This window comes from Prosopis cineraria, unplaced genomic scaffold (assembly GCF_029017545.1).
Source record: "Prosopis cineraria cultivar Desert tree isolate PC_DT_omini unplaced genomic scaffold, ASM2901754v1 PC1, whole genome shotgun sequence".
Lineage (NCBI taxonomy): Eukaryota > Viridiplantae > Streptophyta > Magnoliopsida > Fabales > Fabaceae > Prosopis > Prosopis cineraria.
Genome location: NW_026555332.1, coordinates 6,884,865 through 7,029,043, shown reverse-complemented (window position 1 = coordinate 7,029,043; position 144,179 = coordinate 6,884,865). Strand labels below are relative to the sequence as shown.

The following is a 144,179-nucleotide window of genomic DNA, read 5'->3' as shown; positions in this document are numbered from 1 at the left end:
CCTGAAAAATATCTGTCCCATTTGTTTACTCCTTGAGAGATAATGACCGTCAAGCTAGTCTGAACTTTTTAAAGAATACAACAATTTAATCCTGTCTTGAGTTCTGTTGACCTCATATTGACTTCCTTACATGCTTGAACTCTCTTTCTAACCAAACACTAGTGGCTGACGTGAATAGTTAGCAATGCATGTGGATGTCTACCAGCAAAAAAAATCATGTAGCTTTGGATTTCAATTTGGCAATAAAGAAACAGTGGCAATTCATGGCATGCAATGCAGCGCAAACAATGTAGTGCTAACATTCCAGAATAAGCATATAGGAACGTCTCAAAATAATACCAGGAGCAGGAGATTCAATTAAACGAGATTTGGGAAGCCAAATTGCTGCCATTTTATTTGTTGGGAAGCCTCCATGTAGTGCTAACAATCCACGCCAGCCACAAACATTCTTTATCGGATAATGTTAGTCCACAAGAGTAACGCTCTTAAAACGAGGTTAACAATGCTCAGGATCGTATTCATGCTTTTTAAGAGGGGTGGATTAAACTATGAGAACAAATATCTTTTAGGGACCGAACTAGGGTAATTCTTGATATGTAAATCTGGACTTGTATGGTAATACGTTGAGACTGCTTCTAGATAGTAATTTGGTCAGTGCTTCTCAGTTGCATTCTTAAAGTATGTTCAAGTTAGTTGATTATTCGATAGCATTTCAGAAGCAGAAAATAAGATAAGTTACAGATTAGTTTGTGAAGCGTTTGAAATCTGGTTGATTCCATCTCCTCGTGTTACAGCATTGAGACGTGTTGATGATGGATACACCTCGTCTTGTCTTATCAAATTATGATAGAATTTCTCTATTATCTTCTTTTGGCCTTCTGGTTTAGTATCATGATCCTTAAGCAATAGTCTCTCTGTTAAAAAATGTAAGGCATTTTTAATTGAATCTCATTTTTTAATAAAGTAGTTATCCGCTTTTAAACTAATCTTATCTTTTCATATTTATTTCTATTAAACACCCTACAATAAATATAAAGTCATTCATTAATAGGGGTACTTTTTTTTTTTAAAAAAAGCAATGATTACACCTTAAAAGATTGAAAATACCTTACAATTTTAAACATTCAACTTCTTAAAAAATGCTTTATATTTTTTAACAGAGGGAGTACTACTTAAATGTTCTTTTTTTATCTATCATCTCTTGACAAACTTAAAACCTACAATTCTATTGCCTTCCATATCTATGTTCATTAATGAGATCGCACATGACAACAATCATAATTGCCATTTAAAAGCAGTGCCTGCACATCTAAAGCTAATTTCTTACTTGGATTAATTGCTGTTCTTCTGTTGATGTGTCATGGTCATGGCCATTGTGAGATATTCTTACTAGAGTATTGAATCCAATTGACTAATCCATTGGGATATATTATCAAGGATGCATATGTAACATCAGTGGACCGCAAGGGATTTGATGTGCTTGGAAGGCTTCCTGATCCTGTTGTGAAGGATGGAGCTGGTGAGTACCAATGGAGAGAATTCAGGATGGCGTTAAAGGAAGAAGCAAGGGATGTTGAATCATTCTGTCGTCAACTAGTTGGAATGGAAGAAGAGGCCATCAAGAAGGTTTCGAGCTTCAGTGGGCTAACATAAACAAGAGTGGAATCTATCCTACAAAGGATTAAAGACTGGACCCTGGTTCATTGATCAGATTCATTTGGGTAACAGATTTAGAAGTCACATAAGCGAATTGTAAATCTCGAGTTTCGACGTATATCAATTATTATCATGTTGCGTATGTTTTGCACTGTCATATACCGGTTGAAGTTGTAGAAGGCACTCATTGTCGGTGAGGTTCTATAAGAGTACATAGATGGATGCACTAGAAGTGAAAGGAGGCAGAATTCTTTATTCTACTGGTATTTTTCTTTCATTAATTTTTCATTTTTTTCTAATCCTTGTGTTCATTGGAGTGACTGGCAAATGAAAATCTGAAATTTTCCATATATTAAAAAATTCAATATTTATTCATAAGATGTAAAAATGCAATAAACTTGAACAAGATTATATTATCAATATCATGAAATATAATGCCAAAATAATTTAAAAGTGCGTGTGTATGTGTCACTTTTTTAATCTTTCTTGTTGTAAATGGATTTCGTCCTTGAAAATTCAGGAATTGACAGACGTCCTTCCATGATTCCCTCCTCTCGGACTCGGACATTACGCCAACAGCCATTCCGGATGCCTATCGGTACCCCGGTGGAGCAAAATGAAGTCAATGTCTTTTAACTAAACGTGTGATAAAAAAAATCATGAAGGATCGTGAATAATAGTTTTTTGATTTGACATGATTTATTTGAACTGTTTTTATCCCTTTTTCTACTACATTTTTACATATAGAGCTGGTTAGTTTAAATGGCCAAAAAACAAATAAGGGAAAATGTCAATGATTTTGTAATTTGTAAGTAAAAAGATTAGTAGTCAACGAGTAGTGAGTCAGAATTTTGGTGAAACACGGAATGGAATCCGATAAAGACATGAATGATTTTGTTAACTTTTTTTTTTGTTTTTGGGTAAAATTTTGTTAATTTGTTATTACTCAGCAAATTCGCATGTATGTTTACATATCGTATCTAGAATCCAAATCTTGCGACTATTTGTTTCGCCATGCAAATTGTATAATACTGAGCAAAATGATCTTCGTATTAAATGATCCATAATCAAAGTTTTCCAACTGTTTGGGTGAAATATAACAGAAGACAAAATCAAGACCTAATACAGTAAAAGTCTAATAATAATCGCAACCCCCAAAGCAAGGACCACCTACAACCAAGAAGACACTTAATCGACCTCCTCAATTTTGGGGCCAGCGCCGCTGCCACCAGATGGGCGAGCATCATCATCATCATCCATGCCACCGCCAACATCAGCTCCACCTTGGTACATCTTGGCTATGATGGGATTGCAGATGCTCTCCAGCTCCTTCATTTTGTCTTCAAATTCATCAGCCTCCGCCAGCTGGTTCGCGTCCAGCCATTGGATGGCCTGCTCTATCGCATCCTCTATCTTCTTCTTGTCGTCTGCTGACAGCTTTGAACTGATCTTCTCGTCTTTGATGGTGTTCCTCATGTTGTACGAATAGTTCTCCAAGGCGTTCTTGGCTTCCACCTTCTTCTTGTGCTCCTCGTCTTCTGCCTTGTACTTCTCGGCTTCCTGAACCATCTTCTCTATTTCTTCCTTCGACAATCTTCCTTTGTCGTTGGTAATGGTAATCTTGTTCTTCTGTCCAGTGGTTTTGTCCTCGGCGGAGACATTCAAGATGCCATTAGCGTCGATATCAAAGCAAACAGTAATCTGGGGAACACCCCTGGGAGCTGGGGGAATTCCTGAGAGCTCGAACTTGCCCAATAAGTTGTTGTCCCTGGTTCTTGTTCTTTCACCCTCGTATACTTGAATCAAGACACCGGGTTGGTTATCTGAATACGTGGAGAATACTTGTTCCTTCTTAGTAGGAATGGTGGTATTCCTGGGAATCAATACGGTCATCACTCCTCCAGCAGTCTCCAGTCCCGTTGAGAGAGGAGTGACATCAAGTAGCAACAAGTCTTGAACCTTCTCATTGCCTTCACCGCTCAAGATAGCAGCTTGGACAGCAGCACCATAGGCAACAGCCTCATCAGGGTTGATGCTCTTGCAGAGATCCTTGCCATTGAAGAAATCCTGCAATAGCTGTTGCACCTTGGGAATTCTGGTGGAGCCACCAACAAGGACGACATCATGGATGGTGCTCTTGTCCATCTTGGCATCTCTTAGACACTTCTCCACAGGCTCCATACACTTCCTAAAGAGGTCCATGTTCAGTTCCTCAAACCTAGCACGTGTGATTGTTGAATAGAAGTCGATACCCTCAAACAAAGAATCAATCTCAATTGTGGTCTGCGCAGTGGATGAGAGTGTCCTCTTCGCCCTCTCACAAGCAGTTCTCAACCTCCTCAAGGCCCTTGGATTTCCGCTGATGTCCTTTTTGTTCTTCCTCTTGAACTCTTGAACAAAGTGGTTCACCATTCTGTTATCGAAGTCCTCTCCTCCAAGGTGAGTGTCTCCAGCAGTGGCCTTAACTTCGAAGATACCCTCCTCAATAGTGAGGAGAGAAACATCAAAAGTGCCACCACCGAGGTCAAAAATCAGCACGTTCTTCTCACCAGAAGAAGTAGCTTTCTTGTCAAGCCCATATGCAATAGCTGCAGCGGTTGGCTCATTTATAATACGCATAACATTTAATCCTGCAATGACACCAGCATCCTTGGTAGCCTGACGCTGAGAGTCATTGAAGTATGCTGGAACAGTGACAACTGCATTTTTTATTGTTGACCCAAGGTAGGCCTCTGCAATCTCACGCATCTTGGTCAAAACCATGGATGAGATTTCCTCGGCAGCAAATTGCTTATCCTCACCCTTGTAATTAACAACAATCATTGGTTTTTCAGCAGGACCAGACACAACCTTGAATGGCCACAACTTCATATCACTCTGCACGGATGGGTCACTGATTCTCCTACCAATCAGCCTCTTGGCATCTGCAAAATGACGATTACACTGGTTAATATCAAACCATTAAAAAAAATTCTTACACAGAATGTTATTTGTTTAAACATGCACACTGGATTACGAACTATACGAAAACAACTTCAATTATTTTCGATTCGGAACAGATCAGAAAAAATTATATACTGCGAAACGCTATTCAACCAAGGTTCAGACCTTGCAATCGAATAAGACAGGTGATAATCTCAACGAGAATTCGAGCATTACAATCAAACAAGCGAGGAGAAAATCATGCAGATATATTAAACCCCACTAAGGAAGCAGAATGCTCAGATCTAATTTTAAACCACCAAAATAAACAACAAACTCATATCCGAAGACAGCAGGTCCAAAATTAACATAGAAAGCCAAATGACTACAAGATTGAGTAAAGATCGGCTGCTAAACACGAAGACAACAGATCCAAATTCCAAGATGAACATAAATAGTCAAGAAAAAGAACGACTACAAGATTAAGCCAAGATCGGTTACCAAAAACGGTGTTCGTCGGGTTCATGGCGACCTGGTTCTTAGCTGCATCTCCGATCAACCGTTCAGTATCGGTAAAAGCAACATACGACGGCGTGGTTCGGTTCCCTTGATCGTTGGCGATTATCTCAACACGATCATGTTGCCATACTCCGACACAGGAGTAGGTGGTACCGAGATCGATGCCGATCGCCGGTCCTTCGCCCTTTCCAGCCATACTGTAACACGAATGCTGTACGAAAACTAGGGCTGTAGAAGAAAAAGAAGGGAGGCAGAATAAGAGGCTGAGAATGAATGAAGAAGAACGGAGGGACGGAAGGGAACATATATAGGTTTAAGCAGGGTATCTAGAATGTTCGAAAGAACGTTGAAGAATTATAAGCCGTTGAGAAAAGTGCGACGGGTGGACGATCGTGATTTGTTTTTGAAAGCTGGCTGGCGGAAAATTTCGGGTTTGCTTTGAGCAGAAGGTTCGGATTTTGGACGGAGGTCGGCTACGCGCTACGGGGCAGCTTTACTGCTTTAGTTACGTTAGAACCTTGAAGCGCAATTGGTCTTGCGCGGTCATTTTCATGCCTGATTAAGCGCTTTTTTTTTTTTTGGAAATTATGTATTGTGAAGCAATCTTATTTATCAATAAATATGACAAAATTTAAAAATTATAATTAATTTTTTTTAATTTGAGTATAATTTAAAATTAAAATATAAAAATAATAATACTTTTATTAAACACATATCATATAAATTAAATAATTAATTTACAACATTTTATAGCAATTTATAATTACAATTTTAATTTTTTATAATTGTAATTTCATATATTTAATATTTAAACAATTATGTGTTATTAATAAAGTTTATTATTAATTGTTTACAATTTCTTTTACAACTATAACTTATATAATTTTAGAAAATAATCAAATATGATGGATAGGAGAGTGTAATAAAAATTTAAAGATGTAAAGAAATATGATCATAAAATTTAAAAAATACCTAAATAATAAATAATTTTTATGAATGGAAATATAATAAAATATTAAAAAATTTAAAAATTATTACTTAGTAATCCATTTCATTATTGTAATCAAATTCAAAAATAATTTCGTTTTTTGTTTTTATTGATTTTAAATGGGAAAGATGATAACAAAATTACTCTGAAATATATAAATAATAATTTAACTCTTGAAAATGATATAATTCTCCTAAAGTTTTTAGGAACATGTTAAATTTTTTATATGCTATTGCATTATTGCAAATATAAAAAAAAGTTATGGATATTTAAATAAAATTTGTAAATCATTTATTTTCAACAAAGACAGTTTGATAATTTATATAAATTTATTAATGACATAAAAGTTTTTAGAGTCTTCAGAGAAATTATGCCATTTCAAAATATTAAATTATTATTTATATATTTTAGAGAATTTTATTTACAATTTCCCTTTTAAATGTCTGCAGAATAATTTTTCTTCTTCATAAAATTTCCAAAAATTATTTATTTACCGTCTGTTCAAATTATTGAAGCTTTTAAATATACATACATACATATATATATACAAGGCAACGCTCCCAGTTGTGTAAAAGAAATCATGTTGATATTATAACCAATAATTTGGACCGAGTTTAATGAGTGGGTCAAATAAATTGAAAAATTTTTTAAGATTGGGCTTAAAAATTTATTTATTTTTCACTTCAAATTTATCTAGGCCACTTGAATAAGCTTAGCTTGGGTATCCAGAATTTTTTAGTTGTTGATAAAATGAAAATAACATTTACTTCACCCTTTGTGTAGCAGTCGAAAGCCCCCTCTCAGGTTCTCAATTTACACATTTCATATTTCTAAATCAAGTTTCAATGTTCTCATGATTATTTGTTTTGAATTTTTTAAAAATACTAAGAAAAAAAATAAACACAATATATTTATTCATGTACTTTTTTTTAACTTTTCGGATGCTTGGCTTCACATTAGCAAGTAGAAAAAAGTGTATTGTAGTTTTATAATTATTGAAAAATTTTTTAAGATAAAAAATTTTAATTATTGAAAAATAAATACGAATAGAAACAATGGCGGAGTTATAGGGCAAATACATCCCTTGACATGAAAAAAATTACATAAATGATATGTAAAAATTACAATCTTACACCTTTAATTTTAGAATTTTAAACTCTCTAGACTTATTAAATAATAGTTAGGTTCAAAAACTTCTTAAATAAATTATATTTTATCTTATATTTCATAAATTTAAACCAAAAAATTTATACAAATTAGACATATTATTAAAAAAATGAATCAAGAGTTGTTTATTTTATAATAAAATCCAAGCCCAACAAATTAAAGTCATTCTTTTGGGTAGTAGTTTTATTTTTTAAAAAAATTAAAATCTATATCAACTTTCTCAACATTTTTTTTACTCAAACAAATCCTCAGTATATTTTTTCCAAATAAGAATAGGCATAACTTTACTTATGTTATTATGCTTTTTATCTAATATAATTATTTTTAAAAATTATTATATTATTTTTAAAATTACTAATTATTAATTTTTAAATTGAATTGCCTTGCACCTACTAATTTTAGGCCCTATCTCCACCACTGAATATAATTATTTTAACCAAAAATTATAGTTTGGGTGGGTTGGTTTATTCAAGCTTTACCCAAATAATGACCGAACATATAGAAAAGTTTTTATAGTCAAACTTAATCCTAAAACTTTAAGTTTTTAGAATTATTCAAATCAGCCCAAATTATTTCTTTTCTTTTTAAAAAAAATTAAATTTTGATTTATTACTTTTTAAAAATAATTTTCCAACTAATTACAAGCATTATCTTGCTCTTTCCACCAAACCAAATTCAAACTTGCTTCATTGATCCTCTTCCATCTCCTCACTATCATAAAATAAAAATAAAAATAAAAAAAATAAATTAAACAAGCTTGTTTGGATTAACCTGTGGGGCTTAGCATAAATTCTCATGTGTGATTTGTACGCCAAATTTATATATTCTAATCATTATTTATCAATTGTAAATAGTATGTTTTATAAATTTATAAATGTTTTCTGGCATTTGTAATTATACAAGATCTAATCTTCTAATTATAAATTTATAATGCGGAAATATGAATTCATTGTTGGACAATCATTCACGGAATGACACTTGACCTAATATGCTAGCAACTTGACACGTGAGGAAAAACAAACCAATACACCACCATCAATTCATCATCAAGGGACGCCATGCACGAATGGGCTAAGGCCCGTAATAACCCTTTTATTAAAATTGAATGAATGGGTTAGCTCAAATATGTAAGTGACGTTGGTATTAAATGGTCCTTCACACTTGAAGAATTCATCATACTACCGTACAAATTAACAAATCACCTGTAAACGTTTGGTTCAACTGATAAAAAAGTAATATCTTCTTCATTATAAAACTCAAGTTTGAGTCTTAAAAATATAACAATGTTTGATGATAGAACTTCTGTTTGAAAGGATTTCTACTAGACTTAATTTGGATTAGATAGAGCTTTGGCTTTGGACACCAGATGGTTTACTAACCCTAAAAAATTGACAAACTAACTATGGTTTAATCAAATGAAAGGGATTTAAATACTCTAAAAGGTTGTTTGGTTGGAGGGAGGGGATGGAAGGGATTTTGCTCTGTCCTCTTGTTTGGCTCCAAATTGGGGGGAATTGAAAGAGGAGGGATAAAATTTATTACACCCCGACCAATATATCTCAAGTATATGAGTGTTTTATTCTCTCATTTATGCCATCAAATTGCAAATGGTGATAAATGATATTCTCTCTATTAAAAAATATAAAGTATTTTTTGAGGAGTTGGATGTTCAAAAATATAAAGCATTTTTAAATTTTTGATGTATAATCATTATCTTTTTTTTTCAAAAGTACCTTTATTGATAATGACTTTATATTTATTATAAAATGTTTAGTAAAAGTAAATATGAAAAGATAGGATTAGTTGAAAAGTAGGTAACTACTTTATTGAGAGGTGAGAATCGATTAAAAATACCTTATATTTTTAAATAAATAAAGTAATTATTAGTCTCTCTCACTCCATACAAGTTTCACACCGTCAGCCATAGCATCCACCACGGCAAACGATATTAGAAGGCAAAAAAAGTTTATGGTAGTTGTTTGCCTGCTTCCATGATTGAAATCATCTTAGCAGGGATCGCCCTTATGTCAATTCTTTCTTCTTCTTTTTTTAAGTTTGAATAATTATAATCATAAACTTATAATTATATATTAAAAACAATGACAACTATATTTTATCAGGAAAAACCAATTTTAATAAAATGAGGATAAAGTTATTTATACATAATTATTTTTACTCCTCTTCCCTCCTAAACCAAATAAAGTAACATCACTCCTCCCTTTTCCTCTGCTCCTATCAAATTAAACATGCCCTAAATAAGATTGAGGGACTTCAAATCATGTGGACGAAAACATTAAATTGAGAGAACTACCTCAATTAAGTTTCATTAAATCTCACAAACTACAATGCTGGAATCTAATCTGATAATACTAGATATTAAATAATAGGATAAAAACATATTAATTTGGACTAATTCATATTCTAGAATGGCACATGAGATCCACGATATGTGTGTTTCAAATACAAATCTCACTCAATAATGCCGTATATTTAGGCCAAAAAATGGATAGTTTTTATACTAAACAAGTGTTTTAAAAATAGATTAAGTCTAAGAGAAATGGATTAGGAGCACCAATTCATCCATACTCTATCTAATAAAATTACACCAATTCAATCAAACAATTTAAATCTCTATAATTTAAATTTAAATTTGACTCAATAGTATGGGATTCTAAATAACTGTATTAAAAACATTATGCCGATACTTGAAATTGGTGGTTTGGCATTGGCATTACTTATATTATACATGCTTATAGAGGAGAAGACGTGTTAACACCAGCCACGTTGTTTCACTGATCTAGGTATATATATCTTGGAATAATAATCATGCTTTAATAGACAATCTCATAGTCGATACTCTCTCTAGATTAATATAAGTTATTGTTAATTAATTTATATTTAAAAAATTAGTTAAAATCTTAATTTTTTTAAAAAAATTTCACATCATTATAATTTCACTCTTGAGTGTAATAAATATAATGTTTAACTTATTTAAAATAACTTCATTAATTACTTAGTAAAATAAGGATATAATTGAAAAAATGTATAACATCTACCCAATGTCTTATATTTTAAATTAAAGAAAATTAAAAAAATGATTTATATTGTGATCTGGGAGAATAGTTCAGGGAATTGTTTTCCTAATTAAATTATGTTTTGTTTAATGGATTTTAACCTGTGACATTGTTTCCTTGTATCACCAAGCAATTGAATGAGAGTACTCAGGGAAAAATTGAAATGAATATTTGCGAGTAGTTGCACCACTTACCTTGCATAGAAATTATTATTCTGGCTATTTGTAAAGTATCCAATAAAATTTCAACATTTCAATCAAATAAATATTAATTTTTCATTATTACTAATTATTTTTTTTTTAGAATAGGGTGTTTCTTTAATTTTTTTTGTCTTTTTTCTCTCTTTACCATTATCAATAGTAAAATCAATTTATATTTATGACCAAATGATATGACATGTTTTTATTAGATAGTCTAAAACCAAATAAATCCATCCAACATGTTAATAATTTAGTTGTATCATCTCAACACTTAAAATTTCTCAGTATACTTTCTGGGGAAAAACCCACACAATATACTTTATTTCTTTTAGTCATTGAATTGATTATCTACAACAACAAAAAAATTAAAAATATTGCAGGACATTATCCATCCTAACTGATCATCATATTGCATCCTAACTTTGAAGGCTAGATTTAGTGTCTTTATAATTATATTTTATTTAATTTTTTATCACACAAAAAATAAAAGTAGATTTAATTAGTTCTAAAATTTGCCATCAGAATGAAATGAAGCATTCCATTACAATTTAGATATAGATTGATGGAGGGCAAATTTACTCAAGTCTTTCCTCAAAATTTTCCCCCCCTGCATTCTTTGGTATGGAACTCACAAATAATACGCGCCTTATTTTCTTGTATGGTGAAACCTGCAATCAAGAGGAATAAATCTTCAAGTTTTTTTTACCCTTGAAAATTACCCCTGAAATATGAATGATCTCTTCTAAAATTTTCATCAAATTTAAATATAAGAACATAAAGTTGGAAATATTAAAAAAAACTCTTATAGATAAGTTAAAAATAAGTTAAATCCTTGACAAATTTTTTAATAAATAAGTTAAAAATATTGATAGAATTTTAATTGTAAATACATATTTAAGTATTAAATATAACTCTTATATTGTAACCAAAATTTTTGATTGTAACATTTAAATTAATATTTATAACTCATTCTTTAAAAAAATTTTTTGGGAATCTAACTATTATTAGTTTAACCTTTTAGGACCCAACAGTCATTCTTTATTTATTATATCTATATTTAATGTTTTAATGCTCATTGTTGTAATGAGTATCGAAACTGAACCCTAATAATTAATCTAATATATATTTGAAAACGATAATCAGATAATTTTATCTTTAAATTCTAGAATTAGGAGCTTTTTGGATTCAAAGTTTTTTTTGATGCATTTTTGTTCTTTAGAATTTAAAAAATTTGCAATTTGCTCCCCACCATTTGCTAAATTCAAAAACGTTGAACATGAAATCATATTACATTTTGGGAAAATAGTATCCAAGGGTCACTGTATAAAATTTATATCTCACAAGGATCAAATAATTTGATAATAGCACTGCAATCCTCTGATCCTTCCAACATATTAATTCTATAGGCAAAAAGACCAAAATGTCCTTTATAGTTTTTTTTTAAAAAAGGAAACCCCCACCGTCGCCAGCGGTTAGTCGCCAGAGCCCTTGCTACTAGCGGCCAGTCGCTGGAGCTCCGACGTCGGCGATATTTTATTTGAGAACTAAATTTTTTTTAACTATAAGGGGCATTTTGATCTTTTTGCCAGTAGAATTAATATGTTAGAAGAATTATAGGACTGCAGTGTTATTATTAAATCATTTAGTACTTGTGAAATATAAATTTTACATTGTAATTCTTGAATGCTATTTTCTCTTACATTTCCTCTCGTAAGATTTGACAATCAATATTTTTATATTTAATAATGGGAGGTAGCAAATTATAATTTTTTAATATTGATTGACATAAATGAAACAAAAAAGAATTAAAGGTCTTGATGCTCATGTACCAATAATTTCAGGGCGATCCTATTTGAAAAAAATTATTTGATGTGATGTAATATTCAAAATACAAGGTAAATATCATTGATTAAGATATCTAACTCGCATGAAAGATTTTCGGGATTCATATAAACAGAAAATGCAGAATAAGGAAGAGAAGCAAGCAACCTGTTTGGCGACAAAATCAATTATGTCGGCTTCACTAAGTGAACTCTGAGGCTGTCTCACCACAAAAGCCATCGGCACCTGCCCTGTTTCCTCATCAGGGTAACTGTTCAACGATTTTAATTATTAGATCAGTCATATTTAAATGAGAAAACATAACCTTTTATCCTTATAATTTTATTAAATTTTATTTTTAATCTCTATATTTTTTTCAGTATTTTCAATTTTTATAGGAATTAAAACTATTAAAAAGATGAAAATTATAGGGACTTTGAAAATAAAAGTCATCCAATTTTTTTGAAACTATAAAAACTGAAAACACTTAAAAAACCTGCAAGGCTCAAAACCAAAACCTGAAGAAATTATAAGGACTGAATATCTATGTGACACTGATATTACATGGTCCTTCACACTAGAAGAATTCATCATGCTACCACACAAATTAACAAATTATCACGTGAACATTTGGTTCAACTGATAAAAAAGTGTTATTTTCGTAGCTAAAAAACTTAAGTTTGAGTCTTAAAAATATAACAATATTTGGTGATAGCATTTTTATTTGGAAGGATTTTAATCAGACTCAATTTGAATTAGTCAGAGCTTTGGCTTTGGACACCAAATGGTTTACTAACCTCAAAAAATTGAGAAACTAACTATGGTTTGGTCCAATGGAAGGGATTTAAATATTTTAAGGGGGTATTTGGTTGAGGGGAGGGGAGGGGAGGGATTTTGCACTCTCCTCCCCTTGTTTGGCTCCAAATTGAGAGGATTGAAAGGAGAAGGGTATAATTTGTCACACCCTGATGAATATGCCCATAGTATATGAGTGTTTTGTTCTCTCATTTATGCCATCAAATTGCAGAGGCTGGTAAATGGTAGTTATTAGCTCTCTCGCCCCACACAAGTTTCACTTTGTTACCCATAGCATCCACCTTAGCAGGGATCGCTCCTATGTCAATTCTTTCTTCTTTTTTTAAGTTCGAATAATTGTAATCATAAACTTATAATTATATATTAAAAACAATGACAACTATATTTTATTAGGAAAAACTAATTTTAATAAAATGAGGATAAAATTATTTATACATAATTATTTTTCCTCTCCTTCCTTCCCAGGCCAAATAAAGTAACATCAAACTCTTCCCTTTCTCGCTGCTCTCATTGAACCAAACACACCTTAAATAAGATCGAGGGACTTCAAGTCATGTGGATGAAAACATTAAATTGAGAGAACTACACCAATTAAGTTTCATTAAATCTCACAAATTACAATGCTGGAATCTAATCTGATAATACCAGATATTAAATACTAGGATAAAAACATAATAATTTGGACTAATTCAGATTCTAGAATGGTACATGAGATCCATGATATATGTGTTTCAAATACAAATCTCACTCAATAATGCTGTGTATTTAGGCCAAAAAATGGATAGTTTTTATATTAATCAAGTCTTTTAAAAATAGATTAAGTCTAAGAGAAATGGATTAGGAGCACCAATTCATCCATACTCTATCTAATAAAACTATATTTTATATCTGTGCGATACATGGGAATATTAACCCCCATTTTTTTTGTTTAAAATGAATAATAAAAGAAATATAATATTTATAATGAGTTTATTTTTTTATAAATTGGAAAAATAAGTTATAAAATTTTAGTTGAGAGACGTAAAATAAAAAAATCAATTAAAAATTTTATAACCACAATTCTCTATTTTTCTAAAATTGAAGGCACTAAAATTTAAAATCCCACCTCTCAACCATTTTCAAATGGTTTGTTGTTATTTTTTTATAAACAAAACAATAATTTTTAAAAAAGTATTTATGACATTTTTTTCTTAATTACTATTCATTACCAGAGTCTCATTTCTGGCCATAAAAAATGATAGTTTCATTAAATTAGGAGAACATAAAATGTTAATCACAAGAACATCCTAATCCAAACTTTTTAATTTCAAACATAATTATCAAAATTAATCAATTTTTTACATTGTATGAATTGACTAAAATTTGCTTATATATAAAATCGAAAGGGAATAAGTTGATTGATTTAAATAATAAAATATTCTATTTTATAATTTATTATTTAAATTTGCATGTTATGTAAAATTAATTATCCTATACATATATAAAATAGAAGCAACAAATGATAAATTTCCTACATTTGCAAAAAAAAATTAAATTTCATACATATCATTTTTTATGAGTCTCATAGTTACAAGCATTTTTTACTATGAGTTTCAGTAGAGCTGTCAATTCAAGCTAGACTTTTTAAGTTCAAAAATAACTAAGGCCACGCCATTACTTTGAAAGGAAAAATGGTAATTTGGACTTAAAATGACCAGCACTTTTAAACTCAAAAATAAAAAAGCAGACCCTTTTAAGCTCTTTTGTTTTTTTTTAAAAGTGTAATATAAAAAAAAGGAGAAGATTAAAAGGATATAATTAAAAGAAATGAACATATTAGACCCATTCATCCCTCCCTCATTCATTCATTAAAATTTAGTTGATAATGTTAGCCAAGTCTAATTTTTATTGGTATTAACTTTTATGTTGTTATTCAATATTAGACTTGAATGTTTAAGTTTTTTTTATTTGTTGTGCTGTAAATTAATCTAAATTTATTTTCTTAAACTTAATTTTATGTATAATAATTTTTTTAGGATTATAAATATATTTTTTAAAATTTTAAATTTAAAAAAGTAAAAAAATAGGACTTAGACCCTAAGGGTTAGGACTTAGCCTTATAAAAGAGAGCTTTGACACATAATCATGTTTATAAGGGTCAATCTTTTAAGATCAGACTGGCAGTAATTGACAACTTTAGGTTCCACACTTATTATTTTAATTTTTATTATGGGATCATATAAAATCTTAATATACAAAAATGAATTTTAAAAAAGAAAAAAATCATGGTACTGTTCATCCTACTATAGATGAATAGTACTCTAGTATGCACTTTACAGTTTACAATATATATTGATATTGGTGATAATTACATCAGTTTAATTAAATAATTTAAATATTTATAATTAAAATTTAAATTTGACTCAATAGTATGGAATTTTAAATAACTGTATTAAAAACATTATGTCTATACGTGAAATTGGTGGTTTGGGATTGCTTATATAAGTTTATAAAAAAGACGACGTGTTATCACCGGCCACGTTGTTTCACTCATCTAGGTATATATATCTTGGAATAATAATTATGCTTTAATGGACAATGTCATAGATGGTACTATTAATATAAGTTATTGTTAATTAATTTATATTTAAAAAAATTAGTTAAAATCTTAATTTTTTAAAAAAATTTCACATCATCATAATTGTGCTATTGAGTGTAATAAATATAATGTTTAACTTATTTAAAATAACTTCATTAATTACTTAATAAAATAAGAATATAATTAAAAAAATGTATAACACCTATTCAATGCCTTATATTTTAAATTAAATAAAATTTTTAAAAAATAATTTATATTGTGGCTGGGGGAGTAGTTTAGGGAATTGCTTTCCTAATTAAATTATGTATTTTTTAATGGATTTTAACCCGTGATATCTAAGCAAACGAATGAGTACTAAGGGAAAGAGTGAAATGAATATTTGCGAGTAGTTGCACCACTTGCATAGAAATTCTTGTTCTGGCTATTTATAGAGTATCCAATAAAATTATACCATTTCAATTAAATAAATTTTAATTTTTCATTTTCATTATTACTAATTATTTTATTTTTTTTTAGAATAGGGTGTTTTAATTTTTTTGTCTTTTCTCTCTCTCTTCCATTATCAATAGTAGAGTCAATTCATATTTATAACCAAATGACATGTCATGTTTTTATTTGATAGTCTAAAACCAAATCCATTCAACATGTTAATAATTAATTTGTATAATCTCAACACTTCAAATTTCTTAGTATACTTTCTGGACAATATACTTTATTTCTTTTAGTCTTTGAATTGATAATCTACAGAAAAAAATTAAAAATATTGTAGGACATGATCCGTCCTAACTCATCATATTGCATCCTAATTTTGAAGGCTAGATTTAGTGTCTTTATAATTATATTTTATGTAATTTTTCCATCACGCAAAAAATAAAAAGTAGATTTAATTAGCTCTAAAATTTGCCATCAGAATGAAATGAAGTATTCCATTACAATTTAGATATAGATTGATGGAGGGCAAATTTACTCAAGTCTTTCCTCAAAATTTTCCCCCCTGCATTCTTTGGTATGGAACTCACAAATAATACGCGCCTTATTTTCTTGTACGCTGAAACCTGCAATCAAGAAGATGAATAAATCTTCAAGTTTTTGTTTTACCCTTAAAAAAATGAATGATCTCTTCTAAAATTTTCATCAAATTTAAATATAAGAACAGAAAGTTGGAGACATTAAAAAAAAAAAAAAACCTGCCAGGAATTTATTCTAGAAAGGAATATGAGAGTTAGATCCCAAAATATTAAATTAATGATAGTTGAATCTCTAACAAATTTTTTTTAAAAAATAAGTTAAAAATATCGATCTAGATAATTGAAAATTCAAGAAATTTAATTACAAATATATATTTAAATATCAAATGTAACTCTTACATAATAACAAGAATTTCTGGTTGTAACTATTTGAATTGAATTAACATTAATAACTCGTTCTTTAACAAAATTTGTTGGGAACCTAACTATCATTGATTTAACTTTTTGGGACTCAATTATCATTCTTCTTTTATTATTTCTATATTTAAAGACATATTTTAATGCTCATTGTTGTAATGAGTACCGAGAACCCTAATAATTAATCTAATATATATTTGAAAATAGTAACTAGATAATTTTATCATTAAATTACAGAATTAGGAGCATTTTGGATTCAAAATTCTTTTTGATGCATTTTTGTTCTTTAGCATTTAAAAACTTTGAATTTGCTTCCCCATTTGTTAACTACAAAAACATTAACAATAAAATCAGATTATATTTTCTCTCACAAGACTTGACAGCCAATATTTTTATATTTAATAATGGGAGGTAGCAAATTATAATTTTTTTAATAGTGATTGACATAAATGAATAAAAAACGAATTAAAGGTCTCGATGCTCATGTACCTATAATTTTAGGGCAACCTATTTGAAAAAAATTATTTGCTGTGTTGTAATATTCAAAATATCATTGATTAAGATATCTAACTCGCATGAAAGTTCTTGTGGCAGTTCATATAAACAGAAACAGAAGAACAAGAGATGGAAGCAACCTGTTTGGCGATAAAATCAATTACATCGGCTTCACTGAGTGAACTCTGAGGCTGTCTCACCACAAAGGCCATCGGCACCTGCCCTGCTTCCTCATCAGGGTAACTGTTCAACGATTTTAATTATTAGATTAGTCATATTTGAATATATCAATGATAAAAAAAAATTATGCCAAATCACACTAAGACATGTTTTAGAAGGATTTGATGGTCATAAATATAAGATACTTTGCAAAAGGAAAAAAAATAGCATTGAGTTCTACTTTTTCTACAAATGCCTTTAAATTTGATGCTTTGCAAAAGGAAAAAAAAAAATTATTTGATACTTATAATTTTAATAAGGTTATAACTCATTCTTTATATTTTAACTCGGTGCAGTGCAGTTTTTATGATTTGATTAAATTGTAACTTAATCTTTAAATTTTAACTATTTAAAAAGTTAGTCATTAAATTTCAAAAATTAAATTTAATTCTTATAATTTTATTTTCTAAAATATAAAAACTAATATTTTAAATTATTAATATTAAAGGGATTGAATAATATCGAATCAAAGTCTAAGAATTAAATTATCTTTGAACCAAGATTATAAGGACTAATGTATCAAGTCAAAACTACATTGACTTTCTCCAAACAGAAATACTTTAAGAGTTTATTAAAAATTTGATTTAATACTTTTAGCCAAAATAAAAAAATTGATTTAATATACTATTAAAATTTTTATTAATTTTTTTAATAAAAATTCTACATGTCTAAAAATTATTTAGAAAACACCCTAATCATATAAAAATTATGCAATTAATAATTTTAAAATTGTATAATATTTTAACAAAAATATAAAATTTTTAATTTTCTTTATTTAAAGGAAAATTTCAAGTATTTTAATCTTTAGGAATTATAAAATTTAATGGATCAAACTATAAAGACTTGGTTAAAATAAAATAAATTGTAGAAAACTAACTCAAAATCAAGGAAAACTATAAGGCCTTGCATATAATATATATATATATATATATATTATAAATCAAATCTATTAAAATCTTTCCCCCTCCTCCATATTCCTTTCTAATGAAACAGATATAAAATCTAGTTTTATATTATATTTGGTGAATAAAATAAAAGAGAGGGGAAGTAGAAAATTACGGAATAACCGCAGCGTCCTTGATCTGTGAGTGAGAATGAAGCAAGTTCTCCAGCTCCGCAGGGGCCACCTGCAATGTCCAAAATCAATATTAATTATAATATACAATAATTACTATATATATAGAATTTATTACCTATGAATAATGTTATTTCTTACTTAAGCTTCGGGATTTACTTAACTATAATTTTAGCTTGCCAATATGTCGAAAATAATGTTATTTTGCTGATTTTTATTTGACTTAAATCAATGTTATCGGGGCCAACCCAATACCCTTATCCTGTATGCCCCCTCCCCTCTCAACCCATTCCCTCACGGTTCACACACACTCCCCACATAGCCCCCAAGCAAATTTATCTTCCATAGTATAGCATATAAATATGCGGGTCTTTTTAAGTTTGATTACACTTTAAAATTTTATTTTGTACAGTCTAACGCTAGCTTTTAGAGCTGAAAGGCTAGCCTTAAGAGCCGCAACCTTTTTTTTCATTTTTTAATTAAAAAATATATTTAAAATTTAAAGAAAGATTTATGCATAATATTGAATCTAGAAAAATAAATTTAAGTCAACATAGTCAACAATAAATTTAAGCCTAATAAAAAAAACAATATTATAAAATCAATTCTGATAATAATTAAATTTTATTAGTATCATCAGTTAAGTTTTGATGGATGAGAAATGGAGGCAAGGAATGTGGTTGTTTTTGTGTTTGGTTAGTTGGTCAATCTGGTCAATCAATGGATGAGGGAGAAGGAATGAGAATGACCAAATGAAGTTAGAGGTTTTTTTTTCATATTAAAATTTTAAAAAAATTGTAAAAAGGCTAGCATTTTTAAATTTGAATTATCGTTTTATATCTCAAAATAGTAGCCTAATCTTAAATATTTTCAAGCTTAAAAGGGCCAACTAGATGAGCTCTACTTTAATTGAAAACTCTAATATTATATTACACACACTTGAATTATATACATGTATTTTCTCCAAAGTCCAAAATATATGGCATTAGCAACTATTTTACAATTAAAAAAAAGTTAGGTAAAATCTTAATCTCTTAAAAAATTATATATCTTTTCAAGTATATTTTCATTAAATGTTTTATACAAGGGTCTTAATAATGATAATTAAAATTTTAATGCATAATTTTTTAAAAGTAATAATAAATGAAATAGAGGTATAGTTGAAAAAACAATTATAAAAACTTTTAATATCATATATTTTAGACTAAGCAAGAATTTTAGAAGATATCTTATATTGTAATTTGGAAGAAGTACACCCTTCGCCCTTTATATATGCTTCTCAGCATTTTTTCATGTATAGATTAAGAAAATTATTAGATTGCTTTATTTTTTAAAAAGATATTTAATATTTTACTCATTCCCTTATTAATTAATTGAAGCTAGGGAACCTTATCATGTCCTGTTCATGTCACAAAAAACTAATAAAATTATAGGAGTAAAAATGGAGTGTCATTTGATATCATTTTTGAAAGGTACCTTATAATATAAAGGACAAGAGAGAGCATAAGTATGTTATATGATTCTATGTTTTAATGTTTTCCAAATTTTCTAAAAATTATATATAATTGTATTCATAATTTAATGTACTCCCTCTATTAAAAAATGTAAGGTATTTTTTGAGGAGTTGGATGTTAAAAAATATAAGATATTTTTAGTCTTTCGAAGTGTAATCATTACCTTTTTTTCAAAAATGCCCTTATTAATAATGACTTTATATTTATTGTAGGGTGTTTAATAGGAATAAATATGAAAAAATAGAGTTAGTTTGAAAGTGGGTAACTACTTTATTAGGAGATGAGATTCAGTTAAAAATGTTTTATATCTTTGAACAGAGGGAGTATAATATTTTTAAATTATAAAATTAATTTTTTTAAAAAATTCAGCATGCTAAATGTTAATTAAATTAATAATATATTTTTCTCCAAAAATTGCCCCCTCCCCACAACTAATAAGGTTGATTCCGCCCCTGCCCCATTTGCTCATTCCAAATTCTTAAACATCTCTACATACAAAATATTTGTTGTTTTTGTTGATTTACTTCGGTTTTGACTGTCATGAAGAATTATCTTCAATCCATCCATGCTTTTAATTTTAAAAGGAGCAGTATATAATTGTCCACGTGTAAAATACCAGTTTAAATAGATATAATCTAACACAATATAAAGATTAACTTTGACTCTTCTTAAATAATCATTGTAGAGGAGAGAACGATTTGAGATTGCCTTCTTTACATACAATGGCCACCAACTTTTTAAAGAATTCATGTGTCTATCCTATAGATAAGCATCTTTGGTCACGATTAGATCCATTTAGTATTACAATTTCAATTAGTCTTTTCCCAAGTTTTGTAATGATACGTGCAAGGAAGAATGAAGAGGGGAATTGAATTACCTGATATCCTTTGTATTTGATCAATTCTTTGAGCCTGTCAACAACATAAAGGTAGCCTTGGTGGTCAATGTAGCACAAGTCTCCAGTCCTCAACCACCCATCTACAAAAGTCGCCGAATTTGCTTCTGGATCCCCTACATACCCTGTTCTTTTGCGACAATACAAGCTAACTAAGTGTGATTGTTTAGTTATCTAGTGGTAATATGGAATTTAGATTCTATGACTATTCCATACTCTCTTACTTATAGTGTCCACATTATAGTCATAGAATTTCATCAACGTTTAAAAAGTTATACTCAATGAAAGGTGAGTTAGATGATGATTTTTTGGTATTCTTTCTATATTTTGTGCTTACATATCTGATAACCGTTCGATTGAATCAACGATCTTTATTGTGTCTATAGGACACTTACTAGGTGAGGGGATTTGAGATGCTGAGGGAATCCATATCTATGAACATGAGGCTTGTAATATAAATTTAGAAATGTACCTTTCGCTATAGAAGGTCCTCTAAGCCAAAGTTCACCTTCTTGTCCAGGAAACATGGCTAGTCCAGTGTCAGGGTCCACAATTTTGGCTTCAACACCTGCTATTAGCTTCCCCGTTGTTCCTGTTTTAATCGTTTCTGCTTCTCCTGTTGTTCGACAGATCGATGCCGTTGTTTCTGTTAAGCCATAGCCCTACATTTTTGAAAAAAAATTATATAAATTACTCATTGTGGAGATGCTCATCCAGTCAGCAATTTTACTAATATTATCAATATCAATACAAAAAAAGCACAAAAAATAAAAATATATAGAATTTCAAATATATATACTTCCACACAACAAATCCGAAAAACAATGATATATTATTATTTTTTTCTCATGAAAGATAATTTTAAATTTTTTTAAATATTACATAAAAAATTACATTGTGACTTATAAATGGGATTAAATAGACTTTTTAGAATGTACTTTATAAATAGAACCAGAGTAGTATTAAACAACCAAAAATAATTCTATTTTGTTATATTGTCCTTTAAATTTTGTCCTCCATATGTTACTTTCTTTACTTTAATTATGTAAAATCTGAAAATATTTATAAAGCTGTCTCTTTATTTTATCTTTATAAAAGGTTTATCCTGATGATGTCTAATTTGTTTATTTCAATGTTATTTATCATTGACTTAAGTTTACTACATAATAAAATGCTCTTCGGTTCTTATACATATTTCTTAATATAATACTATAATGTACTTGAAATATTATTTTATCTACCTAGTATTCTTAACTAATTATAAAACTTCTAACTAATTAAACAAATTCCTCTTATTAATACTCCCTCCAGGCCTTAATAGAGTATAAAGTAAAGTTAACTAACTCTACGTTTATTAGAAAATGGGAGTTATATCCTGAAAATTGTTTTAAAAAATGTAATTTTTTAATTTTTCTCTTCTTCTTTGCAACTAATGTCATAATAAATCATTGTCTAAAAATTTAAATGATAATAAATAAATAAAGAGTAAAATTAAAAAAAATAAAAAAAATTACTCACACAAAAAAATTAATTACTATAAGGTTCAATGATAATTGAATTAAGGAAATTGACAACTGATTATACTGTCAATTTTTTTAGTTCAGTTGTCAATAAAATTTATAGTAATTAATTTTTTTATATAAGACCTAAATGTAATTCTCTTAAAAAAGTATTATTACTTTAAATCTGAAAAAAAAAATCTTTCAAAATTTGTCTTATGTATAAAGATTGAGTAACCTTTATTAAGAGTAATTTTAAAATTCTATAAGGAATAACTAATTTCATTAATTTACGTAACGTTGTTAATATGTTTTTATAAGAAGGACGAGAGAGAGTATAAACTAATGGATAAATTCAAATTAGTGTAAATGATAGGGGTTAACTTCTTCAACCACCAAATATTGTTTTCAAGCATATTTTGTTACATCTTATACTAAGAAATATTTTATTATGTTTTAATATTTTCTATAAATCAATATATATATATATGCATTAATATAAAATATACAGTAAATTACACAATCACAGACAATGGAATGGAATCCATTCTTTGGATTCTTCGTAAGATTAATATACATTTACGATTATCCTATTAGGTGTCGTCTTGTAAGCTTCATTGTACGACGTTCTAATAAATTGCCGTTTTTGCATTGAAATGCTGAAATTCGCTCACAATGAGAATCGCTAACCTGGACAATCACGACTCTGGGAAACTTCGATTTGAAAGCCGCGGCGGCGTCCTTTCCTAGCGGAGCCGCCCCGCAAGCGATGCCTTCCAACGAGCTCAAATCGTAGCCGTCCGTTACATCTCCTTTCGCCATAGCCACCACCACCGGTGGAGCCACCGCTAGGTGAGTCACTCTGAACTCATCTACTGCCTTCAACATCTTCTCCATACGGAACCTCTCCATCAACACCACCGTCTCCGATAAAACCACCGACCTCAGACTGTACGTGAAGCCGTACACGTGAAAATATGGTATCGTGTAGAGGAAAACTGCCGGCCTTTCTCTCTGAGAGCGAGTGGCGTCGTAACTCGCTGCCAACGCTATCAGATTCCGATGAGTCAACATCACTCCCTTCACCTTCCCGGTGGTCCCAGAAGAGTACAAAATGGCAGCTAAGTCCGATTGGCTCACCTCAACGAGCGGGACCGCTGGTTTCGTCGTCGTCGTCGTCATCAGCGAGTCAAACTCGGGCGAGTCGAGAAGTATGACTCCGAGTCGCAGCAGGTTGTGCGGAAGTTTGTGCGCTGTGGACGACGTGGAGAAGGCAATGGCCGGTGACGACAGCTGAAAGAGGTGGGAAATCTCAGCGGGTGTGCTGATTGGGTTAGCCGGAGAGACTACGACGCCGAGGGAAAGCAGGGCGAAGTAGAGGATCGGAACCTTAACGAGGTTGGGGGATAATACAAAGGCTGTGTCGCCTTTGGAGAGGCGTACTAGAGATTGAAGATTGGAAGCTAATGTTTGTGAGGAATGGATGAACTCAGAGAAGGAAACTCGGTGGCCGGAGGCGGAGTCCACGAGGGCGGTGACTGAGTCAGACCAGGGCGATTTGAGATGGAGAGAGAGAGCGTAGTGTGAAGCCGAGAGAGGAGAGTGAGGAGGAGGAAGATGAACAGGGGGTCTGAGACTGTGGAAGGTCCTAGAATCCGAACTGAAACCGCTCTTTGAATCGAAGTTCTTCATGGGAAGCTCAGCTTGGAGAGTGAAGACCACTATGGAATCCGGATTCAGAGTTCGAACTCAGTGGCGAGAGAGAGAGAGAGAGAGAGAGAGAGAGAGTCGCCAAATACGACGTAGGAGGGCAGTAGCAAGAGAGAGAGAGAGAGAGAGTCGTCAAATACGAGGACTCGGTTTCGGTGCTCATCTGGTGCTCAGCACTTTTTTTTGACAGTGTTTTTTTTTTTTGCTTTTTTAAACTATAAATTTATTATAATAATAAATAAATATTATAAAATTATTATTTTAATATTTAATAAACTAATAAATATTAAGATGTTAAAATTAAACCTAAATAGTTTGAATGAAAATTTTGCTCTGAGCGTTGAGAACTGTACTGAAAAATAAAAAATGATCTGAATAATTTAAAATAAGAGTTGAATCTAGCAAAATGAGTTAATTTCTTACACTGTAATAAATCAATATTTAAATTTTTATTAAGAGAAGTACTTATATTTAATATCTAACTATGTTTTGAATGATATTATCTCTCATAGATAAATAATTATGCAAAATTAATAAAATAAAAAAATATTTTTATTTATAATTTTAATATTTTCAATACAGTTCTGAACTGTTCAGATTAAAATTTATATATGAACTATTCAAATCATATTTTAATGAGTTAATCTATTCATATTTAATTTTAACATATTAATATTTATTTGTTTATTAAATATTAAAATAATAATTTATTTATTATAATAATTTTATAATAATTATTTATTATTATAATAAATTTATGATTTAAAAAAAGAGAAACTGCCAAAAAAAACACTGCCAAACGGCAGTGTTTTGGTGCTGAGCACCACGGTGCTCATCTTAGGATGAGCACCGAAACCGAGTCCCAAATACGACGTAGGAGGAGCTTTGTAAATTAGGCTTGGTGAAATGCAACTTGCTTTCTTAAATTGCTGTAAGATTATCAGATCATGTGCTAAACGCTCAGCCATTGAAGAGCTAGGATCTAAATGAGCAACCGATTATATTTTAGAGCTTTCTTTTATGAGGCTTAGCCTTTGTGCTTAGGCCTCCCTTTTTCTTTTTTTTTTAATTTAAAATTTTAAAAAAATATATTTATAATTCTAAAAAAATCATTACACATAATGTTAAGTTTATAAAAATAAATTTAAATTAATTCACACCACAATAAATATAAAAAATTTAAATATCTAGGTCTAATATTAAATAATAATATTAAAATTAATATTAATAAAAATTAAATTTCATTAATATTATTAATTAAATCTTAATGAATGAATGACAGAAGGTTGAATACATTTAAGATGTTCATTTTTTTTAGTTAGATATTTAATCTTTTATTTTTTATTTAAATTTTTTAAAAAATAATAAAAAAAGATTAAAATGATCGATCTTTTTATTTTTGAACTTAAAAAAGTTTATCTTTTTAATTCTAAATTATTATTTTTTGTTTTAAGGTAGGGTTCAACTTTAGTTATTTTTGAACTTGAAAAGGATAGCATGATGGTTTGGCAACTTTGTGCATAGCAAATGAGGAAATTTGTGAGTGGTGACTGTTGAGGTCATGTTTGGTCAGGTCCAAAATTTAATTATGAAAGCTTAAACCGTGGTTTTTTTTTACAAAAATAAAATTAGTGATAAAAATTCAAAATGTGATTTTTCTCATAAGCAACTTCCACATACTTATGTGTTTGGATTCAAATTTTCAAAATTAAATTTTTCATAAAACAAAATTAGGGTAAAATATAAAGTGATGTATGTTTGGATTTTTTTTTTAAAAAGTCAGTTTAACATGATTTATATTTTGATAAACAAGTACAAAAGCCAAAGGGGAAAAAAAAAAAAAACTTCTATCTCAACCTTAAATTCGAGCCAAAAGACATTTTCCTACAAATTTTATACAAATAAGAGTTTTTGGATCCAATCTAACTTTGAGACCCAAACCAGTGGAACCACCCAAATCCCAATTTATATTTAAACTGAACATAGCCTAAGACTTGATTTGAATGGAAGGAAAATGAAAAGAAACTAGAAATGAGAGAAAATTAGAAGGGAAATTTTAAAAAAACAATAAATATTTTTATTATTTTTAGAAATTTTTTCTCATAATTTTCCTTCTTTTTTATTTTTCTCCACATTCAAACAAAGGGTGGATGTGTTTGCTCATAAATCCATCTTATTCAATTTTTTTTTTTGGTGGTTAACGAATGTTGATACAGATACACCCTAAGCACCGAATCAAAAACTAACACTGTTTGGTATGAATTGTTTAAATATTATTCATATTAAATAAACAAAACAACAAATGCTGAAATAAACTGTTTTTTATGAAGGCGAAAAGAAACATTCTGACACAGTAGTTCAGATGCTTGTGTTCTTATCTCATTTAAAATAATTATAGAATAAAATTAATTAGAAAATGATTTTTTATAATGGAAGAGACTCATTAGATATCAACATCAGCTTTTTCTCAAAAAGAAAAAGATGAAAAAAATTTTGAGCACAAGATACATTGGACAGCAAAAATGAAATAGGATCACAGCATCACAAAAGAGCACTTTAATTGTTATTTCCCTTGGAGGAAATGTCAGAATAGTTGGTTGGAAAATTTAAATTTGAAATTGCATGTTTCACGTGCTGACTTGGACATGTTTTGTAAGTTTGGAACTCTTGAAAGCTACAGAAACCAACATTTCAACAAGATTGGGCCGTCGTGTCGTGCTAATGAGTTGTGAATTTGTTTATTGGAGAATTACTCAAGATACCACTCATGACAATTATTTGAGCTTAAAAAAATAATAACATGCTCCTAAGTTTAATTGCCAATGAATTTAAAAGTAATTAATTATGTTGAATGAAATTTATATGTAATTATCCCTTTTTTTATAAGTGTTTGTGGTGTGTGTTTGGTTAGGGTTTGCAAAATTGAAACTTTTATAAATTGAAGTTTGCAAATTGAAATTGAGATAAAAATCTATTATTATAATATGATTTATGTTTGACAATTTTGTTGTCAAAAAATCAGTCTAACAATAAAAAGTGTTTAAATAATATATTTACAAGCAAGTTTTAGATGCATAATGATTGAACATAACATGAATTTTATGATACATATTTATGTGTAACATGATCTCTTAAAGAAAATATATTAAACTTTAAATTAAAGTATAAAAATAAAAAAGAATGAATATACTATTAAGAAGCATTATTTTTGACGATTAAAAAGTTGAAATAAATTGATAAATGACAAAATATAAAATTCTAAAATTTTTTAATAAATTCTAAAAAATGGGGTGATGGCATTAAGAATACTATGAATGGTTTAACTTATTCTTTACTATCTAGCGATCCACCCTTGTCTAATTATAAGCATCAAACATGCTCATTTTTATTAATGGATTAATGAGAATTTGGATTTAGATTTGAATTAAATCAGGTACACAAAAATTTGTGATTTTTTTTTTTTTGGCGAAAGGGAAATGTGTCATATATGAGAAACCAAACTAGCAACACCAGCATCCACAAGAGAGAAACAGCAAGAAAAGAGCAACAAAAATAAACAGAAACAAAGGAGCAAACAAAATACTCAGTGACTAGAATTCCTAGCTTGAGCCATATCAACAATTAGGATCACTGCCAAGGATGAAGGGGGTTGAAACGCTCACTTTTTCGAGTGCTTCTCCCCAAAAACAGTCTGAGCAAATGAAAAAGCAATTGCCATTTGAAGTCTTGGAATCCACTCATAGCGATAAAATTCAAGAGCTTTGCCAAGATTTGAGAAACCCACTAAACTCAAGCAAGTCCTTTCAGAACAAAATGTAGCAACAAACACAGCCTGCACTAGTGTAGAACACCACAATCCTTCATATCAAAAAACTTTTAACAGAGATAGAACTGAGCCACTTAAGGAGGAACCCATCTTAAGTCATCCTTAATCTTTCCACCAATAAGCCTAAGAGAAACAGCAAAAATATAACCAAGACAAGGCCACACAAAGCTGTACCCAGTAGACAGACGGATGTCAAGCTCAACCAGAATGTGGGTCTGGATAGATTTACAAGGACCACGCCCAACAGAGAAGTCCTCAAATATAGTAACATCAAAATGTAAACACAAAAGGCACCAAAAATTTAGTCCAACTCTTGAGTTGTGCCGCACTGGAAAGGAGTAATCTAAATCAATCCTGCTCGACGTGTTCTCCAAAGAGAAAGTGGCAACCACACCAGAAACACAAAAGCCCAGTGCCAATACACCAACGTAAACAACTCAGGACAAATTGAAATAAAACTCCTCCTTGCCTTGCACACTAGATTCGAAAGAAACAATTCAGACATGAATTTGAATTTGATTCAAATCCAAATATATTTCAAAATATAATTATTTTATAATTTTGAATTCTTTTTATACCTTAAGCATTTGAAATTCTAATCACTTTAAACATTTTGTTCTCTTCACGTTTACACTATTAATATTTTTATAATTATATCTTTTCTCATCTCTTGTCAATTAAAAAATAAAAATAAACTTGCCATTTTTTTTGTTTCAAATCAAAGTTTATCTCTCCTTCGTTTAAAATTTTTTAAACTATTCAAACAAGAGATTTTAAATACATGAATTTTAAATGTGAGATTTGAAATGCAAGATTTTAAATCTATATCCAAATCCATCAATCCAAACACTACTTAAGTTTATGTTTGGTTAATATCCTAACTTAGGTTAGGATAATCCAAACCTAAGTTGGGATGTAAAAAACCCATCAAATATCGTTTCGGAAAAATTAAAATTGAACAGGCGTTGGGTGTATAACAAGTGTTTTCACCAAAGCTACATGAGGGAGCTTCTTTGCCAAGCGTTGAGTTTGGCGATGGACATTGAGTTTATTTAATGCTTTTTTATTTTTTTTATCCATCTTTTCTCCCTTCGATTTGCTTTGCCTTCACCCGTCTTCAAGGTTTTCATCTCCTTTTGCTCGCCGCAAACCTAACTAGCGATTGTCCTTGCCATTGCCATTCGTCAACTGTGTGTTGCTTGTGTACCAGGTTTCGTGCTACTCACCGTTGTCTCTTCTTCTTGTATTGAGATAGAGTTGCACCCCTTTTTCGCCTGCCAGAACTGTACCATAATGCCTTTCGTAGACGCCATTTGCTTTAAAGTTTACCGAACTTGCTTCTTATAGTGTCTGTTAAGCCAAGTCCTATTTTTCTTGTTGCATTGATCATGTGATGTTGTTGTAAGAAGAGTGATAAATGGTGAAACCAATAAGATTAGTGATGATGCTGTGGGTCATGAATAATTTCCCATAAGGGATGTTCAAGATTGCCATCAAAGAATAGGATATTAAGAGCTTTTTCAATTAAGTTGGTCTGAGGTTTCAAAATTCAGCCAATGAGAGGATTGAATTTATGGCCTATTGCTAAGGATCATACCATGAACATTTCATTTCTTTACATGCTATTGAAGTTCTATTTTTTTTTTAATAATCTATTTAAGTTCTAATTTGATGATACACGTAAAGTATTAGAATTGTTTGTTTCTTTATTTCTCAAACAATACTCATGTGCTTGTTATCTTGGAAAACTGAATTTATTTTTGTTTTTATAACTAAATATTTTAAATTTTATCATTTAGTTATACGTTATTAAACATTAAGTTTTTTTTTATTTATCACTGTATTTTATATTTACAATTTATTTTTTAAAAAATCATAATTTTTACTTTAATATTTTTTTCTAAAAAATATTAAATTAATCACAAATTTATATGTGTGTATGTGTGTAAATTTATATCCATTTTTGTTATTATACATCTCAATTGAATTTTGAATCAAATTATCTAAACAAATTTTAATTTATCCAGCTGACTTAAAAAAAAAAATCCAAACATAAATCACATCATAATCAATATTTTTTTCTAACATTAGTTCATTCTAGCATTGGATGCAAATTTTTTTAATCCAAACACACTAAGAATTTAAACATACCTAAATGATTTTTTTAATGATCTCATCCCCAAGAAAACATGATGCAAGAGAACAATTATGTAGGAAACTACGAAAGAAAACCAAGAAACCAAGAAACTGAGCACCCGCACAATTCCCCTGCCATGAATATAGGGCGGGCCTAATTAGAACAAGGTTTGAAAGTTTCACAACAACTAGTGGTCTTCTAAAACAATGCATTCAGGAGAGAGTAACGCGAGAGCATAAGTAAGATATACTTTATCTTTATATCTACTTTCCACTCTCTCTCTCTCTCTCTCTCTCTCTCTCTCACTGCACCTAACAGCTACTATAGAACGTGCAGAATTGGCCAAAAAATGAAGTAAACAAAACTGCAGAGATTCAACAAGTAAAGAAATTTAACACACTATCCCAGACTATTCACGAATAAACTAGGTATAAACCACATACACTCTTTACATTTCACAGCCAGAGAATAGAAAATCCACTTCCTTACTCACATATCATAATAATGGGCATCAATTGCATCATTTTAAAGCCTTGTATAAAAAAAACAAGGAAGCTTTGCATTAAATGTTGAATTTCGTTGGAACCGTATCAAAGTCATCCATGTCATATCTCTGTCGCTCTCGCCCAACCTGATAATGAGGTCACCCTTGTTAGCGATCGATGCATTAAATATAAGTTCATATTACAGGGTGAGTACAGAACACAGTTTTCACCTTGGACAGATAAACCTGATCGCATGAAATTCGTTCATCCATCGCTGTTAGCTTCCTTGACAGTGCCATTATCCTGGGAAGTAATTTGGAAATTAAATAAGCATAAGAGGCGTGCCATATGATCGATGGAGATAGAAAGGATAAAGAATAAAGTCCACGTTGGCAGCATATTTACAGAGAAGACAAGGATGGTATATGAAATGCTGACAAGTACAGAAAAGAAGGACAACATGCTTGATGAGCTTAGCACTTGGAATTTATAAGCACACAAGGAGAGTACCTCTGGATTGATGAATCAATATGCTCAATCATCTCACATGTTTTATACTGCTCAGGATCCTCTAAGAATCTGACCATTCCATCCTTCTGGTTGATTGTTGCATATATCTCACCATCCTGAATCTGTATTTGAAAATATTTTATTAGTGGTACAATGTCAACTCCACATGAAAATCATTAACAAACTTGGCATTCCGAGGATCACCATTTGTAGCACATGCATCTCAGCCTCTTTTGAGCTATTTAACTGCACTGTGTTGGCTATATCTTGTAGAGAAAGTGTCAAGTATGTCTGAGTCAATCTCTGAATATTTCGCTTATACATGGATGATACAACCTGCTTAACCAGGCCGAGGTTGTTGTCCTGAAACCATAATTTTTTTTCAGGTGATGCAAAACCAGAAATAGTTTTAGAGATGTTATCATATGTCATACAAATGAATAATAAGAGAGAATGCTTCAGTCAAAATAGTTGATGCTTTTTTGGAAAAATAAAGTCACAAATGAACTTACAGATTCAAACTTCTCGGCATTTGACTGGATATAAGTCTCTAACTCTGCAATTTTTCCAGTCCCGTAAGCATTTGCCAGTTCAATGTAAGGCTGCTCAAATGAAAAGCAATCAATCAAATGCAGGAATACAAGAATACTAGAGTGACATGCAAAATTATAATTTGCTAAAGCAGAACTAATTAACCAAAAAGGGAAAAGGACAAATAACATAAACATGACAAATAGTAAGGATTGCTTCCCTTTAAGCTGATCGCACCACAAAATTAATTAAATAATTCTATTGAGCAAAGCCAGAAATTGATTTTAAGGGTGGTTCCCGTAAACAGCGACCTGAGCATATCGCAGCAAGGATTTCTCAGCAGATTCCTCTATTATATATGAGTACAAGAGTTAGGGCTGTATATTTTATTAACCAATGATTTCACTGATCTGCCTCCTCCCCCTTATGTTCCTTGTTCTCTCATCCCAGAGTGGGGTGGAGGAGACAACTCACTCCATCAATAGGACGTGTTATGGCAAAAATGAACAGTATCTGATTCCCGTTGATAGTATGTTACAGTATCATTAATAGGGTGGAATGGGTTTGGAGAGTGAAGTTTTCATTAGTATTAGTGATAGTGAAGCTAAACCTTGTAACAACTAACAAATAAACAAGTAGAGAGATTTAACAACAGAAATGCAAAATTTATAAAGATCCAAGCTGCAGTCAAAGGTTCTCAACTTTCTCCTGGTAAAAGTAGCCAAAGGTGCTTGCCTTTCAGTGACATAGTGAAGGCAACACCTCCCATGAATCATGACATGAGAGACGCTAGAGCTATTTGGGGCCTTGCCTCAACATCCAACAACACTGATCCAAGACATTCCAAATCACCCAATCTGGAGTGGTTAGAAATTTTGGGCATATGATGGATTAGGATGGTTTTAAACATACAACCAATGGTTAAGATGCTCAAACCATTTCACCCTGCCCATCCCAGTTCTAAACCATCCTCCCAATCATGCCAAACAAGCAAGAAGAACCACAGATAGCACCAGATACATCAGAGAATTAACTAGGGAAAAACCTTTAAAAATAAAAGAATTGTATTATTGGATAATTGATTAAAAAGGCATTGGGATTGATCCCTGCAATGCATAATTTAGCAGGATATTCTAAATATGATCCAAAAATGTAGTGACTCAATGGAAATAATACCTGACAGAGGTTCTTTAGGTTTCTCTGAGCTACAGAAGAAGCATACTTAGGAAGACTGGTAGAGAACTGCCACCACATTTATAACATGTCAACAAACATAACAAAATAAAATGAGAGGGAGGGAGGGAGGGAGGGAGGGAGGGGGGATTGCAGAAGCAACGCTTAATTAATTGGCCGTGATGGAAAATTGCTAAAAATACAAGTGCCTTTCTTGAGTATAACATAATATGTTAAATGACAAGTATAGGGCAACATTTGAAACTTCAACTTATAAAAGGCCACATAAAAATCACTTTTCGTAGTTTCCTTTTTAAGAATAGTGGAACATGAATTCTAACTAAATATATGAAGAGCATTGTGGATTACAGATTAATGAAACAATTCATGGCTCTTTATCCAAAGAGCTTTCGAGTTGAAATGGTCCTTAAAAAAACATAAAATGAAACATAATTCCTATAATCCATCTCAACTTAAAAGAGATGAAAAGCAATGCTTGCCTGTCCATGGCAAATGAGAGAAACCAATAAATACTTCTTGTAAGCTTCAACAGCTATAGCATTTATTGTAGACATTGGAGCAGTTACAACCTGGAAAGTAACTCATAAGCTACCAAGCACAAGGTTACAATTAGAAAGAACTATGACTTGTATAAGCAATAGCTTTAGCATAAATGACTTACATTATGCAAAAGCTCCAATGCCTTTTGAAAGTGCTTCTGTCCAATGCATATCATACCTCTAATACAAATTCAAAAGTCAGATATAGGCAAATTCCTCACTGTTGCCAAAGACTCGTGACCAGAAGCAAAACCACAATGTTGGTGCATTTATGATTCTATTCATAAGTTTAAAACTGATCCACCTACTCGTCTCAATGATTATGATTACAGCTAAGATTAAATCAGAAGAAATTGTGCAGATTTAAATTGCCACGGAATTGCATGATTTGTAGTGACTAGAAGACGCAGGTCAAAGTAAGGCTAGAAGAAACTAGTATATGCCAATACAAATACTCAATACAGAAGCACAAATCATAAAGGTCAAGTAGTAACAAAGATAAATCCTTAGTTTTGCATCTTTGAAATTAAATTTACAGTCCAGTTTTGAAAAAATTGCATCTCAAATTTGATATAAATTTTTGCTGTGGTTGTGAGAGCCATTTCGTTTTTTTTTTTTTTTGGTCCCTTTCTCTTTACATTCTGACAACCATGTTGTGATTTACAATTTACAACTATAAAAACAAGTCAGTTTGTTCAAGACTTCTAGCACAAATTCTCTTAGTATCAACACATTAAAAGCCTAAAATCTATGCGCACAATGTTTACATATGGATTTCCATAATTTTATGTCAAAAGAAGAACAGCTCTCTAGCACAATCGAGAATTCAGATAGAAACAAGTGCAATAAAACATCATCAATGTTAAGATACTTGGGAAAAAACTACCCCGTCCTCCCCTTTTTAAGAATGAAATGGGGAGGAAATGAACATACCCATAATAACAGTAGAGAAAGAGGTCTTTTGGCTGGTCTACTTCAAAAATATCATCCTCTAATACTGATAGACCAGTTTTATAGCACTTTGCCAACAAGCAAAGCATAAGAAACTCTGGATGCAGAGGAGTCAAGTGTTCAGTAGAGGTCTGAAGTTTCTTAAGAGCAGTCAGCATAGGAGCCACCCCCCGTATGGGTGTTTGAAGCAGCATCACTTGATCCTTGAACCTCTTGCATAGAGATATGACTATAAAAATGAACAAACTAATACTTATACAACATAGATAGGAAGAATAATGGCATCAATAGTTCAATACTACAGTGCAAATGTAGCAGGAGACAAAATTGAATACACTTATCAGGTATGGACCGAATTTGTTCTGCTGCGCAAGCATCAATAAAGCTGGTGATAATTGGAACTACTGTCTCTGCTTGCTCTTTTGTAATTGGACCAGCTGTAGATGCCTCTCTGTCAACATAGATGAATATGAAGGAAAATATTTACATCTTTCAATAAGAAACAACTGCAACTTAATTTGACTTACAAAGTGACATCATGCATAACATTATCAGCTTCCATAGCTAGGATTTGTAAACATGATCATCTTTACAAACACCACATCCAGTTGAATCCAGGAATCATATCATATCCCATTGGTTACAGGGAAAGAGGAGAAAAATAAACTTGCAACTTGCAACTCTGCCAAACACAATGCTTTCTTACAATCTCTGACGAATTAAACAGGAGTGGATTATCTTGGGATGAAAATAGTTTCTTAAATCTTCAGGAAAAACTTTCAAATCAGTGATCACTTGACAAAGTAGTGTTTAGTTAATTCATAATTACGTTTTAAAGGTTCATAGCAACTCTTCGATTTTGTTGATGTTCCATAGTTGGAAAATATGTTTGCCAGGAATTCCCGAACCAGTAATTCTCCTAATGAAAACCAAATAAGAAAGATGGTCAGCGATTATTTCCTTCTTTCCCACAACCAACAAAGGCTACATTGTCCTTCACTTGTATGTGGAACCCCGATAAAATCATGATTTCAGATTTTTCACTTCAAAACACTAAACCCTAACTCATTACGAAACATATTAGACAAACAAAACCTAAAATTGCTCTTAAAAAAAAATCGAAAGAAAAAGTGAAAGAAAGAGTGTCTGTCCGTTAAACTTAGACTTACAGTATATACAGAAAACCAAGAGAGTGCTTGGAGGGGTCAAGTTGGCTCAGAATAGAAGACCAATGAATCGAGTCAGTGCGAAGCAAGTCATCTGAAGCCTTCAAGATACCGAGAAGACGAGGGATGTCAGCGTCTGAGAGTCCTACAATTTGCGCAACGAGATGTTCAAGCGGGTCCATCACTGTAGATTCACTCGCTCAATCCAGTGCGTGTAGCAACCACTGTGAATTGCTTTGCTTCCTTCTCCGTTCCTGCCCTTTCCGCGCTTCTTTCCTTGCGTTTCTCAGGTTTTCTTTAGCCAAGCCGAGTCGAGCGATTCGACTCAGTGGAAGAGCGGGCGGAAATTGAATTGGGCTCAATCTCAGACCCATTTGATTAATGGCTATGTTATTATTGGGCTTCTTTTTTGGAACGAATTGAGGAATTTGGACTGGTCAATCCGATTCGGTCCAGGTTTAATTGCAATGACAAGAATAAGACCAAATTTGGCTAATGGCCCTAATACGCCAAGCCCAAGCCTAAACAATTAGGCTAACAAATCGACCCATTACTTGGCCATATTCTAATTTTACTTTGACCCAAATTCAAAAGGTCTGAAACAAGGTTCAAATCTTTAGTGAGAGAAGTGCTCACATTTAATACCTAACAATACTTTAAACAAGATTATCTCTAATAGAAAAATATGTGAGCAGGGAAAAAGATACCTAAAAAGAGCTTTTAGAAATAAAAAGGGAAAATGTCACTTAGAACCCCTTAATTGTAGACAATGAAAAAGATAACTCCAAGATTTCTAATATCTCATTGTAAGGCTTGAGGACTAATTTGATATTAATTTTGAAAAATAAATAACAAAATTGCCCTCATTGTGAGAAAACTATCAAGAAAAAAGAAACATCTTGCGAACACGTCTTGCAAGCATTACAAACACATAGAAGACGATTGGCATAATGAGGTTCACAAACTTTATCAGCGAACCCTTTGTCACTAGACTTCTTACCCAAGAATCTTAGTTGAATGAGTCACCACAAAGTCAACCACTGCCTTTGACCTCATTGCTGAATTTTTGGATGTAGAAGCAGTCAAGTAGTGAACAGAGTAGTGAGTTAATGACAAAGTCAACCTTGAGAAGAAAAGCCAATGTGAGATTTTACAACTCCATTAGATGGGAACCAAGAGAACAACCCTAATTAGGATGTCATGATGCAACTCCTTGCAAGTGATAATGCCAAGAAAAGGTGAAACTGAATTACTCGTTCCAATTATCAATAATGTCAATGTTATAACTCTTTGCATATTATTGTTGTCATGAAATTATTTAAAATTGTTCTTTTTGTGTATATATGAACAGGTCATTGGATAAGAATGAATTAGTCATTTATGTTCATTTGCAACTACATTGAACAAGAAAAATGAACTATAAATATGTAGTTCTATGTCAACTTAGAATGCCATGATAAATACATTAGGTAGGGAAATTAACAACATTTTCATAAGATAATGAACCACACACAATATGATGATGAACAAGTCACTTAAATATGAAACCAACCAACACTTAATTTTTCAAGTTTGTAATGAACAAGTGAAGTAAGAAAATTAATAAGATGGTACAGAATGATGAACCACACATGGTAGGATGACGAATAAGTTACTTAAAATTTTTTAAATTAGGTGAAATCCAAACTCATACTGATAGAACTAGTACGTACTAATATGAATAACTCATACTGGTCTTAACACAACATACCAACATGACAAAGGCTATTATAAAAACCTACAATTGTAATGAACAAGTAAGGTAGGCAATTAACAAGATGTTGTGAGGTGATGGACTATGCACAGTAGGGCAACAAACAAATCACTTGAAATTTTTTAAGTTAGGTGAAACCCAAACTTATACTACTAGAACTAATACATACCAGTATGAATAACTCATACCAATATCAATACAACATATCAATGTGATAACATATCCGTATGATAAAGGTTGTTATAGAAACCCACAATTGTAATGAATAAGTGACATAAGAAAATTAACAAGATATTGTAGAGTGATGAATCACATATAGTAGAGCAACGAACAAATCACTTGAAATTTTTTAAGTTAGGTGAAACTTAAACTTATATCAATAGAACTAGTATATACCAATATGAATAACTCATACTAATATCAACACAATATATTGGTATGATATAGATTGTTATAAAAACTTACAATTATAATGAACAAGTAATGTAAGAAAATTAACAATATGCAATAGGGTAATGAATCACATATGATAGGGTGATGAACAAGTCACTTAGAATTTTTTAAGTTAAGTGAAACCTAAACTCATACCAGTAGAACTGGTACATGCCAGTATGAACAACTCATACCGGTATCAACGTAATATACTAGTATGATAGAGTTTGTTTTAAAAACCCATGCTCATACTGATAGAACCAGTACATATCAATATGAACTACACATATCGATATAGTAGAGACATACTAGTATGACAAGTATGTCTTCTCTATCTTGATCTTTTAATTTCATTCGTTCATTTAAAATTTACTTCCAATGGCTGCTTTTTCATACCGATAAGTTGGCAACATTTCGATATGATTATGTGTTATAAGAGGTGCCTCTGTCTCATTCTTACCTGTATCTCAAAATCCTATATGTAGGAAACTTAGATTCTCTCAAGCCGATAATCACCATCTCCTTACTAAAGCCAAATTTGTTCTGTGATCATCTCCTAAACACTTTCTCGACCACAAACTCTCAACCTAATCTATTAGTAAACCTCTCAAATCTTTGATTCAATCTAATCCTATGTCCAACCCTTCAAAGAAGATGGTTTGAGTAAAAACTATAGAGAAGTCACTTGCAGATCAATGAATCATTTTGAATGACTTTCATGAGGCTCGTAATATCATTATGAAGAAAAAAAGAACGAGTAGAAGCACTTTAAAGAATAAAATTGAGGTGTTAGACAAAGCCAAATAATTTGCTAATGCTTGAAGAAGCAAGAGAGAGGGAGAATGAGAGGGAGAGAGTGTTCTCACGCTTCCGTTTGTCTCTTCTATCACCTTCCTTCATTGAACTTCAACCTTTTTTTCCTACAATGAAGGGCAATATTGTCATTTAGCTTTGAAATTTAATATCAAATCAAGCCCTAAGCCTTACATTGAGATATGAGAAATCTTATGGTCCTCTTTTTTATTATCTACGACCAAGAGATCCTTAGTAAAATTTTCCTAATAAAAAATTTTGGCGGAATATGTTAGTGCTTCATAACATGGTGAATTGAAATTTAAATCTCTACTAAGATAGGTACTCACATTTAGTGTTCAATAGTAACTTAAATAGGATTATCTCTAATAAAAAAACATACGTAAGAAAAACAAGGAATTTAATTGTCCAACAAAAATTGCCCATGGCAGACATATGTGACAATTGGAAGGGATCTTGGAAAATATGCACCAACATAGCTCCAATATCAGAAGTTGCAAGAACATAGAGCAACTGAAACTTTATGTATGTTAAGCATCAAGCATCCAAAACATCCTTAAAAAACTACAAAAAAGAAAAATCAATTTCAACTTCTCTCGTCCGAACATCTTATTTTCTTTGTATCAAATATCAAAGTACATCAATATGCATCCAATATCACTCTACAATCTCTAGCATTAAGTAGATTTGCAGGACCTAGTGGGCCAACACATATCAACAACATGTTCGTTCAGTACTCAATCTATATTCTATGTCACGTTGCTTAGTATTTTTCTTTCATTTTTAATCCTAGTTCTTTTATAATTTCTCTATAAGATCAGTTACATCATGCCCGCTCCAAATTCATAAATATTCAATTTATCTTTATCTTTATCTTTGAGTATTTGCATCTATGGGAATCATAGCAAGGGACTTTAGGACGCACGGTTTTAATTAAAAAAGTCATGTTCATTACATAAATTAAGGATTAATTTTTCTAAAACACCTCTAGCAGCAAAAAAAAAGAAAACACCAATACTCGATAACCCATTTTTTTATTTGTTTCTGTCAACAAAAATATGATTTTTAGCATGGATAAACTCACTGTTGTCAAACTCGTGAGTGACTCGGCGAATTCACGCTATCACCCTAGCAAAAGTGGTCGACTCGCTTGTAGACTTGGTGTTCATCAAGCTCGGACGAACTTGCTAGTGAATGAAATTGGGGTTGGAATCGTGCATGTGGGTGCGTTGCAATTTCAATATTTCATATTTGATTGTTGTTCAAAAAGGTTCTAACTGATTCGAGTACGAGATCATGTGAAGCAAGGGAAAGAAAATGCTGCCTTGCCCTTGAGACCAAACGTAATCCTACTGCATGTGGCATTATTTTCTATTTATCTATAGAATAATTAATTAATTATTAATTTCAACATGTTGGAAATACTACTCTTTCCAAAACAATAACATAGACACACTTACTTGATTAAATAACTTTATGAAGAATGTTAGTCAATGGATGCAAATTTCTCTTAACTATAACCCTTTGTTTTGTAATTAAAACTTTGCTTGCCAATTTGAATAAAAACAAATATAAGCAAATTTTTAGCATAATATAAAGCTATTGAGATGGAGTTATTTTTATGAAAATTAAACTGAAAATGAAAATTTAAATGAATAGTATGAAATATAGTTTGGCAACAATAATTATAATATGTAATATTATGATTTGAATTATGTTTAAATAAATTTGTGTTATATATATCACTTTAATTATATAATTATATATAGTTATTTACATTATAAAAGCTCCAATGAAAATTTCCATTCAGATTCAAGTTGGCAATCTCATAAATAACAATGACATAAAGCAAAATATTCGTAAGATATTGCAGTGTAAGAGTAGTTATGACTGAAATCATCAATTGTGCAACGGGGCTGTCTTCTGATCTTCGGATAAATTACCTTGCGATCACAAGACTCTCTGAAATTGGTAAATTGGGTTAGTTTCTTTCTTTTCTTTTTTTTCCAGCTTTCACTGTACTTTTAGATAACCACTTTTTTCCTTTTCCTTTTTTTAAAGAAAAGACAAGAGTACAAGTTACAATAAGATAACAAATAAAAAGAAATCAAGCAAAGACCCCAGGTCCAACGGAAGGAGAATGATAAGTAAAATGATCAATATCAAATTAAAATTTTTTAATATTAATATTTCTAAATTTAATTATCCTCTCATATTTCAACACTAAAATTTTTAACATTAATGCCCCTAAAGTATTTACTTGTCATCCTCTCGGAAGAAAAAGTAAAATTCTCTGAGTCACATGCAAGAAAGTAAACGTTACAGAGAAAATCGAGAGCAAAGTGGAGATGTCCTGTATCAGCACTGCTCTCCTCTGAGAGCCGGTTTCCTTCGAAAACCAACGAACCCGATCCGAACACTGAAAAGATTTCTGCTAACCATGAGGTTCCTGATCTAGCAGAAAGCAGCTCTGATGGTAGCAAGTGGATCCTTGCTAACTTTCTGGTTGAGACTCTGAGAAGTTGGGGAAGATACTATATGAGATCCCTGAAATCTGATGTTGGATGCCCAAGAATTCCTTTCCAGAAGTTTCCTCTTCCTGACCCAGATTGTCCAGCCCTGTCTGTAGACACTCCATATTGAAGGTGAGCTCAGGGTTCTATCATTGCGGAAAATCAGATGGTGGTATCATCTTGACAGGGGAGATTTCGAATAGCAGCCACCAAAGGTATTCCTCAATTGATTTTTCTGGTGAAATATCTGTAACCTGACGTGCTGTTTGATTTCGTTTCCACCGTAGAAAATTGAACATTGAGAATTATTTTCCTTAGCCATTCATAATCTCCCTTTTTACAAAGCTCCAAAATAAGATCTGGGAGCCAGGTTCTGAAGGCTCCTTTGATGAATGTATTCAGTTTGTATACCCAAGGCACCAAACCAAACAGCGTTGGCATAAGGGCATTTGAAAAATATACGTTCAATTGATTCCTCTTGATCAAACCCAAAAGGACAAGGAGAGGTTTTGTTTATATGATGTTCCTTTAAAATTTTCCCAACTGGAATAGATTTATGGACCGAGTTCCAAATGAAAAGCAAATATTTAGGAGCATTGTCCAGTTTCCAGAGCAGTGTCCGGATTCATGCTTCAGAATTTTAGAAGAATTGGTTGAAGAAATTAAAGATCGAAAGCCATCCTTGACAGTATAGCTACCTTGGTTGTTGCCATCCCAAATTATCTTGTCTTGCCTATCTGTAATTGATATAGGCAGATTTAAGATAGTTTCACCAATAATTGGGTCATATATCTCTTTGACTAGATTGGTATTCTAATTAAATGGATTTCATGGATTACTAGTTTTAGAGACAAGATCACCAGCACTGGATACCCTTGTGGAGACATAAGAATTCCTATCTCTCAGCCACCATAAAGGGTGAGCAATGGGGGATCTTGTGACCAGTGCCAATTCTCCACTTCAAATTTGGGATTATTAAATAAGCACCGTCCTTAATCCCTTTCCAGCAAAAAAGAAGAATTATAGGGCACTTTGAAGATTTCTGGCTTGCTTTAATCAAAATATTTCTTCTTCAAAGTTTCACCCGTAAGTGAACCTTCTTGTGAGTTCAGAATCCTCCAGAATTGCTTTCCTAGGAGAGCCATGTTGACTTGGTGAATAGGCTTAATACCCAGACCTCCCTCCTTTTTTGATGTAAAGAGAGCTTCTCTATGAATGAGATGCATTCACTTTTTACCATCCTCAACCCCCCAGAAAAAGTCAACACATAATGAGTCAATGAGATTACAATATTTTAGGGGCAACTTGTAGCAGGATAGCTGATATATGTTGGCAGCAGATAAAACAGAGTTAATCAGAGTGAGCCTTGAAGCTTGAGAGAGGAGTCTCCCTTTCCAAGAGCTGATTCTTTTTTGTATCGATTCCACAATATGCTGATAGATGTGCTCTTTATTCCTACCTGTATCTACCCGCATTCCCAAATATTTCCCTAGCCTTTCAGTGTTGTTGACTCCGAGAAAATTTGCAATGGTCATTCTTGGTACCCTTAGAGACATTAGGACTAGAAACAATGTTTGATTTTTGGAAATTAATTATCTGCCCTGACCCTCTGCAAAAAGTTTCTAGGAGCTCTTTGACATAAATTGGCCCCTCTTTAGAGCACTCAAAAAATAGGATTGAATCATCTGTGTAGATGTGAGATATTGGTTTAGCCAAGCTGCAGATTTTAATTCCTTCCCATTTGCTTGCATCTTGTTTTTTAATCAGACAAGAAAGTGCATTTGATGCTAAGATATAAACGTAGGGTGATAAAGGATCCCCCTGTCTTATTCCACCTGCGGGAGCAAACTGTTGAGAAAGCTGACCTTTTAAAATGATCTGATAAGAGACATTGGATATGCAAGCCAAATTAATTGAATCCATTTTGTTGGAAGCCGCATCCTTTTCATAAAAGCTTCAATGAAACTCCATGATATTCTATCGGAAGCTTTTGAGAAGTCAAATTGTAGAGCTGCCAAATTTTTCCTCCCCTTTCTAGAGTTGTGGATAACATTCACAATGTCACTAGCTGACAGAACACTGTCAGTAATGAGACAGCCCTTCAGAAAAGCCTTTTGAAATGGAGCAATAAGATTGGAGAGTACCTTTTTTAGCCTATTGCAAAGGATCTTAGAGATTATTTTGTATGTGACTTTACATAGGTTAATGGGTCTTAGATCAGAAATAGTTTGGACCTTTTTGATCTTTTGGAATCAAGGTAATAAAAGTCTGATTCATAGATTTAAGCACAAACCCAGAGTTCCAAAAAGATTGAATCATAGAAAAAACCTCAAACCTGACCAAATCCCAGTGATTTTGGAAGAACTTGGCATGATAGGCCATCCAGGCCCAGAGAACTATCCTTTGGTAAATTGAAGACAGCTGATTTTAGTTCCTCTAATGTGATCTGCTGTTGGAGGAAGATTTTGCCCTCATCCGATAGAGATGGAAGGTATGAGTCTTGCATCTAATCTTCCAAGGAATTAGGGTCAGTGAATGAGTTCCTTGTCAAAACTCCTTGAAAATGATTAAAAGCAATCTGTTGGTTTTCCTTCTGATCATAAGTCCAAGAATCATCATCTTTCATATCCGACTGAATATAGTTTTTCATTTTCCTTCTGCTAATGACTGAATGGAAGTACTTCATATTTCTTTCTCCTTCCAAATTCCATCTAATCTTAGTTCTTTGCTTCCAGAAGCTATTCTCATAATAAAAAAATGAACTCCATTTCGTGCTTCTTTTCAGCAAAAATAGTCTTGAGATCTTCATTTATAGAAGAAGAGTTGGAAATTTATTTGAGATATGAAGAATCTCTTTCTCCAGCTGGGCGATTCTCCAAATTGCCTACCTTTCTTTTACTCCAGTTGTGGAGAGTGTTGAGAGTTCTGTCCAGCATGCTTGTAAGTTGATAACTTGGAGAACCGGAGTTATACTGCTTCCACCTATTTCTTATTACATCTTCACAATCACCCAGGTTATACAATGAGCTTAAAATCTTTTTAGTTTGGTGCGTCTGTGCTGGGTGTTGGTAGAGAAAAGAATAGGTGAGTGGTCTGAAGCTGCAATTGCTAAGGTACTTGCATTCTAGTGGGGGAATGCTTCCATCCATTGTAGATTAGAGAAAGCCATGTCAAGTCTCTCCTTAACATTTGCAAGTTCTTTTCTCACATTACACCAAGTAAAATTTGGTTCAAATTGCCTAACTTCTAGCAATTCTGCTGTATTTAAACAGTCCTTAAATTCAGCCATCCCGCTAGAACTTGGGCTAATACTCAGTTTATCTTCAAAATTTAGGCTTTGGTTAAAATCCCCCAACAGCAACCAAGGGATATTAACAGAGATTGAGGTAGATTTAATCCAGTCGCAAAAGTAGTGCCTTTGTTCAAGTCTAGGTGGCCTGGTAGTTATACTTAATCACGATCATTAATAAATTATAACTATAAATTATAATAATAATTATTATATTACAAATTTTAAATAAATTCTAATTCGTGAATTCCTGCATCCCTGCACTATGAAGTAGTTGGGAACTTATCTGCTGTGCGACGTCGAAACCCAATTCGTCCATGGTCACATCGGACAACACCTCTGTTGCCGAGAGCTAGCCGCTGTCTCGACTACACACCAAGGAAACTGACCTGGACACCTCCTAGGGCAATCCATCATATCAAGGCCACCTAAGGCAGCTGAAGCTTTCCGCTACTTTTCTCTCCTGTCGATCGCTCCTTTTCTATGGCTGATAGGTATGTATCAGTTATATGACTCAAGTTTATTGTCACACTAGTTGTTTGGCTGATGGATGTGATAACTCACTCACTTCTTACAGCGATTGCAGGACTCTTGAATTTTGCCTCATGTTCTGATTCAACTACGGTGCAACATGTGTATGTGAGAAGCTTAAGCAATTGAAGGGTTATGAGATGGAAAGCCCCCACTCGGTCAATAGTCCTAGAAGAATTCTCAGTCTGTCGAAACAGCGTGTGTCCTTTCAAGATCCTGATGACAAAACTGGGTTTGGGTTGTCTGGAGAGCATGGACCAAAGCCTTCAGAAGTATATGGTTTTGTGGGATCCATAACGGTTGTTGTTGCTTCAGGTCTTGTTTAATATCATGCTTTTTTTTTTTTAAAAATAAATATAGCTTTACTTGTTTCTTTTTATCTTTATTTGAGTTCCTTTTGATGCTGTGACGTTCTTAGATTTCTCTACTGTTTTCAATTGCCACTTAATGGTGGTATATATTTTTGTACCTAGATTTTATTTGTAGATGGTCTAAGTTCACCTTGCATAAGGCTGTTTACTTTGAAGAAGTCAATTACTTTCTGTATTTGGAAATCGATACATTTGTAACTGCATAGATCAATGTGCTGTGTGTGTCCAAGTTTCTTTGGGTTGTTATCTATTCATACTTGTGATATACTAGTTCCATTGAAGGCCAATGAAGGCACCGGTGAGTAGGGTTGAGTTTATGGTCTTCAGCTCCGTGAGAAGTAGAGGGAGACCAAGAAGGATATCTAAGGAAGTTATCGAATAAAATCTATTAGTGAATGATATATTTGAAGAGTTGGTTGTATGATTTATACAACTGATCTCATTTTATGATATAAGGCTTGTTGTTGTATTGTTATATGAATTTACAAAAACTTGATTTTAGGATGCTTTGATTGTTGAACTGAAATAACATTCAAGTACTTAACAAAAGACTAAAGGCTATGCTATGTGCTTTTTACTTTTTCTTAGTGTATATTACTACAAGACATAACACTTGTGATTAAGTAGAATCTCAAAACACTCAATTTTTATAGTGACCGTTTTATGAACTAGCTTCATTATTTGTTGTAGTTTGCTGCTTTTGTATGAATGACCTCATGTCTTGGATTCTAGAGGGTGCAAGTTCTTCATCTTTGTTTTTAAGTTCTTCTTTATCACTGGTCAACTTATGGTTTTGTCAGTCAATGTTCTTGTGATCTCTTTGTTTGGAATTTAACAAATTTTAAATATTTTTTCAATTTTCTTTATGAACAGTTATCTTCTTGATATGGGCGTATGTTCCTGAGCATTGGCTACACTCTATTGGGATCACATACTACCCCAGCAGGTTAGAAAGCTTGATGCATGTTATGATTGCAAGCTTAGGTAACTTTCAGGGCTTCTAATTAACGCTATATGTATTAGTTTGGGTGGATAATAAACTAACATATTTTTTGTGAATACTTTCATAGGATGTAAATTTTGAAGTGGTATTTTTTGGTTGTACTAAGGTTAGCTTCATGATACAAGTATAATCAATTAATCTAAAAAAAAAAAAAAACTCTTCATTTAGCTGTTACATGAAGTGGGGCGTTGTGACCCCAAAAAAAGAAAAAAAAATTAGTGGGGCGTTGGATTAAGGGGGACTTGGGTCTGAGCTCTTTCTCCTAGAGTTCTTTGTAAAGATATACATGGAAAAACATTGCCAATTCCTCTTTTTAGGACATAAAGAATACAAAACTCTAATCTTTCACTTTTCAGGTATTGGGCTCTGGCGGTGCCAACCTACGTTATGGTGACCATTGTGTTAGGACTGGGATTCTACATTGGCCTCAACTTCATGTCAACACCTTCCCCTGCATCTTTGTACACAATTTATGGTGAGTTCTATGTTGGCTTCTTTTTGGTTGTACACATCATTTTTCCCCATGGGCCTTTCCCCCCACAAGTGTGCATGCCAATTCAATGGAGTCTTTTTTTTTTTTTTGACAAAAAGATTTTTCTGGTTGTTAACACTGCTATTAGGGATGTGATTCATTTGTTAAGTATTCATGATAATGAATTTGGAGATTTCTTATTTCAGATGAATTCAGCAGAGATCCCTCGTGTTTCAATTGCTGTGGAGAGGGAGACGAGATGGCCATTGAGCCCATGTCAGATATTGATATCAGCAGAATCAACGATATTATGTTCAGAGATGCATCCTCGTAATCTTTAATGCTATATGGTTGGTTTTCTACATTATGCCAGGAGTGATGCTGATTTGGTTTGTTGCATCCCATGATTTTAATGGTTAGACATGAAGAATAAGCTTATTTATTTATTTATAAATTAGAGAGGGTAAGCGCTAACAGTTTGTAGTTGGTTACAAGACCATTGGCAAGAATAGGCTTGAGTATGCTCATCTTATTGCCATATGTAAGTCTCTTAGATTTTTAAAATTTGATAATGGTCTATTTAGATTAATGAGGATTTGAATTTAAATTTAAACTAGATTTTTCAGTTGGATACACAAATTTATGAATTTAGATTTGATTCAAATGTAAGTTTAATTCTTATTGTCATTCCTTTATAATTTCAAATTTCTTTACATTTTAGTTATTTAAAATTTTAATCACTTTAAATATTTTGTTTTTTTTTATATTTTTATTATTGATATCTTTATAATTTTTATATATTTTTTCATTTTTATCGATTAAAAAATAAAGATAAATTCATTATTTTTAATTTTTTTTATTTTCGTTTCGAATCTCAGTTTATTTTTCTTTTCCATTTAAAGTTTTTTAAATTACTTAAATAAAAGATTTTAGATGTGACATTTAAAATTTGAATTTATTAATCCAAACTCTATGTGCTGCGAAATAAGTTATAATTCATTTAGATAGGGTTTGGATTAATAAAGTGCATAGTATATGTTGAAATAATATGTCTATCATTTGCAAGATGATTAGTATATAATCAAAATATCAGGAGATTATCGATACATGAAAAAGTTTATGGTCACACATGATATTATGACATATGACGTAAGCTTCATAAAACAACATATTAATAACATAGAATTTATATGAATTAAAAGTTCATAATGATTTATTATCAAATTTTATAAATTAAAAATAATATGCATTTAATTCAAAATTTTCAAACTTAACTGGCTGATTTTTAGGATTTGAATTCTCTCAATTGAGCTCAATTGAGGAATATTGATCTTTAAATTATGATTTTATATATATATATATATTTTTACCTGGAGTGATTTTATAGAGTTGATGGAAGGGTTGCAATTTTTTTACAAAAAAATAAAAATAAAAATTGTAATTTTTTGTGATTGGGTTCCATATAAATTCGATATTTTAAGCTTAAATTTGACATATTGCAGCTTGCTACCTTGTTTTTTTTTTTTTTTTTTGGGATACTTCAAAAAGAAAAAAACAAGCAACCAAAACAAAACAAACTAAATAAGAGCATCAGACACCAATAACATTGGAATCGACACTGCAGCCACAAGATGGAATCCCAAAGAAAGTGACAGAGCTCTCTTGGCCAACATAAGCAAACTCAACTTGCCAATCCAAATTCAATAACTGCTGAATCTCATAAATCAAGTCCCTGTTGGCATGTAGATCATAACTAGCAGACTTAAGTAAGGCTAAAGCCTCCGTGCAGTCACTGTAGATTCTCACATGTCTGTACTGATTGTCCCAAGCTCTTTTCGATTCCATGTAACTAGCCCATAGTTCTGCTGTGATATTATCTCCCTTTTCAAGTCTTACCACGAACGGTTTCAAGCCTATGCCCATCGGAGTCTTTTAAAGATCCCACCACATCCTACAATCCCCGTTGTTCTTGCGTATGCCCCATTCACGCAGATCATAATACCATGTGCTGTCATCGAAGGAAGCTCCTCTTGTATGATAGAACTCATGACAAGCATCTACACTCTCAGAAGACGAGTATGTGCTTGACCCATGCAATGCAAAATTGCATTCGCTTGAGCAAGTACACTCTCTGCAGTGGTTCTTTTGCCTTCAAAAGTCTGCTCATTCCTTCTCTTCCAAAGTAGCCAACAAACAATAGTAAACATGTCACACTGTCTGGTCGAGTTTTGCCTTGTCTGATCTCGAAGGTTTGTCTTGCACCAATCATGCAAGTCAGCTTTGAAAAAATCTCTCAGACGAGCTTGTGAAACAATCCTTAACCAAACATTCCTCACTTTAGGGCAATGCCTGGTACGCGAGTAGTATCCTCTATTTTCCCAAAGCAAAATCTGCACACTGGAATCATACTCAAGTGTCTCTCGTACTTGTTGGTGAGAAGTCGATCACTCAACATAAGCCACATGAATGTTTTGCAGTGTTGTGGCACTAGTAACTTCCATACCTTTTCCCGTACTGAAGCATGAGAGTTAGTGTTGGCCTTTAGCATCCTGTATGCAGATTTCACAGTGAAGAGCCCATGTTTTTCATGCTTCGACCTAACACCCACTTCACTATCTTGAGTAACTGTAAACTCAATTCCATTCTTTACTTTATCCCATGTGTTCCTAAGACCACTCCAAAATTTAGAACCAGGACAAGATTGATCCACCTTCGGCATTAAATCAATACCACACTTGTACTTGCTCCGTATGACCCTTGCCTAAGGTGCCTGTTTGTTGTTGATAAGACCCAAACCTGCCTTCATCATGAATGCCTGGTTCTGAGTCTTTGCATGCTGTAAAGTGTAAACCCTGTCCCCCTTTTCTTTTTTCTTTGCACACATCATCCCATGCTACAAGATGGACACGTCTCCTCTCAAGGGTAGACCCCCGGAGAAACTGGCGAGAACATTTATCAATCTCTTCACAAGTAATTATTGGAGGGGAAGAATTCTGCATACAATACATTGGAATGGCAGATAAAACCGCCTTCGTTAAAGTGCTTTGACCAGCAAAAGAAATAGTATTGGCCTTCCACTTAGACAATCTTTGCTTCATGTTATCAACCACATACTGATAAGTGTGTTTGTTCACTCTTTCATGATGAAGAGGGACGCCGAGATATTTTTCGAAGTCAGCGGTGCGATTAAATCCCAACAAATCACCAAGTTGTTGAGCTCTATTATGGCTCACATTATTTGAAAAAGACACCCTTATTTTAGTAGAACTCACTTTCTGCCCCGATATAGAACAAATCCCGCTTTGGTAAAAATAACCATCATCAACAAAAAAGAGATTAGAGAATGGTGGTCCATCTTTAGTGAGTTTGCTGAGCTTGTTACCATGTTTTTTGGGCCTATAGCCATTTGAGTGTAGAAAATGATTTAATATCATCTAGTTAATTTGAGGCTTTATTGATTCCCCCCCCCCCCACCAAAAAAAAAAGCATGTGATTCCTTAAAATCTTTTTTTCAGTAACAACCTCATAAAAAAAATGTCAAATCAATACTTCATTATAATTTAAATTTAAATTTACCACTTCAATGTTCATTCTTCGATGTTTTAGCACTGAAAATTCTAAAAAATTGTTACCCAATATTAACTTTTTTAGAGTTTTTATTCTTTCTCCTTGTTTCTTCTCACTATCATATTTATGATTTATCTCCCCTAGAATGAATACTAATCCCAGCCAGTTTGTTTTACCATTTTATTTTGGGCGAATTACTAAGAGCCTGTTTGGAAACACCTAAAAAATTGATTTTAGCCACAAAATCATAGTTTTGAAAATTTTTACCCAAACACCCCACGTTTTCAAAATTCCATTTAACTTCCCAAACTCCATTATAGTGAAGCAGATTATTGTTCCATTCTGAAAATCAATTATGACCGTTATTGCATTTATTGTAGTCTCTTTCTTAGCCCTCTCCAACCCTCACGTGATCTTCTTGACTCCTGAACTTCAAGCTTTTGAATTGCAAAACTTCGTCTTCTCCCTCAAAGCTCCAGATCGTGAATGGCGTCTCATGAGTGGCGGCCTGCAAAGCATCTTCTTCACTGCAGTTTGGTGTGAATGGCCTTCCTTCAGTGCTTTTGTCCAAGTTTGAGCTCCTTCCTTACCCTCGTTCTTCATCCTCGATCTAGACAAGATCTCCAGATCGTGAGTGGCATATCATGAGTAGCGACTTGCAGAGCATCTTCTTCACTGCAGTTCGATATGAAGCCTTCCTTCGGTGCTTTTGTCCAAGTTCGAGCTCCTTCCTTACCCTCATTTTTCATCCTCGATCGTTCTTCATCCTCGATCTGGACAAGATTTGCAGATCATGAGTGGCGGCCTGCAGAGCATCTTCTTCACTGCAGTTTGATGTGAACGACCTTCCTTCGGTGCTTTTGTCCAAGTTCGAGCTCCTTCCTCACTCTTGTTCTTCATTGTCGATCTCCTCCCTCCAGCTTCGATCTCCTTCCTCCAGTGCTTCTCTGTTGAACTTTGATCTCTACCTCCTACATTCGATATGTCCTCCCCTGTTTTAGGTGTTATTTTATATCCTCTACAAGGTATGATTTTCGTTTTGCTCTTTTGTCTCCTTCGACCTTTACATGTGGTTTCTCTGTGTCTATGTTTTTTTTTATTTTTAAGTCTTCGACTTCCGACCTCTGCAGAATATGCTTTTTGTTAAGGAGATGATGAAACAAAAATTTTAAAAAAATTGGACAGGAGACGATGAACAGAATATTTGGCCTTTTTTATTTTTGTGAACTAAACTGTTGATAATATTGAGCCTTCACATTTTTATGTTCCTCAAATTCATCTTCCATATATGTTTTCTGATAATTTTTTTTATAATCCTCAACATGCTTACTATACGGTTGATGGATAATTTTTGATTTGTAATATGCTGAAATTGATTTTATATAGTACAATGACTAAGGATAAATCGAAAGCCTCATGAGATATGAGGAGCACTAAGATTTTTATTGACTTATGCTTGGACCAAGTGCACAAGAAGTAGAGAAATGGTGGTAGCTTTAGCAAAGCAGGTTGGATAAATATAGAAACTACCTTTAATAGTAAGACTGGAAGAAAATATGATAAGCAACAATTCAAAAACAAATGGGATAATTTGAGAAAGGAATGGAAAGACTGGAATAGATTGATTCTGAGTGAGACTGGGTTGGGATGGAATCATGAAAAGAACACAATAGATGCTCCGAATGATTGATGGGAGAAAAAGATATCGGTATGACATTGTTATGTGAGGTTATATATTTATTTTCTTTATTCATGTGTATTGTGTAATATTATCAGTAATATCTGTGTAGGAAGATCCAACATATGAAAAATTTTGGTATAAAGGATTATCTTTTGCAAATGAATTATGTGAATTGTTTCAAGATACAACAGCCATAGGAGGCAGATCATGGGCTCCATCAAGTAAAGCCCTCCCTTATCAATATCATAGAGTTGAAGATGAGGAAGAAGATGAGTATCACCCATATATGAAACAACGAGGTGTAGATCTTGAAGAAGGTTTAGGGGATAATGATGAACTTTTAGGAGTTGCTATTGGAGTAAGTGGTGAGTTCCAAAGAGTAATTCTAAATACTTTACAGGGAATCTATGGTGAAGGTAATGGGAAGGAATTGGGAACCACTAGTAGAGGTAGTGGGAAGAGGAAGAGGATTGAATGCAACAGTAAGAGAAAGAAAAAAATGACCACCTTAAAAGTAATAGCTAATATAATCAGTAAAATAGCTAGTGTATCAGAGATAGAAGCAACTCGTGTAAATGGAACATCAATAGCTGAAGTTATGCAACATGTTGATGCAATTGATGAAATCAGAAATGACTATAATCTGTATGCATTGTGAATTTCACTCCTCATGGACCAGACTGTAAGGGAAATATTTACTGAGATGAGGAATGAGGGTCTAAGAAATGGTTGCAATATTTTTAAATACGCTTGCACATGGCTTAGGAAATAGGATGGTATAAGAAAGGTTTCAACACTTAGGAGAAACTATTAACAGGCACTTTCATGATGTTTTATTAGCTTGTAATATGCTTGCAATGGAATGTATCAAGCCACAAGATCGAACATTACATCATATATCAATAAAATTGCAAAATGATAAACGATATTGGCCTTTTTTAAAAAATGCAATTGGAGCAATTGATGGTACACATATTCCATGTGTGGTCAATGCTAGTGAACAACAAAATATATTAGAAGAAAAGGAATTTCAACACAAAACATAATGGCGATTTGTGATTGGGACATGTGTTTCACATTTGTCTTGGCTGGATGGGAGGGTACTACACATGACTCTTGCATATTTCAATATGCTCTCACAACTCCTTCAATGAACTTCCCACATCCACCTTCAAGTATATTTATTTTTTAAAAAAATTTAGTTATCTTAGACTTAAAATTACAAACATGTCAATTAATCTTGTTTTTTATAAGGTAAATATTATTTGGTGGATGCTGGCTATCCAAACCCAAATGGATATGTTGGACCGTATAGACGTGAGCGCTATCATCTTTCTAATTTTAGGAGGTCATCTTCATTTGCAAATAATAATGAGGTCTTCAATTGTCATCATTCAAGTTTAAGGTGCACCATAGAAAGAACTTTTGGCGTTTGGAAGAATAGATTTGTAATTTTACGCCATATGCCTAGCTATGATTATGATACATAAGTTCAAATTGTTGTTGCAACAATGACAATACATAATTTCATTAGAAAACAGTCTGATTCTGATTATGAATTTATGCGTCATGAAACGGAAGACCACATAGAGCATGAAGATGATGATCATGTTGATGACTATTCATCCTTGCCTTCATCTATAGCATCCTCATCAGATATGGCTCATTTTCATGATGTCATTAGAGATCAGATAGTTTATTATCTCCCAAGTCGTTAGTTATTATAAACTAGATGTTTAATATTTAAGATTTGTATTTGTCTCTTTTATTAAATTTATTTTAAGTTAGATACATTGATTTATATTTTTCCATGGATTCATTTTATCAATATTGCATTAAAAAAATTGATCAAAAATTATTACATTATAAAAATAAATGTCTTTTATTGTAATTTATTCATTCAAAATTGATTCCGAAAAAATTATCCAAACATCTTTAATTTTATCAAAATTAATTTTTAAAAATTTGTTTTATAATCAATTTTCTCAAATTAAAATCCAAACGGGCCTAAGCAACCTCACAGAAGTCATGAAAATACAATAAACTCCCACGAAATATTAAAATATCCATAAAATCCCAAGCCCTTTGCGTAAAAAAATGTTTTTATACTCAATTAACAAAGTAACCTTGTACTTTCCTCCTAACCTCCGATTTCTTCTATAGGTTGCCTCTGGAACTTTCTTCGACTGACCGAAGAGGCTAGTATCGCCTGGCTCCCCGAGTCCTGCCTTTCACCGTCATTGCTTGAACTCTGTCGGCGATCTCACGAAGATCGCTTCTGAGGCCGCGGAAGAAGGACTCTGGTGAAGAACCGCCCCTTTTTCAAGACACGGTGAGCAAACGTAAAATCAAGAAAAATCATACCCCGATAGTCGAATTCCCAAAATACGAATCTTTGAAGGGCCAACTTTGTCCCAGTCTAGAATTTGCCAAGTTCCAGTTCTGCCCAGATCTGTTGTGTGATATCAATGGCGGATTATCACTTTGTGTACAAGGACGTGGAAGGATCGTCCACCCAGTGGGATGATATCCAGAGAAAGCTTGGCAATTTACCCCCAAAACCACCTGCGTTCAAGCCGCCACCGTTTACGCCTGCACCTGATGAGGATTCGGTTCCGAAAGATAAGGCCTGGATTGATGACAAAACGGAACAAGAGCTCGAAGAGCTTGAAGACGATCTCGATGATGATAGATTCCTTGAGGAGTACAGGTTGGTTATTGAAGTTCGATTTGTAACGAATGTTGATTTCCAGAAATCTAGTGACTCGACTTTCGGTTTTTTTCCCCCTTCTCTTGTATGAGGAAGAGAATATTTTCTGTCAGAATATGAAAATAACGTATATGTATATCATTTGAAATCTTATGACTGCCTTTATTTTTCCTTTTTTCCACTCGACCTTGTCCCCTATGCTTAACCCGCTTTGATTCAGGTGGATGATATTATTTTGGCTATATACTTTCTTAACACCTCTGATTATGTTGTGTTTAGGAAACAACTGCTGTAATGCGTCTTCGACGGAAAAAATAAAAAGGCTAAAGCAAGACTTTTATCTTTATATTCTCATTTGATTCTCGTTCTTTGATAGGAAGAAGAGGCTGACCGAGATGAGAGAGGCAGCTAAAGTTTTGAGGTTTGGATCGATAATTCCAATATCAGGATCTGATTTTATTCGAGAGGTTTCACAGGCTCCATCTGATGTTTGGGTTGTTGTACACCTTTACAAGGAAGGGTATGCCTTGAGAGTTCTTTAAATTATTTATATCATTTCAAATGTATAACTTAGTAAAGTTTCTTAGGCGATTGCTACTTGGTTCTCCAACGTGAAGAAACTTTTTGGAAGAACCAATTTATGCAATGTCAAGCTGTAAAATATCTCTACTTGTACTGCATTATTGGAAAATCAGATAAAAAAACGTTCAAAAACTGTGTTTAAGTTTAGAATACAGTTTCTTGTGCTGATATTAATTTTACTCTCTCTCTCTCTCTTTTAAATGAATTTCATGGCAGAATTCCTGAATGTGGACTTCTAATGCAATGCTTAGAAGAATTGGCTACAAGATACCCTGCAACAAAATTTGTCAAGATAATATCTACTGATTGTATTCCAAACTACCCAGATCGCAATCTTCCCACTTTGTTGGTTTACAACAGTGGAGCAGTTAAAGCAAATTATGTGGGCTTGCATGCTTTTGGCCGGAGATGTACTTCTGAAGGTATTTAATTTGTTTCAGGATGCTTATGATATTTGTTTTCTTGCTTTGATTAGTAGTGCCCCTTTCTATTTTATTCTATTAATCTTAAAGACATGCCAATTGTGTTATGGATTTTTTTTTTTGGGGTTATTTTGAAGGGTTTAAATTTTGAATTTTTATCCATATCCTATCCCACTCTTACCACTTGAACTATAGGTGGCTTGAGATGTTCTTCTTTCATTGTTGATTTCTTTTAATAGTTTCCTGTTGAAAAAGGCAGGAGCTTTACTTCTTCTATTTCATGCCTATTATGGGTTTATGGGCTGCTTCTATTGTGAAGCTTTTCTCGAAATTGCTGTTATTAAATTGTACATTTAAACTGATATCTATTTCTGTTTTAACATAATTAACATTGAATGTTGTTTAATCAAATACCATCTGGCAATATTTATTGTCAGATTATTTATATCAATGTAATTTATTTACTCTATGGAAGAATGATTAGGTGGTGGTGTTCTAGCAACCTGCGTGTTGTGAAATTCCAGATACAAATGGGGAATATTTAAACCATTTCTCTCTGCACTGCATCTCTTCCTGTAAAACTGGCATCTTAGATGGACGCTAATGTACAGCTTCACAGAAACCCAAAGTGTCGGTGTTATATCTAAGTGTCACTTTGTGTTAACATGTATGTATGACGTTTACTAGTCATGAAGACTGATTATTGATTGAAGATTCTGTGCTTCATTACTTGCTATTGTTCCTTGTCTATTAACCTGTCTATATTTAGAACACGTATTGTCATTTTCCTCATGCTATTTGTATGCATATGGTTCCCACTGATTGAAAAAATTCAGCTGAGACATATACTTCTACCTTCTTATTTTTCATGATCCTCTTTTCTATCTTCTCCCTCATTCTACCTAACATGTTTTGGTGAATCATTTGCACGTTCTGGTAAAAAAAAAAAAAAGGTGTTGCATTAGTACTGTGCCAATCAGATCCTGTGCTGAACGATGGCCAGAGTGGGAATGAACAATCAAGAAAAGCTGTCATCGATGGTGTTCGCAAGAGGTTCATAGAGAAAGTTGTTGCTGAGCATGAGCAGGAGGATGATGATGGTTCCTCTGAGTGATTAGCATGTTTGCTTGTGTTTATGTCTTTCCGTAATTAAGATATTTGTTTTCATGAAGAGAAGCAATAAAGGTTGGAATTTTGTGCCTCCCACAACTTTGCTTTCCTTAATATGCTCTTTCTGAGTCCCGTGTAATTGTGAAATTGAACGTAGTATTTTTTCTGATGTGTGATTCCCTGAAATTAAACTTAAAGGAAAGTTTTATCGCACTGCTATTAGATCGGCAATGTTATATAGTAGTGAATGCTGGGCTCTAACGGGACAGCAAGAGCATAAAGTTGGAGTAGCAGAGATGAGAATGTTACGATGGATGTGCGGACATACATGTAAAGATAAAATTCGAAATGAGCACGTACTCGAAAAAGTGAGGGTGGCACCTATTGAGGAAAAAATGGTAGAAAATCGGTTGAGATGGTTTGGACATGTACAAAGAAGATCAAGAGAGGCACCAGTGAGAAGAGTAGAACATATAACTTTGAGTCCGATTAAGAGAGGTAGAGCAAGGCCTAAGAGAACACTTTTGGAAGTTGTTGAGCGCGATGTCTTAATTAATAATATTCCTAAAAGCTTGATAAATGATAGAGCACAATGGCGTCTTGCAATTCATGTAGCTGACCCCATCTAGTGGGATAAAGGCTTGTTGTTGTTGTTGTGATTCCCTGTCATTAGATGCTAAATTAATCCAAGTTTGTATTTACATCTTGTCTTGTTCACCATTATTGACTTATAATGTTTGAATGAATGGTAAGGAATGGAATGGCTAACATGGTATTAGCCACTGTCCAATTTGTGTGTGTATTATTATAGTCGTTGCCATTTGGTTTTCTTTTATTTTCTTAATATTTTTTCTTGGCCAACCATTTTATTATGCTCTTTTACTTTGTAATCTGCCAAACATGGCTGTATGAATTTTGGTTTGGTGGGGGGAAAATAATAATGTGAACGAAGCTCAGCTTTTAGAAACGGGTCTGAACAATCCACGTGAATGGTTCAGGCCTTAGGGCAAGATGCTAAGATCGAGGCATTGGTAAGTTAAAATATAAGTTGTAGTTAATTAACGGTTTGCAAAAAATATTAATTGAAACTTTAAATTTATAAAAAAAATATTTATATTTTTTTATTTATATCATCATTAAATATTCTAAGAGTTTTGATATAATAATAATAATTAAAATTTTAATTATATTATCGTTAAATATTTTATATAAAAGTCTTGATATAATAATAATTATAATAATGAAAATTTCAATATATGTTTTCTTTCAAAAGGAGTAATAATGAAATAGGAGTATAGTTAAAAAAAATATAAAAATTATTTAATGTTTTATATTTTGGATTAGATAAAATTTTTAAAAAATGTTTTATATTGTAGTTTGGAGGGAGTGGTAGGTAAAAATCATAGTTGAATTATGATTAAATTGGGAACAAGTTATTTCTTTAAATCAGTTAATCACTGATTTAATAGTTTATTAGTTCAAATGATTGAATTAACTCATATTTCAATACCATGGAATAAGGTGAAAACTCCAATACTAGTAATTATGCTACTCACTACCTGGGAATAATTTTGGCAGCGAATGAATGTCATGGTTCACAAGCAACAATACCCACCCTAGTAGATATGAAACAAATCAGTTGTGTCTACAATTTTATTTAAAAAATATGACGGGAAAAATTTAATTCTTAACTCAGATAATATCTTGAACTTAAGAAAAAGAAAATGACAAAGGTAGATTCTAAATTATTTATATTAATTATTAAATCGAGATGATTCAGATCTAATTCAAAAACGTGCATGACATTCTCAAACCGATGATGAATAGATCCAGACACCCGAATAATATCGGAGTTCAGGGACATCTAATCTCGTAAATTGGATGGTGATATTATTGGTGACTAGTGGCCATTGTTAGTAGGTATAAATTTATAACGAAAACTATCAACTTGCTCATAACTGATGAAGATGAAAATATCTCATGTAAGTGTCAATGAGAGAATTATGTTGAAGTCTCACAAAAAAAAAAAAAAAAAACTGTAAGGTTCATTAATAATTGAACTAAAGCATTAACAACATATTAATAACTTTAATTTAGCTGTTAATAGACGTAACAATAATTAATTATCTTCCGTGAAATCTAGTTATAATTCTTCCTTATTTTAATCTTTACCCATACTGGTCCTACTGACGGTTAGAGAACAATCAGAACATTTTCTTTTAAAGAGAAGGGTAAGAGAATTATTATAAGATCAACGACGTTATATTTATATGATAACAAATGTTTATGTCACAAACAGAGAGCAAAAAAATTAGGATAGCAAAACCTAGAATGGTGAGATAGATGTCATACAATAAAATAATTCGCAATAACTGTATATTGAAAAAATTGATCTAGCATCTATAGTATTAAGTGGTACAAACTTGTATAAAGAAAGTATAAAGAGGTAAAGCAAAGCCAAAATAGCCATCCAGAAAAATAATTGAAATTCGCAAATAATATATTTAAAAACTTGATTATTAATATAAAACAGCAATATTACATTATCCATATAGCTAACCCCACTTAAGGCACATCTAAATTTCAATTGAATATAATTAATTATAAAAAATAATTGATTAATATTGATTCACTTTAATTATAATTAATTATATTATAACACAATGTGTTTAAATATTAAAATTAATTTTAACTATATAAATTAATATAAAAATATTACTTTTCAAAATTAAATTATTGAAAAGATTATATTTAATATTATTAAATTTGTTAAATTTTATTTTAAAAAATAAAATATATTATTTAACAGTAAAATTAAATTTATAAATAACTTTTCAAAACTTATTTCAAAACATGATTTTATCTCAATAATTAATTATCAACTTTTTTTGCTGTTCGGGTACTTTTTAAAAAAATTGATTATTTGGGCCCCAAAATCGATTATAATATCAATCAAAAAGGCTCTTTGTTGAGTTAGATTTGCTACTTGTTATTGGTTAGTTCCAGTAACATCCCATAAGCCAAGTTCCAAGAAGAGGAAGCGGTGAAAAGGACAAAAACTATTTCAATGCAGCATTAGATTTTGACCGGACATCAGAATGACCGGAAATAAATGGCATAGATTAGCCTAAACTATTGAGAGCCATAATTTTCATTTCCCCTTTCTGAGGGACTGTCAATCTAGTTACTTGGATGCAACATTACAATATTTTAACCCTGGTTAGTTTCAGTCACACCCCAACTTTAACGTAGCTTCCCATCAAGGGAAAACTAAAAAGAAAAAATTCTTACAAAATTTCCAAGTATCATACCAAACATTGCATATCTATTCCACCATGGCGTCACCTGAAACATCAGCGGCTGGCACCGAAGGTTTTCTTTTATTCTTACCTGTAAGAAGGCACCACAGGCATCAGTCAAAACATTGGAAGAGAAGAAGATATGAAATTTGACATCTCATACTCCTATGCGATGTTCTATTACCAACATAACAGTTCCGTCCCATCTCTTCTTTAAGGGGGAAAAATAAAATTATGCTCCATTAATTCTTTCCTCAACAAAGTGAATCAACATTATGCCAACTGTACATGACTGACAACAAAGATGTCTTGAACCAATTGTACATAGCTTCATCTTTCTATCTACTTAGAATATATCCAGCCTGCTGGAGATGGAATAATAGCATGCTAAAATGAGAATCTTACCTTTATGCTTCACCTGTTTAAGTTTTACGCTCTTCTTCAAGTGAATCTTTCTGGACGGTTTGCTACTATCTTGTGATTGGGAACCCCCTACTAGCAAAATTGAACATCAGCTTGAAGAAAACCATCAAATATGTTTTCCATCATCAGCTTAACAAACCAATTACAACTAAGAAAAAGCATCCGTTCTGTCCCCATTAGAAACAAACTACAGCTATGATGGGATCGGGGATATACTGCTCATTGTAGAGGTAACACCATAAACATAAAGGAAGCAAATAGCATTTGTCATAATATTTTTTCAGTTTATAAATACATTATCAACTTCATTCAAGGGTGAAGTTAGATGTAGTTCACCGAAATAGCTCTGGATAGATTTTGGAAAACGAAAGAGTGTTTTTCTGGCTTGGAATGTCTCTCACATGCTAGAAGTTGTAATCACAATGATTATGTAAACTGTAATGCTTTATCATTGACAAAAGAATGCTATGATGACACCTGTTAAAATCAATGTATAACATCTGGAGGTGTAATATCCTTTATATAAATTGAAAGAGCACATATAATAGAGAAAATTTATTACTTTGAGGTCTGCATTCTCACATTGTGGAGAGAGATTTGAATTAAAGAGCTTTATTCAAGAGTCATCATGCACGAACTCTTCAAAAGACCTAGCTCGAATCCTTATTCAAGTAACTAAGAGAGCTCTATTTGCAAAACTCTCAGAATTTTTCTATTATTTTGAATTTTCTCACAACGTTTCTATGTTTTTTAACTTGAAATGACATCGATGCTAGTAGGGAGACAGGGAGTTGCAGGTTGGAAGCAATGGGTGATAGAAATGTCTGAGGACTTGGTCTTTAATGATGCCACTTTGATATTGGAGAAGGCATGAATCAAATACACAAAACTTATGATGATTTAAATTAGTTACTGCAATTCAAGTGAAAGAATTAAGTAACCATAATCTATAACATCATTCAAAGAAACCCCAAAAATAAAAAATAAAAAAATAAGTGAAAACCAAATCATTCTATTGCTTACCACAATTTAGGAAAAATTTAACCCTTGGAGTACAAAGAAGTCAGAGAACCAAAACAGGACATGATAGTTATCCCTTAGGCTTTAATAGCCTCCAGCATGATAATATAAGGCCAACAAATTTACAAGCTAATACAGTAGTATCATCCAAAACAAATGAAAAGAATTTGTCCTTGACAGTAACACTTCAGAACATTCTATGGTCATTTGGGAATTCATCAGATGATACCAATTGAAAGATACATAATCTGTCTCAATATATACAGCAAAGACGCATTCCACGATTTTAAAACATAATCATCAAAACAAAGCTGAAACATAATGTCAATGTATGTTACCTTCAGCTTCAGCTACTGCCATCTCTACATCTTCCATGGTTACCAGGCCTTTCTCCAGAGCTTCCTTTTGCTCCTTCAATTAATTCAAAACACAATAATGAGCTAATGCAACATCAAATACAGGATGATTATACGGAAGTTAAGACAATATCAGTTGATTAGGCAAAATTAAAAAAAAAAAACAGAGAAAGAGGGAGGAAAAGAGAGTACTCGGCGCCATTTTTTGAAGAGCTTCCGCTTTCGTTTGCCGGAGATGGAAAGAGGTTGGTACTTGTTCTTAAGCTTGCCGGTGTTAGGGTCGCCATGAAGCTGTCTCTTCTTCTCTGATAGTAGGGCTCTCCTTTTCTTCTGCACAACATTGAATTTGGCCATATTTGCTTTTGCTTTCTCGCCAACGAACTTCACAAACCCTAAAGGCCAGACCCGCTAGCGCATTTAACCTTCTCTATTTCGTTGGTTGTACCTGCCTCCAATAAACTCTTCAACTGGTGTTTTCACTTCACCCTTTTTCATAAAATTAGATTCACTCAAAAATAAGTAAATAAAACTAGATTCTATAATATTAATTTTCAATTGCAATATAATTGAATAAAGATCAACGAAGATTTTAATGAATTTAATTTTAAAAATAAGTAGAAGATTAAAATTTTCAATATTGATAAAATATATAGGAGATAAATAAATAAAATTACTTACAAATTTTAAACCACACTTATCTATACAATTATATAAATTATTCAATACCCTATGTTTTAAATCAAGTAAAACTTTTAAAAAATGTTGTATATTATGATTTAAAAAAATTATTTTTTAATATTGGTTCCATATTCACTACTTATTTTATATTGTGAGTCCCATGCCTACCTTATTATAAAGCCTTTATAATCCTTTGTGGAAAAATAATAATAAATTTTTTTGAATTATAAAAATAATATTTTGATCAATAAAAATGTTATAACTCTCCTAAAGTTTTTAGATATTTTTCTGTCATTAAAAAATTAATATGAATAATTAAATTACTTGAAATTTAAACTTACAAATTGCTATTGTATTCTTATGATTTTAGGAGGAAAATTTGTAAATCTTAAAATTAAATTTGTAAATGACAATTCATATTTGCACCACTTGAAAAATATCAGAATTTTAAATTCAAATTTGTAAATAATTGTTAAATTCTTGTAATTTTAAGAATAAAAATTATGAATCTTAGAATAAAATGTGTGAATAGTAATTGATATTTAAATTAAGAGCATTTAATCATTTACATAATTTAAAATAATTTTATTGTAATAATTAAGAAAATTACTTTGAAAAAATAAAAAAATAGCTAGTAACCATCTGATAGTAAATATAATAGAGGGGAGATAATTTGATTACAATTTTAACTATTAATCTTTGAATTATTACTTTGTTGGGTTTGACAAATGAACTATTGATAATCATTATTAATATCAATATAAATATAATATTCACATTGGCCAAAAAAACTACTCCTTCTATCTTATATTATAAAATATTTTACATAAAATTTTACACATCAATAAACCTTATTAAATATATTTAACAATTTTATTTTTTTTTAAAATAAAAATATAAACTTTCAAAAATATCCTTCATTAATAATTTTAAATCTACACTTAATTAGTATTAAATAGAGAGAGAAAAGGTAATATTAAAATAAATATATTTAATAAAACGTTAATTTTTTTAAAGTGTTTTATATTTTGAAATAACAATCTATTTAAAAAGTATTTATAATTAGGACGAAGGGAGTATAATAAATCATTTCATTTAAAAGTTATAACTGGTAGAACTCATTTTTCAAGTTTCATATGGCCTACAATATTCACCTAAAATATTTTATAATCATTATTCACTTGTTTTTCACCATTCAATAAAATGCATCATATGATTTAGAAAAAGTTGGAAATTTTAGAGAAATTGAGCATTGCAGTACTATAAATATAAAATTTACAATAAATTATATTTATTCATAAATTATAAATGGTACAACTCATTCACCAAGTTCCATGCAATTCAAAAAATCCACCTGATTAACATATAATTATTACATTACTCGATAAAATGCATCATAAGTTTTACAGAGGAGTTGGAAACTTTACAACACTATTTGTGGTCTGACTAAATTAATTTGTTTATGTCATTAATTCAAAGAGACAAAGTATATGATACAAAAGAATAAAATTGTGGGTGAAACATATATCCTAACTTAATACAAAACGAAAAAAAAAAAAAAAAACCTCGATACAAACATTTTTTACGTTTCCCATTAAATATATCATATTATATGCATTCACAAAACCTTTGTGAAAATAATTTGACTGTCCCATCTCCACACAACAAATTGATGAAGATCAATTTTGCTGTTGAACTCTCACAATAACAAGCACAGAAACGTAGTTCTTCCAAATGCGAGGATACGGGTGCTACAGGCATTTGGCCTCAATCTCTTCAAGCGTAAGGCCCTTGGTTTCTGGTACAACAAAGTATATAAAGACAAGAGAGCAAAGGCCTATCACACAAAATATGTAGAACAGCATTCCAGCTCCCAGCAATGCCTGTCATGAAACTCACAACATTAGAGCAATGCTCATACATGAATGTCAGGCGTTGGTTTTTTGCCTTTGCTTTTGTTAGGTGTTCTGTGTATAGTGTTATTACTTTCTGTTGAATGAGATTCCTTTTCATATTTAAAAAGAAAAAAGAAAAAACATGAATGTCAGGTACAATACAATTATATGGAAAGTTTCGAGGTTATTCCCTGTTTGGTATATGGAAAAGTGTTTTCTTCTACCTACAAGACATTGCATGAATGTTTTGAAAATAAAAATGTGATGAAAAGCTTCTGAGTATGTCGAAACTCAAAAGATATCTAAAGGTCAAAATACTCGACCTCTCGATATGCCTTGCTCTCCATAGATCTACCAAATGTCAGAGTATGAAGACTCAGTTAAGTGGCGTGTTCAGTTTTCTTGTATGATTGACCAAATTTAAAATGATTCGGCCATTACATGCAGCATGTTTTACAAGTTTAATAGTTCCACTTAACACAAATAGTGGTCTTTAAATTGCTCTTGTGGCATCAGAGTTTGAGACAAATAAGTTTAAAGGCCTCGATGCTTAACCAGACATACATTATCCTGATTCAACAGAACTCATCTGGCAGTAACTAGTCGAAGTTTCATAGGTTAAAATACAAATTATGTCCCTAAACTGTAGAATGATGGCTTTAATGTCTTTCCTTTCAAATTTGGTCCTCACAGATCATCACACTATAGCTAGAGATCAACTTTCGTTGAATCTAAATAAGAGTTAGAATTGTTCAAGAAAAAGCATAAAATTAGTTCTTCGTGAAAGATTTTGCATTGCAATTGCCTTAAAATTGAGACATCTCAATGATGACAAAGCAACTTCAGAACCAGTAGTAAAATTAAAAGGTTGAAGATCTCATCACCTTTAATGGAGAAAAGGCAAAGGTGACGAGAGCATTGGCTCCAAAATTGACAAGTATTGCTATACTGAGTCCTCCCCTCTTAGGCGCAATGGGAAAACCTCTGATATCATAAGCCACCCTATTGGACCAAAGGATATCTGCAAGAACACAATGAACTATGAAGTTATATGACATACAGATTTGAAGTAAAGGATGTAACATATGAAACCCAGACGGCTAAGTTCAAATGAGGGTTCCAATACAGTTCAAGCAACCCTTATGATAGAACGATGACATAGAGGAATCCCATTTCGCAAGTGTTTGCGGGTGATGCTGGGTATAGTGTTTATGACTGCCATAGTCAATCAACTTGAAAGAGAAGATTTAGATGCATCCTTGTTTGCAAAATGAATTAAAGCCCACTCATATGAGACATAAGCAACTGACAAAACCAGGACACTTATAGCAACAGGAATACCACTAGTCCCTCACTAGATTCACTGCCATGCTTTTGCTCTTCTGCTACTTGCTCAATATTTGAAGTCCACAAGCTTAATAACCAAAGAACAAGATCGCAGCATAACCAAAAAAAAAAAAAAATCACAATCATGTTTCTTTTGTATCAATGCTTTATATGAGATTGTCGGGCTTAATTAAAGTCCTCCCTTGATGTTAATAATAATTTACAAAGGCCAAGTGAAAGGTCGATTGATCAGTTATATTAAATTAATTGACATTAGATGTTAATATTAATTTAGTTTAATTAACATAGTCAGAATTTGTTTTGACTCAAATTCAAATTAATTTAAGTTAATCTTGATTATTTTATTAAAATAATCAAGATATTGTAGATAGTGGAAGGTATAGAAAATCAGTCTCCATAAACGTTAACACATGTTTAGACCCACTTTAATAAAAGGGCTTTTGTGAGTTACAGAAGACACTGAAAAATTTCTTTGCTCTGCTCTCTTTCTCTCTTCTCCATTTTTCCCCTCAGGTGAATCTGCTGTGGAAATTAGACCCAACTCCATCCAGGTGGTCCAGTCTTACTGTGTAGTAAGCCCAGTGTCTAAAGCCTGCTGCGAACTCTCATCAAGTATTTATCACTAAATATAACAGAGATCTTTATCACACCCATTCCATCTAATATCTTAATCTGTTACTGCTGATCTTTTAACAATATGTTCCATTCTTCATCATTGATGACAATTAATTCATAATTCTGATTTTGGTGAAAGAAGGTTTCTTCAATGTTCAGAATTGACTGTTTTCCTTTTCCCGTTTTCTCTTGTGGGTTTTTTTTTTTTTTTTTTTTTTTTTGTTGGGGGTCTGAATAATTGAATATCTCTCCAGTTCCTCTTTCGCCCTTCACTCCTTTTCAATTTGACAAACCAACTTACCTTCCTAAAGTCCTAATTTGATCAGTCATCATCATCATCATCATAACAATAATACAGAAGCAGTTAAAGAATGATAAATTGTAACAGGAATCAAAACGCAAAACAATACAAAAAATATTTATAAACTTTATATACCTGATAACACCCCACATACAGCAGAAGACCAACTATGGCAACAGTCAATGCATCATTCAGAAACAAGTAATATGAACCCAGAAGGAACAAGGCTATAACCTGTCAATCAGAAAACACCATTTATGAGTTAAAAAAAAATATGGAAGATTTCTAGCCTTTGAAAATCTTGTGCCTTGATGATTCCATTTTCTTTATTTAGAGACAGTAATTGCCATCAAGCGCAAGGGAATAGAAAATAGAAAACTTTCCAATCTCAGGAAACTGTCAATACCAAAGGACTTACCATCCCTGAAACCCCTCCAAGCAGTAAAGGTCTCCTTCCAAGACTATCAACAACGACGACAGCAGCAGCAGTCATAATTAACTACACAAACAAATATGGAAACAACAGAGTTAAGTGTCTTCTATAGGGGTGGAAGGGAGAAAAATCATCCTTTGTCTGTTTTCGTAGATGACTACAGACAGTAAAAAAACCAAGTTAACTAGAAAGACTTCGTTTTGTATTTCAGATACATTTGAAGCATAAAAAAATCTAAATTGCCAACACAGCTTTATCATTATTTTTTGAAATCAAAAGGAAATTTATAGCTGAGAGAGAGGAAAAGTTGAAAATGAATAAAACATGAGAGAGAGTGAGAGAGAATAAAAGAAAGAAAATATTGATTTTTTTTTTTTGTTACAAAAATATGGAATTTTTGTTTCAGCATTCTTTTCTAGTTCTGAACATGAATTTTGCATATGCACCCCCCGGCTCCCATCCACAAAAAAAGACCCAGTCTAAAGTCTTTATGACACCTTAAAAGTACTCAATGACAAGTCGCATGCATGGAATTTACAGTTTAGACTGACATTTCATATACAGCTTAATAGTTTAGCATGCTAATAGAAACTTCACTTACACACTACATGAGACTGTCAGCAAAAGCATAAAATATAAAATACAATTTGAATTAACATGATAAGAAAAACGATGTGTCTACCTTCAGTAAGGCAAGCAGAATAGAGACTCGAGTAGCATCATGGGCTGCAGAGAATCCTGCACTCTACCAGTAACAGGTTTAATTAAAGTACAACGCAGGCAAACTACTATGATGTATTGTTAAAAGATAGGCTCTTTGTTAATTTTCACTGAGTTCCCTCCCTCCAACTAGATTGTCTTAATACCTGAAGGATTGATGCAGCGTAATAGAGGACACTTGGTTGTCCAGTGATCTGTCATGAATTCCACTTTATAAGCACACCAACTCCAGGCATCTTCAATCATTTGTATTCTGTTTCTTAAGGAATATAATTACCTGCTGAAACAAAAGCAGTCCTGCACCAATCACAACAGCTTTGAAGCATTTTCCTTGGAAAATCTCCCCAATTGTGACTTCTTTCTCTTCACCTACATAATAAAGCTCAGCCATAATCTCCTCTACTAGTTGAGGAGCAGAGTCACCAATAGCTGGACCCCTAAGGCGGTTCAAAGAAAGAATTGCAGCCTCCTTTAAGTGTTGGTCATATCCCTTTCTTTGTATAGCACGTAAAAGTAACCACCTAGGAGAATGTGGAAGCCAACACATGCCAATTCCCATTATCACAGCAATTGGAGTACTAGCACCATACATATAGCGCCAGCCAGAAACCATGTCAACAAGAATACTACCAAACCCAAAGCCTACCTGCATAAGATTCTGGACATTTACCACTTGCAATGCAGGCAGACATTTAGGGGGGAAGTCTATATGACAAATTATAATGCTCTAGAACAAGAGAAGGGATGATGCAAAGCATCATAAAAGGTAATGCCATGGGCAAACTTCATTGCATATTTAGATCAGGGAAGAGATAAAGAACTTACTATCATTCCAAGAACTATAAAGAACTCTTTGAGAGAAACTAATAGACCTCGTATCTGAGTTGGAGCTGTCTCAGAAATATATATTGGAGCAGCATGCATGGCCTAAAAGAGATGAAAAGTTTCATATCCAGCTTAGAATTGCATAGACAGCATTAAAATATATGAACACATATCTTTTAATCTTTTTCTTTATAAAATTGTATTTTAGAAAAAGAAGTGTCGTAACAAGTAAATATAATCTGTACTTACTGTTATCTTTCTGGCACAAGCCAATTCTCTGTATTACTTTTCTGAATAGTCAAATACTCAAATCCCGTATTTGTATGCTCAAAAAATGATGATACCAATAGGATTACTTAAATGTGGAGAACAGTTAAAGTGTAACTTATATTTTGGAATGAACATAACATTAGAGATGTATTGACATTTAAAAAATTCTTCAAGAATTTTTGTCCAAGTTATATATTTATATGCCCCACATAGCGGAATAAGACTTCTTGTTGCTGTATATTTATATGCGAGTGCAGAATAAAAACTGTGATAATTATGCAAAGGATCCCATATTTATATGCTTAATGTAAGTATTACACCTGGTATAGAGAAAATGGAAAACCCAATTCTATTCAATTCGTTTATAGCATATATCTTGTCATCATTTATTTACAAGCTACTAAGGATGCAAGTCATCAAAAACAAACTTCCTAATTCTGTTGCTTCAATATGATAATAGTAAAATGAATAAGAAATGGTAGTCAAGGCAGTTATAATGGTTATGGCTGTTAATTAGTTAGTTTGCCAATGGCAGATGGTTGTTAGGTGCTAAGGACCAATGGGGTCCATAAAAGACATGAGGGGTTCTCTCGAGACATGAGGCAAACCTATCATCGACCCAAGTTTTAATCCATTGGAGGTATTCTAACCCAGAAGATGCAACATGAGGACCCCTTTCCTCCATCTGGGAGCAGTTCCCTTATTTTCTCATTGCTTAGTCTTTTCTCTTTCATCTGACCTTGTGGACAAGGATTGCTTTATGAGGGAATAATTGTTAATTGTCATTAGCAGTTACCAAAGGGATATTAGCTACATGAGAATTAGCTCCTGATAACTAAGTGTATAGACCCAATTGCTCTTAGCAGAATATATATATATACACACACATACAGAGGGTAGTCAGGGTACTCTGTCCCAGTTTAAAAGTAATACTTAGATCATCACAATAGCAAGATTCTATATTTATTCTGTGTGTATCACATGTTTAGCCTGCAACTGGTATGGGGAATATGATCACATGTACAACCATATTATTTGTATTTCTATTTTATCAAGTAACAAAGCATCTATGAGCTTAAAAGGATCATTTGATTTAAGAAAGGCGTACCAGTCCTATCCCCATACCATACACAAAGCGTCCGATCACCACAATAGGAAAACCAATAGCTAGTGCTGTTATAAGTGCTCCAACAAGATAGAGAGATGCAGCCACAATTAATTCCCTCTTTCTACCTTCACATCCAATTCGTCACTTAAAAATTACTGGGACAGAAAAATATGGAAAATGTATATAGACTTATTATTATTAGAATGGTCACATCACCTAAGAAGTCAGCAACATTGAAGGCCAGCACAGAGCCGGCCAAAGCCCCATATAATGATCCACTAGTCTGCAAAAGTTATCATCAGTTTGAAAACAAAACATGAGTGCCAGGGTCTTATTCTCAGTTGTGAAAAACAAAATAATAAATATATTGAATCAGAACAAGAGTAAAGGGAGAATCTAGCCACATCTATGAAAAACAAGAAAAAAAAAAAAGTTGGAGCCAACTTGTAACTTACAATGAGACCTATTTCAACAAAACTCAAGTTATACCATGATGTCCCACTTAAAGTTGGTGACTGCAAAAAATAGAGATAATAGTTAAGTGAAAAATCAAAAAGATTCATGTGAGTTTTCATAATCTCTATAGCATGTTATTCTTAAAGATTAGTGAACAAAAAATCGAAAACATCAAGTAGCATGATTACCAAGAAACTTCTACCTAAAAAATTAAGCTAAATTAATATGAATGAAGAGGAAATACCACTCAACTCACTCAGTATTACAAGACTATTTCTGACGATTTTTCCTACAGCTATTGGCCTATATATGAAAAGTGAATTTTCTAATTATCACCCAAAACTAGAGTTGGTATAGGATCCATTAACTTTCTTGGGGAAGGAAAAAGTAAACACCCAACTTTAATTTACTCGTCGTTTTCCCACTTGATTTAATTTAGCATACAACAAACTGATTACTTTTGCCTTTATAGGTAACAGCAAAAATATGCTAAATCAGCATGCTTCCTGCCACCATTTGGTGTTTGAATCTGTATGAAAATAAAAATCACCCACCTGATTGTATATCTATCGAAGCGTGGAAATGTTTAGGTGAAGAAGGGGTGAGATAGTTAACTAAGTTATTTAATGTGATTTTACGGTCAAAGAAAATGCCTGATGAGTGGAAGAGAAGTACATTAATTCCTATTTATAAAAATAAAGGAGATATTCAGAATTGTACTAACTATAGAGGGATTAAACTCATGAGCCACACAATGAAATTGTGGGAGAAAGTAATTGAGTACAGGTTGAGATTGGAGACAAGTATTTTTGAGAATCAGTTTGGTTTTATGCCAGGTAGATCAACTACAGAGGCGATTTATCTACTAAGGGGATTAATGGAAAAGTATCATTATAAAGATAAAGATCTACACATGGTTTTTATTGATTTGGAAAAAGCTTATGACCGTATATCAAGAAAAGTGCTTTGGAAAGCGTTAGAAAAAAAGGGAGCACGGATTGCTTATATTAAAGCCATACAAGATATGTATGAGAGGGTAAAAACTAGTATAAGAACGCCTAGTGGTCAAACAAAGGATTTTCCTATAAAGATTGGATTACATCAGAGATCATCTCTGAGTCCTTATTTGTTTAACTTGATCTTAAATGTTTTGACAGAACATATTCAAGGGGAAATTCCGAAATGTATGCTCTTCGCGGATGATATAATTCTTATAGTAAAGACAAGAGAAGAGGTTAATTGCAAACTTGAGCTATGGAGGAGGACATTGGAGTCAAAAGGTTTTCGTCTGAGTAGAAGTAAGACGGAATATTTATATTGTAAATTTGGTAAAGGACTATTCAAAAATAATTTGGAAGTGAAATTGAGAAATCAAAGTATACCTCAAGTGGAAAAGTTTAGATATTTGGGAGCCATTATTCAAAATGTGGCAAAATTAGTGGAGATATTTCACATAGAATTCAAGCTGGGTGGTTTAATTGAAGAAAAGCTAAAGGAGTTATTTGCGACCGTAAGGTGCCTAATAAACTTAAAGGAAAGTTTGATCGCACTGCTATCAGACCGGCAATATTATATAGTAGTGAATGCTAGGCTCTAACGGGACAGCAAAAGTATAAAGTTGGAGTAGCAAAGATGAGAATGTTACGATGGATGTGCGGACATACACGTAAAGATAAAATTCGAAATGAACACGTACGCGAAAAAGTGAGAGTGGCACCTATTGAGAAAAAATGGTAGAAAATCGGTTGAGATGGTTTGGGCATGTACAAAGAAGACCAAGGGAGGCACCAGTGAGAAGAATGGAACATATAACTTTGAGTCCGATTAAGAGAGATAGAGGAAGGCCTAAGAGAACACTCTTGGAAGTTGTTGAACGCGATCTCTTAATTAATATATTCCTAAAAGCTTGATAAATGATAGAGCACAATGACGTCTTGCAATCCATGTAGCCGACCCCACCTAGTGAGATAAAGGCTTGTTGTTGTTGTTGTTGTTGTTTTGTTTGTCTTTTTTTTCTTTCAAAAGCAGTGCAGCTATGGAGGACAAACAGTCCTCCTATATCAATAAAAAGCACAGAGAACTACAGATGACATTTTACCAAATAAAAATTTACAGAAACATCAAAAAATCATCTACCTGGATAGAAATTGTCGCACACGATGTGGCACCAATATCATAGCCATAAAGTAGCCCTCCAAATGCAGGGAAAAGAAATCTGAGATTTTAAATAAAACAATTAGAAAAGCTGGAAAAAGTTTTATGGATTTCATTTGCTTTCATATATTTAATGCACTTGACTGGACCAAAGAACCACTATGGTTATGCTCAGGGCACACTATTCTTTCCCTTGCATCTTCTATGGCATAGATGGTTTTCTGGGCCTTTTTATGATGTTTGGCCAATGGTTATACTCAGGGCACACTATTCTTTAATATGTCGAAAGGTTGGAAAGCTTGATCATATCAATGTGGACTTTCTTCTTTTGTTCTACTTTGCTTCCTTTTATATTCTTTCAGTATCTGTACCTTCCCCTTGTCCTAATGATAAGTAAATAAATAAATACAAGCATTGGAAAATGAAAAAGAAAAAGAAAAACCATATTGTAATTCATAAAACATAGTTATTTTGCTTCTTTCTTGGCCAATAGAAATCCAGCTTGAAACTCGCTGTTTAGTAAGACTTAACACTTTAACAGTAAAATTATTTCCATTAATAGGATGCTAAGACACATGAACCATAACCAAGCATATAAAATGAAATAGCTCAGCTGAACATGAAACCACAAAGATATCACTAAATGAAGGGATGTAAATGATAATAAATAGCTCGTTGTATCTTCAAGCCTTCTCCTCATATGCAAATATTTCCACCATGAGTTAGAAAATTAACTGCAGAGTTTAAAAGCGGCCACTATTATTCATTTAAATAATTGTCAGATGTACAAATTTGACCTAGTTTCATCCAGAATTGATCCGCACAGAAAGATAATAGCAACGCATGATAAAACATACGGAAGGATTGCTGCATAGGCAGAATAGTTTTCAGGTCCATGAATCCCGTGAAGAAGAGGCTCCTGAGCGCCGCCATTATCATGAGATGATGTTATTTCCTGGTGAAAAAAGAAACGTGTCTAACAAAATATGAAGAAGAAAAGCCACCTAAAAGCAACAATGATTTTGATTGCCAGTAAAACAGCATGTGCCTTTATGTGCCTTTGGTTGTTTGTGTGAAGTTTTCTGCTTAAAATTTCGAGCATGAGATGGTCTCTAATAGGCTAGTTGTCCGAATTTTATAACTAATACTTGTGTATTTAAGTTCTTAGGTCCTTAATGATGGAAAACCAAAAAGTTCAAATGCAATTAATCTCTATATTACCCCAGGAAGAGCACAAAATTGCCGAATGACGTGCTTAAAACGAAGAAAACAAAACGGAAGCTATCGAGCTCAATGACAAGAAAAATAAAACACACACACACACACACACACTCTCTCTCTCTCTCTCTCTCTCTCTGAGTATGATTCAAGACAAATCTTAAAGATAGTTATAAACCAAAATTCACAGCAGTTCAATTTTCAAGCACTTATTCCTACAATTCATATGTTCAGAAACCAAACCAATTGACGAAGGACATATTGAACGTGAAATATCCGACAATAGAGTCGTTACATCCAGAGCAGAAAAGTGGAGTAAAACCTTGTCGACAGAAGGCAAAGTTTTCCGAGGAGATTCAGACGCCATTGTTGTAGACCACCAAGGCTGAGAAAGACGCGCATCGAATAGAAGGGGAAAATATATCGGTTAGATTCCGTAGAAGCCAACGGATACACAACTGGAAGAGAAAAATTGATATTGGTTAAATTATGACTGCGTTGGTTATAATTCTTCTTATCGACAAAAAAAATTATAATAATTTTTTGAATTTTTTATTTTTTTATCAACTTCAAGTTTTATATTTTAAATCATTGTAATTAAATTTTTATTAGGTACTCTTTTTTAATTTTAAGACTTCATGAACCCATAAAAGTTATTATATGCATTGACGTTGTATAGTTTTTTTTTTTTTGCCAGTGACATTGTATAGTTCAAGAATATAATTGTCATATAAAAAAAATATCTTATTTAATTTTTAAATTTCATTTCATTTTACATGCTAAATAATTCTTATGAAGTTGAACTGTCAGGATAATTTTAAAAGGAGAATTATATTCAAAGATTTAATAAAAAATTTATTAATATAAAGATTAATATTGAATGGATTGTTATTAAAATGAAAAATAAATTTATTCTTTCTTAAATGAAATTTGTTATTATCTCTTGTCTGTGAACAAATTTTTTGACAAATTTTTAAATGTGATGTTTTTTCATTTTTAAATGCTAGCGGTACACACGCGCATGCATGCATATATGTAAAAGAAATTAATTTTTTAAAAAAATAAATTGAATATTATGGACTTAAATTTGGTGATTGGTACAACCTATTCACTCAATAAGTGTTTCACATAATATGATAATAACTATTAATTTAATCAAATGGTTGTTAGGGGTTTTGTAATATGATATTTAGAAAACACCGAATCTCATCTCTCATCAAATTGCAAGTATCCTAAATTTTTTGAGGGAGCAACATATATGGAGGGTGTTCTAATTGTGAAAGTTGTTCTAAATTTTTGAAAAGAATTATATTTGAATAATTTTAAAACATTGATAAAATTCTATCATTATAATTAAAGTAATTATTGAATAAGTAGATTTGGTTCATTTATGAGTTATTAACATTATTTTGAATTTCATATAAATGTACTGTCGCATAAATCAATAATGGGAAGACCATGAGATGTAAACTAAAAATAAGAAGCTAAAGAAGGAGAATGGTATCCACCCAACGAATGGTTGAAGGGAAATTTCAGTATTATTGAGTGACACTTTCCAGACTTTCAGCGAAGGGGACACATCATTATTGATTGGAGCACGTGGTGTTTTCGGTGAAAATATCTCATCCACGTCCTCACAAAGACAAGGTACAAAATTCCAAAACTAACCTTGCCACGTATTGAAATTAACCTTACTTCTAATTTAAAGAGTTTAAGAGATTACATGGGATTAGGACACTATCATCCCGTATTTCATTTCAAAAAATAATTTAAAATTAAATTTTATTTCGTGTCTCATACTAGAAGTTGTTTCGTTCTAATAGAAATTGGAATATCCTGACAATCACTCTTAATTGTTTTAATTACCTTTGTATCTTCAAATAACTAATAATACTCAACTAACATGATACTTATATATATATATATATATATATGATTAATCAATTGAACTTTAATACATAAATAAATAAATATAAAGACATGAAACACCCTAATATAAGAACTCAACTGCACGCGTAAGTTATTTGATTAGAGCATGTTAAACTCATATTATAATAAACAATAAATGGGTCTAGGTGTAAACTCAAAAAATAAACTCAATAAATCACTTGAATGGCAACAATCTAGATTTGCTTTTTTAATTTAATATCGATAATTATGAGAAAACACTCCATAATTTTCTTGGTTAAACCAAGTATTACAAAGTAATGCAAAATTAAATAAAGTAAAAATAAATAAAAAATATAAACAAATAAACAATACAAATAACATAATAATTAACATATATAATAAAAGAATAATATAACCAGGTTCGTCGAAAAGACCATTTCAATTTTCAGCATCCCGAGTGCTTCATGAACAGTTTGACGATTTTGCAAAGAGTGTGTGGAAAGAGGAAGACCAGTGGTCAGAGCAGTTAGATTCATTTACTTAGGAATATCAACGGTGGGATAGTGAGGTTTTTGGGCACACAGGTCGAAGGAAAAGGAAGCTTATTTGTCTACTGGGTGGTATCACCCGCGCACTAACTTAGGGTGGAAATAAAGATCATCTTGTGAAACTTCAAGAGCAACTCTGGTTAGAACTGGAGAAAGTCATTATTCAAGATAGCATCTTATGGGCAAAGAAGGCTAGAAGTAATTGGGCATTGCTAGGGGATGAAAACTCACGTTACTTTCATTGCTTGGCAAATAGTAGACAGCGTGCTAATAAGTTTGGAGCTTTATCTGATTTTTAGGGGTTGTGGAGTTATGATGAGCAAATCCTTAAATGTATGGCTATTAATTATTTCTCACAATTTATTCATTGATGATAGCAGGGTCTATTACCCACTTAAATGTTAAAGTCTCTTTTCCCCTATAAGTGAATCAGAGTTGATCTCCCTCGGTGGAGACATTACGGATTCTGATATATAGGAGGCAATTAAGGAGATGGGTGCTATGAAAGCTCCATGATCAAATGAGTTTGGAGCTTTATTGTACCAAAATCAATGGAGTGTGGTAGGACCCTTCGTTTGTAAGACTATAAAATATGTATTTTTCTAACCCGTTGATTATTGCAGAGATCAATAAGACATTACTTGTGTTAATTCCGAAGAAAATCCTCTAGAAACCGAGCATTATCTCACCAAATCAATGCTGCTTCGTCCCTGGCCGCCATAGCTCTGAAAATATTATCATTGCCCAGGAGGTGAATCATTCTATGAGGATTATTGGGGGGGGGGGGAGGATTCATGGCCATCAAAATCAACCTTGAGAAAGCATATGATCGTGTGAATTGGCAGTTTCTCCGGTCTTGTTTAGATGAGTTTACGTTCCCAAACATATCTTGGAGCTAATTATGAAGGAGATCTTATTTCTCCTGATCTCTTTGTGATTTGCATCGAACGTCTTGCCCACATTATTCAACAGAATATAGTGAAGTAGGAATGGCAGCCTATCAAGTTAGGCAAGACTAGACCACCCATATTCCATTATTTTTTGCCGATGACATTTTATTGTTTGCAGAGGCCTGAATGCCTCAGGCTCTGGCTATTAAAGAATGTTTGCATGCTTTTTGTGAAAGCTCCAGAATGAAGGTGAATGTGAGCAGGACCAGAATTTATTTCAGTAATAATGTTCATAATGGTAGATAAGAGGAGATTAGCGCACTTCTTGCCTTTACAAGAACAGTCCTAGGTGTGCCTCTGCATTGCAAGCGTGTGAACAGAGGAACTTCTGGGGAGGTAATAAATAAGGTAAAGAAAAGATTTTCTAGCTGGAAAGTTACGGCTTTGTCTATGGCTAGAAGGGTAACTCTCACTTCCTCAATCACGTCTGCTATTCCAGCATATCCTATGTAAACATCCTTCCTGCCGATTAGTACGTGCAATACTTTAAATTGAGGTAATAGGGATTTCATATGGGATAATACAGATGATGTTAAGAAGAGCCACCCGCTTGCTTAGGGCCAGGTTTGTGAGCCAAAGACATAGGGAGGTTTGGGGATCTGGCAAGCGAGAGGTCAAAATCAAGTTTTCATGATGAAACTTGGTTGGAATCTAGTTAAATGGCCTAATGACTAGTGGGTTCATGTTATTCACGCTAAATATATGTGTGGATATGATAAAATACCTTCTATTGATACAAACTGACCAGGGTTGAATGTGCGGTCTAGGATAAAAGGCGTCTAGCATAAGGTAGAAGAAGGTTTGGAAAAGACAGGGACATTAATGAATGGAAATGGGAGAAGAATGGTAACTTCTCTGTGAAATATGCATAAGACATTGTGTGCCCCACAAAGAAGGACACCAGCATCTCCTAGGAGAAATGTTGAAAATTAAAGGTCCCTTAAAGATGTGAAACGTTCCCCTGGTTGATAGTTCACAACAGACTTTTGACTAATGAGGAGAGACAAAAGAGGAAAATGACTGCTAATAATACTTGCTCATGGTGTTCAGTACAGAGTGAAAACTTACTTCATGTGGTTTGTGATTGCTCCTCAACCCATGACCTCTAGCTCTCTTTGGTGAATCCATCAAAACGCCCTATTTTCTTCTCATTGGGCTTGAAAGACTAGGTTAAGTGGAATTTACGCTATTTAGGGAATGAGAATTATGATGATTGGAGTGCAATCTTCACTATCACAAGCTGGCTTTTGTGGAAGCAGAGGAATAATCGCATCTTTGAAGATAAAAATACTTTTAAAAAAGGTATCCAAGTTGAAGCTATGGCGATAATGAAGAGCCTGGGTGATCTAAATGTGTAAGAAGTTGAACTGGTTTGGACGAAAATCGATGAGCACTGTGAGCAAATGGAAGCTCCACCTGAGGAATGGTGCATGATTAATGTAGATGGAGCATTTTTCTCATGGTCTTTGAAAGGAGGATGTGGTGGTGTTATTCGCGACCACCGTGGCAAGCTTATACAAGGTTTCACATTCAATCATACTTTCATTGATAGCCTCAACGTTGAGATTTGGGCTATCCTCACAGGAATTAAACTTGCTTAGGACTGTGGCACACATTGGATTATGATTGCTTCGTATGCTCAAGAAGCAGTGGAACTCATTAATGGCGGAGATATTAGTGCTCATCAGGAGATCTTATTAAGGAGATCTAATCGCTTTTGCAACAAGAATGGAGTGCATATGTCATTTTCATATATAGATAAGCAAATAGAGTGGCTAATTTCTTAGGTTGACATGCCACACAAAAATAGCCTGGTTTCTATCAATTTGATGAGATGCAAGAGATATCTCATCTCATGGAACAAGATTGTATTTGCTCTAGCAGCATTTGAGCTGCTCCTTTGTTTATTAAAAAAAGAATAATATATAATATCAGGATGGGTGCATCTGGAGTTTTGCCCCATCCTGATCCCTTTTTTGTTCTATCTCAATTTTTTTTGGGCTGAGACAAACTCATCCCAACATGATCAAGATAGATATGAGCCAATTGAGATAGATACAACTATAAACACCTCTACTTGTATCCATAAAAAGAAAAAGCCTTTGGACGGATTTAACTAGATCATTTTCATATATTTTCAGTACATGTTGTCATACATAATCATATTTATTGATTTGATTATTCACTTGATTCAATGGTGATGCATTCATTATTATCACTTAAATACTTTTAAAAATATTATTATAATGCATATTTATGATAGCATTTCAGTGAATAATATATTTAAATAAAGCATATTATAATAAGGAATGTATGAACTTTTTAAATTTTTTTGTCAAAGAATAGTGATTTTAGGGAAGACACGATTCTCGTTGATATGAGAGGGAGGGGCTCCAATGCCATGAGTGGCTGAGCCACATTATTCTAAACGTGGGCAAATGCACTTCTCATTTTTAAAAAAAAAAAAAAAATTGTAAGTAGGAAGTGTAAATTTTGTAACTTTGCATCTCCTATTTTTTATGTTTTGCACCTTTAAACTAAAGAAAAAATATTTTAACTTAAAATCTTATTAGATATGTAAGATTTTAATAATTGAAATAAGATATAAAGAGTTTATTTACATAAAAACTATATTAATATATTTACTATAATTTTTTTTAAAAAAATATGATTAACCTACTCATATTGTTATAATTTTAATTCTAGTATAATTATTATTTTTTAAACAATTATTTATTTGTAAGTTAAATTAGCTTGGTAATGGCTCTTCCACTGTGAGTGATTTCTTACCAGACATGAGCTGGCACTCGTCGCCACCATATAGGAGATCTGTTTCAAGACATTAGCCACTACTAAAGGCTTATACACACACTCATGCTTTTTAGGACAAGTAAACACACAGAGACTATTATGGCATCTTTAAACCAATTTTATAACCGGTTTAATTACAATTGATCTAAAAAGTGGATTTTTAAACTAGTTGGATGACCGGTTTAGAAAATAATAAACTTTTCTAAACCACTCATATCTTTTTTTTAGTATAAGTTCATGGAAAAATCATGTAAGGTAAAAAAATGAATCATCTCATGTCAGAGTATAAAAGATTTTTGCACTCTAGAGGTAGGATATAAAAAATTTTAACATTTAAATTATAATTAAAAGCTTAACATGCCAACCATTTAGCATAGTTATTAGCTTCTCTCATCACATGATTAAAGGTGATCATTCAGTTCCTCATAACAAGTTCCTTGATTCTTTTGATGGTTTCAAAGAGAGAATAGTTGGATAAGGTCACAAAAAAATCATACAAAGGAAAATGAGTCATGTCATATCAAAGTACAAAAGATTTCTGCACTTTATAGGTGGGATATAAAAAATGTTAGCATTTAAATTATCATTAGAAACTTAATACACAACCAGTTAGCACATTTATAAGCTTTTCTTGGCACATGATCAAAATGGTCCTTCAGTTCGTCATAGTGAGTTTTTTTGATTCCTTTGATAGTTTTAACAAAAGAATAATTCTAAAAAAACTCGCGTTGAATGAGCATGATGAGAGCTTCCAAAAAGTCAGAATAAAAATTGATATTAGTAAATTTTCTATCACAACAGATGTTTAGGTCTTCAAGAATACTCATAAGTTTAGCAACAGTGCTGAGGTAATAACAAAGGTATTTCGTGAATTCTTTCATCCAATTTTCTCAATTGTTTCTAATGAATCCACCACAATCAACATCACCATTATTGTTGATTGACCCGTTAATATCGAATTTAATCATATTACCTTACTTTGGGGGTACCATCTGACTCTTAATCTTACACATTATAGAGAGATAATTAAATGTTGATTGAGATCATTAATAATATTTCGAGTGCATGAGAAGACGTTAGTTCTATTAAGAATATCTTCTTTAAAATAGATCTTTTTGCATTTTTCTTTTCACTTGTTCTAGCAAGATGTATGGTGGGAAAATTCAACTTAGACACATAAAGAAGTGGAAGCCTTATCCCCTTACTTTTATGATCACGTGTGCCAACACTAACAATCCAGAAAGTTTAGGTGGTGGGGGCATGACACATTGACACCTATATATAAAAGAAATTTAAATTAAACTGAGGGCAATGGATATGCGTAGATTGTGGCAATTAAACTATCTAGTGTGTATTGGGAAATGAATTCTCTCTTGATTCTATCTTCTACGTTCAATCCTGTTCTATTGAAACATGTGGTATGATGGTATTTTTCTTTGGAAACATAAGCCTAACAAAATGTATGGTAGTAATGTGTTTTAGAGAATTGGGGAGGGGACAAGAGAGAATCTCGATCCCATTAACTAGAAAATAATTCCTTCATCTTAATTTATAAAATATTTTTTATGAAATTACACATTCCAATAAAATTTATTAAATATATTTTATAATACTGAATTTCTTATTAACTTTCAAAAATACTATTAATTAATAAAAGATAGCAATAATGAAGTTTATTTAAAGAGTGAAATAATAAGAGGTAATATTAAAATAATCATCATTAATGAAATTTTATTTTTTTCAAAATAGTTTACTTTCTCTGTTTTTAAATATAAGAAAAAATAACAAATTCACACAATTCAAGAAAATTGATCAAGTATACTAAACATGTCTGAAATTAAAAAATTATGTTTGAAATTAAAATTTTTGGACTAAATCTTCCCCATAATTAATGTGCATTGTGAAAATATACATTGACTTTATAAGAAACAATTTTAAAAAATGTGACAAATGTTCCTTAAAATTTATAGTTTTGCTTGTAAATAAAAATAAAAAGTAGGATATAACTCACCTAAACTTTCTCATATCAAAAGAAAAAGAAAAAAAAAGAAGGGACACATGTGATTTTTTTTAATATTTGAAAATGGAAAGAATATATTTTAGGATAACAAATCATCAAAAAAATATCTTATAAAATGGAATAGATGGAGTATATAATTTGAAATCATCAAACAATTTTTTTTTAAATTGGTTATATATTAAAGGCAAGAATAGATAGCATCAAATCATGGATTATTGGTATGAATATAAAAATATCAAATTTATATACATATATAGTGTTCACCCTACCTTTATTTCTCTTTATTAGAATTTTTATATTAAGTTTTAGAGGTTTCAGATCTATTTTTTTTTCTTTTTCTTCTCTCTTTTTTTTATCTCTTGTTTTTTTCATCTTTCTTTTCTTTTTTTCTTCTTCTTGTTATACTTTTTTTTTTAAGTCTCAGAGGCATCTTATCTATTCAATTTATGCTTCTTCTTCTCTCTTTTTTTTTATCTCTTATTTTTTTCATCTTTCATTTTTTTCTAATTTTTTTATCCTCGATTAAACAGCTTTGATATCATATTAAAATTTTTATATTAAGTATGTTCAAAGATAATATACTTTGTCAAAATAACTTAAATATTTTAATTAAATATTTTTCAAGCTTATATATTTATAATTTATTTTTTTAATTTTTAAATATATGATTTTCTTTATTTTTTAATACTCTTTATCCCCCTAGCAACCTTGCATGAACTTTATCAACTTTTCTCTTACAAGATGTTATTCCAAAAGTACTTGTGAAACATGTTACCTTGAAAGCATTAATAAAGGACTCAAATCCATAAAAGCCAATGACAATACTACCTAGGCAATTCGTAGGAAGAGAAAATTGATGCTATAGCAGAACATAGGAATGCTATAAGAAGTAAGCTAGCAGATGCATTTGCTTTGGCAAAAAAGTCGTCAAGGTTCAAATTCAGTGTGTCGTCGAATATTCTGTGCACATCCTGGGATGCCCCAAATCCTGCTGCTGCACCGGACATTAACAGGTACGATATTACCTGTCCACCGCAAATCATCCTCACATTAAAAAATATTTTATATTTTTATAGAAAAAATTCTCATACAAGCAATTTTAATATGAAAAATTTTGTAAAATCACACAATTACAATGAATTTCCATGTCCTTTTTTGAAGTTATCAATATTAAAGTTGTAAATTATTAGTAGAGTTGCTTAGTTGACAGTTAAATAGCAATAATATTGAGTTTCAAATTAATTTATAATTTTATGAAATTTTTTTATATTTAGATTGTTATTGGAGAGTAATTTTTCTTATTTTTGTTTCACATTTTTTTATTTAATTCATTATGAGTTGGATAAAAAGATGCCATCTTTTGACTACTAAAAAAGAACCAAATCATAGATTTATTTATGGGTTAATGAGCAAATAGGATCCTAAACTCTTGCTCGAAAATCGTCCTGAACCCTGAACTCTTAAATTATGTAAAATAAACTTTGACCGTTAATTTTTTAATACTGTTATTATCCATGCAAGCACTGTTCGGGGTTTATTTTTCTATGAATTTAACCTTGATTGTTATAGTACCTGTGTGGACAGTAACGATGTTAAAAAAATTAACAGTTAAGATTTATTTTACAATAAATTTAAAAATTTAGGATTTATTTTACATATTTTAATAGTTTAGGACCCAGGGTAATTTTCAAGCAATAGTTCAAGATTTTATTCACTCATTAACCCTTTATTTATCAATGTTTCAACCCCTATTACATATGAACAAAGTTCACACAAATTGAAAGAAGAATTCATTAAATCATATTATATATTTATTTATCAATGTTTCAACTTGCATGCCCCACGAACAAAGTTCATACAAATTGAAAGAAGAATTCATACATGTTTGGATTCTAATTTTATAAATTAAAAGGATTTTTGAAAATGAACTTTTTTTATAAGACTATTTAATTGAATTAGATTTGAGCATTACCTACCTTTCGAACTTAGTTTACAAAACAAAACAAAAAACCTAAGAAAAGTCAACTTTCAAAACAACTTTTGGCAAAAACCAGTTCAGTTTGACATTATCATTGGTCAAATGCCAAAAATACATGACCTTTTGTTATTAATTTTGATTAAGATTTAATATTTTGGACAAAATAATTAAAAAGCAGTGACTTTTAGAATTGATAAGAAATAAATAATCATTAAATTCATACCTTGTCAGCATAGAAATTAAATATGTAGACACTATTGCCCTTGAATTGAGAGTCTCTTGAGACAATGCTGAAGATGGAAATTGAGGCTTGCATAAGGGTATACACAAACCCAATGACTATTATCGCCAGCATATATCTGCATTTAAATACACATATAATATATATTATGCTAATTAATTAATTGATTGATAATCATTCCTATTTTTTTAATCAGAAAATATATTCATATTTTTGACTGACTAAACAACGAGAAATGTTCTTGTTTTGAATTTTGACCACATTTTTTTAGAAATTGTTTAATATTGGTAGTCCCATTGTTAATTAATACGTGTTACCCAATAGTTAATGTTCCAAGCCAAAGATCAAAGAACATTACAATAATTTGTCCAACAAAAAAAAATAGACGACTACGAAATTATTTTTATAGTTATATTTAATATACATTATTAAATTTATTCATATGATTATTTATGCTTCATCTTGTTATATTTTTATTATATAAATTTTAATATGCATAACTCATGACAATTAAAAACAAAAGTGATCATGTAAATGTAAATTAGGTAGATCATATGCAATGTATGAAAAGTGTTAGGAACTAAAATAATTTTTAGACTTATAAAAACTCACTACTAACCTTTTTAGCTATATAAAATAAAATAAATTTATTAAATTTCCTAAAAACTGTATAAGGGCAAAAAAATAATTTCCCTGAAAAAAAATTTAATAATTAAACGGAATTTTCATGATTATAAAGTATTTTATCATCAGTTATTCTATGAAAAACATTTTAGACCTGTCCTTGTGCCTAAACAAGACACTGAAAACAAAAACCCTCACATGACTCATGTACATGAAATGAAAAGATAACTAAATACTGGCAAAAAAAAAAAAGCTAAAAAATTAATTTTATTTAAAAAATCTATAAAAAAATGTGTGTGCGTGCACGGTCATGCATGTTTGTCTGTGCATGCATGTATATATAAAATAAAAAATATGTAAAAAAATCATGCCTCCGTACAAATTAAAAAAAAAAACACAATTTTCAGTCAAAAGTGAGCTTATGATTTTGAATTTTCAGCAAAATATCTGTTAACGTTGCCCTCAAATAACTGACTGACTGAAGAAACCTTTTATTAATCTCATAAATTTGACACGCTAATTTCCCTCAAAACCGAAGAAAAGTCGCAGCAGAAAGAGAAAAAATTGAAGGCAATCTTTCACTTCCCTCCATCGGACCAAAAAAAAAAATAGAGAATAAAAAAAAATTCTATATATGAGATATATCACTTACATCTTTGCTCCTAAAAGTGAAGAAATTATTACTGTTAAATTATAAAAATAATATAAAACATACTGTTTGTCTCGATTTTTGCACAAGAAAAAAAAGGTGCCTTTTTGAAATGTCAGCTTAGCTAGCTAAAAAGAAAAGTTGCACGAAAATATAATTTTTGATCTCAAATTTTATTTCAATTATCAATTACGTTTCTAAATTTTAACTCATAAATCATGAAGACTCAATCTCTATAGTTTTTTAATTCAATACAACTTAATTCTTATAATTTTTAATAACTCAGATATCTAATAATTAGGAGGATTGAATTTTATTAAATTAAAGTTTAAAGACTAAAATTAATAATTAAGAAAAATTTTAATGACTAAAAGTTATTTTATTTAAAAATTAAAAAGGATTATAAAACTTTTTAATCCCTCAAATTTACTTCAATTATTAATTTAGTCTTTAAAATTTTATCTTTATCAATCAAGATCATTTAAATTTCATCATCGGCACAGTTACTACCCTTATAATGTTATTTCCCATGCAAACTAAAAGGATCCTGCATGATTTAGAAACTTCAAGAACTTGATTGATGAAAATTAAATTTTAAGAACCAAATCAATACACAATACATAAATTTAATATGATAATACATATAATGCTGGATATCATCGTACTTACCTGAAAGAGTGAACATCGTCGAACTTGAACTTAGCTCCACCAACAGTTTGACTGGTTACAGCAATGATGATGAGAGCTATCAATAAGCACACAGAGGTTAGAACCCTAAGAAGCACAAGACAGCTTCTTTTCACCATTGAATTTGATGGAAAGCTTTCCATCTCAATAATAAAGCCTCAATTTCTCAACCTCTTCCTCCTGTGTGCAATAATTTGGTGCAACAATGGAACTCATTGATCTTTTTATATCACAAAAGTCTTGATTAATAATTATATATAATTAATTAAGGTCATCGTTCACTCGAATATTTTATATGTCAAGCAATAATATAGGTGGGCAGATATAAATAAATAGTCATCGTGAGTATAATAAGAATTGTTTGTTTACTTTGAAAATACTGGCGTGTACGTGGTGGATTCTTGATTTATATTTTCTACTTAATTTGACTGAGTCTAACCAAACAGCATCTAAGTGACATTATACATCCATTTCACACCGGTTCATGGTATGTGTGTGTGGGGTAAGTTAAAATAAATTAAAAGACACTAATGATATATTTTGATTAAAAGAAATTTAAATTTAAATTTGAGCTAAATTATTTATTTAGATACACAAAGACTTATGAATTTGGGTCAAAATCCATTTCTTGTTATAATTTATTTTTAATTTTAAATTTTATTTACATCATAATCATTTAAAATTTTAGTTATTTTAAATCTCGTGTTCTTTTAATGTTTTTAGGAAAATTAACTATCATACTATGAATTTTTTTTTTATTTACCAAGATACTACACTGTGAGAGATATTTACCATAATACTACAAATTGAATTTCGGATTGAAAAACACCAAATTGTAAATTTTTGTGTGTCAGACTTATATAGAAGAACTTAGTGTTTATAAGACCAATTTCTATATTAACATCATATGATAAAAAGTACACCTATTACTTTCTCTCTCCCTATGCACACCATCATCCGTCCATCTGCTTCTTCTTTTCTATTGTAATTAAAACAATTATATTAAAGTTCCACACAAAAAAATTAATTATTATAAGATTTATTAACAATTGAACTAAATTGCATTGATAACACAATCAATTATTAATGTAGTTTAGTTTAATTATTAATGAACCTTGCAATAACTAATTCTCTTGTATAAGACCTAACTGTAATTTTTACTAATTCCCTAGTGTGAGACCTAACTATAATTCTTTCATTATAATTCATGGCAACAACCTCTCCCAACCCCTTGTGCGAACAATTCTTCCTCTCCTTTCTCTCTCATACATATAATACAAATGTAATATAAATTATTTAGATAAAATTACATATTTACAGTATATAAATTTTAAATTTCAACTAAATACTTTCTAAATAATTATAAACATGTTGATAAAAATTATCTATATTTTTTAAATTTGAGATTACAATTGATAATATATAAGTAAATATGAATACATGTTAATTTTATTTTTTTTATTTAAATAGTTATATACAAGCTTTGAGAAAATAACCTTGTCATTCACCCAAAATTATATGAGATAAAAATATGAACAACTTTAAAAAAGGCACGTATACCCTAAATGTAAAATTTGAAAATATGATATTTTAAATTTAAAATTTAAATTCAAATCCATCCATTTAAATGTTAACTACCAGATTGCATATTTAATTGGTGTATAAAGTGATACTTGAAGTTACCTCCTATACTTTGCACAGTTGATCCCTTTAATTTGACAAATAGATTAGTAGTTCTTGGCAGTGTTATAAATGGCTTGGTTGAACAACAGCTAATGTGTATGATCATGCCGACATTGATTGAAATAGATGAGAAGCGCAATGATAATGATACATGTGTGACCTTTTTTTTGTTCAATGTGTGCGAGTTACATTGGTTCATCAAAAAGATCAGTGACTCAAGCCTTCAAAGTAAAAAAGAGGAGTGATGTCATAAAATTTAAAGTTTGTATACTGTAGTTAAGTAAACGTTAGTGAAGACGTTTTCCAAAAAAAAAAAAACATAATTGATATTCTAACATTTTTTAAATGTGTAATATCATTTTAATATTTTTTAAAATTGAATAATTTTGCCTTGGAGTAACAAAATAATCTAACGGGATTTTTTTTGACATGATAGCTTCCTATATCCCAACTCACAAATGCAGGACCAGGTTAATTTGAATTGAGATCGGGTCAGTTCATTTTTGGAAAATGTCTTAGGGAATTTATCACACTGGCTACATTTTCAAAAGGAAAAATGACAATCAAGTCCCAAAACATTAATTTTATACCAGTTAAGTCCCAACTAATTCTAAAAGGTCAATGAAGTCCCAGGGTCCTTAAGTGGTATTTTGATGTCACAGGAAAAGACCGAAACACCCTTCTTTAAATGAAATACTCAGTTTCTTCTCTGCCCAAAGGAGTTCACTGTGTGCGACGCAAGGAGCTCTATTCTTTAGGTTAGGCTTCTTGAACCGAACAAGTTCCTTGTGTGCGATGCAACGAGATCTCTTCTCTGGGTCAGGCTTCTTGAACCGAAATAGTTCCCTGTGTGCGACGAGACCGGATCTCTTCTCTGGGTCATCCTTCTTGAACTGAATGAGTTCCCTGTGTGCGACACGACTGGATCTCTTCTCTGGGTCAGCGTTCTTGAAGTAAGTCTGAAAAGCAAGTTTGGTTTCTTCTCTGCCTTGCTGACAATCTCTGCCTTGCTGCCTGGCTGAAGTTTGTGAGTCTTTTAATCTCTATTTCACGTTGCTCACATCACATTCTTAGCATTTGAACTTGTAATGCCTTTCAATGAATTAGCAGTTTTAGTTGATGAAAATCCTATATGAACAAATTGATAGGGGAGGAATACAGCAAAGGGATTCAAGGTATGCTGCAAGGGATGCAGGCATAGTTACTGCTAAGGCCACGAATCAAGTTTTGTGTGCAAAAGACTTTGATTTTTTTAATATCCACTCAAGACCTAAGATTTTTTTTAGGTCAGTAGAATTAAATTATTGGTGGTGAACATTGAATGGGTGATTGGCAACTGAATTTGCTTTGGGTTTAAATCCTACCTTTATTTGTGTTTGACCCAAAAAAAAAAGTCCTACCTCTATTTGTGAAAAATGGTGCTTTGATGAAAGTTCTCATAATTTTTTATTTTGTTCCTTTGCTTGTATTTTAGATTGAGTTTTATGATCGATGTATTAGTCTTTATTTCTAAAAAAATGACAAGGAATTCAAAAATAAAAATAATGATGATGTATTTTTAAACACCACGGCCATGTTTGATATAAATGATTGAAGTTGCAATAGCAATTAAAATAACTTTTATGTTTATGCTGCCATTGTGGATTAAAGATATGCAATAGCTACTAGAAAGTCATACAGCTACATACTTCAGTTTGCTATTTCTTTAGAATAGCTATATGGAACTGCTATATATATAGGTTTGAGAGTCTTTAATAATTAGGATGCCTACACTCCAAAAGTTGCCTAACCTAAATGTCTCTCTTTATTTAGACATTTTTTTAATCAGAGCATAGACTTGAAGCAAGGGGAGTGCTTTCTAACTCTAGTTCTAATGACATTTAAATGACCTTCGGATGAGAGATGGGGCTATGTTTTAAGCTAAAGTGAAAATATGATGTTTATGGATTTAATTTTCAAAAGCTAACTCGTGTGTGTTTATTATGTCTATGTGGTGTGTGTTTAAGAGGATTCCTAACATTTGTATTGGGATGATATTTGTAATGATGTGGCTTGGGACTGTAATCACTGCGTATATATGTTCTTTAGTTTAGCTTATATGTAATCACAGTAGCTTGAGGTTTCATTTTAGGCATGGAAAATGTGTTTACATGAAATTCCAATTCTTCAAGCCAACAATCACCGCCTACTAATCTTGGAGCCTATCATGAAACTGTCAACATGTATACTCAAGCATCCTAAAACTGTTTCTTTCACTACCATCCAAATGCTTTAATTTACATGTTAAACAGTTTGATTAATTGATTTAAAAGATTGCATAGTTCACATTTACTTTGAAAACTCCTAATCTCATAATTTTCACATGAAAGTGTCACTGTTTATACTTGCATAAAGTTCATTATGGACCAATCCCATGGAATCCAAATGATATCATTCCTTAGCTTTACACTTAACTAGTGCTACTTTTGGGGAAAAAAAGAGAGCTAGTGCTACTTAATTTACAAAAATCACTAAGATTATATTAATTAACTGAAATATAATAGTTATATTGCTCAAAACAAATGATATAATTTCTAGTATTTCATTTTGCTTGCATGCTTTTTTGACCACTCATAGTTGTTCCTCGTTTTTGTGATATCCGAATCAATTAAATAGCATGAAAAGTAAAAGCCAGACAATGAGACAGAATGGAGGGAATTTGGCTGAATTAAAAGTTGCTACCCTGCATGTTCACTATTCCATGTCAGTGTATATGTATGTGGTGTGTTTTTGGGTGTAACATTTGGCTGAATCTGTTTCATTTTCTTTTATTGCAGACTAGAAAAAAGTAATTTGCATCTGAGATACCAAGAAATTATGGACAACAAGAAAGCTACAATAGAAAAGAAGTCTGGATACGACAACTTCAAGAAAGAGTTTCTTAAAAAAAATGAAGGAAAATTCAGTGGTCTAATAGAAGCCAATGACTCAATGAGAGAAAGTTGGCAAAAATTATCAAATGCTGAACAAGAAAGATATAGAAACATGGCTTCGTTAGATGGACGAGGCAAGGAATTAGCATCTTGTTCCACGGCAATGGTATCACTCACTTGTATTTATTTTAAATTAATAAGATTTTTTAGTATGATTATTATGCATTGTATGGTGTTTATATTATTCTTCTTGGTTTGTAGGTTTTATTTAATATGCGTTGCTCTCCTGGCTAGTTCAAGGAAGTTGTGGAATACATATCCAAACATAAAAGGTTATGTACCAAGGTCAAGAAAATGAGGTTCCAATCTCTCTTGGATTTTAAATTTAATAAACTACCAAGAGAGTTATGTGAACAAGTAATTGCTGCTTTTGACACACCAACCTTAACACTTGGAATTAGAGGGAAGAAATTAAGTGTTGATGGGAAGGATGTGCATACTATCTTAGGTGTGCCTTATGGTGGGAAAGCTGTTTTTTTAGATGATGACAGTGAAGCATGTCAAGCATTAAAGAAGAATTATCTTAGCAAACCCTTCACTGAGTTGAAGAGTATGGTAATATCCGGCAAGGCTGAAAAAAATTTTGAAATGGTGTTTTTGTTATTCACTTTTGGAACATTTCTTTGTCCCACAACAAGTACAACTGTTAGTATGAGAAGTATTAAAAGTTTAAGTGGGAAGAAAAATGTTCAAGAATATGATTGGTCATCTTTTACGTTGTCGGAGCTTATTAGAGAAATTTCGACTTATAAGACAGCATTAAGGAGTGGACAAAGGAAGAAGAATGTAGGAGGATGCTTATTTTTCTTACTGGTATAGACTATTTGAAATCCTTCTATATTTTGTTCCAATTTATTTGTTATTGATTAGATTATAATTATCCTTCTGGTGTAGATATTTTACATGCACCACTTTCCATTAGGCCCAACACCGTCAATAGATGGTGGAATGCCTGTGACGCATTTGTAGAACCAACACATGGTGCAAAAACGGGTTAAGCTAGAAAAAGAAAGCATCCACGGCATTCTTTATGGTAGTCAGGCTAATAAAATGTCTGAAGTTTTACCTCCACTTGCAACGATAACTCACCCGGTATATAAATGTTTATAATTTATTGTCTATGTTTTGGTTTTCACTTACTTAATAAGCTTGGTGTTGAAACTTGGTTAGGGTGTGAGGGAGATATACGAAGACTTTTTGCAATATGTTAATACATTTGCAAGTAAAGTGCTGAAGTTGCAACAAAGTCTTAACCAGCTTCAAATATCTGATAGTAATGCTATCATGCGGGTTGGCGAACCAAGTGAAGAAGAAGTGGAAGAAGAGGAATATGGAGATAAAAATGAAGCCGAAGAAGATGATGAAGATGGAGACAAGGGCGAAGATGAATCTGAAGATGCACGTGAAGCTGGGGAAGAAGATGAGGATGACGATGGACATGAAACTGCAGCTGGAGCTGGATCTAAAGAAGATGAAGATGAAGGCTCCGATAGTAAGGAAGAAAGTGATGAAAGACAAGATGGTAAGAAGAGGAGGAGAACAGATGAAAGCCCAATGGTTCGAAGGTCTGAGAGGAAAAGGGTTGAGGTAAATTGGTCACCTTTTTTGAAAGAATTAATACAAGGGAGAATTACAAAAGAACAACAAATATATGAATATTGCACTAGGCGGACCAATCAAGTAGAGGGTGAAGAGTAAGTAATGTGATATTACTTTTCAATAATCATGGTGCATTATGATTGATATAATAACACTTTTTTTGATAGGTGTGTCGTTGAGATGTACAATTACTACTTAACTAGGGCCGAATGCCAAAGTCTTGGTCCTAAAAAATGGATAAGTACAGCGGTATGTCTAATAGTTTTAATTAATTAGTTGCTTAATTGGATAGCCCATTGAGTATTGGATGTGGTCCTTGTAGGTCATGAGCATGGTCGCAAAAGTGATGGTTGGTGAGCAACTTCGTGAAGGGAAGGTGCGGAGGTACATATTTGATTTAGAATATATGGCCACCCTAAGGGATAAAAAGTTAAGATGGTCTGTCTTTGAGGATGTAAAGATGCCCATGCCCGATCAACTTGGATATAACCTTAGAAATTATGATTACATCTTCTTGCCTATGCTTGTGTTCAATCACTGGTTTTGTTATTGTGCTGATTTAAAAAATGATAAATTTTTCATCCTTGATTCATTAGCTGGGAAGTTATTTAAAGAGAAGAAGATGATGGCCGAATTTATGGTATGCTTTATTAGTGCTTTTACATAACTACTTTAGGTTACTTAAATTTTTAGATGGGAATGGTTATCTAATTCTGGAACTATTTGTAGAGAACTAGCATAATTGAGTTGTTACAAGCATGTGACCCGGAGAAATATGGAGAGGATTTTCAGATGGAGATGATATTTGAACTTCCCAAACAGAGTAATGTGTAAGTAACTATCTATGAAAACAACTACCTTTTAATGTAGTCATTTCTAGTTGACAATTTGCCTTACTTTAATTGCTCATATTTGTAGAGATGATTGTGGGGTATATGTGATAAAGTACTGTATAGAATGGGATGGTAGACGAAGAAAAGGAGGACTGACCATGGAAGACTTTTCAAACGTATGTATATGTGATCCATAATCTTTCTAATTTTTTTCTTCCAATTATCAATGTGAAACTTAAACTTTCTTTATGTTTTTTTAGGAACAACTGAGACAGTTTAGGGTGGATGTGGTGTGGTGGCTAGTAAATCACACGAGAAATGAAGTAAGAAATGAAGTATTTGCCTCTGTCTCAGCAGCTAATCGACCAAAGAGGGTAGGAAAGAAGTGTAGATGAATTTTTAATCTGTGACATGTTTTCATCATTAATCTTTAATGGGTGTGTTGCATTTGCCTCGCTGAAGGTCCTGCTCCTCATCAACGTTCACCATTCTGATTTTGTAGAAATTGCCTCTTCTTCAATTTTTCTCTCATGTGTTTTAGCTGAAGGTGAACTATGTAATTTGTACAAGTGAGGACATGCTCAATTGAATTTGAAGCTGTATCCAAATTTTAGGGCTTATAAGAATATTTTTACCAATACATTACAGGGCATATAAGAATAGAATTTTTGGCTGCAAAATTAGGCTGGCCTTTATGGGACATGCTTGATTAATTTTGCATCCAAAACATGTTATTTGATCAAAATTTGGTCACATGCATGCATTTTCCTAACTAAATTATGATTTTGTGTAAACAAGATTGCCAACACCTCCATTTGGATTTTATATCACAGGTACTAATTAATACTTATTATGTTCAAAAATTAAAATAACATGTATTTCCTGCCAATTGATACAGCCGAGCTGCTATTTATATTACTTTAATCATATGGTGATCCAATTCAATGTAACAAATGAATCATGCAATTTTCTAAAAAAAACACTCGTTGTGACTATCAAGCAAGCTGAACAAGCAACCAAATCAATTATATATAGCCAATGTTGCAACTGTGTGTCAAAATTTTGGATGGGGTAAGTAATGAATTCTCAACAAAGTTATTATTTTAGGACAAAGCTCCAGTAATTTGCAAGTGAGAAACTAAATTTTACAATACCCTTAGAAACAATTTGCAACTGGTACTCCAAATTGTGGATCGAAGAACTATTAAATTCGTTGAAGAGTTAACTCTTTTAGGACAAAGCTTCAGTAATTTGCAAGTGAGAAACCAAATTTTGCAACGCCCTCCCTAGAAACAATTTGCAACTGATACTCCAAATTTTGGATCGAAGAACTATTAAATTCGTTGAACAGTTAAATCCTTTAGGACAAAGCTCCAGTAATTTGCAAGTGAGAAACCAAATTTTACAACGCCCTTAGAAACAAGTTGCAACTGGTTCTCCAAATGTTGGATCGAAGAACTATTAAATTCATTGAAGAGTTAACTCCTTTAGGACAAAGCTCCAGTAATTTGCAAGTGAGAAACCAAATTTTACAATACCCTTAGAAACAAGTTGCAACTGGTTCTCCAAATTTTGGATCGAAGAACTATTAAATTCGTTGAAGAGTTAACTCCTTTAGGACAAGCTCCAGTAATTTGCAAGTGAGAAACCAAATTTTGCAATGCCCTTAGAAACAATTTGCAACTGGTACTCCAAATTTTGGATCGAAGAACTATTAATTCGTTGAAGAGTTAAATCCTTTAGGAAAAAGCTCTAGTAATTTGCAAGTGAGAAACCAAATTTTGCAATGCCCTTAGAAACAAGTTGCAACTGGTTCTCCAAATTTTGGATCGAAAAACTATTAAATTCGTTGAAGAGTTAAATCCTAAAGGACAAAGCTCCAATAATTTGCAAGTGAGAAATCAAATTTTGCAATTCCCTTAGAAACAATTTGCAACTGGTACTCCAAATTTTGGATCGAAGAACTATTAAATTCGTTGAAGAGTTAAATCTTTTAGGACAAAGCTCCAGTAATTTGCAAGTGAGAAACCAAATTTTGCAATGCCTTTAGAAACAATTTGCAACTGGTACTCTAAATTTTGAATCGAAGAACTATTAAATTCGTTGAAGAGTTAACTCCTTTAGGACAAAAACTCTAGTAATTTGCAAGTAAGAAACCAAATTTTGCAATGCCCTTAGAAACAATTTGCAACTAGTACTCCAAATTTAAATCGAAGAACTATTAAATTCGTTAAAGAGTTAAATCCTTTAGGACAAAAACTCCAGTAATTTACAAGTGAGAAACCAAATTTTGCAATGTTCTTAGAAACAATTTGCAACTACTATTCAAATTTTAGATTGAAGAACTATTTAATTCGTGTAAGTATTTTGCAATTTAGACACCAAATTTTGCAAATTCCTTACGAAAAATTGGCAACTCGTACATAAAATTTTGGATAATCAAACTAGAAGATATAAACTGTTCATGTAAGAAACATGTATTAATTCATCTAATGCATTTGTACATATCAGCTATCCACATACATAAAGGCATGAACTTGGATTTACAAACGAAGGGTTGCTATGTACCAAAAAAACCCCTAATACTACCAATATATATCTACATAAACCTATACATGTCAACCAAATCCAAGTTGATCTAGTCTCATGTTATAGAAACATCAACTTGGATTTACAAAACAGGGGCTACTATATGCCAAAAGAAACCCCTAAAACAACCATTATATTTATGTCACCCAAATTCAAGTTCATGTGGTAACCCATTTACAATAACATCAACTTGGATTTGGATTTCTACACCTCTTCCTCGTATGACCTGCTTCATGGCAGCGAGAACAATGATAAACCTTCTTTTATTGATGTTGAGACTCGATCCTCACATGACGAGGTCTGTTAGCTAGTCGAGATGTTCTAAGAGGCAGTAAAAAGGTTTGATTCATGAGCTGAGACACTGTCAACGCATTTGGCTTTGGCATGTCATGGGTCTCAACAGGATGCATAATGCCATTGTATATTTTCTCTTGTGAGCTACGAAGATAACATTCCTCGACATAGTTATACATATTACCATGCACTTCTTTAATGGCTGCACAAGCATGTGGGCAAGGAATGCCAGACATTTACCATACTTTACATGTGCATTCTCTTAGTATCAGATTCACACATACATCTCCACACGGGTGTCCGAACCAATGCAATATGTGAGCCATGCAGCTGAACTATCATAACTTCTACCCTAAAAATATTTTCCTTCAACTTTGCTTCAATATTGGACCAACTATGCTTTTCCACTTACTCATGGCTGCCTTACTTACAAAAATTTCTTGCTCAACTTGTCCCTATGCTCATTTATAAGAACACATATATTATGCCTCCTCTCCTCAAGAATCCATGTATTGAATGATTCAGCTAAGTTGGTTGTTATCTTATCCCATCTTCGAAATGGGAACAACGATAGTGCCCACCGATCAACATTGCCTTAATTTTCAACCCATCTTGCTAACTGTGGAGAGAACATCCTCAAATTTCCCATGGCTATATGAAATTCGTGCTCATGCCTTGCATAGGCAATGTAATCAAGCAACTTTAGTGCCTCTTCTTTGCTGTTCCTTCCCATTCCCCTACAAACTTGTTAAACTCAGAGCTAAAATTCTCCTTAACATGTCGATAGCAAAATGCATGTCTATCACCACCAAATATGGCTCTAACAGCACCAATAATAGCATTATTTCTATTAGAAACAATAGTTACTTGGAGCGAACCAAGGATATCTTTAATATTTTGAAGAAACCAAGTCCAATCATCATGAGTTTCACTCCTAACTATTGCAAAAGCTAATAGAAACAACTCATTATCGGCATCGTATGTTGAAGCTACCAGTAAGGTGCCTTGATAAGGACCACTGAGGAAACATCCATCCACATATAAATAGGCCTAGCCCCAAGCAAGAATCCTTTAATGGAACAACCATATGCAATAAATAAACGTTCAAATCTATTGTTCTCAGAAGCCACCCATTTTGCTACAGTGTCAGCATCAGTCTCCATTAGTCTATTACACAACCAAGGAACAAGCATATATGATTGGTCAGGAAGCCCGTTTATTTCCACCAATGCCCTCTCTTTTGCTCTTAAAACTTGACGATAAGTTAGACTTATGCCATAGTCTCTATATATGTCAGCTTTGATTTCATTGGGTCTTTTTTCCACATTAGACCTTACTACGTCATCAATTATAGACGAAGTCAGTGTGCACCTTGTACTATAAGAAACTTCAAGGTCTTCTTGGGTAGAATGTAAGTGCTCATTCTTGAAAGTTGTTACACGAAGTAAAGGCATAGACTTCCTTAATGAATATGCTGTTATCTTCCATTGACATCCTTTTGCCTTGCAAACTGAAATTATTTTATTTGTGTTGTTCTTCACAAATTTATATTCAAACCTGTGTGCAATACTATACTTGTAGATTGCTTGTCTACAATCATCAGCACTCGCAAAAATCTGCCAGGTCCTACTAGCAAATCTTTCCACTTTATTGCATTTAGCTCAGGCATTGGTGTTGGGATACTTTGTATTGCACATGGTAGAACTTCAAGATCTTGTGTAGCATGTGAATTCTCAACTGAACATCCTACTCTACATTTTCATTCAAATCATGTTTATTACTACCATTCATATTTATATTAGCATAATATTAATTATGCAACTATTAAAAAAACTTACCCATCACTTGAATCTCTTGTTGCCTCTATACTTTGCTGTATTTTCCCAATTATGTACACATGAGCAAAATTATCATTCAATTTCATTAATTGATTTATCCCTTCATCATCTTTAAGGTCTAAAAGAGCATTGCAATCAAATTTTACTTTGCACTTCAACTCTATTCCATTTAAATCACAATTCAAGCATGATGAAATCAATCTAACAAGTCCTTCAAGAGACATTCCTTCTCTAATCATTCTTCCATTACAACTCCCCCCATCATAATGCATTGTCCCATGCATATCTTTTACAATATCTCCACCAAAATGAAAATAATAAAAAATTTCTTTACACAACTACTTTCCATCGTACCCAATAATATCAACCTACACGAAACAAAATAAAATGTAATAATATATCACTTAGAAACAAGTTGCTTTTGACATAAGTGATTTTCACATCAGTCAAACAGTGACAGCGTTCCATCTTAAAATATGGACACTTGATGATAATTTCTTACACTTTCAGTTACAAAATGTCGAATCTTCATGCCAAATATTTTATAATGTCAAATAAAAAAAATTCTTTTATGTTCAGTTGCAGAAAACCGTTCCATCTTTTTCCTTGAAAGCCATTTTGCAAGAAATCAGACCTTCATGAAGTAAACCTTTTTGTTCCGATGAAAGGATTTACAAAAAAAAATATCTGTCTACACGCACCAGCACAAAACCTTAAGCTTCCTTGAGTCAATAATTAAGGCAACTCCACCTCTTCCAAGCATAACTCTGTTTCAGGAATGAGTACTCTTCAATGTACAGCTCCACCTCTTACATGCACCTCTCATTAACGGCAGGAAAGAGACAAATCGAGAGGAAAATGTTGGAGATGATGAGTGTACATGTTATATTTACTCATAGGGGCATTTACATCATTTCTTTCGTAATTCTGATTGGGGAAAAACAACATAGGACTTAATTGACCTTTTAGAATTTGTTAGGACTTAACTGGTATAAAATTAGTCTTTTGGAACTTAATTATCATTTTCCCTTTTCAAAACTCAAACTTAATATTTTGGTTAAATTAGGATGATCCTGTATCAGTTAATCTAAGTATTCGATGGTAATAATCTAACGGTATTAATCTTGTTAGATTGGATATTGTTGCCACGTGCGTGCCAGAGACTTTTTGACCATTGCCATTCATCTTCTTCCCCGATCTCTCTCACCCCAGTCTTCACATCGCACACTTCGTCGTCGTCTTCATCGTCATTTTGCGTTCTTCGTTATGCAATCAAAAGCACCAACCGATGGATCCTCCATTGATGATGATGACGACCTTCGTTCTTCAGGCACTCATACTGGTCATCGTCGTGTCATTGATGATGCTGAGCTGTGTCAAGGACCTGCGCGCAGGAGGAGAAGCTCAACTTGCAGGTGGTGCCGACGAGGGAAAGGCGAACTGGGGAGTGATTCCAATTCAGACCATGTACGGATTTAGGTATATTTCATCTCTCTCCCCACTCTTCAACCTAAACTGACCATCACACTTAGCAATCAGAACAGAGGAGCTTGGTTAATCTGGAAGTATAGATGTTTTTCCAGTTTAGTATACGTGTATTGGGCTTTTATAGTCGATGATTCTCCAGACTGCCCAGCAATGGTTCGTAGTTTCCCAATTCCTAGTTCCTGTCAATTCTTAATAGTTTTCGACACTATGAACATTTTGGAATTATGGTTCTTGTATTTCTTGTAAAAAAAACTATCAGGGATAAAATTTTGAAAATACAGTTTCATCGTGGAAATACACAGAGTTAGAAAATGGGCGGGCCGGTCCTTAAGCTCAGCCCTTATATAAAGAGATCAGGGTCAGGCCCATAAGCTTTTATTATTATTTTTATTTTTTAAAAATTTTAAAAATTAAAATTTTTAATTATAATATTTTACATATTTTTTAAAAATACAAATTATAATATTTAAAAATTAAAAATAAATAATAGAAATTTTAATTTTAAAGTATAAACATATATTCTAAAATTTAAATTTAATTTAAAAATTTAAAATATTTTATTTCTTAAGGAAAAAATAAAAACAAGCCTAAAAGGACCGCCCGAGCCCATTTTTTCAGAGCCTATCTAGGTTGGGTTTGAAAGCTCGATCTTCTTAAAAATTATTATTTTTTTAAGCTTAAATCCTTATAAAAATGAGCTTAAAAGATACTCTTCAAGCTCAGTCTTTATTTCCGACCCTAAAAATATATAATGCGCCCTTCATTTGGACTGTAATATTTTTTTTGCCAGGTCAACACTGTGAAGTAATTTTCACCTCATACAATTTCTAGATTACATTTGCCAAGTCGAGATTGAGTTTGAGGGAGGGATGGACAATTAATGGTAGGACCGGTGATTGTGAAGTGCACTGTCTTATAATGAGTATTCAATTCGGGGATCCAGAAGAAGCGTGCCGTGTGAGAATTGAGGAGGGACTTGGGAGAGATTGGGGAAGAAGAAGATGAATGGCAATGGTCAAAAAGTCTCTTAGAATAGACTAAAATTGTTCAATTTTAAAAAATATTTGGACAACAATGCATCTTTAAAAACTTTAAGATACAAATTCCACCTGAAAAATGTCCAGGGCATATTTGTACTTAAACTTTACTTCTTCCATTTAAAAATATAAAATTTTTTTAAAGAGTTGGATATTAAAAAATATAAAGCATTTTTAGTTTTTTAAAGTATAATTATTATTTTTTTTCAAAAAATGCCCCTATTGATAATGACTTTATATTTATTATAAGGTGTTTAATAGGGATAAATATAAAAAAATATGATTAGTTTAAAAATAGGTAGCTACTTTATTGAGATGAAATTAAATTAAAAATATTTTATATTTTTTAACAAAAGAAGTATATTTGATGTTTGTAAACTTTTTTCTTTTAAATCACTTTACCAAACTAAAACTTGCCAATAAGCCTCTTGACTCAATATATAACACCCGACATTCTTCAAAAAAGGTGTTGGATTTTTTCCATCGTAAAAGGAAGAAGTGGAGAAATCAAAACAAATCTGAACCACTAAATTAAATTTAAAACTTAAAATTTAATAATTTTTAAAAATATAAATTTAATTTAAACGGTTTAAATTTATAATAAAAAATAATAAAAAAATAAAATGATAAAGGGGAGAAATCCACCCCATTTGAAGTAGGGTGGTCGGGGGTTTTATACACGTGTAATCAATGGGTTGATGTGTGAGTGTGAGTGTGGTGACCGGTGGGGAGTGAGCATATGCGTCGATCTTTTCTATGGGAAGAGGGTTACCCTTCCCAATGGGAAAAGGGATAATTAAAATGCGTCTGTGGGATATTTGTATTTGATTTATTTAAAAAAATTTAAATAATATATTTCAAAAGTGAGTTTAGATATATAAGCAAGAAAAAATTACAATTAAGGATGACTAGAGATAATTAATTATATTATAGAATTAAATGATTTTGATATTACTTGCAAAATTAAAATACTTAAATTGGATTAAAATGTGTTGTGAAAAGACAAACTACTCCTCATATATATGCATATACTATTATAACAATAACTTTTCATTCAGAAAAAAATAAGTTTCATCTTTATTTTAATAATAATTAATTTTTTATTAATAACTCTAAAAAATTAACTTGGTAATAGAGAGAAACAAGTATTGTGATTTAGTGAACAAATCTTTATTTAAAAAAATAAGTTTTATTTTTATTTTAACAATAATAAATTCCCTTATTAGCAACTCTCATAAATTAAATTGGTAGTAAAAAGGAACAAGCATTGTGATTTTTTAAAAAAAGAAAAATTCATTTCCATTCTAACAACAATCAATTTCTTTATTAACGCCTACAATAAATTAACTTAGTAGAGATAATGAACAAGTCTCCATTTAAAAATAAATAAATTTTATTTTTATTTTAACAATAATTAATTCTCCCATCACAACAAATATACATTAGGGGTAGTTTTGTTTTTTCACAAAAAAATTAATTACATTTAGGTTTTTTGATTCTAAAAAGTAATATCAGAATCATTTAATCCCACAGCGCAATTAATTGTTTTCTATTGTCTTTAATTGTGATTTCCCCCATAATCAATAATGATTGAAAAGGCTATGATTTCTTTTTTTTTTTTTTGGGGTTTGCAAGTAAAGGGGAAAAAATGTTCAGGAGGATCGACAAGACCAAGCAAAATAAGTTACTATAACCTTTGGGAGGATCTCTAAAAATCATAATCTTCGAGTTGATATTATGGGCAAAATTTGCAATGTAATCAGAATATGAATTAGCCCTTTTTTTTAAATGTTCTCATAAGTAAACTTTTTTTAAAATGTGCGGCTTTTAATTATGTATGTACCTATTTGTTGTTTTTTATAATTTGTTAATATATATATATATATATATATTATTCTTTGATCATCGTAAACTTTTGAATTCTATATAAAAGCCAGCTATAGTACAATTAAAAAAATTTGCATTCAGCAATTCTATTTTAGTACCATTGGATCTTTTAACAAATAGGAATTATTGCTGTCAAACTCTTAAATTAATTTTTTGAGTTTATTATTTTTAATATGAATTATCCCTTCGAATTTATTTTTTGTCCCCACAAAACCACTTTTCCATCTTCTTTCATTATCTCTCATAAGCCTCCATAGGAAGCATGACAAGTGCCATTTACGGAGTCAATATCAAGGTCAAACCAATTATGATCAGGCGTGTGTTTTACCAAGCAAGCATAGTTTGATCAATCTTCCCCAGTGAATTCTTAAGTTTCAAGTCCCCTCATACAACTTAAGTGGAAAGAAACGCCAAATCCTTTCTCACATAACGATCTTGTGAAAAAGGATATGCAATTTATGATATTTATATTTGTGTGTGAAATTTGATCTTCTTTTTAAGAAAAATATTAAATTTTAATTTAAAATTTTAAAAATAAAGAGTCCATATATAATTAAGAGCCATCGTTGTAAATAATAAAAATTTGAAATAAATTGTAAATAATAAAATAATAAAAGCTTACGTTTGATCAGTTAACTTTGTATAAGAATTTAATTTCATCTATTAATTTTATAAACTACATTTTCATTTCTTTGAGACTAACACCGTTATGGTCTCAAATAATGGTTTTTTTTGTGTGTGTCGATCATGGTTATTGAATAGGATGGGGAAGGACCAACACGGTCACTCTTACGAGGATGCAAACACGGTCAAACAATGAGGTAAAAAAAGGGCAATCAAAAAGATAAAGGATACTCTTTTCGTTTTAAAAATATAAGATATTTTTTAAGGAGTTGAATGTTAAAAATATAAAACATTTTTAGTGTTTTTAGATGTAATCATTATCTTTTTTTTTCAAAAGTGTTCCAATTGATAATGATTTTATGTTTATTGTAGAGTGTTTAATAGGGATAAATATATAAAGATGAAATTAGTTTAAAAGTAAACAACTACTTTATTAGAAATGAAATTCAATTAAAAATACTTTATATTATTAAATAGAGGGAGTATTTGCATTGTGATGAAGAGAAGGAAGAAGGGTCTCCTTGTCAATGCAAATTTTAGTCAAGAACAATTTAGGTCGAGAAAATTTCATGTTCATGAATAGACATCCATTCCCTAATGTCATCATGGGCTTGCTGATTTTTCTTATATGAGGGAGCGCTCTGTTCTCTACTAATCACTCTTTCATGCTCTAAACATGCTAAGCTTGATGCTTGCTCTATTATTTTCATTTCCTCCTACCAAACGGAGCCATGTTGGGCACAACTCAAACTAATCTCACTCATTGCAATTGTAATGCCGTCTTTATTATCCTAACACGTAACCAAAACCTCTATGGCAACATGGAAGACTAACCCACATTAATTACCATACTATAATAAAAAAACGTTTAACTGCAGTTATAAAAAAAAATTGACCATAGTAGAAGGAAAAGACTTATTACAAAGGTCTACTATGATTACGTTATTTGAAACCAATCCTTATAGTCTTTAATGCATACTAATATGGTAGGATAAATTCTTCCATAATAGAATAGTTCAAAACTAAGTAATTTAAACTTCTTGAAAACCCAAAACATCAAAACCTAATTTAATACAAATCAATAACAAAGATGGCATCCCAAGTTTGCTGATTTTAAAAAAAAATATAGATCTAAGTAAAAACAAATTTATATTAGAGTTATAAAATTTATGGAAGTTTGAGATACCAATGAGATTTGAAAATATTTGAAAATATGGTCAAAAAAATCATTTTTTCACAAAATGAGTAGTTCGTTGTGACTAAAAGACATTGCCAACATAGCTAATGCTCTCTTCGCCATGAGTTGTGATATAGATGTTATGCCCTGCGACGTACTACAAAGATCAAATGACAACACTTTGTTGTCAAATTCAGTTTCACAAAAAAAAGTTCAATGATTTCATTATCCTTGACCTTGAACTTGGAAGTAGTCTGTTATTATGTTATTGTCAAGTAGAAGACCATTTGACCGAGAGCTTCCATTGGTCACTCTATTATATCTTCTGACGAAACTACTATCATTTATGGTCACAAATTATTTTCCCCTCCTCCTGCCAGTCCTATGTTTTGGGTCAATTGCCTAACATCTTCTTTTCACTTAGTGAGACATTGCTGTATTTTTCTTTTCTAATCCCCCGGCCCTCCTGCTTTAGCAGCATGGTTTTAATTTTTAAATCTCTTAATATGGTTTATCGTAGTTTGTACATTGCTCTAGTGTATGGTTGATGCTTTTGGATACAAGATTATCCCTTTATATTAGGCATATGTGCATGCAACATTTATCAAGATCATGGAAATTGAAGGAAAGAACTTACGTAACTTGTATGAATGGAATTCAAATATTCAATATTTCCTGTTTTATGTTTTCTATTTTTCATCCACTATATTGGTCATTTCAAAAATTGGGTTTTGAAATTTAGGTACATGTTTTGAAATTTAGGTACATACCCTGTCCATTGAAGTGAAAAACACGATGCTGCATATATTCACATTAAGTCATTAAATTTCATCCGTTTGGTACTAGTGGTCATTAGCTTAAGAGCAATTACTTTCTATCACGGGAGCAGATTATACTGATTTTCTGCTGAGGAAGCTTATTGTTTCATTTTGATCATTCGGTTACTTTTCCTTTCAATTTATTATAGGCTATATTCTCTTGTTTAGTTCAACAATTTCCTTCACAGTTGTGGGGAGCTTATTAGCTTGCTCTTTTTCGGTGGAAACACTTGGAGGGAGAAATTGTTTAGAATTCATAAATGGATATGTGAAAATCAAATGTAGACTTCTCCTTTACTCCATGTCTGTCCCATGTATGTGTTTGAAAATTTTATTGATAGTGATGTTGTATTTTAATCCTTCATATATTGCTGTCACAAGTTAAGACGTTTTTGATTTTATGCGCTGGATATTTATGTGAAAATATTGTATTTAATATGCTATTTTTGCAGCTTACGTCCAAAATCTATATATTTAAATCTATAAAGGTGCATGTGTTTGTTTTATGCATAAATTGTGATAATAGAGCATTTATAATGGGATGGGTTTTGGAGAAAGTCTGTCTGATCTTCCTTGTTACAAATTAGTTATGAACTTGAAAATCATAAATTGGGCTGGGGCAGGGTTCTCCATTTATGTTGCTAACGTCATTTAAGAGTTGAGATTGAGAAAAGAAACTTGGGGTTCAGACAGCACGAGAAGGTCACCTCACCCCTCTGGCAACAATTTTGGGATTGAGAAAAAATTTGGTGGTGGAACGAAGCCAAGGGGGACTCTGTCTCTGGCTTGGTCGACTGTTGTCTTCGTCTTCTCTTTCCTCGCTAGCACCTCTATTGTCCATGATATCTATAAGCCTAATCTTGTAAGATTTCACTATGCCTCTTTCTGGCCAACTCTTATTATCTTTTTGACTCCAAATTATGAATTTAATAAGCTAGAGGATTTTGTTGTATGCACTTTGTCTAAACTGGAATTTTGAAAGCTCATGATGATGTTTGAAGCATATATTTTTGAGGGGGTGCATGACTGATATCTAGACCATTCAAAACATCCTCCTTTAAAAGGAAAAAAAAAATTAAGGGAAGATAAGACTGACCTTTTTGATCTAAGGTTTAAATGCAATTTCTTATGTGAATTTCAATGTTAATAAAGCATCTGTGTGAATTTTAGACTGAGAGAGGAAAACATTATGGTAAAAGTTTACTGTGAGAAGCTCCTTGTAAACAATCCTTATGAACTTGCATCTGGTTTGACTTAAAAGGTTGATACAAGGGGCTACATGCAGAAAATGTTATGTATGCCCTGGTAATTAATTTTAACTGGGATGTAACAGATCCATTTTATTTTAGTCTGAATTTTCAGAGATTGTTTGGTTACCTTTTACGTCAAATTTTGTTATTAGGTCTTAGTTTCAAAGGTAAGCAGTTGATACAAGTTTTATATACCAGTTGTTTCAGCTGGGTGTTGCAAGTTGGATAGATGGGCTGACACTGTCCGGTTCATGTTTACTTTGCGATGCTGTCACTTGTCCTTTACAATGTTGACATGATGATGTAGTATAATTTACAGTAAGATAACTTCAGCTTGTAAGGTTTTCCAATAATTGTCTGAAAGCAAAATTGTATATTTTTTGTCCTCTAAATATGATGTTAATTTCAACTTCCAACACCATCCAAGTGTTCTTTTGGTCTCTGTTTCATCCTGCATGGTTATAAAATCAATATTACATGTAGCTTTTAGATGATGCGAAAATCAATGCTACATTGCTTACATGGATATCTAGCATAATACTCTCTCCGGTCTTTATTATAAGATATTTTTAATTGTTTCACATATGTTAAAAAATTAATTTTTTTTCTTAATATTATAACAAAAAAGATGTAGTTTCATCTTTACTTTGGCTTTAGATAATGAGACAACTATATGAAATACCTTTATATTATTTAAGAAAGGGTAAAAACATGATTTGATTATTATAAGGTGTATATATTTTGGACCAAAATTACTTCTTAAGACTAGAGGGAGTATCTCATAAGCTTTGTGGAGGAAGAAGGCTGGGGTTTCAAATACATAATGGCTCCATTTTAGGTTTATTTGATGAGCTGTTATGACTTAAGACATGAAAAAATTAGGAAGGAAGTGAGACTAACTTAAATTTAGGGGATAAAAAAAATGTATTGTTGCCTTTTGCTGACACCTCTGCTTTGGTTGACAAAATATCACCCGAATCTTCCATGTCATGTCCCTCCCTCTCTCTTTCTCTTCGGGATTTTGACTTTGAGTTTGTCCATCTTTCATTTTCCCAGATATGATTTAGTAAGCTCTTGATTTTTATCTTTATTTTCTCTGTAGACATTGCCACCAGTTGATGGAGCTGTTGGGGCCAAACAGAGAGTTGATGAGAAAGAATGATTGTCTTGCTTTTGAAAAATTCAACATTTGGAAGATGACCTGATCTAAAAATTAGTTCATGGCTTTTTGTAACAATTGTTTGTCTAATACACATAGGGATTGGGTAGCTTTATGATAATTAATTTTGTTTCTATTATTTCCAAAGGTCAATAAACGTAATTTTGCAAAAACATTTATGTTCAAATAATCTCCTAAAAACTATGTAATTATATTTCATTTTGTGATTCTCTTTTATCATTTAGTTATTTTGGTGAAATTTATTTATCATTCTCCACTTTATAAATAATTGAATGTGAAATTAAAATAAATAATAATTTAAACTTTATAATTTATTTTTCTATAAAATTTTTAATATTTTAATTTGAGAAAATTTTTTGGGCCCACACAAAAAACTGTGTTTAAAATATAAAATTAAAAAATTTAAATCTAAATGATTTAGGTCTTATCAAAGAAGGAGACTAGAGTAGAGAAGTGGAGCTCTTGTAGTTAAAATGAACTTGCTTCTCTTCTTTGAGAGAAGCCTCCTCTACTTTTCTTTTGAGAGAGAAGTAAATTTGGACTGTTCAGATTTACTTGGACGGTCCAGATTTAACATTTTTATTTTTATTTTTAAAATAAAAAATATATAAAAATTATAAAATTTTTAATATACATATTTATCAATGTAACAGTCCAGATTTAATACAGATGGTTCAAATTTAATATAAAAAATTTAAATTAACTTTTTAGATATATTTTAGATAGTACAAATATATTTTGAACAAAACAGTAAATTTATTAAAAAAATTTAATATTAAATTTAGATAATTTATATTAAATCTGAATTATCAAATTTATAAGTATATTTATTAAATTTTTTTATAATTTATATATATTTTTTATTTTAAAAATGTAAATAAAAAAATTAAATTTGAACAGTCTAAATTGAATTTAGATGGTTTAGATTAAGCCTCTGCCTCAAAAAGAGAGGCAAAGGAGGCTTCTCTCTTTAAAATTGGTTGTGCTTGTATCTTTCAACCCACCCTCTATTATAAAAAACACAGGCTTAATTATCTCCAGCAACACTCCCAAGCTATTGTATTAATTCAAACGCTTTTTTCATTGCTGATGAAGCAAATGACGCATAGCAGGACCGATAGTGTTAAAGAATGAGAATTGAGCATTCTTGAATTTAGATCTAGCTAGCTCCATATTTACTTTTGTTCTCTCGTCAACGAATGAATCAAGTAGAATGATTTCAATCTCGCGTTTGGATTCAAGAATCAACCAGAACAACTAAATCTAGATTTAGGTTCAAGCTTGCATGCGCGTTTAATTAAGTATCCGTCTACGCCAATCTACATGGTCCAAGACCAAGTTGGGCACAAGCCCACAAGATAGTCTCAAACTCTGACCTGGTTAACAGTCATTTATTATTGAAGATGATGCCAATATGAGCTTGAGGCCTACTTTTCTCAAATGTGTTTATTATGCACAATCTCTCCAGCTAACACAAGTTTGGCAGAATTGAAATGCAGGATAGGCTTGCAGTTGAGATTTTTGGGATGAAAGGTTTGAAAATAGTTACTGAATTCAACAATTTAACAATCATCATCAATCATCATCATTTGGTACGAGTACATGTGTTATGGATAGTTAATTAAGTTAAAAATTGAATGAATCCCATGTAAGAATAAGTTCTGCAAATCAAGAAACTCAAAATTAACATATGGAGAGTGTAATGGTCGGATTCAAGTGCTAAATTTTTGATTTTTCAGTTAGGAAGTTCAGCATCTTGCTAGTTTCTTTCTCAGTTTGGCTTAGGTTTGACAAATGGCTTAACCCAAAACCATCAGCTTGTTGGCACTACTAGGTAAAAATACAGTCTGAGTCATGCTCAAGGATATTGTCCTTAAGAGCTATTCCGCCATATTGGGTTAATTGCACGGCAGTTCCCCAGGATTAAACAGACTCTTCCTACTAAAAGTAAGGACACAAAACAATAGAAACTAGCATAATACTCAGTCAGCACAACACATAGAGGAGAAGCTTTAGAACTCTAGAGCCAAGCTCTAAATACACTACATTCCCTAGGCTATATATAGGCACAATCTATATGAAGCCTTAAAGCATGATTTAATTGAGAGTTTCATAAACATAATGACACATTGTTATAACGAAGATAATTGATTCCAGCATTTTGAACGTTTGCCACTTGAAGAAAATTGCAAAACCGATTTCAAGCTTTAATTGGAAATAATGTCTAGTTAAAGCACATTAAGAAATCCAAGGATAATGAATTTAGACTTGAAACGTGTAAAGCAAAGTTTTGGGAAAAAGCATTTACAAAAATTAATTTAATAACCTTTGTAAAAAATAAAGTTGATAAAAGAACCTAGTACCTTTTTGACTTGTAAGCCCACTGCTCCTCTAAACCCATTCACTAACCCATTTTCATTCCTTAACATATATACATCAGGAGCTCTCCTCATGTGGGCAATATGAGACTTCTTCTTTTGACACACACACAATAACACAGCCAACCTAACCACTCAAGTCAAACCCCAGTGGTTTAGGTTATATTTTGTTATTGACAATTATAGTCTAATCAAGACATTCAATAACATTGAAAGGATTCAAACAAAGAAAACAAGAAAATTGTTAAACTGTTGAACACGAAAAGGCATAAAAACTGGTACTGATTATTGTGTGGACCATCTAGCCAGAGAATTGGATAAAAGTTTACACTCATGCAGTGACACAGTTTTCAACTCTCTCAGAGCACTGTCCAGTCTAAATCAGCACACGATAAAATCATGAGAACGCTAGAAACACCACCTGGAGGTAAATGCTAGTATCCTATTGGCCCTACAGAGCATACTCTCAATTATAAACAGGCCAATGACAGAACAATTACCTGCAAAACAATTCCTTGATTCAAAAACCAACAACAAAAAATGAAGGGAATCTGAATTATCTAAATCTGCAAACTGACATTGTTCACCTTGAAAAATCTCTCGCTCAAAACAAGATATACAACAGCCATAGAATAAAGAACCGACATACTTACAAATATACATATACAAACCCATGGTGATGGGAAGACCCAAAGCTCTGGTTCCTTCAGGTAAAGATTTCAGCTGATAAACACAATAACACTTATACCAGTAAGCAACAGAGGAAGAGCCTCCCACTGTAGTAAAATGACAAATCAGTTTTGCAGGTAAGCGTGGCACTCAAGGATTAAGCTCAACTGGGACAAAAGCAAGGATTGAAAGTTAAAACTTGCGAATTCAACAGTAAAGATCTAAATAATGGCTACACAGACACAGTGTGCCTCATTCATATTTGCATGACAATGGGCTCAAACACAAACCTGAAAAACGGAAAAGCGACGTCTCATAATCATCTTTAACAAAATTGCTATCACTAAAACCTGTACATGCAAAGTCAAACATGAGAAATTAGATCAACTAAAGAGAGTCATCAAGAAAATTATTTTTCCACTGTTTTTGAAGAATAATTGTCACAGAGAGACAACTAGTGGCTGGTCTCACAAAGGGCATGCATTAGTTGTTCATGTAAATATACCACAGTCCACATAAATGAGATTACAGAAAGGGATCAGTTCTGCTTCTATAACAGTACATGCCAAAAGCATCCTCCTAAAATCCATCCGGCACACAGTTGCTCAACACATTAAAGCATTTTATATCCTCATAGGGAAGAGCAAAACAAGAGGGACTGCTAAATGCAATAGTTAGAAAATACCACTCTATAAACTCAAGCTTGTGCAGCCATTCGTTTTATCCTAGAATCCCCAAAATTTTGATGCTGATATTGGGCCACGCCAAGAAAAGGAAGAAAGAATAAAGAAGGGGGAAAACAAGAGGATATAATCGAATAGGGGTGTAACAAATTCCTTTTGAACAAATAATTAACAATTGGAATTACTGTACAGTGTAAATATGCTGAATAGGTAGTGAAAGTGCAGGCTGTAATTGGGCAGTCCTTAATTAGTCGTAACTCATAATAAAGCTTTAACACCTTGTATCTTAAACTATGAAAAGAGGATTTCATGTAGGCAAAAGAGGATTTCATGTAGGCAGACTCAATGACTATATTTCACTTAAAGGGTTTCCTCTCTTCTTCTCTCCTTGTAACCCTTTAAGTGAAATATAGTCATTGAGTCTGCCTACATGAAATCCTCTATTAAGACGTTGAGATACAAGACAAAGCCTTAAAGCCTCATTGTGACTAATTAAGAACCTATTAATGCCTGCAAAATTATATTATTTACAATGTCAACATCTAGTCAACATATTTACACTGCATACAATAATTTAAGCGCTGCAATGAGAAGCATCAGCACCCCCTCACTAAAGAAGCACAACGAGCAAACTCAGCAAACCATTACTATGGATACAAATGTACTGCCCAAAAGCACAACAAATGACAAATTACCTTCAAATTCCTTAGCATGTTCACAGAAGCAGGATTTAAATAAAGCTGCATGAAATGTGATCAACCGGTCAGACACTAAGAAATATGAAACTCAACATACAAGAGTTGTCTTTAATGCATAAAACGTGACTATAGCAAGATAATATGGCAACATGGCTCAACACTTGGCTTTTCTTTTCTGTTCTTTTCCTTTTTTTTTTTTAAATGTGATCGTAGGATACCCAAAATGTCAAATAACACAGGAACAGACAAGAAACCACGTCACATTAGAAAGACCTCCAACCATTTGCACACGGCAGGTATTCAAGACATCATCAGTCAGATTACAATTCCATCAACAAGCTAAGGTTCTTTTGTTTGGCAGTAATTTCCACACAATTTCTTCTGGTTTAGAGGTCATCAACACAAAAAGAATGTCAAGATTAACATATTCAGTGAGAACATAATGATAATGCCATTCTTTCTAGGGATCTCCACAACCTTGGATTTAGCATGGGGTAAGGTTTAATTTGTCACCTATTTTCCAATGCCCTGCCCGCGGCTTTTTGTAACAATTCTTGGTCTAATACACTTAGGAATTGGGTAGCTTTATGAGACATTCAAGTGTTCATAATGACAGGAAATGAATGTGTTGATGCATAAAAAAGTCATAGTAGCATACCAAGGACTAAAAGTGTTGAAATCACCGAGTAGATATGAAGTCTGAGTCATGCCAAGGATACTGTCTTTAAGAGCTATTCCGCCACACAAGGTTGATTGCGCGACAGCTCCTCAAGATTAAACAAACACTTCCTACAAAATAAGCAAGGCCATAGAACAAGATATACTTAGCAACACAATACAGAGAATAAGCTTGAGAATTGAAGAGTTTAGTACTGGACACATTGCATTCCCAGACTATATATAGGGAAAGCACATGGAAGACATTAGGGAAAGCAAGGCCATGGAAGACTTGGGCCCAATTTTCCAATGCCCTGCCCGCGGCTTTTTGTAACAATTCTTGGTCTAATACGCTTAGGAATTGGGTAGCTTTATGAGACATTCAAGTGTTCATAATGACAGGAAATGAATGTGTTGATGCATAAAAAAGTCATAGTAGCATACCAAGGACTAAAAGTGTTGAAATCACCGAGTAGATATGAAGTCTGAGTCATGCCAAGGACACTGTCTTTAAGAGCTATTCCGCCACATAAGGTTGATTGCGCGATAGCTCCTCAAGATTAAACAAACACTTCCTACAAAATAAGCAAGGCCATAGAACAAGATATACTTAGCAACACAATACAGAGAATAAGCTTGAGAATTGAAGAGTTTAGTACTGGACACATTGCATTCCCAGACTATATATAGGGAAAGCACATGGAAGACTTTGGCAAAGTAATTAGACATTAGTTTTAAAGAGCATAATAGCACATAAAGTCAATTTATTTGGACGTTTTTTGAAAGTTGAGAAGGTTATGGCAATTAAATATTGTTTAAAGCCATTAACCTATTTAAATGCTAACAATTTAAACACAAAAATTATGATTTTAACAGAAAGATAGGGAGACTAAATTAATTTTATAATTTTGCAAAACAAATCTGGTAAAAGACCTAGTGTCCCTTCAACTCGTGTGTAAGGGCACACAATCCTACTTTTCCTCCAAACTCATTTTCATTCCTTAGCATATATATATATACATTAGGAGCTTTTTTCATGTGGTCAATATGGGACTTTTCCTTCTGACACACTTACACAATAATTACAACAAAAAGTACCTACATAATAAAATTCAGGTAGTTGTTTATAGCATACAGAAGGGCTGGAACAGCAAGAAGAACATCATTGCGAGCTGCCTGCAAATAATAAGATTACGACATAAGAGATAACTATTAAAAAGTTTTCTTGTTTGTTGGTAGGGAAAAAAAAAGTGATTAAATGTTAATATTTAATAACTCCCTATGCTTCACATTTTTTTTATGTCCAATAATCCAAGGGTCTGTTTTGTTTTTTTTAATGTTCTTTTCTTTGTGTTTTACAGTTTCTGTTTCATGTTGGGCCCAATTTTGTCCATCAATTGCGCTTTTTGTTGTGTACTTGTTGAATAAATTGCCCCTCTTTAAAAAAACCAAAAAAGAAACGATTTTTTTTTTTTTTATCTTTCATCCCAGGTACCACCCCCAGTCTTCCAAACCTTCACACTGCAGTCGTTGCGTTGCTCTTGCTGTGCTGCAACGACGCCACTGGCCACCGGCTAGCTGACGTTGAAGACCCTTCCACACAACCTCATAGAGATTGAGCCGAACAACTTCTCGCCAATCTCCAATTTCTTCCAGGTGATGGTTGCTTTACTTAGACTACTGCTACGCGACTATTAATTTTTGCTACTTGATACTAGTTTATGAATTCAAAAAAAAGTACAATGATTTTATCATCTTGTTTTAGGCATAAATTTGAACTGTGATAATAGAGCATTTATAATGGGATGGCTTTTGGAGAAAGTCTGTCTGATCTTCCCTTTTACAAATTAGTACGAACTTGAATGGGGCGGGGTTCTCCATTTATGTTGTTAGTGTCATCTGAGAATTGAGATTGAGAAAAGAAACTTGTGGTTTTCCATGTACAGAAGAAGCAATTTGAACATTGCTTTTAGACAGTACGAGAAGGCCACCATTCACAGTTTTGGGAATGAATAAAAAATTTGGAGGTGGAAGGAAGCCAATCGGGACTCCATCCCTGGCTTGGTCGTCTGTTGTTGTCGTCTTCTCTCTTCTTGCTGGTGCCTCTGTTGTCCATAATATCTATAAGCCTAATCTTGTAAGATTTCATCCTGCCTTTTTCTTTCCAACTGTCTTTAGCTTTTTGACTCCAAATTATGAATTTAGTAAGCTAGAGGATTTTGTTGTGCTTGCTTTGTCTAAACTGGAATTTTGAAAGCTCATGATGATGTTTTATGCATATTTTTTGAGGGGGTGCCTAACTGAAATCTAGACCATTCGAAACATCCGTTTTGAAAAAAAATTAAGGGAAGATAACATTGACCTCCTTGATCTAAGGTTTGAATGCAAATTCTGTGTGAATTTCAATGTTAACAGAGCATATCTATGAATTTTAGACTGAGAAAGGAAAACATTCTAGTGAAAGTTGACTGTGAGAAGCTCCTTCCTTGTAAACAATCCTTATGAACTTGCATCTGGTTTGACTTAAAAGGTTGATACAAGAGGCTACATGAAGATATTGTTACGTATGCTCTGGTAATTTAGTTTAATTGGGATTTAACAGTTTCATTTTATTTCAGTCTGAATTTTAAGAGATATTTTGTTACCTTTCACAGTTCAAGGTCAAATTTTGTAATTAGGTATTAGTCTCAAAGGTAAGCAGTTGATCCAAATTGCATATACCGGTTGTTGCAGCTGGGTATTCAAAATTGGATATATGGTTTGACACTGTCCTGTTCATTTTTACTTTGAGATACGGTCACTTGTCCTTTACAATGTTGACATGATGACATAGCATAATTTACACTAAGATAAATTCAGCTTGTAATGTTTTCCTATAATTGCCTGAAAGCAAATTTATATATTTTTGGTCCTCTAAGTATGATGTTAATTTCAACTTTCAACACCATCCAAATGTTTTCTTTTGGTCTTTTGTTTCATCCTGCATGGTTATAAAAATTGATATTACATGTAGCTTTTAGATTATGCAAAAATCAATACTACATTGCCTACGTGGATTTCTAGCATAATATCTCATAAGCTTTGTGGAGGAAGAAGGCTGGGGTTGGGTTTCAAGATATAAGACGGCACCATTTAGGTTTATTTGATGAGATGTTAGGACACGAAATTGACATGAAAAAATTAGGAAGGAAGTGAGATGAACATAAATTTAAGGGGTGAAAAAAAATGTAGCCTTTTGTTGACACCTTTGTTTTGGTTGACAAAATAACCCAAATCTTTCATGTTATCTCCTTCCCTCCCCGCTCCACCCTGGATTTTTGACTTTGAGTTTGTTCATCTTTCATTTTCCCAGCTATGATTTTAGCTCTTGATCTTTTTTCTCTGTAGACATTGCCTCCAGTTGATGGAGCTGATGGGGCCAAACAGGGAGTTGATGAGAAAGAATGAGTATGTCTTTTTTTTTGAAAATTTCAACATCCGGAAGATGAACTGATCTTACAGTGTGAAAGGATACTGACAACATATGCAAGTAAGTGAGCACGATATAAACTTGAGGGCTGATCTTTCCATTTTTTTGGCGGGAATTTTCTTTTTTAATTTTGGAATTTTTCAGAAGGGACTGTTTTATAAGTATCCGAAAATAATAGCTTGTGAGAGCATAATTGGGCATTGTAGAAACATCCAATAACTTAAAAAAGTGATTGGAAGGACAAGAGAGACATATATAACTTTGTCACCAATTGTAATTTTTTCTCTTAGTTGACAGCTTGATTTATTTGTTTATTGCAACATCTTTCCCCGTTTGAATCCGACATTATCTTTAACTAACTAAAGAGATCTGTGGGTCTTGTAGTTTGAGAGAAATACTGTCGTGACACTGGTTTAATCTTGAAAATTGTTCAAGCATCTAATTCTTCTAATGCTTGGAAAGAATTACTAGAGTTGACTTGTTTAGCAGTCTTTCCTTATAATAATGTGGAGTCTAGTTGATGGGTCCAACATTAGTTCTGGCATAGTCACCGGACCAATTTATCATCTCTAGTCTCCACTGTTCAGATACACTTTGTGGGATTTTCCTGAAGAATCATCACAATGTATTGTAAGGCAATGTTTGGTACACTAAAACGTTTTTTAGAAAGAAATTGTGATTGGTGCATTTTCCATTTTCTTTTTGAATAGCACTTTTCTACTTACCAAATGTTGTATGAGAGACTCCCCCCCCCCCCCCAAAAAAAAAACCCCAGGTTGATGGATCTGATCTTGCTTGGGCAATCTCCTACTCTAACCTCCCCATTACATCATGATAGGACAAGCACCAATAACAGCTATTTAAAGAAATTAATGGCAAGAAAATGATGAATATTTCACTGGTATCCTCTATTACGAAGGGAAAATGTAGAGAATACACTCACTAATCAACTTTACTCACTCTAGTTCCTATTCCAAACGTCAAATAAGAACAAAGAACAAGAAAGAGACCCTCAAACAACTTGGTTTTTGAGAGACCAGGCCCTCTCCCCCAAGGTGATACTACTGCCTACCCTCTCTGTCACTCCCTACCTACTTTTTTACCCCTCCACTACACTAACAGTGTCAGGCTTTGTTATGCACTATATTTTTCCCACTCTATCCCTGTCTCCCCTGTTCCTAGGTATTTCCCTTGGGCCTTTGCTTGTATACATGGCCTCACATATTGGGAGGCCCAACATTTCCCTCCTTTGCAAGCAACACCTTGTCCTCAAGGTGAGTGGGGAAATTGCTCCATTAGCACTTCTGCATCTTCCCAGGCATTCTCATGGTCAGGTAAGTCTTTCCATTTAGTTAAAATCTGCGACTTTCCATTGTTTGTCCTCCTCACACTCTTAAGTTCTTCTGGCTGAATTTGCAGCTCCGGCTCCTCTTTGAGGCCCTTAGGGAGGGGTTGGGCAGTGACTGAAATTTTTAGAGCACTTTTTAGCTTGAGATATATGGAATACATTATGCATTCGAGCTGTTAGAGGTAACTCCAGCTTGTATGTCACTTTACCAACCCTCTCCAGGATTTTATAAGAGCCAAAAAATCTGGGTGACAACTTCTCATTAGGTTTTTTGGCTAGAGATTTGTACCTATACGATTTTAGTTTGAGGTAGACAAGATCCCCTTGCTCAAATTAGATTTCCCTTTGTTGTTTGTTTGCTTGATTTTTCATCCTTACTTGAGCCTTCTCTAGTTGCCCTTTGAGTTCATCCAAAATCAAGTTTCTTTCCTATATTAACTCATCCACTGCCTGGACTCGTGAAGGCTAATTTTTCCATTTCAAAAGTGTTGATGGATCTCTCCTATATAGTGCCTTGAAAGTTGTCATCTCGACAGCATTGTGATAAATGGTATTATTCCAATATTTAGCCCAAGATAACGATTTAGCCCACCTTTTTGGAGTATTTCTAGCAAAACACCTCAAGTGGGTCTCTAAAGTTCCATTGACCACCTCGGTTTGCCCGTCAATCTCAGGATGATGGAAGAGCTAAACTTGAGAGTGGTTCCTACCAAGCTAAAGAGCTCATTCCAAAATTGACTTATAAAGACACGATCTCTATTGGATAGAATAGAATTCGAAAACCTATGCGATTTGATAACCTCCTGTACCATTAATTCAGCCACTTCTCTAACACTATGTGGGTGCGATAAAGGAAGGAAATGCCCGTACTTGGTCAAACAGTCTACTACTACCAAAATTGTGTCAAAGCGGCCACTTTTTGGTATCTCCCCTATGAAATCCATACTAATATCTTCCCATGATGCTTGAGGAATAAGCAAAGGTTGCAAAAGCCCAAAGGGATTTAAAGCCTCATACTTGTTGCATTGGCAAACTTCACATCTCACCATATACTCTTGAATATCTTTCCTCATACCTTCCCAAAATACCATTGTAGCAAGGCTCTTGTAAGTCCTCAAATGGCTCGAGTGGCCTCCCATAGGTGAATCATGGAACTCCGTAATCAATGCTGGAATTTTCTGGGAATTTTTGGGTAACACTAGCCTTCCTTCAAAATAAATCACTCCTTGCCTCATAGTATACCCTTTTGGTGCTTCCTTCCCTTCTATTAATTGCTACATAATCTCTCAAAGACGTGTATCTTTTGAAATTTTAGCAACCAGCTCATTGACCCCTTCATACTGCCACATAGACACAACGCTTAATTCCATTTCCATATCGCGTCTAAATAGTGCATCAGCCACACTGTTTTCTCTACCAGGCTATATTGGATTTAGAATTTATATCCCATAAGTTTTGTCACCTTCTTCTGATCAGGTGCTAGGACTCGCTGTTCAAGGAGATATTTGAGGGCTTTTTGGTCTGTTTTTATAATGAAAGTCTGGCTGGACAAGTAATGTTGCCACTTTTTGATTGCTAATACGATCGCTGTTAATTCTCGCTCATAAACGTAATTTTGTTGGCATTTTTCAAATAACTTCTAACTGAAATAAGCTATAGGTCGTCCTCTTTACATCAGAACAGCCCTTACTCCTTTCCCCAAAGCATCTACTTCTACTTCAAAAGGCTAGTTGAAATCAAGCATTGTCAAAATAGGCAAAGTTGTCATGGACTCTTTGAGATCTTCAAAGGATTTTTAGGCCTTTTCATCCCATTTAAAGGAGTCCTTTTTGAGTATGTGAGTTAGTGGGGCTGCTATTTTGCTATATCCCTTTACAAACTTGCAATAGTATCCTACGAGACCAAGAAACCCCCTCAACGTCCTTAAATTCTTTGGCTCTGGCGATTGTAGCATTGCCGTGATTTTTAAGGGGTCAACTTCACTCCTTTAGTAGAAATGATATACCCCAAATACTCAATATGGTTCTGCCCAAACAAACATTTCTTTAGATTCACCACTAGTTGATGTTGTTTCAATAGCTGCAGAGTCTTCCTTAGATGTTCCTGATGAGATTTCCTGTCTTTACTTTACACCAGTATATCATCAAAGAATACAAGTGTAAACTTTCATAGATAATCTCTAAAAATGTCATTTATAAGAGATTAAAAAGTAGAAGGTGCATTCATCAAACCAAATGGCATAACCTTGAATTCATAGTAGTCGTCATAAGTGCGAAAGGTCGTTTTGGGTTCAACTCCCTCTTTAATGTGAATCTAATGGTAGCTTGCCTTGAGATCCAGCTTGGTGAAAATTGTTACTCCTCCTAACTCATCAGTAACTCATTAATAGCTGGAATTAAATATTTGTCAAGTATAGTGATACGATTTAGAGCTTTATAATCAATACAGAACCTCCAGCTGCCGTCTTTTTTCTTTACCAGCAACACCAGGCTTGCATAAGGACTTGTGTTGGGTTGTATTATCCCTGCCATCAGCATCTCTTTAACTAGCTTCTCAATTTCAGCCTTTTAGGCATGTCCATACATATATGGTTATGTGTTTGCAAGTTGTGAACCTTCTTTAATGGTTATAGAATAATCATGAGTGCGTCTTGGCAATGATCCCTTATTAGGTTCACACACAGCAAGGAATTCCTCAAGTATCTTAGCTTTATCACCCTGTACAATCGATTGAACTTCCTCATCTTGTTGCTACAAGGTTGTAACTCAATTAAGTACCCCATTATAATCTCACAAATATTTTTTTTAATTATCTAAAGTGAGACTTGGGCTTGCGATAGAAAAGGATCTTCCCTGAGGCATACTTACTGCTTTCCTACTTTTGTTTTCATATGGAGCTACCGCCAATTCATACATGTTTCCCCTAAAGACTCAAGCCACTTAAACCTCAGCACAAGGTCTACGTTACCTAAATTAAACGAATAGAAGTATTGTTCAATCTTCATTCCTTATATCTCTAATTCTACTGTTGGACACTTGAGGTTCGAAAACACTTTTTGCCCATCTCTGACAGTGACAGCATACTGCTTAATGGTCTGGGTTGGAATCTTGAGCTCTTCAACCAGCGCTGCAACCATGAAGTTATGTATGGCACCACAGTCGATTAACACAAAGACACTTCTTCCGCGTGTCTTCCCTTTTAATTTTAATGTTCGTTTACTCGTAAGACCCACTCTAGTAGCCATGATAATTCCATAAACACAAGCTCCTCTTCTTCATTGGGCTCTCATTTTGGTTGCTGCTCCCTCTTCTTCTGGGCAGATTTCCTCGTCCTCTATAACCAAGAGCCTATGCTGTCTATTTTTGCAATTGTGGTTTGGGCCAAACTTCTCCTCACACTTAAAGCATAGGCCTAATTCATGCCTCCTATTTATTTCGACCTTTAAGAGACGCTTGCGTGGCATCACACTCCTACTGCTGCTAATTGACGACATGATAGGGCTCACCTGCTTCACTTGCATCAACTTCATTTCCTTGCTCGCCTTCACTCCCACATCTTTGTCGTTGATGGCACGCTCAGATTGTTGGGCGCCTTCACAATACTGAACTTAGGAGTTATGAGTTTCAGGTCACTCCATTGGCTACCACTAAACGTTTTCGTTGCCTTGCTTCTCTTCTCCTCCATTACCTTTTCCTTAATTTTATTTCTATCCTCCACCTATCCTACATAGTCCATAAGTTCCTTTAGGCTCTTGGGATGCATAAGTCGTATATCAATTCTAATTTCTTCATTTAATCCATTCAAAAAGGCCCCCATTATCATTTCATCAGGTACTATGGATAAAAGGACTAATAGCATTTCAAACTTCTCTCTAAATTCAGCTAGTGTCACTTCCTGCTTAAGCGCCAAAAGACGCTCATGTTCTCCCCCCAATTGCTTACAATGAAACTTGTCTGTCACTTCTCTTTTGAACTCTTGCCATGAATGCACAGGAGTGCGTGTGTCAAGCCATTAGAACCACACTAAGGCTTTTCCTTCTAAAATAACCACAACAGCATCCAACTTTTCCCTTTCTCCAACTCCATTCACTGTGAAGTATCACTCTGCCCTAAAAATCCATCCCAGTGGGTGCTCACTGTCAAATAAAGGAAGTTCGAGTCAGCGGTGTTTAAGGCCTTCATTGTGCCTAGTTCCTTTATGGTCATCAATATTAAACCCTATATCCCTGGTTTCATTCCTTGGCTCATCCTTCGATGGAGCCGGTGGTGGCGAAGGTGGTGGAGGAGGTGGTGGGTTGATAGCTTCTATCGTCTTCTTCAACTCCTCCAACTATCGCAAGATGAGCGTCGGTGAAGCTTCAACACTGGTAAGTTTCTCTATAGTCTCCCCTTGTTTCTTTTGCATTTCTTACACAACCTATTCCAAATGCTCAACTCTTCCCTCCATTCTAATACCAACCATACCCTATAATAGCTGGCTCTGATACCAAAATGATAGGACAAGCACCAATAACTACCATTTAAAGAAATTAATGGTAGGAAAATGATGAATAATTCACTGGTATCCTCTATTATGAAAGGAAAATGTAGAGAATATACTCATTAATCAACCTTACTCACTCTAGTTCATACTCCAAACGTTAAATAAGAACAGAGAACAAGAAAGAGTCCCTCAAACAATCAGGTTTTTGAGAGACCAGGCCCTCTACCCCAAGGTGATACTACTAACTACCCTTTCTGTCACTCCCTACCCCCTGTTTTACCCCTCCACTACACTGATAGTGTCAAGTTTTGTTATGCACTATGTTTTTCCTACTCTGTCCCTATCTCCCTCATTCCTGAGTATTTCCCTTGGGCCTTATACATGGCCCTACATATTAGGAGGCCCAACACATCACTTAATTTAATACTTTAATTCATACCATTGGAGAATGACACATGACAAAAGTGTCTAGTTACCTTCCACATATCATATGGCCTTATAGCAGCTTGTACCTTTAGTCAGTGTTTTCCACTATGGATTTTCTGCAGAAGTGCTGTGGGAGAGAAATAGCACAAGCAAATGACAGCGCATAAGGGCTAAGGCCAATTCATTTACTTATGCAGTAATTTATTTACTGCACAAATTTAGGGTATGTTTGGTTTTTGTTTTCATTTTTTATTTTTAAAAATTGTTTTGCAATATAGTTTGTAAAATTATTTTTCAAAACAAAATAAAAAGAATACTTTTGGTTATGTTAATTTAAAAATTAATTTTATAATTAAAAATTGATTAATAGTGATGGTCATTGCCGATTAATGGTGGTAGCTGATGATAGTAATTGGTTAAGATGATTATAGTTTTCAATAAATCAAATGTAATGTATTTTGGAAGCAAAATAAAATAAAATAAAAATAGCTTTAAGATGTTTCTATTTTTTTTGCTTTTAAAAACATAAAATGAGAACAGTTTTAAAAATAATTAAATTCAAAACATTTGTTCAGACAAATTTTTTAATTTTATTATTTTTAAAAATAAAAAAATGTTTTTAAAACTTGAAATCAAACAAGTCTTTAAACTTGTATGTTTTTTCTTTGCAAATTGTGATTATTAGGTGATGCGAAACAAATCCAATTAAGCTAGTAGTATGGTAGTCATGACTAACATAAAATTCTCTCCAATCTATTATTGTTCAAATAATTGGAAGAGAAAAAAGGCACAGTAGTTGAATCCATTTAACAATAAGATCTGCTACTTGCATATCAACTCATAACTTGTACCATTTTTCCCTGGCTCTTTTTTGTAAAGTGCTTTACAAAAATAAATAAAAAATGGTTTCAATTATAAGGCGTTTTATAAAATTATGTAACAATATTTAATTTTTATCCTTTAGTTTTAATGGTATTATTCAAATTTGAGAAAGTATGATGGCTTTACACAAATGACGAAGTACTTCTTTGATGTTTTGATTGACTGCAACTTTCATGGAATTCTGTATTTGGTTATGGTTGGTGGATCTTGTGTGCCTTGCAATGCAAAACTTATTTATTTCCACAAGATCAAGATAAACTTTATTACTGTCAGGTGCTTGGATCAGTTGATTAAGGGCTAATCTGTCTGAATAAAAGGTCTCAATTTGAGTTTTGGGAACGCATTAATGATTTTTGGTGAGAGGTATGTTTTTGAAAAGGTATTTGCAAGTTGCCAATTAGATTAGCTTAAGTTAAAGACTTGAGATATTGGAGCCCAAAGAAAGAAAACATTATTTATTAAATTCACAGAAAGACATGGCAATTAAAAATTTCTTGCTGAAAGACATGGCAATTAAAAATTTCTTGCTTAACACTGTCAGAAAAATTAGAGATCTTATTATGAGAAAGTAAATGATCACCTTTGACCATGCTCATGAAAAAGCAAATAGATGTGCTGATCTCTTAACCCACCGACTTCCGCATGATACTTTTAATATTATAATTTTTGATGTCCCACCATACATGTAAAAATTTTACTGTTTTATATATGACTAGATTTTAATCTCTTCACACAGTTATACCTTGGTCTTGTAATTCAAAAAAAAAAAAAAAGAATTCCTACTTAGCTATGTTGGTTCACGTCTTTACGGTGAATTTTTGGATGGCTTAGTCTATAAGAATGTTGCTTGTTGTTGTTATTATTATTATTATTATAATAACGAGTCGATGATGCTTGGCTTCTGCGCAATAATAACACCAATGTTATTGTGCTCTAGCAAAATAAAAAAGTATTGATTGACTTCTCATTGACGTTGTCATATTAACCTGGGTTCGTAAATGATATCTATCAACTTTTTGATTGCTTTTTTCTTTTGATTATTAACGTTTGCATAAAATAAATGACATTTTAATTTAATATTTTACATTAATGAAATGGTGCAATTTTGAATTTTTTTACAATTTTTTAGAAGAAATATCGTAAAATTATGCAATTTTTTTCATAATTTTAAACAGCATGATTTTTTATTTTAATAAAATGTTGACATAATTTATGTTAATATAATAATATTATTGCTTTTCTTTCCTTTCATATGTATTTTTCACTTTTCATCATTTATGTAACTGTCACCAATATTTTATTATCTAGGTCATTTTTCATTTAAATAATAAAAATTAAATTGATGATTCAAAAAATTTTAAAAAATTAGATTAATAAAAATTAAATTTTGATTACTAATCTAAATCTAAATCTAAATAAAACTTAATACTTGAAAGGTGAAAAATTTTATCCTCCGTTAATGCGAAGGAATAAAAAGGAGCAAGGGCAATAATGTGAATGCACGTGAAGGGAAGATGACCGGAAAACCGGAGGAGAAAGTGTGGAGAAGGAGAGGGGACATCGGACATGGACCCGTTCCCCTCATCCTCCCATTTTCAAAATCTCAAATCTCATCCAACGGCCAACGTTGCTTCTCTCTTCTCTCCTTTCATATATTCCCATTTTCCCACTCCCTCTCTTCCCGTCTCTCTCTCTACACCTCTCTCTCCATCCTCGCCAATCCATCCTCAAGGTCTACTTCTTCTCTTGCTTCGCTTCTCTTACGTTATCATTTCGATCCGCTTCAATGCCTCTTAGATCTGTCCCTTGCATTTCTATTCAGCATTTGATCAAGCATGCATCTTTGTTTTTTATGGTTCTAAGTTTTGATGCCTTGCGGGTTGTTACCTGCATTATGATTTAGACTATGTGTGCGACGTTTATTTCTTCTTTCGTGGTCTGATGTTTGTTGTGGATGGTGATTTGATGTTGTGTGTAAGTCTAGGTTATTTTCAATTGAACGATCTAAAATGTGTTTGCGAGGCGGGTGCTTGACTTTTATCAACTTTTAATGGGGTTGATAGGTCGCATTGTTTCTCACTTTCTTTGTATTTCGTTGTTTTCTTGTTAATGGCTTCAATCTGTTATGATTATAGGTAGCTATAAATTCTTTTTGCAACTGAATGTCAAAATAGTTCGATTTGCAATCTCTGGTTCTGGTTTCTGTGTGGAGTTGTATGTACATTTTCCCATTGAAATGTCATCATTGCTCCTTCGTGGTCATTTGTATCTTATAAAACCAAATAAGGCTACATTTATGGTTATTTTATGATATTTTAATCAGAGTCTTGGTGTTGCACCATCATTTGAGATCTTTCTGGCTTTAATGTCAACTTCTAGTTCGAGTGGCTCTGCTTATAGAAATCATAAACATCTTACTAGTTGTGTATTTAGCAGATAGCAGAAGATGGCAGATGCTGAAGACATTCAACCCCTTGTTTGTGATAATGGAACAGGAATGGTCAAGGTATGAAATAGATCTTCTTTTATCTTATTTCCTTTTTTAAATATACCGAGTTACTATCTTTAAATGCCTTTCGCTATGCTTTGGCATGTCTAAAATAACCCATTGCAATGTTCTTCAGGCTGGATTTGCTGGAGATGATGCCCCACGTGCTGTGTTTCCCAGCATTGTAGGCCGTCCTCGTCACACTGGTGTGATGGTTGGCATGGGCCAAAAGGATGCATATGTAGGTGACGAGGCACAATCTAAGAGGGGTATTCTGACTCTCAAGTACCCCATTGAGCACGGAATTGTTAGCAACTGGGATGATATGGAAAAGATTTGGCATCATACATTCTATAATGAGCTTCGTGTTGCCCCAGAAGAGCACCCAGTTCTTTTAACTGAGGCTCCACTCAATCCCAAGGCTAACCGTGAGAAGATGACTCAAATTATGTTTGAGACTTTTAACGCCCCTGCTATGTATGTAGCCATTCAAGCTGTTCTTTCACTGTACGCTAGTGGTCGTACAACTGGTAAGCTGCAGGACATGCTTTGAGCTTTTTGTTGTTGAACTCGACTGAGAGAGTTTTAAGATATTGACTTTTGAGTTGTGACAAATTCCTAAAGTATCTTGAAAGCATATATTATGACATTATATTTAAACATGGGATGGGACTGAAAGTTTTTGTGTTATTCTGCATGATTACACTTAGCTTGATACTTGAAAGAGGATAATGTTCCTCTAGTGCGTTGAGTTGGGACCGTATGAAATAATGAAGAGTTTTACCTTTGTTGGTTCACTATCATATCATGGGCTTTTTTCAAATTTGTCAATTTTCTTTCTGAGGATGACCTAATTTTTTCCCTCTGCAGGTATTGTGTTGGACTCTGGTGATGGTGTCAGCCACACAGTTCCTATCTATGAGGGTTATGCTCTCCCTCATGCCATCCTTCGTCTTGACCTGGCTGGTCGTGACCTCACTGAATACTTGATGAAAATTCTGACAGAACGTGGGTATTCTTTTACCACCTCAGCAGAGCGGGAAATTGTTAGAGATGTGAAGGAAAAGCTAGCTTACATTGCCCTTGACTATGAGCAAGAGCTAGAGACTGCCAAGACCAGCTCTGCTGTGGAGAAGAGCTATGAGTTGCCTGATGGTCAGGTCATCACCATTGGTGCTGAACGTTTCAGATGTCCAGAGGTTTTGTACCAACCATCTTTGATTGGAATGGAAGCAGCAGGCATTCACGAGACAACATACAACTCCATTATGAAGTGTGATGTTGATATCAGGAAAGACCTGTATGGTAACATTGTCCTCTCTGGAGGTTCAACAATGTTCCCAGGCATTGCTGATAGAATGAGCAAGGAGATCTCTGCATTAGCCCCAAGTAGTATGAAGATCAAGGTGGTTGCACCACCTGAGAGAAAGTACAGTGTCTGGATTGGTGGTTCAATTTTGGCATCCCTGAGCACCTTCCAGCAGGTTTGTGCTATTCTTTCCTTCTCTGTTTCTCTTAATGATGTTTTAAGTGTTTCCATTTGATCTCTGATGAGATGCATTGTCTATTGAGAGCAGATGTGGATTGCAAAGGCAGAGTATGATGAATCTGGACCATCAATTGTGCACAGAAAATGTTTCTAAAATGTGAGAATATGGTATGTATCCCAAGGAAGAATTGCAGCTTGCGCCCTATTCATTGTAGTTTTGTTGTCCTTTCATGTTGTCATGCTGGAGTGATGACTGAGAAGGCGGGGATTGTATTGTCACGTTTTCACATTGGTCCAATTCTTTTAGTATTGTATACTTTGACAAGATTTTGACTGTTAATTCTGTGTCTGAATTAGCTTGAATTTTCTAATACACTTGCCTTCCATGTGTTTCCTTTGCATAATTATTGTGAACCCATTTAATTACACATTGCCAGTAAAGGCAATTATCTACCTGGGACATGAGCCACAAGTGTTACGTTGAGGTGATTCTCCCAGGCGCCTAAACTTGTGGCTCTTCTCTGAGTGGTAAAATTAAATTTCTCTTTCACCTTTTTCTGGTTCTTTTACTCCTTGCTTTGACTCCTTACAGCTATGTGCTATTTTACAGTCAATGGTATATGAATAGACCACTGGAATGAGAAATATATCATGCTTTCACTATTGAATTTTTATCTAGAACCCTATGGGCAAAGTTCATATGAAGAGCCTCATTCTAGGATTGATGTCTTGAATTTTATCACTGAACTCTTACCCTTTTCCTACTTCTCCAGAGGCATACGCCTCCTATGTATAACTACGTAAACAGGCAAATCTAGGAAATTCCAGATTCCAGTGAATCCCATCATGCATGCGGCACCAAGGTTCATTTCTTTCAATTGATTTCTCTTACTGGCTTTAGGAGTTTGCTGAACAAATGTGTTAGGCATTTCAATGGTATTCTAAACAGCCCCAAACTGTATATATATCTGGCCACAGCACAGAGAGCATATGCTTGTTTTTGTTGATCTCACTTTCAAACTGTTTTTCTTCATGCTCATGGCCATTGATGTTAATTTCCATCACCAAAATGAATTTCCATAATCTGATCTAATCACCTTGCCATTCACCTATCTTACACGTACAGTTTCAATAGGAATTTTAAAGGATAAAAATTTATCCTTTATATATCTTTGATATGCTCTTTTTGGATCGCACCATGCACGTGACCAATTAATTCACTCTTACTGCTCAAGTGATGAGTGCGTCAACTTCTTTTTCATACAGTTAACTGAGGTAAATACTAAATAATGACCAGGATGGTGAGTAGATTCAGATGTTTGTGTTAATTGGGAGACTTTTTTTTTTGGTCAATTTTTATAATCTCAAGCTTGCTCTAGTTAAGATAGGTCGGCTTCTTTTGTTCTCCTCTGTTTTATGAGTAAATGAATGCGTAGGAAAATTACGGTTTTTGCGGGCCCTTTAGTAGTCTGTTGATAGAGATCAATCTTCTATTATTATTTTTTATAAGATGAATCAGGTATTTATGATTAAATTCCTTTTTTAGAAGTTAGAAATGAAAGAAAGGAATAAAGTTGAATACGACACCAGTCAGTGAAAGTTGGAATTTAATCCGTGCTTCAATATATGTAATTATTAATAATTCAATTAATAAATGTCATTTCTATTAAATATTGGATGAAACTAGAAATGAGAATGTAAATGACTATAGCAGGGCAAAATCATCATTTTGGGAATCAAATGAAAACAAAATTATGGTGCTGTAATTTCAATTACAATTAAAAATTATATATTTAACATTATAATACTATATTGATTAGCACAAGATCTTATATAAATTGATTTCAAGCGAGAAATTTATATTATTTTATTTTAAAAAATTAATCATTTAGTCCTATTGTTTTGAATAGATTATAACTCAATTTATTTTTATATTTTTAACTTGATTATAATTCAATATTTGAACTTAATTTATCATAACTCAGTTATTAAAGCAATTATAAACATTGTCCTTGAGATTCAAGAAATAATTTTAATCTTCATAATTTTATTTTATTTTTAAATATTAAAACTAATATTTTAAATTATTAGAACTATATGAATTAAATGTACCAAATCAAAATTTAAAGATCAATCGAATCAATTATAAAGATTCAGTTGATCAAAATTAAGGGACCAAATTTTGTTTCCTTAATCTGATGACCTTCATTTTGAACCCCAAGGCTATTTCAGCCCAAGTTTTATCCAAACGTAAAACTTGACTTAATTTGATAGTTAACAAGGGTCCTAGGACTCTAATGGCAGCATTAGAACATTTGCTCTCTAACACTCTAGCAATCATCAGATTGCTCATGCTTTTATTTAATCATAACCTTTTTGTCTACACCATAAAACTTTTGATCATGCATTCAATGATTCAAACTACCAATGACTAACTTTCTATGACCAAACATTTGTCTACTAACTTCCACCCCACAATACAAAATCTATATACCATGTTGATACAATTCCTTTAATATTATTTGATGGATCAAAATTGGCCAACATCCTCTCCCAAAGTGCAATTCAGTATATTACAGTCAACATAAAATTTAACAGTATACAAAATGAAACTCATTTTGGGAACTAAATGAGACATTTTGCCCAGCTTGACCATAAAAGGGGGAAAGATCAAAGAAAATACTTTATTTATTGTATTACCTAAATGAAGCATCTCAATACCCCCTTAAGAGTAGAACAAAATGCAAATCTATCATTTAATACTTCACCACTTAGACTCCAGGAATTGGATACTGAGTAGTGAGTGCTTCAACTTTTTCACGAAGGTTTGAAATTCGGTCTTTCAAAGGAAATTCAGGGGATGACAGAAACTGCATGAAGTCTTGGAGCTTTGTTCCCGGGGCCAGTCGTTTGGCTTCAAGTGCTATTTGTATACCCTCATGAATGAAGTCTGCTATTAGAACAAACTCTCTCTCTCCTAGTCCTCTTGTTGTCATTGCCGGCGATCCTATCCGAATGCCTCCAGGAACCAGGGCACTTTTATCACCTGTCATCAAATATAATTAAAAAAAAAAGAGGGAAAAACAGAAAACAGGGCAAAGAATATGACACAAACAGCATGAGTCTCACCAGGCACTGAGTTTTTATTGAGGGTTATAGAGGCCATGTCAAGAATTTTCTCCACCCGAGCACCATCAATGCCCTAGGGGATGTGATGCTGGTTAATGTATGGCATAGATGACAGGAAGTAAATTTTAACTTCATAAACACTATGTGTGTGTGTGTGTGTGTGTAATGCCAAGAAAGGAGTACACAACCCCGATATATATATATATATATATAGACACAACATCATACAACGAAAAGTTTGTAAATTCATAGACCCAATAATGACTTTTTTAAAAGCAAGGATAAGTAAACTTTGGCCCACAACAGCATGTCACAGAATTCACGTTTACCTTGCTTAATAGGAGATAATAGGATTTTTAGAGCAACATTTAAGCTGCCTTAAAGCAACAACATATTAAGGTACTGAAACAACAGGGAGATAAAAAACACAGATATTTTTATTTTGAAATTTGATATAAAACAGCAACATGCTTACAGATGGCCTCAGATCGACAAGAACCAGGTGATTATCACTTCCACCAGAAACCAATTTGTAGCCATGTTCAATCAATCGATTAGCTAGAGCTCTACAGTTAGAGACGACCTGCAACAGTGAAGTTATGAGTGAATCTGTCATGAGATGCCTAGGAACACACTTTTTTCAATGGCGGAAAGAGAAATACCTGGTTTTGATAAACCTTAAATTCTGGGGCTTGGGCATATTTCAAACAAACTGCTAGTCCTCCAATTGTGTGGTTATGAGGACCACCCTAAATAAAGATCATTTTTAGTACTAAAACAAGAACGGTGGAGATATTCACATCAGATTTCATAGTTCATAGGCACAACAGATACTAGACAATATATTCTCCACTGGAATAGTAAAGAGAGACCAAAGCAGAACCAATATCTAACTTACTTGTAGGCCTGGAAAAACAGCATTATTAATGGCAGACTCTAGATCAACACCGTGCACAGAGTCTTTCTTGAAGAATATCATACCACCTCTTGGACCTCTAAGAGACTGGAGAAAAATATTTAATTGTGCCGGGTCATGGGTGTGCAAGCACCAACATAGAGAAGAGTATATAGTTAAATATAAAGTATTTAATAGTTTTTTTTAAAAAAAAAAACAAATTCTGCTCCCTTCTTTGTTGAACTAAAATTAATGCACAACATTCAGCAGGTCTTGAGGAAAACCTTGTGGGTTGTGGTTGTCACAATATCACAGAATTCGAAGGGATCAGCAAGCACACCAGCAGCAACAAGTCCACTGATATGAGCCATATCCATCATAAGAAAAGCACCAACTTCATCTGCAATCTTCCCATGCATAATAAATGTAATTAGTTTTTTACTCAGTAGAAAAAAACACATATCACAAGAGGTATTCAATCACTAATTATATATTCTAGAAAAAACATGTGAACAGGACTTACTTTCCTCATCCGTGGATAGTCAATGTCTCGAGGATAAGCACTAGCACCAGCAATGATGAGTTTTGGTCGGAAGAGGTTAGCAGTTTTCTCGAGCATATCATAATCAATGAGGCCTATTTACAATTTTAAAGTAACTTAATAAGCTTCCTGCAGATCATCAAATATAACACTCATAATTTAATAACAAAAATGTAAGCACCTGTTGATTCATCAAGTCGATAAGGCATAGATTCAAAATAGATTGATGTGCCTGATACACGCCTTTTAGGAGTCATGAATCCATGAGATAAATGTCCCCCATGAGGCAAGTCCAAACCCTGAAAGTTTACTGTTTTACGTGATGAATACTATTTTGGATTAACAGAAGTCACATAAGTCAAAGTTATTTACCATTATTCGATCATGTGGCTTAAGAATTGCAGTGTAAACCTCAAAATTGGCTGGAGAACCGGATAACGGTTGAACATTTACACACCACTTATTCCCATCCAAGTGAAATGCAGCTAATGCTCTCTGTTGGCATAGTATTTCAAGCTCATCAATGTGCTCATTTCCACCATAGTACCTTACATACAAAACAAGACTCTAATCAATGTAACTACATTAGTGAAAGAGGGAGGAAGCATTTAATGAGACATTCATTTACTTAGTGAGGAAAAAATATAAAGGAATAAAATTTACCTTTTGCCAGGCAAACCTTCTGAGTACTTATTTGTGAGGCATGAACCAACTGCTTCCATCACTGCCCTCGATGTAAAATTTTCTGAAGCAATAAGCTCAAGGCTTTTATACTGTCGGTTCTTTTCCTTGCCAACAATAGCATACACCTCAGGATCAGCTTCACTCAAGCCATAATCCAGAAAGCTACTTTGATCACCTGAAAATACAATTTGATCCCATGGACTAGAACATCAGCCTTAGGGGCAAATAATTAATGATTTGCATACCAATGCATATTGGTCTCAAATATTTGGCAGACCAAGTACCTTGAACATGGATCAAGGAATAAACTACTAATTATGGCATCAAAATCTGTAAGCCTTAGATATTTATTTGTTCTTTAAAAGCAAATACTGACCACTGAGCCACGTGAAATCTTTCCAATTAAATAGTATTGTTACCTCCTATTTCAGGCACAGAGACGGAGAGAGTAGATGGCTTTCCACTGACCAAACTTCCTTCAACATAAGATGCCCTACAAGCCTTCACATTATTGAGCTTCACTTGAGGCGTAAATCCATAGCTGTCACACCTATTAGCAGGAAAATTCAGCACCTTGGTGCATGCAAATTGTTGCCCCGAGCCCATCATTGCAACTCTACCACAGACTTGCATCCTCGTTTATGATTTTACAATTAAGAGTCCTGCAGGGTCCATAATACATTGTACAACAAAGTTGAGATGACAACGCCACAACATAGCATGTTATAATTGCAATAGCTTTCTCTCTTACGGACATAAAATATTTTAGACAAACATATTTCCTACTCTCAAGTTACTTCAAGAATTCAGAATTTTTTCATACAGATGTCAGTATCTAAATACAAATGTAAATTCCATGAAATGAAATTCTAAAAAGTTAGAAGAGTTAACTCATCACTATTTCATCCAGAAACAACCAATCTAACTGAAAAGAATAGCAACTATCGATCTAATAATCATTAGTTTGTCCAGAATTCATATAACGACACTAAAAATGACGTTTTCAGAAACGCTAGACAACGATAAAAATAAAATAAAACGAGCAGTTTAACTTGAACGCAACCTAAAATGTTCAACAATGCTCCCTAAAAAAGAATGATAAGAATATACAGACATAAAACTCAATATGCATATCTTTCGCCAAGCAATTATCTAAATTGCCAGTATCAGACCATCATATATATATATATATATAGAATAACAGCAGAGCAAAGATTAATCATTTTGCACTACTCCTTTACCCGTAATAGCGGGGCTGATTAGACTCGTCTAAAGAAAGGCAAGCAACGCTAAGTGAGCTGAGGAGGAAGAAGACGAGAAGAATGGCATCAGAGTCCAAAGGAAAAAAAAGAAAAAACAGAGAGAAGCAAGAAGATGTTTGCTGTCCCAAAAGAAGAGAGGAACTGGTGGGACTCACCCCAGGAAAAGCCAATATGGCGACGACTGGTGCTTGGCAAATTTTCTCACAAACAAAACCCCTGAGCTCGGGCAGCAAAAGAATAGAGGGAGAGAGGGGGGGAGAGAGAGAGAGAGAGGCACAAACCAAGGAAGAAGAGAAGAGATGGGAAACGAGCACAGAGGACGCACACCGAATTGACGACCGTGGCGACGATAACAGCGAAGCGGCGGAGGCAACGTTTTAGACTTCAGGTACGGCGCGCGCACGAGACATGGGGAGAGATTTAGGTTGGTAAATTGGTAATGGACAGTAGCAGTTTGTCTATTCAATTTTTTTTAAAAAAATTAAATTAAAATTAAAAAATAAAAATATAATTATTTTAAATTATATAAATGATAAGTTAGTCTCTCAAAATAATTTTACTGAAATTTTTAAATTCTAGATTAATAAATTTTAAAATAAAAATATTATTTTATTTTTATTAAAAATAATAAACTTCAATCATAATTTTTATTTAAAAAATAATAATTTTTATTTTGTAAGTCAAAACTCATTAAATATAATTTTATTATCAAAAAACTTTTTAAAATAATAAAATTTAATGATAATTTTTACTTAAAAAATAATAATTTTTATTTTATAAATAACAAGTGTTAAATAAAAAAATTAAAATTTATTAAGTATAATTTTTATTATTAAAAATAAGTTTTTAAAATAATAATCTTCAATCACAATTTTATTTAAAAAATAATAAATTTTATTTAAAAATTATAAAAATTAAATAAAAAATTACAATTTGTTTATAAGAATAAAAAAATTTAATTTAAAATTTATTAACACAAAAATTTTAAAAACTTTAATGATATTATGACATTTTAAAAAATTAATTTATTATTTATATGATTTGGAGATTTTATTATATTTTTTCATTAAAATTTGAAGGTAAAATGACAGAGTTACCATACAAGAATTCTAACGATAAAATAATGTCCCGGAATGCAAAAGTAATTCTGAAATCTCGCAAACTCCAATAATTCAATTGTAAAAATGTTTTGAAATGCATTTATCAAAATATCCTCATTTACAAAAAAAAAAAAAAACTCTTTCCTTAATTGCTAGCGCCGGTCACAAGCCGATGCCACTCAGCTGCTTTTTTTTTTTTTTTTTGGGTAACTCTAAAGAGTCTTGATTTTTATTTGGTAGCATTGATTCAAAGTATAAGATACTTTAATATTTTTAGTTTTTTAAATTTGTATTAACTATCAATTTGAATTTAATTTTTATATTTTTTTAAAATTATCATGTGAATCCTTTAAGTTTTAAAATATAAATCGACTCTTAAAATAATCTAATAAAGTATGATAGGGGATGCAAAAGAAAAATCGTATTAGTTAGGAATAAAATCCTAAAACACAAAGCAAACACAAGAAACACAAAGGAAATGAATAAAAATATGGAGGAAGAAGAATAAAAGAAGGAAATAAAGTAGCAAATGAAAGATAGAAATTAAGGAGATCTTCTAAGATACTTGACTCTGGCAATTTTAACCACACCATAAGAGTTAATGAAGTTCTTGATCACATCTATATTCAATGACTCACAAGAGTTATAAACTTTAAAAAATAAAAATAATTTGATTATTCAAATCTTGTTGGGCTTGTTGGACATGCAAGATTCGTTCTCCATCATTCCCTCCCTATTTAAAAAGATTTATTCTCAAATCTCCACCGTCAAAATATTTCTCAACACCACTTGAAAAAGGTAAGTACCTAATGATTCTTGAGGATAATAATTCAATTGATGGCTCCTTAGGATAGGATTCTCGAAAGACCTACAACTTACTAGAAACACAAGGCGAGAAATGATTAGGATGGTTTGTAATCAAATAAAGATCCTTACAATCACTTTCAACCTCACTTTTCTCACAATTCTTTTAATCATTATTTTCTCTATTTTCTCATTACACACTCAACTCAACATTCTCATTTTTATTCTCAATATTTTCAATCCCATTTTGTTCTTTTTCAATATTTCTTTTTCTCAATCTATTTCTCTCACTTTGTGTGCTTTCAAAATTCTAACTTAATCCTCACAAATCTGCATAGGCTTAAGAGGTTTAAATACAATAATTTTCCTATTGAATGCAACAAAGTAACAATGCTTGTGCCAATCCTGCTTGACAATTCTTGAATATTTTCATGGATGGCCTAATAAGATATGAAAGACTTGTATAGGGGTAACATCACATAGAATTTTATCTTCATAAATACCCAATTTTTAAGAAACTAGGACTTGTTTGGACACTATAAACTCACCACCATCCTCACAAAACAATTTATAAGCTTGAGGATGGTCAAAGGTAGGCAAGCCTAATTTCTCAACCATTGAGGTACTTGCAATATTCCAACTTTTATAACCATCCATGATCACATGATAAACTTTCTCTTTGATGAAGCATAAAGTGTGGAACTCATCAACATCATTATTGAATGATATGATAATCAATTTGTCCATACCAAAAGCCAACAAGAATTCATAGAATAAGAGAATAAGAAAGGGAACCTTACCGCACACCTCATATATTTACACTCAAATAGGATAATTAATCACTCTTTTTTTTAATAATAAAATTTCACACTTGCTTTTTACTACTGACTAAACTTATGAATAAAATCCAATGATGAAACAAACAAAAATCAAAGAACTCAAACAATCAAATGAAAATTTTCTAATTAAAATATACTAGAAAATAGGAACAAATTTTTAAAGAGTAATTTTTTTATTTTTGAAATCTCCTTAAAAGAAAAGAAAATTTTCAAATAAAACTAAGCTTAAAAGAAAATGAAGAAGGGCACGAAAAGCAACAAAATAAGGAAAGAAAAATCAAATGAGTCAAATGCTCAAAAGACAAAAATAGAAAACTAAATGAAATAAGAAAGTGAAGTGCTTACTCATAAGTTAAGAGAAGAGTACCTTGTAATGAAAGTCAACAATCAAATTAGAGAAGTTACTAAAAATAGAAAACAAAAGAAAATAAGAAACTAGAAGGAAGATAGGAAATCAAAATGATAGGAATGTACTCAATGGAGACAAAAAAAAGAAAAGGAAAAGTAAGAGGAATAGAAAAGCCTCACCACTCAAGTTTAATAAAATAGGAAACTTTGTGACTTGGGATGGAAGCTCTCAAGTTAGAAAACCTTTCCACTAATCTTGCAAACTTGCAACTTGATTCCTTTTTTTTTAATTTTCAAATTTTTTTCCTTTTTTTTTTGACACACTATTGCTTTTTTCAGCACAATTGCACTCTCTCTCTCTCTCTCTTGCCTTGTTTGCACAATTTTTTAGGCATTTTATTTTTTGGTTTTTGCAATGAGGGGAAAAATTACAAACTTAAAATAAGAAGAAGTAGATGGAAGATGTAGATATAATCACAAAAGATGAAACTAAGGTAAAGAACAATTGCATATGTCCTCCCTCACTTGCAAAAATGACATGTACAGGGATATGAATTGTTATATTTTTTAATTTGCACCCTCTATTTCTTATATTTTGCACCCCATTATTTTAATATTTTAAACTTCAAATCCATTTTAATGTTACTTTTTAGCCTAGATCTGTTCAATTTTTTTAACTTAAAACCTAGTGAATATTATCTCATAATTTCATTATACCTAAATATCAATATTATATATTAATCCTACAGAAAAAACCTAATTTGATTAAAACCATGTCCACATCGTCCTCATCTTGAATAATAGTCAAGAATTAGTTAGAAAAAAAGGCAATGAAGAATGAAGACTCAAGACATTATGAGTAAACTCATTAAATGCCTTTAGCTAGCTCGCTACATTTGTAAGTTCTCAAGTAAAAGTTGAATTAAGAAACAAAGAGAAAGAAAGAAGGAAAGAGAAATAATGGACTCGGAAGAGATAGAAAAATTTTCTTTGTGCTGAGAATTCCAGCTTCACCACTGCCCTCGACCCAGAATCCTGACTCCTATACTAAAACTAGCAACCAGTCTTTGATACCAACTGATTGGGCACGCGAAAGCAAAATCATGCTAGTTAGAAATAAAATCCTAAAACACAAAGAAAATACAAGAAATACAAAGTAAAGGAACAAGATATGGAGGAAGAAGAATCAAGGAAGGAAATGAAGTAGTAAAGGAAAGATAAAGATCAAAGAATCTTAACCTATCTATAAAAATCTTAACTTTCAAAGACACCATAAGAAAGACTTATAAACTTTAAAAAATAAGAATAATCGTATTATTCAAATCAAACTTTGGTTATAATGTAGAAATGCATGCCTACATATAGACAACTCAAGAAGACTCAAAAACCCTAATTCTAACCTTAGTTGGATGAAAATATTATAAAAATAATAATAAAATTTCATCCACGTAATTTAACGATTATATATTCTAAAATCATAAGATTACATTATTAAACAAAATCATAATCTAGAAATAGGAAACAAAACTTAAATAAAATATTAAGCTAATATTTAAATTTTAATCTAATCAATTTAAAGCAATCAAGGGATATGTCATCATTCATACAATCATCCCTGTGATCTTTTTATGTTTTTAGGTCACTGATTGATTGTTAGACTCTTGGTTTTATCTTACCACTTTTGCATTGTGAGCCTCTTGGCTTTGTTGGACTTGTTGGACATGCAAGACTTATATTCTGTCTAAGCATATTCATAATTTGATATGTATGTTGTTAACATCTAGAAGTTCATGTTATTTCATTACATTTTTCTTAGATTCTAATCCATTTTGGTTCAATTGTATATGTTTTTATTGCCCAAATTAGGAAAATGTGCATTTTGTTTTCAGCTTGTGTTCTTAGCTTTAATTTGATACTTTTAGCCTAATTTCATGTTATTTTAATTGAAGTTTTGATTAGAAGCATTTCTGGAGCTTTGTGGATGTTTATGGAAGGCTTTTGGATGAAGAAATCAAGAGCAAAATGAATGATTTTCGTTAGCTGTAAAAACAATGCAAAACTACCAAAGTCGTCCCAAAGTCGTGACTTTCGTTCGCGACTTTCACCGCTGTTAGAAAAACGCTGCGTTTCATTTATCAGAAATTAGTTGGCTAGGACACATATAAGCTGAGAGCTCGACCCAGAACGCATTCTTCAGACTTTTAGACACTTTTGGAGCTTGGTTGTACTAGGGTTTGGGCATTGGAAGAGTTGGGATCAAGAGATTGAAGCTTTGAAGGCATTTGGAGCTCATTTTCTTCGGTTTTTCTATTCCTCTTCCCTTTCCTCTCTTGTAATCTGAAATGGGTCCACTTATTTTGTATATTTGTAGCTTGTGGATGATTATGAGTAGCTAAATCCTTTGTTCTAGGATTATTTGGAACCCTTGTATGGATTAACACTATATTTCTCCTCTCTTTTTGTGATTAATGATATATATGTGTTTATTTTACTCTTTCCTTAATGCTTCTACATGATTGGCCACCATTAAGATGTTGGGTTCACTTAATTGATGCTTGAGAGAGCTAGGTTGAGTGTAGAACTTGGGTAAAATTGTGTAAGAACTTGATATTTGCATGTTGAATGGATGGTTTTGCTAGTAAGATAGAGATATACTTGCTAGCCTTTCATAGCCACATTAGGGTTGGTTTTTAAAATTGAGTTTTATTAATTGTAACAAGAGATTGTGCAATCAATTTAACTAAACACTTGTTCATAACTTGAGAGAGCTTGTCCAAGTATTTTTAGAACCCTAGGTTAGCACTTATTTTCATTAAAAGCATTTATGAGAGGAGATAATTTTGATGTTATGAAATGCAAGGGGGATAAATAATCCTAGGTCCTAAATTGTGTTTGAAGTTTGTGAATCAATTCCTTTTCTTTATTTTCTAGAGTTAATTTCATTTGCAAAACCATTTCACCTAACTATGTGTAGCTCAATTTGATTAAATTTGCTTAGTCTTTTGCTTGATTATAATTTTTTAAACAAATCCTCGAGGGAACGATACTCTACTCATTTTATATTACTTGCTACGACCCGTGCACTTGCGGTGAGCAACAAGTTTTTGGCGCCGTTGCTAGGGATTTAGTTTTGAAAATATTTTGGTCAACCTTAGATTAGTGATAGTAGATTTCGCTTGAGCATTGTAAACATTATTTCTTGTGTGTTTGTGTTTCTTTTTATTGCTTGTTTTCTTGTGTTCTTGTTTATGATTGTTCTTTTTACGTGTTTTTGTGTTTTATATTTTTTCATCTTATGCTTTCCTTGCACCAAGAATTAATTTATGTTTTTGTTCTCTTGGTGTATGGATTCTCCTTGGTGGACTAATGGGGTAAGTAGAGGATATGAGTATGATGCTCATATAAATTCTAGTTATGCCACTAATGCTTGTAAATCCTAATATGATTATACTTGTTGTAATTTTTATGGGGTTGATCACTATAATGAGCAATGCTCCCATGTCTCACCTTTGAATTATGTGGAGGAAGATTATGTTAGGGCCTAAACTAACTTTCATGATAATACTCTTGACCCTAGATGGAATTATGAACAAGCATTGTCTTGGGATTTTACTCATTCTCTTTCCTCATATGCATCACATCCTCATACATCACACAATACTCATGTTGATGAAAGCACCCACATTCATGAGGAGAAGTCAACAATAGAGGATATGCTTCAACGTATTCTAGATAATCAAAATGAAATGAGAGCTTGGCAAGAAAAGAAAATTAATGAACATGCATTGGCTCTTCAAAATTTAACACTCCAAGCTAGTAAAATAGCTTCTACCTTTGAGTCTTTGAATCAAAAAGTTTTTTTTAATGATATTTCAAATGATCCTTATATAAAAGATGAGGACTTAAGTGAACAAATGACTGTGGGGTGTGTGAAAGAGTTTCCAATAGCTTGTGATGATTTTAAGTGTGATTTTAAGTTGGAAGCTAATGAGGAAAGGAACAAAAAGTGTTTGGTTGATGCTTCAATTATGGAGCCTTATCCATTGGATTTTGAAGAAAAGAGAAAAGAGGAAATTTCAAGAGTTTACATACTTGATCCTCCTATAGAAGTTTTGACTCTTACTGATGAGAGTCAAGTGAATTTCATTGGGTATTCAAAATATTTGGGGGCCTTGAATGATATTTGTGAAAAAATTACGTTAGAGCCTATCAATGGTCTTCTTAAATCATGTACCTTGAAATCAAATTTGATTAAGGGAACATGTGTTGCTTGTTTTGATGAATGCCCATTCTTGTTGAAGCCTTGTCATATGAAGAGAAATGAGGACAAGGCGATCTTAGTCTTTGATACCTTTGATTAGGTATTTGTGAAGAAGAGTCAAGCTGTAGGACTATAAACCAAGCGCTACTTGGGAGGCAACCCAAGCTTTAAACCTCATCTTTTAATTTTTTTTTTCTTTGTAGTTTAGTTGTTTTAATGAAGTTATGTGTGATCTTGTATCTTTTGTAGGTTAACATGGAGATATGAGGAAGTGTGAGCCTTTGGAGAAGCAAGAAATGTGGCAAAAGACTAAAAGATTTCAAGAGAAGGGAAAATTTTAAGGAAGTCAAGCTATTTAAGTTGTTTTTATGATCATGAAATTGTCTTGACAATTATTTTGAGCTTATTGAAGTGAATGCAAATTTTTATGGTTTGATTCTTATGAAAAATGGTTCTTTTGGGGGGTTAATTGCATTTTAATTGAAAAAAAATGGTTTTTGGTTGATAGGTGGTGGTTGGAGATTAATTTTGGAGTGAATTTAGTGATTGGAAGAGGTTTTAAGGGGTAAACAAATCAAATTGTTGAAAACAGATTGCTGCAGAATTTTTGCTGTCAAAAGTTCTGATAGGCGTCCAGAGAAGATGAAAGTCGCGACTTCAAATTTAAGCCTAATCTGAAAGTCATGACTTTGCAAAAATTATCAAAAAAAGTTAAAAATTAAAAAAAGAGAAAGAATTTTTTCCTCTTGTTTTTTTTTCTCTTGCCCAAACTTTACCCTCAATGAATGCTAACCTCACTCAATCACTTCAATACAAACCTTTTCCCCCTAAATCTTTCAAGTTCTTTCCCTTGTCACTATCCATAATTCTAGCCACTTGAGCTTTCTCTACTTTCGTTCTTCTTTAGCATGAATCACATTTGTCATTCATCCTCCTCTCTACCTCTAAGTTCCCAAGAGATCACATTAATTAGCTTGTCTTAATTCTAGTTCTATAGTTGTTTTGTTACCTGTGGATATTGTTGAAATACTCTTTTGTTACAAGTTGTGCTTTTTGTGTCTCTCATGCAACCTTTCTATTGTTGTTTGGTTGTATAGTTGTATGAGAAAGGGCCCTTACTTTCCTCTTTTGACAGTGAGGGCACTATTCAATTTAAGTTTGGGGGTAAGGGTATTATTTTGATTGATTTGACATGAACTTCAATTTTGAAACTTAGCTATTTATTATTCCTCTCTTTTGAAATTTGAGCTAGATTGAGAAATTATTTGTTGAACAGAATGCGTGATCCAATGATAGAACGTTGCTTAAACTGTACGTTTTATAGGAAGTTGTGAGCAATATTTTGGCATGCTTGAATTGTAGGGTTAAGGCTTGCTTTCTAGTAATTTGTGAAATTTTCTTTTGCACTTTTGAATCAGACAATGATTTGAATGCCTCTATTAGGAAATTTTGTGACAAGTTGATGTGCATTTTCTTTCTCAATTGAGAAACTCTAGAACCTATCTTAGAATCTCTTGAAGCATTTTAATCACTTCGCATGATATTAAAATATGATTTGGGCATTCTTTTAATTGCCTTTGAGCCTTTCAAGCCGACCTATTGCATCATTTCCACTTGAACCCCTTTCTGAGCCTGGAATTGAAAATCTTATATATTTTCTTTTTGAAACCTACATTAGACCCTTGTCTCTACAACTTGAAAAATCATGAACTACCTGACTCTTGAGATAAGTGATAAAAAAAATTGTGTGCTAATGGGGAAGATTGGTTTAGTTATTCAAGGAGGTATTGTTGTTGTAAATTTGGGTGTGAGGAATGGAAATGAAGTTTGGAATTCTACTAATTGTGCTCTTAAAAAAAGTATAAAAAATAGAAATATACATGAAAAAATTGTAAAAAAAAAAAAGAGTTTCAATATAAATAAATTTGGAGTACAAGGAATGGTATTTGAGATAAGTTTGGGAAAAAGTATTTGGCTAGTAAGGATGGAATGGTTGGCTTCTCATTGTCATTTATCTCAAGCTCTTTAAATTCCATTCATCCTTTCATTTCAATTAGCCCAAAATCTTCGGCCACGCTACAAGCTTACAAAGTCCCATTGATTTTGAATTATGTGAAGTGATCTTTTAGTGGAGAGAGAAAAAGAGTTTAGGCATATGAAGTCTTGATATTGAGCTTGTTTCATGCATATTGAGTTGTTACATTTTGACTTGATAGTTGCAGGAAAATCATTCTCTGGTCTCACACACACACATTTCTAAATTGTTGGAAAGCATGATCTTAATTTGTGAATCGGGCATTCCTTTATATTTCACTGCTATCCTCTTTGATATATATTTAGAGCAACTAGTAAGGATACTTTCATACATGCTTAGTAGATGAATAATTGATCAATTTAGTTGTTTTATTACTTGTTTTACTCGAGGACGAGTAAAAATTTAAGTTTGGGGGTGTGTTAACATCTAGAAGTTCATGTTATTTCATCACATTTTTCTTAGATTCTAATCCATTTTAGTTCAATTGTATATGTTTTTATTGTCCAAATTAGGAAAATGTGCATTTTGTTTTCAGCTTGTGTTCTTGGCTTTAATTTGATACTTTTAGCCTAATTTCATGTTATTTTAATTGAAGTTTTGATTAGAAGCATTTCTGGAGCTTTGTGGATGTTTATGGAAGGCTTTTGGATGAAGAAATCAAGAGCAAAATGAATGATTTTCGTTAGCTGTAAAAACAATGCAAAAC

General features: G+C 32.6%; 10 protein-coding genes, 1 long non-coding RNA gene and 1 pseudogene across 20 annotated transcripts in view; 5 read left to right on the top strand and 7 right to left on the bottom strand.

Annotated features, from left to right (window-relative positions):
- Positions 1–1,937, top strand: part of LOC129295805 (uncharacterized) — a 6,215-nt gene extending 4,278 nt beyond the window's left edge. The window contains exon 9 of one of the 2 annotated variants that reach the window (XM_054934385.1): positions 1,438–1,937. In XM_054934385.1, the coding sequence (XP_054790360.1) occupies positions 1,438–1,653 (216 nt within the window). In that variant the 3' untranslated portion in view covers positions 1,654–1,937. The remainder of the gene's footprint in view (positions 1–1,437) is intronic. The other variant, XM_054934391.1, reaches the window with a different exon arrangement.
- Positions 1,938–2,688: 751 nt separating this feature from the next.
- Positions 2,689–5,377, bottom strand: LOC129295796 (heat shock cognate 70 kDa protein 2-like). Its single transcript, XM_054934374.1, has 2 exons — positions 5,080–5,377; positions 2,689–4,580 (listed from the first exon to the last, which is right to left on the bottom strand). The coding sequence occupies exons 1-2, from the start codon at positions 5,291–5,293 to the stop codon at positions 2,845–2,847; spliced, it is 1,950 nt and encodes a 649-aa protein (XP_054790349.1). The 5' UTR covers positions 5,294–5,377; the 3' UTR covers positions 2,689–2,844.
- An 11,235-nt stretch (positions 5,378–16,612) lies between these two features.
- LOC129285539 (4-coumarate--CoA ligase-like 9) lies at positions 16,613–24,624 on the bottom strand. The gene is made up of 6 exons (XM_054921278.1): positions 23,514–24,624; positions 21,797–21,986; positions 21,307–21,449; positions 18,900–18,967; positions 17,762–17,864; positions 16,613–16,796 (listed from the first exon to the last, which is right to left on the bottom strand). The coding sequence occupies exons 1-6, from the start codon at positions 24,513–24,515 to the stop codon at positions 16,671–16,673; spliced, it is 1,632 nt and encodes a 543-aa protein (XP_054777253.1). The 5' UTR covers positions 24,516–24,624; the 3' UTR covers positions 16,613–16,670.
- A 6,222-nt stretch (positions 24,625–30,846) lies between these two features.
- On the bottom strand, positions 30,847–36,175 carry LOC129295595 (COP9 signalosome complex subunit 3-like). The gene is made up of 11 exons (XM_054934136.1): positions 35,876–36,175; positions 35,042–35,157; positions 34,689–34,935; positions 33,878–33,935; positions 33,696–33,785; positions 33,199–33,264; positions 32,004–32,093; positions 31,696–31,854; positions 31,492–31,613; positions 31,212–31,284; positions 30,847–31,127 (listed from the first exon to the last, which is right to left on the bottom strand). Exons 1-11 carry the CDS (start codon positions 36,052–36,054, stop codon positions 31,059–31,061), a joined length of 1,269 nt encoding a protein of 422 aa, XP_054790111.1. The 5' UTR covers positions 36,055–36,175; the 3' UTR covers positions 30,847–31,058.
- Positions 36,176–41,149: 4,974 nt separating this feature from the next.
- LOC129304657 (phosphatidylinositol N-acetylglucosaminyltransferase subunit P-like) lies at positions 41,150–47,718 on the top strand. 5 transcript variants are annotated; one of them, XM_054944403.1, is made up of 6 exons: positions 41,150–41,598; positions 44,947–45,166; positions 45,250–45,518; positions 46,448–46,520; positions 46,934–47,052; positions 47,256–47,718. In XM_054944403.1, the coding sequence occupies exons 3-6, from the start codon at positions 45,344–45,346 to the stop codon at positions 47,381–47,383; spliced, it is 495 nt and encodes a 164-aa protein (XP_054800378.1). In that variant the 5' UTR covers positions 41,150–41,598; positions 44,947–45,166; positions 45,250–45,343; the 3' UTR covers positions 47,384–47,718. The 5 variants fall into 5 exon arrangements, with proteins under 5 accessions (XP_054800378.1, XP_054800387.1, XP_054800364.1 ...); XM_054944412.1 differs by having other exon boundaries at positions 44,944–45,166; positions 45,259–45,518; XM_054944389.1 differs by having other exon boundaries at positions 44,944–45,166.
- A 6,716-nt stretch (positions 47,719–54,434) lies between these two features.
- On the top strand, positions 54,435–57,220 carry LOC129309178 (uncharacterized). Its single transcript, XM_054950588.1, has 4 exons — positions 54,435–55,007; positions 55,384–55,527; positions 55,806–56,011; positions 56,965–57,220. Exons 1-4 carry the CDS (start codon positions 54,766–54,768, stop codon positions 57,123–57,125), a joined length of 753 nt encoding a protein of 250 aa, XP_054806563.1. The 5' UTR covers positions 54,435–54,765; the 3' UTR covers positions 57,126–57,220.
- A 2,961-nt stretch (positions 57,221–60,181) lies between these two features.
- LOC129292494 (uncharacterized) lies at positions 60,182–62,659 on the bottom strand. Of its 2 annotated transcripts, none has more exons than XM_054930047.1 (4): positions 62,412–62,659; positions 62,202–62,274; positions 60,826–60,915; positions 60,182–60,511 (listed from the first exon to the last, which is right to left on the bottom strand). In XM_054930047.1, exons 1-4 carry the CDS (start codon positions 62,571–62,573, stop codon positions 60,447–60,449), a joined length of 390 nt encoding a protein of 129 aa, XP_054786022.1. In that variant the 5' UTR covers positions 62,574–62,659; the 3' UTR covers positions 60,182–60,446. The 2 variants fall into 2 exon arrangements, with proteins under 2 accessions (XP_054786022.1, XP_054786030.1); XM_054930055.1 differs by having other exon boundaries at positions 60,826–60,912.
- Positions 62,660–64,329: 1,670 nt separating this feature from the next.
- Positions 64,330–74,704, bottom strand: LOC129292917 (D-xylose-proton symporter-like 2; annotated as a pseudogene).
- An 8,477-nt stretch (positions 74,705–83,181) lies between these two features.
- On the bottom strand, positions 83,182–86,799 carry LOC129307690 (CASP-like protein 4D1). Its single transcript, XM_054948551.1, has 3 exons — positions 86,620–86,799; positions 84,660–84,795; positions 83,182–83,483 (listed from the first exon to the last, which is right to left on the bottom strand). The coding sequence occupies exons 1-3, from the start codon at positions 86,778–86,780 to the stop codon at positions 83,283–83,285; spliced, it is 498 nt and encodes a 165-aa protein (XP_054804526.1). The 5' UTR covers positions 86,781–86,799; the 3' UTR covers positions 83,182–83,282.
- Positions 86,800–114,489: 27,690 nt separating this feature from the next.
- LOC129293375 (uncharacterized) lies at positions 114,490–116,835 on the top strand. The gene is made up of 3 exons (XR_008589150.1): positions 114,490–114,647; positions 114,938–115,128; positions 116,379–116,835. It is a non-coding gene; the product is annotated as an uncharacterized LOC129293375 (long non-coding RNA).
- An 8,359-nt stretch (positions 116,836–125,194) lies between these two features.
- LOC129314619 (actin-11-like) lies at positions 125,195–127,967 on the top strand. Its single transcript, XM_054958101.1, has 5 exons — positions 125,195–125,330; positions 126,035–126,104; positions 126,223–126,616; positions 126,957–127,570; positions 127,664–127,967. Exons 2-5 carry the CDS (start codon positions 126,045–126,047, stop codon positions 127,727–127,729), a joined length of 1,134 nt encoding a protein of 377 aa, XP_054814076.1. The 5' UTR covers positions 125,195–125,330; positions 126,035–126,044; the 3' UTR covers positions 127,730–127,967.
- A 2,106-nt stretch (positions 127,968–130,073) lies between these two features.
- On the bottom strand, positions 130,074–134,520 carry LOC129292515 (serine hydroxymethyltransferase 3, chloroplastic). Of its 4 annotated transcripts, none has more exons than XM_054930090.1 (12): positions 134,412–134,520; positions 133,244–133,486; positions 132,804–132,999; positions 132,513–132,687; positions 132,322–132,439; positions 132,123–132,235; positions 131,884–132,006; positions 131,603–131,707; positions 131,367–131,453; positions 131,180–131,287; positions 130,705–130,777; positions 130,074–130,621 (listed from the first exon to the last, which is right to left on the bottom strand). In XM_054930090.1, the coding sequence occupies exons 2-12, from the start codon at positions 133,455–133,457 to the stop codon at positions 130,347–130,349; spliced, it is 1,587 nt and encodes a 528-aa protein (XP_054786065.1). In that variant the 5' UTR covers positions 133,458–133,486; positions 134,412–134,520; the 3' UTR covers positions 130,074–130,346. The 4 variants fall into 4 exon arrangements, with proteins under 4 accessions (XP_054786065.1, XP_054786052.1, XP_054786058.1 ...); XM_054930077.1 differs by having other exon boundaries at positions 134,368–134,515; XM_054930083.1 differs by lacking the exon at positions 134,412–134,520 and adding an exon at positions 134,242–134,383.
- Positions 134,521–144,179: the final 9,659 nt, after the last annotated feature.

What these genes read in the sequence shown, in the direction of transcription:
- LOC129295796 (XM_054934374.1), bottom strand. Translation starts at nt 5,293, where the DNA reads ATGGCTGGAAAGGGCGAAGGACCGGCGATCGGCATCGATCTCGGTACC. An exon ending in CCCGACGAACACCGTTTTTG is followed by an intron (nt 4,581 to 5,079) that starts GTAACCGATCTT and finishes GTCATTTTGCAG; the next exon opens with ATGCCAAGAGGCTGATTGGT.
- LOC129285539 (XM_054921278.1), bottom strand. Translation starts at nt 24,515, where the DNA reads ATGAAGAACTTCGATTCAAAGAGCGGTTTCAGTTCGGATTCTAGGACC. An exon ending in CCAGAGTCGTGATTGTCCAG is followed by an intron (nt 21,987 to 23,513) that starts GTTAGCGATTCT and finishes TCAAAAATGTAG; the next exon opens with GGCTATGGCTTAACAGAAAC. An exon ending in AGGACCTTCTATAGCGAAAG is followed by an intron (nt 21,450 to 21,796) that starts GTACATTTCTAA and finishes GCAAAAGAACAG; the next exon opens with GGTATGTAGGGGATCCAGAA.
- LOC129295595 (XM_054934136.1), bottom strand. Translation starts at nt 36,054, where the DNA reads ATGGACCCGCTTGAACATCTCGTTGCGCAAATTGTAGGACTCTCAGAC. An exon ending in CATTGGAGCTTTTGCATAAT is followed by an intron (nt 33,786 to 33,877) that starts GTAAGTCATTTA and finishes GTTACTTTCCAG; the next exon opens with GTTGTAACTGCTCCAATGTC. An exon ending in ATTGATTCATCAATCCAGAG is followed by an intron (nt 31,285 to 31,491) that starts GTACTCTCCTTG and finishes ATTACTTCCCAG; the next exon opens with GATAATGGCACTGTCAAGGA.
- LOC129304657 (XM_054944420.1), top strand. Translation starts at nt 45,344, where the DNA reads ATGGAAAGCCCCCACTCGGTCAATAGTCCTAGAAGAATTCTCAGTCTG. An exon ending in ATCACATACTACCCCAGCAG is followed by an intron (nt 46,521 to 46,933) that starts GTTAGAAAGCTT and finishes TTCACTTTTCAG; the next exon opens with GTATTGGGCTCTGGCGGTGC. An exon ending in ATCTTTGTACACAATTTATG is followed by an intron (nt 47,053 to 47,255) that starts GTGAGTTCTATG and finishes TTCTTATTTCAG; the next exon opens with ATGAATTCAGCAGAGATCCC.
- LOC129309178 (XM_054950588.1), top strand. Translation starts at nt 54,766, where the DNA reads ATGGCGGATTATCACTTTGTGTACAAGGACGTGGAAGGATCGTCCACC. An exon ending in AGATTCCTTGAGGAGTACAG is followed by an intron (nt 55,008 to 55,383) that starts GTTGGTTATTGA and finishes GTTCTTTGATAG; the next exon opens with GAAGAAGAGGCTGACCGAGA. An exon ending in GTACACCTTTACAAGGAAGG is followed by an intron (nt 55,528 to 55,805) that starts GTATGCCTTGAG and finishes ATTTCATGGCAG; the next exon opens with AATTCCTGAATGTGGACTTC.
- LOC129292494 (XM_054930047.1), bottom strand. Translation starts at nt 62,573, where the DNA reads ATGGCCAAATTCAATGTTGTGCAGAAGAAAAGGAGAGCCCTACTATCA. An exon ending in GGCAGTAGCTGAAGCTGAAG is followed by an intron (nt 60,916 to 62,201) that starts GTAACATACATT and finishes CAATTTTGCTAG; the next exon opens with TAGGGGGTTCCCAATCACAA. An exon ending in TAAACAGGTGAAGCATAAAG is followed by an intron (nt 60,512 to 60,825) that starts GTAAGATTCTCA and finishes GCCTTCTTACAG; the next exon opens with GTAAGAATAAAAGAAAACCT.
- LOC129307690 (XM_054948551.1), bottom strand. Translation starts at nt 86,780, where the DNA reads ATGGAAAGCTTTCCATCAAATTCAATGGTGAAAAGAAGCTGTCTTGTG. An exon ending in GACGATGTTCACTCTTTCAG is followed by an intron (nt 84,796 to 86,619) that starts GTAAGTACGATG and finishes ATTTAAATGCAG; the next exon opens with ATATATGCTGGCGATAATAG. An exon ending in TTAATTTCTATGCTGACAAG is followed by an intron (nt 83,484 to 84,659) that starts GTATGAATTTAA and finishes TGCGGTGGACAG; the next exon opens with GTAATATCGTACCTGTTAAT.
- LOC129314619 (XM_054958101.1), top strand. Translation starts at nt 126,045, where the DNA reads ATGGCAGATGCTGAAGACATTCAACCCCTTGTTTGTGATAATGGAACA. An exon ending in CGCTAGTGGTCGTACAACTG is followed by an intron (nt 126,617 to 126,956) that starts GTAAGCTGCAGG and finishes TTCCCTCTGCAG; the next exon opens with GTATTGTGTTGGACTCTGGT. An exon ending in CCCTGAGCACCTTCCAGCAG is followed by an intron (nt 127,571 to 127,663) that starts GTTTGTGCTATT and finishes TATTGAGAGCAG; the next exon opens with ATGTGGATTGCAAAGGCAGA.
- LOC129292515 (XM_054930090.1), bottom strand. Translation starts at nt 133,457, where the DNA reads ATGCAAGTCTGTGGTAGAGTTGCAATGATGGGCTCGGGGCAACAATTT. An exon ending in CTGTTTTTCCAGGCCTACAA is followed by an intron (nt 131,454 to 131,602) that starts GTAAGTTAGATA and finishes ATCTTTATTTAG; the next exon opens with GGTGGTCCTCATAACCACAC. An exon ending in TTAAGGTTTATCAAAACCAG is followed by an intron (nt 131,288 to 131,366) that starts GTATTTCTCTTT and finishes TCACTGTTGCAG; the next exon opens with GTCGTCTCTAACTGTAGAGC.